This window comes from Kogia breviceps, chromosome 10 (genome assembly GCF_026419965.1).
Source record: "Kogia breviceps isolate mKogBre1 chromosome 10, mKogBre1 haplotype 1, whole genome shotgun sequence".
NCBI lineage: Eukaryota > Metazoa > Chordata > Mammalia > Artiodactyla > Physeteridae > Kogia > Kogia breviceps.
Window position 1 is genome coordinate 43349810 of NC_081319.1, and position 144179 is coordinate 43493988.

At 48.6% G+C, this 144179-nt stretch overlaps 1 protein-coding gene across 1 annotated transcript; it reads right to left on the minus strand.

Annotated features, from left to right (window-relative positions):
• Positions 1 to 4791: 4791 nt before the first annotated feature.
• SCN5A (sodium voltage-gated channel alpha subunit 5) lies at positions 4792 to 116134 on the minus strand. Its single transcript, XM_059075922.2, has 28 exons — positions 115972 to 116134; positions 100070 to 100395; positions 97467 to 97585; positions 90765 to 90854; positions 89296 to 89424; positions 82205 to 82296; positions 78684 to 78914; positions 77243 to 77306; positions 75832 to 75973; positions 75133 to 75330; positions 73947 to 74126; positions 72946 to 73317; positions 67829 to 67961; positions 66653 to 66888; positions 56517 to 56690; positions 54873 to 55229; positions 49944 to 50384; positions 48374 to 48535; positions 45603 to 45723; positions 44536 to 44690; positions 22114 to 22287; positions 18577 to 18699; positions 16457 to 16738; positions 14278 to 14331; positions 13547 to 13688; positions 12783 to 12883; positions 11307 to 11577; positions 4792 to 8257 (listed from the first exon to the last, which is right to left on the minus strand). The coding sequence occupies exons 2-28, from the start codon at positions 100340 to 100342 to the stop codon at positions 7017 to 7019; spliced, it is 6057 nt and encodes a 2018-aa protein (XP_058931905.1). The 5' UTR covers positions 100343 to 100395; positions 115972 to 116134; the 3' UTR covers positions 4792 to 7016.
• Between the last annotated feature and the right edge of the window lie 28045 nt (positions 116135 to 144179).

Sequence of the window (144179 nt, forward strand, 5' to 3'; positions counted from 1 at the left end):
GATCCTGGGCTGCATGCCTTACTTCTGACACAGGAGCCGGCATCCGTCCCTCACATAACCTGGACCCCAGCCTCACCCCAGAGTGGCCGGGTGACAGCTGTGGCGGTGTGGTGACCGCAAGGCCCACTCTTGCCCTCCAGATGCACCTGACACCTCCCAGGCCAATATTTTATATTGGGGGTATAGTTGATTTACATTGTTGTGTTAGTTTATTGTCAGTTTCAGGTGTACAGCAAAGTGATTCAGTTATACATATACATATATCCATTCTTTTCTAGATTCTTTTCCCATATAGGTTATTACAGTGTATTGAGTAGAGTTCCTGGTGCTATAACATAGTCCTGTTGATTATCTATTTTATATATACTAGTGTGTATATGTCAACCCCAGCCTCCTAATTTATTACCCCCACTACCTTTCCCCTTTGGCAAACATAAGTTTGTTTTTTTTATGTCTGAGTCTGTTTCTGTTTTGTAAATAAGTTCATTTGTATCAATTTTCAGATTCCACATATAAGTGATATCATATAATATTTGTCTTTCTCTGTCTGACTTACTTCACTTAGTATGATCATCTCTAGGTCCATCCATGTTGCTGCAAAAGGCCTTATTTCATTCTTTTTTATGGCCAAGTAATATTCCATTGTATATATACACCACATCTTCTTTATCCATTCCTCTGTCAATGGACATTTAGGTTGCTTCCATGTGTTAACTATTGTAAAGTGCTGCTGTGAACACTGGGGTGCATCTATCTTTTTGAAATGTGGTTTTCTCTGGATATATGCCCATGAGTGGGATTGCTGGATCATATGGTAATTCTATTTTTAATTTTTTAAGGAACCTTCATACTGTTCTCCATAGTGGCTGTATCAATTTACATTCCCACCAACAGTGTAGGAGGGTTCCCTTTTCTCTACACCCTCTCCAGCATTTATTCTTTTTAGACTTTTTCATGATGGCCATGCTGACCGGTGTGAGGTGATACCTCATTGTAGTTTTGATTTGCATTTCTCTAATAATTACCAATGTTGAGCACCTTTTCATGTGCAATTTGGCTATCTGAATGTCTTCTTTGGAGAAATGTCTATTTAGATTTTCTGCCCGTTTTTTGATTGGCTTTTTGTTTTTTTGATATTGAGCTGAATAAACTGTATATTTTGGAGATTAATCCCTTGTTGGTTGCATCATTAGCAAATATTTTCTCTCATTCTCTGGGTTGTCTTTTTGTTTTATTTATGGTTTCCTTTGCTGTGCAAAAGCTTTTGAGTTTAATTGGGTCCCATTCATTTATTTTTGGTTTTATTTTCATTACTCTTGGAGGTGGATCCAAAAAGATACTGCTGCAAGTTATGTCAATGAGTGTTCTGCCTACGTTTCCTTCTAAGAGTTTTATGGTATCTGGTTTTACATTTAGGTACTTAATCCATTTTGAGTTTATTTTTGTGTATGGTGTTAGAGAATATTCTAATTTTATTCTTTTACATGTAGCTGTCCAGTTTTCCCAGCACTTATTGAAGAGACTGTTTTTTCTCCATTGTATATTCCTGCCTCCTTTGTCATAGATTAATTAACCACAGGTGTGTGGGCTTATTTCTGGGCTTTCTATCCTGTACCATTGATCTATATTTCTATTATTGTGCCAGTAGCATACTGTTTTGATTACTGTAGCTTTGTAGTACAGTTTGAAATCAGGGAGCCTGATCCCTCCAGCTGTTTTTCTTTTTCAAGATTTCTTTGGCAATCTTTTGTGTTTCCATACAAGTTTTAAGATATTTTGTTCTAGATCTGCAAAAAATGCCATTGGTAATTTGCTAGGAATTGCATTGAATCTGTAGATTGCCTTGGGTAGTGTGGTCATTTTGACAATATTTAGTCTTCCAATCCATGGACATGGTATATCTTTCCATCTGTTTGTGTCATCTTTGATTTCTTTCATCAGTGTCTTACAGTTTTTGGAGTATGGGTCTTCTCCTCCTTAGGTAGATTTATTCCTAGGTATTTTATTCTTTTTGATGTGATGGTAAATGGGATTGTTTCCTTAATTTCTCTTTCTGATCTTTCATTTGAAGTGTATAGAAATGCAACAGATTTCTGTGTATTAATTTTGTATCCTGCAACTTTACTGAATTCATTGATGAGCTCTAGTAGTGTTCTGGTAGCATCTTTAGGATTTTCTATGTACAGTATCATGTCATCTGCAAACAGTAAGTTTTACTTCTCCTTTTGCAATTTGAATTCCTTTTATTTCTTTTTCTTCTCTGATTGCCATGTCTAGGACTTCCAAAACTACGTTGAATAAAAGTGGCAAGAGTGGACATACTTGTCTTGTTCCTTATCTTGGAGGAAATGCTTTCAGCTTTTCACTATTGAGTATGATGTTAGCTGTGGGTTTGTCATATATGGCATTTATTATGTTGAGGTAAGTTCCCTCTAGGCCTACTTTCTGGAGAGTTTTTATCATAAATCGGAGTTTAAATTTGTCAAAAGCATTTTCTGTATCTATTGAGATGATCATATGGTTTTTGTTCTTCAATTTGTTGATGTAGTGTATCACACTGATTGATTTGTGGATACTGAAAAATCCTCACATTCCTGGGATAAATCCCACTTGATCATAGTGTATGATCCTTTTAATGTATTGTTGGATTGGTTTGCTAGTGTTTTGTTAAGGATTATTGCCAGCAGCTGTGGGCTCAGGAAGACTTTAAGCAGCCTGTCTGCTGATGGGTGGGGCTTAGTGATTTGGTCTCAGCACTGGAGCCTGCAGGCTGTTGGGTGGGGCCAGGTCTTGGTGACAAAATGGCAGCCTCTGGGAGAGCTCACACCAATGAATACTCCCAATACCTCCTCCACCAGTGTCCTTGTCCCCAGAGTGAGCCACAGCTACTCCCGCCTCCCCAGGAGACCCTCCAAGTCCGTCAGGTACGTCTGGCCCAGGCTTCTGTGAAGTCACTGCTCTTTTCCTTGGGTCCCAGTGTGCATGAGACCTTGTGTACATTCTCCAAAAGTGGAGTGTCTGTTTCCCCTGGTTCTGTGGAGTTCCTGCAATCAAGCCCTGTTGGCCTTCTAAGCCAAATGCTCTGGGGGCCTGAAATGGGGCTTAGAACTCTCGCTCCTGTGGGAGAACCACTGCGGTATAATTATTTTCCAGTTTGTGGGCCACCCACCCTGCAGGTATGGGATTTCATTGTATTGTGAACGAGCCTCTTCTACCATCTCATTGTGGCTTCTTCTTTGTCTTTGGATGTTATCAAAAGAGTATCTTTTTGATAGGTTCCAGTCTTTTTTGTTAATGGTTGTTCAGCAGCTAATTGTGATTTTGGTGCTTTTGGGCGAGGTGGTGAGCTGAAGTCCTTCTACTCCATTGTCTTGTCTTATACCCCTCTCCTCATGTTGCTTTCACTCTTTTTGCTGGAATTTCTAATACAAAATATATTTTCTTTCACCACCCAGTGTACATACAGGCACTTACCCAAGTTTTCTATGTATATCTGAAACAATAGCTTCACAGAAACACACTTATCCTGAGCACATAGCATCCACTGCTATTTTAAATTCTGATATCATTTTTAAAAAAGCTGGTCGTGGCCCACTATGCTGGGACATGCCCTGCCCTTTGAAATGAATGCCCTGGTCTGGTTGGGGAGACAATTAAACAAGTGTCACAGGAGGTTAAAGTGGACTGTCTCTGCCCCTGTTTTGACCAAGGGACCAATACCAAGGGTTTCAGAATGCCAAACCATGTGTCTCTTGTATGCAGATGGCTTACAAGGGAAATGGAGCCAGACATGGGAACCTCATAGTCACATCAAGGATAGGAAAAGGGGTCCAAGGGAACCTGTTGTGAGTGGGTTTCTTGCAGAGAACTGTCATGAGTTGTTTCCAGGACCCTGTGGCCTTCTTCTGGGGGATGGCCTGTGTGTGGCCACCTTCTAACCCAGGCCTGCTGAGGGGGGCTTCCTGGGCCTTCTTGGAGAGCTTTGACATGGAGGACTGGGCCTCACTGGGCCTGAGAAAGCTCAAGTGGACCAGCTCTGGGACCTGGAGGGAGGGTTGCTCTGGTGGTGGCCTTGGAGCACACTGCTGCCAGGGCCTGGCTGCAGGCCAGTGTGTGTGGGGCAAGTGTGCTTAGTGCTTCCTGAGGACCAGAGGCAGCAGGCAGAGAGGGCCTGTGTGAGCCTCCACAGCAGGGCTACCAGGAGGGTCCAGGGGCTTGGCAGGAAGAGGCTGGGAGTAGACCTACAGGTGCCCACAGGCAAAGGAGGGGTCACAGGGCACCCAGGAGAGTGTACTCCTAGGGCTGAGAAGACTATAGGGAGAAGGCCTAGTAGGGAGTCTCCAGAAAGCCAGAAGATGCCCTTATGAGAGTCCCCTCTAGACGTCCAGCCACCCCATCTCCGACTGTCATAGGACTAGACACTCTCAGGATGAGGCTAAGATGGTATTTACAACAGAGTGGCTGAAGGCTGCTGTTTCACCCAAGACTGAGTGGAAAAGCCCCAGCATTGGCCTGGTTTTTACCCGGGGCCAGGGAAGATTGTCTCCACTGAATAAAACTGAAAGGGACAGGAAGAGGCAAAAATAAAGGCTGGATTTGATGACACTGGGGGTCACCTTTGTTTACATACCGGCTTTGCGGGTATCTGCAAAAAACCACCAAAGTATGTGTGTGTGTATATATATATAAAACTGAATCACTTTGCTGTATACCAGAAACTAACACAATATTGTAAATTTGTAAATCAACTATGCTTCAATTAAAAAAAAAAAGAACAGAGTCCAGGCCAGGTCATGTAAGCCATTTATTGGTTTGTTTTAAAAATATGTATCTTATTTACGCACGAAGTTTGGTGAGAAGTGCTTGGGTAGTTCAGACAACGGCTGGCACTTGGTGCAGCCAGCGGCGTCTGTCAGCGGCCGGCCCCAGGCACCTGCCTCAGGCTCCCAGGCTGTCCCCACACACAAAACCCCAGTTGCCTTCCGGTCAGCTGGGCCTGCAGGCCGGCCAGCCTCCCAGACTCATCCCAGTCCATGCAGCAGGCTCTGGGTGCCAGGTGCCAGGGAGGGCACACACCTCTCCAAGCCTTAAGAGCACAGCACAGAGAGCTACAAAAATAAGATTTCCACTCAGAGAAGTGTCGCTGGGACAGTTAAAAACCACATCCCACACTGGACTCAAAGGGAACATGGGAGAAGAGAAATCACTGGGGTGGAAGGGGGTGGAGGCTGGGGCTGCCACCAAGGGAACTCAGGTGACAAGAAGAAACATAATACTTGTCTCGCCGGCAGTGTCCCCTTAGCTCCCCATGGTCAGCTCCCTGACGGCTCGGCGAGGTAGGTTAGGACAGCCAGCTTCTGGCTTCCCGGGCTGCCCTGAGAGGTGGCCGCCGCCGGGTGGAGGGCGGCTTTGCTGGAGAGCGGATTTGGGCAGCCGAGCCCCTGCCTGCACAGGCTCCACCAGCCACCACTGTCACTCTCAGGGTGACAGTTCTCTACATTAAAAGATTTGCATATGCTAAGTAGGATTGTCAGCAGCTGAAGAGGCCCTGGGGGTGGTAATTGGACTAGAAAAAGTATTTTTCCCTGAAAAGGCTGCTCACAAGACCTATGGGTAGCCTGGCCGCTGCCCCAGGAGGTCCTGCATGCAGGTGCCGGGTGCCGCCAGAACCCTGGGCTGAGTGGGAAGGGCTGGTCCAGGGTCACACTACTCCCTTTCCCAGGGGGCCTGGGGTCCATTCTCCTCCCAGGGCACAGGGACTGGGCCTGAGTCTCCTGAGGCCCCTTCTCTGCACAGGGCCCAAACAGCCCTCCCCACTCCCATGCCACTGCATCTGGAGAGGAGCTGGAGGCCACACGGGCATCCCCTCACCCCTGGGCAGAAGCAGAAAGGTCTGGAGAGAGAGCCTGGGTGATGACAACAGACTCCCTTCTCCACATGGGCCGGGGCCCCTGCTCTGGGGGCTGTTGAGTTTCTCAGCCCTAACCCCACGGGCTCAGCCTTCTCCTCCTCGCCTGTGGGGCAGGGCCGGCCAGGCTGGGCAGCAAGGACAAGCTGGGTGGCAGGAAGTGAGTGGGGCTCCCCACCTCAGGCCCTTCGTTTAACATTAATACTCTAACAGAGGCCATGCTCTTCAGGGAAGAAAGGCAACGTCAGTGCCGAGGACCAGCCCTGGGACCCGGGCCACTCTCTTCTGGAAGTTTGTTGTATCTGTACAACTGACCCCAGGGTGGCCTGCATAAAAATACAAGGGGAAAATGGAACCTTGGGGACCATGGAAGGCCAGGATGAGCCCCGGCTGACAAGAATCCCACCCATGGGGGCCGGGAGGAAAGGCCTGTCTCCCTTAGGCTAGGGCAGAAGAGGCTGCCTGGTGCTCACCTCGGGGAACCCAGGCCACACGTGGCCTGTGTCTGGCCTCTCTGTGTATGAGAGTGTGCACACGCATGAAGGGGAAGGGGTTCAGCCCTCTTGGCACCTTATCCCAAGCCCTGGGCAGTGAAGGCCTGGGGGACCCACAATGGATTTCACTTTTGCTTTGACAACAGAGTCCCAGCAGCTCCATAGACACTCTTGTTCAGAGTTAAGAAGAGGCAGCGGGAATTGCTGCCGATCCATCCATGAAAAAAAGTTAGTTCTTTGCTCAAGTAAAAAAATATCAAATATAATAAATTTATGAAAGCCCGTTCACAACACATACAGTCTCAGTTTTGTATTTTGTCTCAGTAGCTGGGATGGAGTTGCTTGTCAGAGCCCGGGGTGTTGCCCGACCAGACCCTTCCGCCAGGACCTGTACACTTGGGGCCTCTAGGGACAGGCCACCCCGAACGGCTGGCTTAGCCAAATGCTTCCAGCCCGTCAGCATGGTGTACAGGACTCTGCCTTGTCGTTCCATGGGGCCAAGGCTCATCTCTCACTCCCGAAGCCCAAAGCAAGGACAGATGGCCCAACGGCTGCTGGTCTGGGGCTGCATTCGGGTTTGCCATGATGTTGTGTGCTGGCCCACCGGGGCACGCTCACACGACAGATTCACGGTCCCTGTCTGGGGACGGGGGGATGTCTGCGACATCCTCACTGGGGCTGTAGTCAGATGCCCGCGCCTGGGGGTTATCGCTGGTGGCCCTGGTGACACTGTCGTAGGAGGGTGGAAAGGACGTCGAGGAGATGGAGGAGCTGGAGGGCGGGACAAGGCGCTGGGAGAAGTTCTCGTTCATCATGTAGGCGATGAGGCCCTCCTGCTCGGGGGCATCCTCTTCAGAGAGGCCGCTGCCGGCCACCTGCTGGCGGAAGAGGAAGGAGGCGTGCTTCATGGAGCGCTGCAGCAGGTGCCTGCGGAAGGCCCGCTGGATGATCGAGGCCGACACCTCCTCGTGCTTTCGCCGGAGTGTGGTGGTGATGGGCTCGTACGAGATCTTGGACGGGTTGGCCGCCATGAACTTCTCTTCCATTTGGATCTTCAGGGCATCCATCTCCCCAGACTCGCCCAGGACCCTCTTGGTGAAGGCAAAGAGGATGTCCATGCAGTGGATACGGTCCCCGCTCACCATGGGCAGGTCCATATTGATGAGGCTTATCTGGTTGGGCTTGGCGATTCGGAGTGGCTCAGACAGGGCGTCAGCAAAGTCGGACAGGGCCGAATACTCAATGAACTGGGTGGCCTCTGGGTCAAACTTCTCCCAGATCTCATAGAACATGTCGAAGTCGTCCTCGCTCAGGGGCTCCGTGCTCTCCTCCGTGGCCACACTGAAGTTCTCCAGGATGATGGCGATGTACATGTTGACCACGATGAGGAAGGAGATGATGATGTAGGTGGTGAAGAAGAGGATGCCCACGGCGGGGCTCCCACAGTTCCCCCGGGAGCCGTTGCTGTTGGGCAGGTTGGGGTCGCAGTAGGGAGGCCCCGTGTTGAGGATGGGGCTGAGGAGCCCGTCCCAGCCTGCTGACGTGGTGATCTGGAAGAGGCACAGCATGCTGTTGGCGAAGGTCTGGAAGTTGAACATGTCATCAATGCCAGCCTCCCACTTGACGTAGGCGAAGTTGGCCATGCCAAAGATGGAGTAGATGAACATGACCAGGAAGAGCAGCAGCCCAATGTTGAAGAGGGCGGGCAGGGACATCATGAGTGCAAAGAGCAGTGTGCGGATGCCCTTGGCCCCACGGATCAGCCTGAGGATGCGGCCGATCCGGGCCAGGCGGATGACTCGGAAGAGCGTTGGAGAGAAGAAGTACTTCTGGATGATGTCTGAGAGCACGGTGCCTGTGGGAAACAATGCAGACTGTGGCCACTGGTGGCATTGCTGTCCTCCCTCCAGCCCAGCATCGCTGGGAGGGGTCTCTGTACAGCAAGGAGCCAGGGAGCGGAGGCCTGGGTCACCTGGGGCTTGCAAGGATCCTGCCTCCACCCACCTCTTTGAGTCTCCATTGCTGCATCTATGGTCCAGAAAAGGAGGACCTACAGTACCTGCATCTTTCGCAAAGTGCCTTCTTAGCCCTCCATTCCTTAGTCTCCTGAGAACACCTACAGAGCCGTACCAGGCCCATCTTCCAGATCTTGGGTTCTGAGGCCTCAGGGGACTTTCTCAGCATCTTGGTGGCCCACCTTGGACCAGAACTCGGGAACTTTTAGCTCCTTGCTACTCAAAGTGTGGTCCAAGGACCAGAAGCCTGATCTTCCGGGCACTTATCAGAAATGCAGAATCTCAGCTCCGCCCTAGACCCACTGTGTTTTAACAAGCCCAGGTGGTCTGTGTGCATGCTGAAATACAAGAGGCACTGGCCAGGCAGTCGGCCCACTCCCCACGCCTCGCCTGTCGCATCTCAGCCTCTCTGAGGTGCTTCCTATGACCCTCCTAACTCTGCTAGCTGCCAGGCTTGCCCACTCGTCTCTACTGACTACTCTGGATTTGGAGTTTCAAGGAGCAGGAATGTAAGTTATAGGAGAAAGAGTGGAATACACTTGCCTCATATTGGCCCAAGTGACCTTTCCAGACTCCTCATATGATAATAATGTCACCGGCTGACATGTGTTCAGTGTTCACTGTCAATAGGGCACTAGGCTGAGCAATTAATACCCATCCATTTAGCCCTTCCAACAGAAGAAAGGGCTTACCCTAGGAGGTAAGCTGATACCATCATCCTCATTTTCCGGAAGAGGAAACTTATCCAAGTTACCACCTAGTCAGTGAGAAGCTGCAATTTGACTCAGACACTCTGGCTCCAAGTCGACCTGTTAACTGTGCCTCTCTGGTACACAAGCTCTGGGATCAGTAGGTGTTTCTGAGTACACACTGCACCTCCTGGAATCTCTGAGACTATGCTTCAAGGGCTCTGTTCCTGCTCCTGACACCCACATTCTCTAAAGCTTCTCTCCAGTCCCACCAGGCACAATCTCACCCTCACCCCTGCCTGGGACCTCTTGGAGCATTTCCTGACCTAACTTCCAGCTTCTAACCATCTGCACATCACTGCAGCCATAGCAGCCCCTGCTTTTGCTTCTGAGTCACTGAAGGCAGGGTCTGAACATGGCAGAAAGATGAAAGCCAGTCACCCCAAGGCAGAAGTCTGTGGAGGCAGGGTCAAGACTGGGCCCTGAGCACAAGTGACAAAAGAAAAAAAATACTGATAAAATGGACTTAAAAATAAAAGTTTTGTGCTTCAAGAGATAACAACCAAGAAAGTGAAAAGACACCCTACAGAATGGGAGAAAATATTTGCAAATCATATATCTGATAAGAGACTGGCCTCCAGAATATATAAAGAATTCTTACAATTCAATAAAAACATAAATAAGTCAATTTAAAAATTGAGCAAAGGATTTGAAGACACTCCTCCAAGACATTTCTCTTATTATATACCAAGATATACCAAGGAAACTGACCAATAAATACATAAAAAGATGTTCATCATCATTAGTCATCAAGGAAATGCAAACCAAAACCGCAATAAGATATCACTTCATACCCACTAGCGTGGCTATAATTTAAAAATATAGAAAATAACGTGTTGGTAAGGATGTGGAATAATTAGAACCCTCATACATTGAGGATGGGAATGTAAAATGGTGCAGCCACTTTGGAAAACAGTTTGGCAGTCCTTCAAAATTTTAGATTACTGGTTGCCAAGGGGCTGAGGAGAGGGAAAATGGGGACTGATCACTAAATGGGTACAGAGTCTCTTTTGGGGATGAGGTAAATATTCTAAAATTAGAGTGTGATGGTGGTTGCACAGCTATGTGAATATACTAAAAAGTACTAAAGTATACACTTGAAAGGGTAGATTTTATGTTATATAAATTATATCTCAATAAAACTGTTGTTAAAAAAAGAACTTGGGCTCTGAAGTTAAACAGATATGGGCATGTGCTATGGTCTGAATGTTTCTGTCTCCCCCTAAATTCATATGTTGAAATCCCAACTCTCAAAGATGAGGGTATTAGAAGGTGGAACCTTGGGAGGTGCTTAAGTCATGAGGGTGGAGCCCACATAAATGGGATTAGTGCCCTTATAAAAGAGGCTCATGGAGCTTCCTAGCTCCTTCCACTTTGTGAGGACATGGCAAGAAGGTGCAGGTTATGAACCAGGAAAAGGACCCTCACCAGAAAACATGATTATGCTGGTGCCTTAATCTTGGACTTCCAGCATCCAGAACTGTGAGAAGTAAATTTCTGTTGTTTATAAGTTACCCAGTCTGGTATTTTGTTATAGCAGCCTGAGTAGACTGTGTATGAATCCTGTCTCTGCTTCTCCCTTGTATGATTTCCCTGCCTCAGTGCTGACTTTATAAGGTAAACTTCACGAGGCAGGTGATATCTGGAAGGAGCCTGGCACATGCCTGGGTGGCTAGACTCCAGAATTTTCCATCTCCAGGGATAACTTCTACTTTAGAGGGCCACCTGCCTCCCGACTCTGGAACCTCTTCCTCCTTCAGCCTAAGGGGCAGGCTTCCCTTGGGAAGGCAGGAAAGCCCCCACAGGTCCTATTCCCTTTCCCAGACTCATCCTTGAAGCTCTCCAATGAGAGAGCTGTGTTCCAGGGTTCCAGGGAGGATGGGGCCAGGAGGGGGTGCTGGGTCCTCTACCAGGTTGGCCCCTTGGCCTGATTGGACCCTCCCAGATGTGTGTGTGAGTGTGAGTGTGTGTGTATGTGTGTGTGTGTGTGCGTATGAGATGCGGGGAGAGGCAAGGTATGTAGAGAGAAAAGAATGCAGGAGCCTGGTGTATTTGTTATTAAGTACAGATCCAGGGCTGGAGGAGCGGGAAAGGCCTGGCCTGGGAAGGGCTTTTCTGCCCAGCCGACTTGCATACCCACCCACGATGGAGAGGATGACAACCACGAAGTCAAAGATGTTCCAGCTGTTGGTGAAGTAATAGTAGCGCAGGGCAGCCATCTTGATGATACATTCGCCTGTGAAGATGGCTACAAAGAGCACGTTGATCTTGGCCAAGATGTTGACCTTCTCAGGGCTCTGGTCATCTGTCTCCACCATCATGGTCACCATGTTCAAGCAGATGAGAAACATGATGGTGACATCGAAGGCCTGCTTGGTCACAATGTCGAATATGAAGCCCTGGTACTTGTTCTGAAAGGAGGGGCAAAGGATGGGCTCAGCAGGGGCCTCAGACAGGCTACGACGCCCCCATTGCTGCCTCTCATCTCAGAACACCTACCCTCCTACTTCATCCTCTGGGTGGGGGGGCAACGCCCCCAGACAGTCACGGGAAGAGGAAGAAGTCAGGATGCTGGCCAGCCTGGCTCTCCTGCTGAAAGCTCCCTTGGCTTCCAGGCCCAGGCCTAGGCTCTCTCTTCCCTGAGACCATCTCTGATGGCCCTTCAGAAAGGGAGCTCTCTTACCCTGAGTTTCCTCAGCACATCGTTCATCATGCTTCCCTTTTTGTTCCCACTGTCTGAAGGCTCAAGGTCAGATTTAAAGTTCAGTCCTAGTAATTGTCTCAGTCCTCAGGTTAACAAATTTTCTCCACTCTTTTTATGGAATTTATTTTATTTATTCTACTTGGGACTTCCCTGGTGGTCCAGTGGATTCTACTGACAGTACTTATATGTGTCTTTAATTGTAAGATTATTTTGGGGATGAGAGACGATTATAAAAAAGTGAAAACACATGCACACACACACACACACACACACACACACACACACACACACACACAAAACTAACCTAGAACCAAGCATGGAGAACAGGATAGTATCAGATGAAATGGATGAATTAGTTGCAAATACTGGGGCTGCCACTTACAAGCTAGTGATTTAGGTACCATTCACCTAATTAACCTCAGTACTGCCCCCATCCTGCTCCAATACACACACACACACACACACACACACACACACACACACACACACACACTTTTTTGGGCCAAGGGAGTCAGCCTAGCAGAGAACCCAGCACCCCTCTGGGCCCCACCTACCAGGGAACTCTACTGCTCAGGGAGTTGCAAGGATGAGCACGGGGGTGAGGGCAGGCTGCCCTGCCCTCCCTGGGGAAAGCCTGCAGCCCTGCAGGGGAGGAGGGGGCTCACTGAGAGGTTCCTGTGGGAGGGGAGTGTCCCCTGGGCCATAACTGTCTCATGCTTTCCCCTCTATCTCCATGAGACTGAGGGCCCTGTGCGTGGTTACAGGTCCCTCCTTTAATGGACAGGCTGAGGGCCCTAGGCTGGACCAAAAGACTGTGAAGAGGCCCTGATAGCTGGTCCTGTGGCATGGGGCCTTCCCAGGGTCCCCTTGGCTGATCCTCGCCACTCCCACCACATCGAGAGCCTGACTCACCAGGGGCCGTGGGATGGGCTTCTGGGGCTTCTTGGAGCCCAGCTTTTTCATGGCGTTGTAGTACTTCTTCTGCTCCTCTGTCATGAAGATGTCCTGGCCCCCTAAGTGCAGAGAGACAGGCACCAGCTTCATTTTGGAGTTCTCAGAGGCCCCAGCATGGAGGGCACAGGGATCTTGCCTCCTTGATGAGGGCGCCAGGGTTGCGCTCCTCCGCACTTCTTCTCCCGAGGGAGAAAAGTGTGCCTCTATCCTGCACCAGAGATTCCCCCCACCCCCAGACCTGCTTCTCCTGGGTCCCTGTCCCCATTCTCCTTGAGCTGTGTCTGACTTTGTGACTTGCAAATCCAGTCCCTACTCCCGTCCTCTCCCCTGCCCAGCTCAGCCACCTTGGAAGTTCTCTCTGCCCACTTGGTTTGCCTGCCACCCAATCGTGGCCCCTCTGATGGAGCTCCTGGAAGCCCCTGGCCTCTGTGCAGCACCGCCCCCGCCATGGTCCCTGATCACGGACCAGGTAGACACAACCCTCACCCCAGGTTCTCTTAGGAGCCTCATATCTCAGACTACGGCAGGCGTGGGGCCCCTTGTTACAGGCTTACAGCCCTAAGCGGGTCACATCATGGACACACCCCTCTCCCACCCTATCCCAACAGGAGCAAGAAGAGGGCCATCCCCAACAGGAAGGAAAAATGGGGCCAGGAGCCGGAAAGGCTCCCAAGTCCCTGGCATCCAGCTTTGCCCTGTAGCCTGGGGAACCTGCGCTCTACGTATCTTTTTCTTCTGTTGGTTGAAGTTGTCAATGATGACACCGATGAAAAGGTTCAGGGTGAAGAAAGACCCGAAGATGATGAAAATAACAAAGTAGATGTACATGTAGAGGTTGTATTCCCACTGGGGCTGCTCTTCATACTAGAGGGGAGAAACCAGACGGGAGGTCAGACAGGCGGGAATGGGGGTGGGCTGGCTGGGTGTGTCAGAGGAAGGTCACCACACAGGGTGTATGTCTGAGTGTGTGTGATGGGTGGGTGGGGATGGAATTGAGAAGAGTGGGTGGTGGCAGGTGAGGAGGGCAGGCATGCTGGGCTCAGGGCTGGCACAGCGTCCCTGCATGGCTCCTTCCCCTGGGCCACTGGGAGGTTTGAGTATATGGGGGCATCTCTCAGCCTGCAACTGTCAGTGTGATGGGGCTGGAGCAAAAGGACAAAGGAGAAACTTGATTGATGTCTCTGTTGGTTCCACCCCATCCTCCTGGGGTAAGACTTCGATTCAACTAAATTACAGTGAATTTAATTTGAAAGATATTTGTAAATTTGGGGACTCCTTGGGAGACCACACAACCTTGCCCCAGGGCCAGACCTAGGCATTCCAGAGAGGCTCAACTCTGGGTTGACACAACAGACCTGGCTCTTATGGGATGTAGACCCTGATTCCCTGGTGGCCAAGTGGCTGGGAACCTTGGGTGCCTGACTCAGGCAGAGAGGCCAGTGTGACAACCTACCCCCCTGGAGTCCACAGCTGCATACATGATGTCCATCCAGCCTTTAAATGTCGCCTGGAAGGAGAAAACAAGAGTAAGGAAATCATTTAATTCTGCATCTATGGAGCTATGTAGGGCTCCTGTCTGGACAGATGAGGCCAGGAAATAACCTCCTACAAGAAGCAAGCAGTCCATCCCACCCTTCCAGCAGTATCCAAATGGCTGGGTGGTCAGGGAAAGGCCTTCTTGTTCAGGGCTGAGGAGGAGGGGAAGCCAGCCAAGCAGACACCCCAAGAAGGTCATACAGTGGGGGAATAAACTTCTTGATGTTGGCCAGGAGACTGCCCTTCAGATCCACGTTCATTTCAGATTCTAAAATGACACAGAAGCGCACAGCAGGTATCAGGGAGAGAGAGGTGGCTCTTGGGCTCTCAGTTCTTACTTAAGGTGGACTCCAGTGCTGACCAGGTCCCCTTTATCATGAGCCTTATGGCTTCTGCTTCATAGCTTTTCAAAGGAAGTCCATGAAGAATCCCAACCTTCCCTCATACTTAAGGGGGTCCTTTTGCTAGGGGTGTGTTGGCAAATGGCTAACAAATGGCTTTCCAGAAGAAAAAGAAAAGCCCTGATTGTTGTGTCTGCCAACTTCTCTGTGCAAATACTCCCATCATTGCCATCCTTAAGTTGCCAACATGTCATTACTGACCACAGAGTCAGGAAGAGATGCACAGGAACACAGCGTTGTAATATTTCCACTGTATGGATATAATAGGTGTGAATAACCTCAAGAGCATAGATGATAATAAGTGGTAATGGTGAGTTCTGATTTTGTTTCAATATCATTGAGTTAATTACAAGTTTATAAAATCTAATTTTTAATAATGGCTTGCAAAATATTGGAAAATGTAGCAATTGGCTCTTGTGAGTCCATACATGCCACCGCTGGCATGGCACACAAGGCAGGAAAGAGGATGCCCAATAGGACGAGGTCCTGGCACTGGCTACACGGACTGCCCAAGTCTGGGATGCTATGGTGATTCAGAAAGAGCCTGAGGGACATGCTTGGTGGTGAGACCAATCGCCTAGCGGATCTCACTTGCGGCAAAATCCGATCGTGTCCTGAGCCTACTTTCAGGGTATAAGCTGGTCTGCACAGACTTTCCATGTCTGGGAGTTTTTATGAGTCAGGCAGGGCAGAGGGAAACCAAGGCGGCTGCAGAGAAGGCAACTGCTTCAGCTCCCTGTGCCACGGGGCCCTCACCTGTACAGAGAGGCCTGGAGATGCTGTGGGACCTGCTGGGGACCACCCAAGGTTACGAGATGCCTGTGACCAAATTCTTCCCAGTCACTGTGTGGTTCTGTCTGCAACAGAAAGGGGGCTTTCCTTCCAAGTTCTGACATTCGGAAGGGACAGTCAGAGGGATGGAAGGCGCTCTGAGTTTGGCTCTAATCATGTTCCCCACGATGTATTTCAGGGGAGTTGTTGGAGAAAGCTATCCCTGTGATTTAAGAGGTGGGTGCAGGTGTGAGGGGATGTGCCAAGCTTCCCTCTGTTCTGGGGACTAGAGACAGGTGTCTGGGATTTTGGTTGGGACAGCAAGAGGAACAAGCTGCAGCTTTACATGTTATGGTTCAGATTGATTTTTGTTGTCAAGGTTATTTGTATGCTGTGGATTATAAGCACTGAAGCCACTGTCCTCACAAATCAATGGAAACTTTGGAAAGACTGGGGAAGGCCATGCATGTTTAAACATCACCCATCTTGTACATTAGAGATGAAAGGAAATATATTCTTTTAACAACGCAGGAGGTATCACTACCTTTTATAACAGAGGGGTGGCCAGAGTCACAATTTTGCTAATAGTTCAGTCCCTGGGTGTCTATGGTCGTTCACTTGCAATCTGTGCCATCATACTGCCAAACTGACTGCTGTCTGGGGAGCTGGTTCTGTCATAGTGCTGAAGCCCCATGCCATACTTGGAGAATGTAGCATCTTCCTTAGAATGGAAAATCTGGGGCCTTCTCAAGCAGCCAAGAATTCCCTGGAGAATCCTAAGCCTCCTTTGGGCAACATGATCCTATTGTGAGGATCCAGAGTGGCCCCGCTGTCCCTCTCCTGCCCACAGCACAGGGGAAGGTGCCTGTTGCTGGTCAGCCAGTAGGAGGAAGGAAGGCCCTACCCCCGCCCCACAGGACTTACCACCTGCAGAAGGGCCAGGTACCCAGCCCCCACGTTGTCAAAGTTGACTTTCACCTTGGTCCAGTACAATTCACCAGTCACATTGAAAGACACACAGTCACTCTTGTTGTTCACGATAGTGTAGTTCAAGGGCAGGTCTCCCTCAGTCTGGTTGATGCATCTCCCAAACTTCCCCGCAAAGAGGTTCACGCCCATGATACTGAAGATGAGCCAGAAGATGAGGCAGACGAGGAGAACGTTCATGATGGAAGGGATGGCACCCACCAGGGCATTGACCACAACCTCAAGTGGGCAGAGAAGAGGCTCAGTTCCTGGGGTTGCTCAGAACACACACCCTTTTCAAGACTCCCAACCTACGGAACCTCCTGAGTATAGGTCCCTAGGGGGGTGGGGAACAGTTCCTGTCCCCAATGAAGGGGAACCCATGGCTGGAAGCTCTGGCGGGCAGTGAGGGGAGTGTGAGAGAACACACACACCTTTTGTTTTGCACCCTAAAGTCTGACACAGCTCAGAACATCTGCCTTTACCTTCTTGGCTCTGCCTGGAATCCATGACCTTCAAACTTAATTTTCAGCAGGGTCCTGCTGGATGAGTATGCCACAGGTCTGATGAGAAAGGGCCTCTGGAGATATACCCTCTGAGCTAAGCTTCTGGTTTCCTTTGGGGTTGCTGCTACCGGGATGGATGGGTGTTCTCCTGTAAAGTGTGCCCAGGGGACCTCCGGGTGGTGCATCTGGAGGGTGCTTTGACAGCCCTCTCATGCTGCGGTGGGAGCAGGGCTGGCAGGGCGGGTGGTGTGTGTGCTCCCTGTGTCTCTGCCCTCCACAGGGAGAGGCTCTCTGACCCCATGGGGCCATGGCCGCATGCTCTTCATTTAAACTCACAGCACCCAGGAGAAGTATCCTTGGCAAAAATAACTGGGGACTCCACTCCAGTGAGGGACCTAGTTCTCAGCTGTCTGTGAGCCAGGAACATGTTTGCCACACAGACTAGGAGCGGAGCTGGTGTGGGGCTGGGCGGTGGATATGGTAATGCTGACACACGCAAAGGAGGGGGTTGGTGTGTGGCCCCCCAGCAGGCATGATGAACCTGGGAACAGGGTGGGAAACCAACTCTCCCATTTGCCCTTCTCTGGCTCTGTGGCCAGCAGCCACAGCAGAGGCATTCCTGGCCTCTGTGTCTCCCCCATGTGCCCTTGTCCCAGAACAAAATATCCTTGCTCCCAAAGAGACATTTAACTTAGGTCAGATTATTCACTTGTGAATGGCTTCCCACCAGAAATAAGCAGTTTGTTTCTCCATGGATGGTGGGTGTGAGCAAAGTTCAAAACCATCAACCAAATTGGGGCTGTGTAATGGTGCCTGCTGGGTCAGTGAGAGACACACAGACGGGTCTGCTAAAGTCACAACAGAACTGTGCATTTTGTAAAAACAAGAAACAAACCCTCCCCCCCCACACACAAAAAGATGGGTTTGTTTTCTTGCTATATAAAATGGATAATGTTTTTTCTTAGTGGGCTTTTCAATTTGCCTTATATGTGCACATTCTTTGGTAAAATTTGGTGACTTGAAAAAAAAGCAGAGGGCTCTGCACTTAGAAAATAGTTCCAAAGAGTTTACTAAGCAAATACAAACTGCTCTCTGATGGTGAGAATACAGCTGGCTCCTTCCTTGCTTCCTTCATCCTCCCTAGCACTGCCCTACTGCCTATCACAGACAGAGGGAAGGCAGCCTGTGATGGCCAGGAGGCAGGGGACAGGGACGGACACATGGAGCCGGGGCACACACAGACACGAGGCCCCGCTGGAGAGCAGAAGCCGAAGGGGCCCTGGGCCAGTGGGGCTGGCTGCAGCTGAGACACCTGTGCCCCAGGCCTCACTTCCTCTCCATTATCCAGGGCTCTCTGGCCATCGTGGAGCCCACAGGGCTGGGGGTGGCAGGCCTGGGGGGGGAGGTTCTCACAGCTCTCTATCTCCGAGTGCCACCAAGCCCAGCCATGCTTCCTGGTGATCCTGCACATGCTCCCATCAGGTCAGGGTCGCCTGGACAGCAAGTGGGCCTGGGGGTCCCCTCCATGCAGCCACCTCCCACTGCCCCTGTGGGAAGAGCCACCCCTCTTACCCTCATGCCCTCAAATCGTGACAGGGCTCGCAGGGGTCGGAGCGCACGCAAGGTCCGCAGTGACTTGATGGGGCCCATCTCAGCAAAGCCCAGTGCGTTGGCCACCAGGCTGATCAGCGAGACCTGGGGGAGGCAGGGTGGGAGTGGAGCCACAGGGACCGCTCGAGACAGTGGCAGGGCTCCTGGCCCACCGAAAACAGGCTGGGTGTGAGACAGCCAGCAGGCCTTCCTGTGTCCAGTCTTTCTGATTCCCGGCTGGATCGTCTTCACAGGCTGTCCAGCGTTGGGCCAGCCTTCCTGTGGCCCAAGAGGCTGGGGGCAAGCCCAAGCATGTCCCAGCTTTCAGACTCAGACCTTCACCGAGGGCCTGCTGTGTACACTTCACACACACACACACACACACACACACACACACACACACACACACACACACACAACTGTCCTCACCGGGGCATTTCCACCCAGTGGATTTTATCCTTCTAAAGTTCCAGGGGCATCCAATCCCTTCTTATGTCACTGCTGGCCGGTGATCACAGGTTGGAAGTGGCCTCCTGCCTGACCTTGCCAGCAATCACCATTACCACCACCCTAGCTCTGAGGGCAGCCTGATGGTGGCGAGGGGCCACAGGCGGGGCCCTGACTCCCAGCCCCTCCTCCCAGGCTTGGAAGCAGCAGGTTGAGAAAAGGCTGGGCAGAGGGGCTTGGAAGAGGAAGACTCCCAGGATGGACTTCTGTGCTGCCCCCACTCGGGAGAGGATGAGGGGCATCTCTCAGGGACTTGCTGCTGAGGGCGGCCAGGTCCAGCCAGTCTCCCCGCCTAGTTCCCAGCAGGTCAGCCTTGTCTGTTGCTTCCAAGGCTTGTCCAGCCTGCTCCACCCAATCTCAGTTGATGGCAACTCCATCCTTCTAGCTGCTCAGGCCACAAGCCTTGGCATTATCCCTGCCTTCTCTCTGTCTCTCACACCCTACAGCCAACCCATCAGGATTTCCTGTTGGCTCTGCCTTCAAAATATGTCAGAAGTCCAAATATTTCTCACCGCTTCCACTGCCACCATCCTGGCCATCATCTCTCCCCTGGATCACTTCCACAACCTCCCAACCTTCTCCCTGCCTCCACTCCCCTCCCCCACCACCCTGACAGGGTGATTCTTTCATAACATGAGTCAGATGATGTCGCTCTTTTGTCCAAAGCCCTTCAACGCCTCCCCATTTCATTCTAAATAAAGGTCCATGGTTTTCAAAAGCTGCATCCGTTCTACCCCATGCAGTCTGGCCTCATCTCTTGCACTTCCCTTACCCACTCCTCTGCTCCAGCCACTCTGGCCTCCCCGCGGTTCCTCAAGTATCCCAGGCACCCTCCTACCATAGAACCTTTGTACTGCTGTTCCAACCTCTGTTTGGAATGTTCTGCAGACATCTGTCTGGCTAACCCCAACTTCCTTCAAATGTCACCACAGTGAGCGCACTCTGGCCAGCCTGTTTAAAGTTCTAATCTCTATCTTCCTTTCTCCCTGAGTCCTGGCCCTCCTAACCCCCTTCCCTCTCTACTTCCTTTTCTCCATGTGTACACATCACCAGTATAATATAAAGCTGGCTCATGTATTATGTTTCTGGTTCACAGTCACCTTCCTGCGTGCAGGCAGGGGTTTTGTCTGTTTTGTTCCCCAAGATCCTCAGCATCTACAGTAGCACCCACATACAGTAGATGTTCAGTAATATCGAAAAAAATGCATGAATTGAACATGGAAACATCCTTTTCCAGACCTTGAGGCCTGAAGTCCACCATTTCCATGAAGTGTGGGGATAGGGGGGCATGGCCAGTGTCTGGAAAGCTGGATTCCAGCACCCACTTCCTTCTCCTTGATCTTGAGCCAGGCCCTTCTCTGCTGTGAGCCTCAGTTTCCTTCTCCATAGGCTAATTCTCCAATCTTGAGAATTCCAGGCCCTTAGGCCTGGTCTCAGCGGAGTTCCCCAAGGTGGCAGGTGGTGGGAGGTGGGTCGGCTTCCCGAATTCTTTGCAAACTCTATCTGGCCTGCCCTGGGGGAGTCCCAAAAAGCTGCAGGAACAGCTGGGTGAGGGGGCCTCAGGGCAGAGCTGCCAGGATCCCAGGCATTCCCCCGGCCCTTTGGCAAGGAGGCTTCAGGGGTCCTCTCCCTCATCTCAGGGAGGCTCTGAGGGCTCCAGGCTATAAAAGCATCCTGAGCTCCCCCCGTCTCTGCCACCCCAGCACCTCTCACCCCAGCATTAGCATCGGTCACTTGGGGTGATGAAAGAGGCCTGGGCTAGAGGCCCAGCAACGTGGATCTGTGTCTCCACACATACTCTAGCCCACGGAGCCATTCAAGTTTGTCCTCCCACACAGGCCTGGACCCTGGCCAGTCCCACTGGCAGCTGAGCCCTTCCCTTTAGCTTCTGGGCCCGAAGTGGGGAAGAAACACAGGTCTAAGCTCTTCTATAACTATAGGAAGGACAGCCCCTGCTAGTGGGCAGAGCTACGAGTGTCTTCTGGAAAGCTCTTCCCAGCCTGCAGATCCTGACCCACATCCTGTTGTGCGAGACCCACTACAACCAGATGATGAGTCCTCGCCTGAGCCCTTCGCCATGTTCCCTCTGACTTTAGGGAGCACAGATCCAAGGCTGCCCCCCATTCTGAATCTCAATTCTCACCCCGCCGTGGCTACTCTCCCACCTGACTGTGCTCAGGGGCCCCACAAGACCCTGCACTCACCCTGCTTGGTACCCAGCAGTGTCCCGGGGCCTGGGGAACTGTGGGGCAGGGGCCTCCCATTCCATCTGCCAACTGGGTGCCCAGGGGATATGCCAACCTCCTGCCTCAGGTCCCCTGGGCACAGATGAGGTCAGGCAAGCCCTGCCAGCTGCCTGATCACCCAGGGCAGCCACATGGAACCCCTCAGCCAGTGTTCATGCTTTCCTCCTTCTCACAGGTGACTCCAACCCCTCTCATCCTCCCCAAGTGGTACCTTCTACCTGAGCCAGGAGGATCTCCTGCCTGCCCAGCACACTTTGCCCATTCCCATGCCCTCTGGCCTTTGGCTCATTGCATCTCCTATATAACACCGCCTCTGTGTGTGGACATGTAGGCTCTTAACTGGTCATCTGTGTAGTGGGCCTGACAGACACTTCACAAGGTGCCATGGTGAGGGCTGCAATATGGGCTCATCGCTCCCCCTTCTGGATGTCCTGAGAGGGTGGGACCCCACTCCTGCCCTGACTCACATCGCTGCCGGAACTGCACTTCACTATCCCCTGTGGTGAGTATAGTTTCTCCCAGAAGCCTAGGTTTCCCTGTGTCCCCAGTTGGGGGTTTTGATGGAAGAGCCCAGGTATCCCCTCTGTGACCCCAGACTCGGGCTTCCTGCCCCTTTGCCCACCCCGTGGCACAGCCAAAATGCTTCACTTCGTCCTGTTGACTCCCGCTGCCCTGTCCTTCTGCCCTTCTGTCCCTCAGCCTCAGCTCCTTCTCACACTGGCAACAGGCGCCCCCCTCCTCTCTTCCCTTCAGGGGCCACACTTACATCCACAATGAGGAAATCGAGCCAGCACCAGGCATTGGTGAAGTACTTCTTGAAGCCATAGGCCACCCACTTGAGCAGCATCTCCAGCACGAAAATGTAGGTGAACATCTTGTCAGCATACTCCAGCAGGACCTTGATGGTCTTCCGCTCCTCCAGGTAGATGTCCTCGAAGGCCTGCAGACGAGGGTAGACAAGGTAGACATGATATCCTGACCCAGCTAGTCCCACCCCGCACAAGCCTTCATCTCTGACAGTATCTGCTGCCCAGGAGGGCGGGGCAGAGGGAAGCCATGTCGTGGAGGGGATTCCTGAGTGTGCCCTCTGAGCCGCGTGTGCACCATTGCTGGGTTAGGAAAAGATGTTATGTGGTGTGTGGACAACAAGGCAGAATGTGTAGTGAGAATGCTTCTTCCTTCACTTTAAAGAGCAAGTCTCAGTTCAGTACTAGTGCATTGTTAAGACCTCTCTAAAACAGCTCAAGGCCTGCTGCTAGAATCAGCATACACTTTCCCCACCCCCTCTACTCCACTGTGTTTTTACTCAATTTACTTTGGCAATTACCTACTTTTCATAGGAAACAATATTGGTTTCCAAGGACAATGATCATTCAAAGTTGCCCTTTAAAATAAATTTATTTAAACAAACAAAAAACCAGTGAATGTTCATCTAAGGCAAAATTTTAAAGAAATGATAGTAAGGGCGGTTTGTAGATATGAAGATTAGGAAACACAGGACTAGATGAAGTCAAACCTCCTGCAATCCTAAGCATCTGGGAGTCAAAATTCCTAAAATGCTAGAAGTTGTCGGTCTTTCCCCACCTCCTCACTGCTGCCTCAACCCGAATCCTCGAGCCAACAGAGAGACTCAGATGACCCCGACTGCCCTCTTCTAACTCCAGGCTTCTGATCTGTACTTGCACCTCCTGAGTTACCTTCCCCTATCCAGAATGTGCTCTGAGGCTCCCAGTCTAGGCAACTGAATGCGTCACTGAGGGCCCCAGGGAGCTGCCTCCACCTGTTGCTCTGGGTCTCACTGTCTGACTGCAGGGCCTCTGTGAGCTACAGTGATCCCGGGGTCCAGTGCTGTCAGCAGTCAGATTAGCAGACCACATAGCTAATCTAGTCCATGTAGATATGACAACAGGATAATTCAGGCCCCAAAATGGACTTTGGGAGTTGTTCAAGACAGAATGTAGGCCTGTTATTTTCTGATTATACAAATGTATGCCTCCTATAAAAAATGAAATAATACAGAATTTATAAAAAAAAGAGAATAAACAACAACAACAAAAACAAACAACCCAATCAAAAAATGGGCAGAAGACCTAAATAGACATTTCTCTAAAGAATACATACAGATGGCCAATAGGCACATGAAAAGATGCTCAACACTGTTAATTATTAGAGAAATGCAAATCCAAACTACAATGAGGTACCACCTCACACTGGTCAGAAAGGCCATCATTAAAAAGTCCACAAATAACAAATGCTGGAGAAGGTGTAGAGAAAAGGGAATGCTCATACACTGTTGGTGGGAATGTAAGTTGGCGAAGCCACTGTGGAAAATAATACAGAGGTTCCTCAGAAACTAAAAATAGAATTACCATATGATTCAACAAACCCACTCCTGGGCATACATCCAGACAAAACTATAATTCAAAGAGACACATGCACCCCCAATGTTCATAGCAGCCCTATTCACAATAGCTAAGACATGGAAACAACCTAAATGTCTATCAACAGAGGAATGGATAAAGAAGATGTGGTACATATGTACAATGGAATACTACTCAGCCATAAAAAAGAATGAAATCATGCCATTTGCAGCAACATAGATTCAACTAGAGACTATCATACCAAGTGAAGTAAGTCAGAAAGAGAAAGATAAATATATGATATCACTTTTATGTGGAAACTGAAATATGACACAAATGAACCTATCTATGAAACAGAAACAGAATCACAGACATAGAGAACAGACTGGTGGTTGCCAAGGTTGGGGGATGGGTTGGGAGAGGGTGGGAGTAGGAGGTTGGGGTTAGCAGATGTAGGCTTTTATATACAGAATGGATAAACAACAAGGTCTTACTGTACAGCATAGAGAACTATATTCAATATCCTATGGTAAACCATGATGGAAAAGAATATTAAAAAAAGAATGTATATATAACTGAATCATTTTGCTGCACAGCAGAAATTAACACAACATTGTAAATCACTATACTTCAATTAAAAACAATTGATTAAAAAAAAGAGAATAAAAGGCATCTTTAATTTTATGACACTAAACACTAACCTCTGCTAACATTTAGGTGAACATTCTTTCAACCCTCACTATTTGTGTGTATATATTTGAGTGCACGATTTTATAAATAGGCTAAAATATTTTGCTTTGAAATTTCTTTTTCCATGAAACAATCTTCTGTGAACATTTACCTACTAAGTAATATGAATACATACAAGATCTATCATTCTTTTTAAAGGCTGCATAATATTTCATTATTTGCATATACTACTGTTAATTTAGCCATTGTTTCTAATTTATCCCTAGTAGAAACAACATTGCAATGAGCACAGTGTCTGATTATCTTGAAGATAAATTTCTAGAATTGAGGTGCCAGGTCAAAGTTATACTTTTGGTATAGATTAGGAACAGGACCTCCAAAAGGGGACACCAGTTTGAGACTCCTTACACAGTGCATGAAGGTGGCTCTTTCCCCCCCACCCACACTGGTGCAGTTTCTCCTTTTTCACATTTCCCAGCCTAATGAATGAAATTTGTATTTGTTATATTTTAATTTATCTTATTACTAGTGATACTGACATCATTTCCTTGGATATTTGCAGTGTTCATTTTATAAATTGCCTGTTCATGTCCTTTACCTATTTTTTCACTTGATGTTCTGGTTTATTTGGGGACATTAACTCTTTGTTTTATATACTTTATCCCAGTTCTGTGCCTTTAAATCTTGTTTACTTTTGTTTACCATACTGAAGTTCTATACTTTGCTTTCACTTATTATTATATCATTTAATATATTTATATCATTTGTTATGATTTTTATTTAGTGAAACCTTTGGCATCATGTTAAGAAAGTCCTTGCCTGAGACTTCCTGAACAAGATGGTGGAGTAGAAGGACTTGAGCTCACCACCTCTCATGAAAACACCAAAATTACAACTAACTTCTGAACAACCACCAACAAAGAAAGATGGGAAACTACCAAAAAAGATACTCTACATCCAAAGACAAAGAAGAAGCCACAACGAGATGGTTAGAGGGGCACTTTTGTGATACAATCAAATCCCATACATGCCAGGTGGATGACATACAAACTGGAAAATAATTATATCAGAGGTTCTCCCACAGGAGTAAGAGTTCTGAATCCCACATCAGGGTCCCCCAGCCTGTGGGTCTAGAATTGGGAGGAGGAGCCCTCAGAGCATTTGGCTTTGAAGGCCAGTGGGGCTTGAGTACAGGAGCTCCACAGGACTGGAGGCAACACAGACTCCACTCTTGGAGGGTGCACACAAGGTTTCATGTGCACTGGGACCCAGGGCAAAGCAGTGACACCATAGGAACCTGGGCCAGACATACCTGTGGGTCTTGGAGGGTATCCTGAGGAGGCAAGTGTTGCCTGTGGTTCACAGGACACTGGTGGCAGAGGCCCCAGGGAATGTTCATCAGCATGAGCTCTCCCAAAAGTCAACATTTTGGCACTGAGACCTGGCCCAACACAGCATCCTGCAGGCTCCAGTTCTGGGATGCCTCAGGCCAAACAACCAATGGGGTGGGAACAGAGCCCCACCCATCAGCAGACAGGCTGGCTAAAGATGTCCTGAGCTAACAGCTGCTTGACACACCCCTGCCCACCAGAGGGACAAGACTCAGCTCCACCCACCAGTGGGCAGGCACCAGTCCTTGCCACCAGGAAGCCTGCACAAGCCCCTGGACCAACTGTACCCACCAGGGGGCAAACAATGCAAGTGAGAGAAGCTACAATCCTGCAGGCTGAGCAATGGAGACCACAAACATAGAAAGTCAGACAAAATGAGATGGCAGAGAAATATCTTCCAGATGAAGGAAGAAGGTAAAACCCCAGAAGAACAAATAAGTGAAGTGGATATAGGAAATATACCTGAAAAAGAACTCAGAGTAATGAAAGTAAAGATGATCCAAGATCTTGGAAAAAGAATGGAGGCACAGACTGAGAAGATACAAGAAATGTTCAACAAGGAGCTAGAAGATTTAAAGAACAAAGAGATGAACAATACAATAATGGAAATGAAAAATACACTAGAAGGAATCAATTAAAGAATAAATGAGGCAGAAGAACAAATAAGTGAGCTGGAAGACAGAATGGTGGAAATCACTGCTGTGGAACAGAATAAAGAAAAAAGAATGAAAAGAAATGAAGACAGTTTAAGAGACCTCTGGGACAACATTAAACATATCAACATTACAAGGATCTCAGAAGGAGAAGAGAGAGAGAAAGGGCCTGAGAAAATATTTGAAGAGATAACAGCTGAAAACTTCCCTAACATGGGGAAGGAAACAGTCACTCACATCCAGGAAGCACAGAGAGTCCCATACAGGATAAACCCAAGGAGGAACACTCCAAGACACATATTAATCAAACAGACAAAAATTAAAGACAAAGAAAAAATATAAGAGCAACAAGGGAAAAGCAACAAATAACATACAAGGGAATCCCCATAAGATTATCAGCTGATATTTCAGCAGAAACTCTACAAGCCAGAAGGGAGTGGCATGATATGTTTAAAGTGATGAAAGGGAAAAACCTACAATCAAGAATACTCTACCTAGCAAGGCTCTCATTCAGATTCAATGGAAAAATCAAAAGCTTCACAGACCAGCAAAAGCTAAGAGAATTCAGCACCACCAAGCCACCTTTACAACAAATGCTAAAGGAACTTCTCTAGGTGGAAAAGAAAAAGTCACAACTAGAAACAAGAAAATTAAAATGGGAAAGCTCACTGGTAAAAGCAAATATGCAGTAAAGGTAAGAAATCATCCACATACAAATATGACATCAAAACCAGCAATTGTGAGAAGAGGAGAGTACAAATGCAGGATATTGGAAATGCATTTGAAATTAAGAGACCAGCAACTTAAAACAACCTTGTATATATACAGACTGCTATATCAAAACCTCATGGTAATGACAAACAAAAAATCTACAATGGATACACACATGGAAAAGAAAAAGGAATCCAAACACAACACTAAAGATAGTCATCAAATCACAAGAGGAGAGAACAAAACAGGAAGGTAAGAAAAAAGACCTAAAAAAACCAAAAATAATGAATAAAATGGCAATAAGAACATACATATTAATAATTACCTTAAATGTAAAAAGATTAAACACTCCAACTAAAAGACACAGACTGCCTGAATGGATACAAAAACAAGACCCGTATATATGCTGTCTACAAGAGACCCATTTCAGATCTAGGGACACATACAGACTGAAAGTGAGGGGATGGAAAAAGGTATTCCATGCAAAGGGAAATCAAAAGAAAGCTGGAGTAGCAATACTCATATCAGACAAAATAGACTTTAAAATAAAGACTGCTAAAAGAGACAAAGAAGGACACATAAAAATGATCAAGGGATCAATCCAAGAAGAAGATATAACAATTGTAAGTATATATGCACCCAAAATATATACTTACAAAAAATAGGAGCACCCCAACATATAAGGCAAATACGAACAGCCATAAAAGGAAAAATCAACAGTAACACAACAATAGTGGGGGACTTTAACACCCTACTTTCATCAATGGACGGATCATCCAGACAGAAGATCAATAAGGAAACACAGGCCTTAAATGACACATTAGACCATATAGACTTAACTGATATTTATACAGCATTCCATCCAGAAGCAGCAGAATACACATTCTTCTCAAGTTTACATGGAATATTCTCCAGGATTGACCATATGCTGGGCCACAAAGTGAGCCTCAGTAAAATTAAGAAAATTGGAATCATATCAAGCATATTTTCCAAACAAAATGTTATGAGATTAGAAATCAACTACAAGAAAAAAAACTGTAAAAAACACAAACATGTGGAGGCTAAACAATATGTTAATAAACAACCAATGGATCACTGGAGAAATCAAGGAGGACATCAAAAAATAGATGACAAAGGAAATGAGACAAGTGAAAATGAAAGCACGATGATCCAAAACCTATGGGACAGGGGAGGTGAGAAGATGGCGGAAGAGTAAGACGCGGGGATCACCTTCCTCCTCACAGATACATCAGAAATACATCTACACGTGGAACTTCTCCTATAGAACACCCACCGAACGCGGGCAGAAGACCTCAGACCTCCCAAAAGGCAAGAAACTCCCCACGTACCTGGGTAGGGCAAAAGAAAAAAGAATAAACAGAGACAAAGAATAGGAACAGGACCTGCACCAAGTGGGAGGGAGCCGTGAAGGAGGAAAGGTTCCCACACACTAGAAGCCCCTTCGCAGGCAGAGACTGCGGGTGGTGGAGGGGGGAAGCTTCGGAGCCGCGGAGGAGAGCGCAGCAACAGGGTGCGGAGGGCAAAGCGGAGAGATTCCACAGAGGATCGGTGCCGACAAGCACTCACCAGCCCAAGAGGCTTGTCTGCTCACCCGCCGGGGCGGGCGGGGCGGGGAGCTGAGCCTCGGGCTTCAGTCGGATCCCAGGGAAAGGTCTGGAGTTGGCAGAGTGAAAACAGCCTGAAGGGGCTAGTGCACCACGGCTAGCCGGGAGGGAGTCCGGTTGAAGTCTGGAGCTGCCGAAGAGGCCAGAGACCTTTTCTTCCCTCTTTGCTTCCTGGTGCGCGAGGAGAGGGGTTTAAGCGCGCCGCTTAAAGGAGCTCCAGAAATGGGCGCGAGCCGCGGCTGTCGACGCAGACAGCAGAGATGGGTGTGGGACGCTAGGGTTGCTGCTGCCGCCACCAAGAGGCCTGTGTGCGAGCACAGGTCACTCTCCACACCGCCCCTCCCGGGAGCCTGTGCAGCCCGCCACCGCCAGGGCCCCGAGATCCAGGGATTTTCCCGGGAAAACGCGCGGTGCGCCTCGGGCCGGTGCAGCATCACGCCGGCCTCTGCCTTCGCAGGCTCGCCCCACATCCGTGCCCTTCCCTCCCCCTGGCCTGTGCCAGAGCGCCCGGATCAGCTGCTCCTTTAACCCCGTCCTGTCTGAGCGAAGGGCAGACGCCCTCGGACAACTACGCGCAGAGGCGGGGCCAAGTCCAGAGCTGAACCACAGGAGTTGTGCGAACAGAGGGGGAGGTCTCTCCCAGCTGCCTCAGAAGCAGTGGATTAAAGATCCACAGTCAATTTGAAGTGCCCTGCATCTGTGGAAAACCTGAATAGACAGCGAAATATCCCAAGTTGAGGAGGTGGACTTTGGGAGCAAGATATACTATTATTTTCCCCTTTTTTCTTTTTGTGAGTGTGTGCTGCTATGTGAGATTTTGTCTGTATAGCTTTGTTTTCACCATTTGTCCTAGGGTTAGACCGACCCGTTTTTTTTTGGTTTTTTTTTTTGGTTTTTTTTTTTCTTTAATAGAAATTTTTCTCCTTAATAATTATTTTTTATTTTAATAACTATATTTTATCCTACTTTATTTTGTCTTCTCCCTTTCTTTCTTCCTTTCTTCCTTCCTTTCTTTCCTCCTTCCCTCCTTCCTTCCTTCCTTCCTCTCTTCCTTCCTCCCTTCCTTCCTTTCTTCCTTCCTTCCTTTCTTCCTTCCTCCCTTCCTTTCTTCCTCCCTCCCTTCCCTTCCTTTCTTTCTTCCTTCCTTCCTTTCTTTCCTTTCTATTTTTTTCTCCCTTTTATTTTGAGCCGTGTGGATTAAAGGCTCTTGGCACTCCAGCCAGGTGTCAAGGCTGTGTCTCTGAGGTGGGAGAACCAACCTCAGGACACTGGTCCACAAGAGACCTCCCAGCTCCACGTAATATCAAATGGCAAAAATCTCCCAGAGACCTCCATCTCAACACCAAGACCCAGCTTCACTCAAGGACCAGCAATGAACAGTGCTGGACACCCTATGCCCAACAAAGAGCAAGACAGGTCTACAGCCCCATCCATTAGCAGAGAGGCTGCCTAAAATCATAATGAGGCTACCAACATCCCCAAACACACCACCAGACGTGGACCTGCCCACCAGAAAGACAAGATCCAGCGTCATCCACCAGAACAGAGGCACTAGTCCCCCCAACCAGGAAACCTACTCAAGCCACTGAACCAACCTCAGCCACTGGGGACAGCCACCAAAAACAACAGGAACTATGAACCTGCAGCCTGCAAAAAGGAGACCCCAAACACAGTAAGATAAGCAAAATGAGAAGACAGAAAAACACACAGCAGATCAAGGAGCAAGATAAAAACACACCAAACCTAACAAATGAAGAGGTAATAGGCAGTCTACCTGAAAAAGAATTCAGAATAATGATAGTAAAGATGATTCAAAATCTTGGAAATAGAATAGACAAATTGCAAGAAACAGTTAACAAGGACCTACAAGAAATAAAGAGGAAGCAAGCAACGATGAGCAACACAATAAATGAAATGAAAAATATTCTAGATGGGATCAGTAGAAGAATAACTGAGGCAGAAGGATGGATAAGTGACCTGGAAGATAAAATAGTGGAAATAACTACTGCAGAGCAGAATAAAGAAAAAAGAATGAAAAGAACTGAGGACAGTCTCAGAGACCTCTGGGACAACATTAAATGCACCAACATTCAAATTATAGGGGTCCCAGAAGAAGAAGAGAAAAAGAAAGGGACTGAGAAAATATTTGAAGAGATTATAGTTGAAAACTTCCCTAATATAGGAAAGGAAATAGTCAATCAAGTCCAGGAAGCACAGAGAGTCCCATACAGGATAAACCCAAGGATAAACACACCAAGACACATAATAATCAAACTGTCAAAAATTAAATACAAAGAAAACATATTAAAAGCAGCAAGGGAAAAACAACAAATAACACACAAGGGAATCCCCATAAGGTTAACATCTGATCTTTCAGCAGAAACTCTACAGGCCAGAAGGGAGTGGCAGGACATACATAAAGTGATGGAGAAAAACCTACAACCAAGATTACTCTACCCAGCAAGGATCTCATTCAGATTTGATGGAGAAATTAAAACCTTTACAGACAAGCAAAAGCTGAGAGAGTTCAGCACCACCAAACCAGCTTTACAACAAATGCTAAAGGAACTTCTCTAGGCAAGAAACACAAGAGAAGGAAAAGACCTACAAGAAAAACCCGAAACAATTAACTAAATGGTAATAGGAACATACATATCGATAATTACCTTAAATGTAAATCGATTAAATGCTCCCACCAAAAGACACAGACTGGCTGAATGGATACAAAAACAAGACCCATATATATGCTGTCTACAAGAGACCCACTTCAGACCTAGGGACACTTACAGACTGAAAGTGAGGGGATGGAAAAAGATATTCCATGCAAATGGAAATCAAGAGAAAGCTGGAGTAGCAATTCTCATATCAGACAAAATAGACTTTAAAATAAAAACTATTACAAGAGACAAAGAAGGACACTACATAATGATCAAGGGATTGATCCATGAAGAAGATATAACAATTGTAAATATTTATGCACCCAACATAGGAGCACCTCAATACATAAGGCAAATACTAACAGCCATAAAAGGGGAAATTGACAGTAACACAATCATAGTAGGGGACTTTAACACCCCACTTTCACCAATGGACAGATCATCCAAAATGAAAATAAATAAGGAAACACAAGCTTTAAATGATACATTACACAAGATGGACTTACTTGATATTTAAAGGACATTCCATCCAAAAACAACAGAATACACATTTTTCTCAAGTGCTCATGGAACATTCTCCAGGCATAAGGCAAATACTAACAGCCATAAAAGGGGAAATTGACAGTAACACAATCATAGTAGGGGACTTTAACACCCCACTTTCACCAATGGACAGATCATCCAAAATGAAAATAAATAAGGAAACACAAGCTTTAAATGATACATTACACAAGATGGACTTACTTGATATTTAAAGGACATTCCATCCAAAAACAACAGAATACACATTTTTCTCAAGTGCTCATGGAACATTCTCCAGGATAGTTCATATATTGGGTCACAAATCTAGCCTTGTCAAATTTAAGAAAATTGAAATTGTATCAAGTATCTTTTCCGACCACAACACTATGAGACTAGATATCAATTACAGGAAAAGATCTGTAAAAAATACAAACACATGGAGGCTAAACAATACACTATTTAATAACAAAGTGATCACTGAAGAAATCAAAGAGGAAATCAAAAAATAATTAGAAACAAATGACAATGGAGACACAACGACCCAAAAGCTATGGGATACAGCAAAAGCAGTTCTAAGAGGGAAGTTTATAGCAATACAATCATACCTTAAGAAACAGGAAACATCTCGAATAAACAACCTAACTTTGCACCTAAAGCAATTAGAGAAATACGAACAAAAAAACCCCAAATTTAGCAGAAGGAAAGAAATCATAAAGATCAGATCAGAAATAAATGAAAATGAAATGAAGGAAACAATAGCAAAGATCAATAAAACTAAAAGCTGGTTCTTTGAGAAGATAAATAAAATTGATAAACCATTAGCCAGACTCATCAAGAAAAAAAGGGAGAAGACTCAAATCAATAGAATTAGAAATGAAAAAGGAGACATAACAACTGACACTGCAGAAATACAAAAGATTATTAGAGATTACTACAAGCAACTCTATGCCAATAAAATGGACAACCTGGAAGAAACGGACAAATTCTTAGAAATTCACAAGCTGCCGAGACTGAACCAGGAAGAAATAGAAAATATGAATAGACCAATCACAAGCACTGAAATTGAAACTGTGATTAAAAATCTTACAACAAACAAAAGCCCAGGACCAGATGGCTTCACAGGCGAATTCTATCAAACATTTAGAGAAGACCTAACACCTATCCTTCTCAAACTCTTCCAAAAGATAGCAGAAGGAGGAACACTCCCAAACTCATTCTATGAGGCCACCATAACCCTGATACCAAAACCAGACAAAGACGTCACAAAGAAAGAAAACTACAGGCCAATATCACTGATGAACACAGATGGAAAAATCCTCAACAAAATACTAGCAAACAGAATCCAACAGCTCATTAAAAGGATCATACACCATGATCAAGTGGGGTTTATTCCAGGAATGCAAGGATTCTTCAATATATGCAAATCAATCAACATGATACACCATATCAACAAACTGAAGGAGAAAAACCATATGATCATCTCAATAGATGAAGAGAAAGCTTTTGACAAAATTCAACACCCATTTATGATAAAAACCCTGCAGAAAGTAGGCATACAGGGAACTTTCCTCAACATAATAAAGGCCATATATGACAAATCCACAGCCAGCATTGTTCTCAATGGTGAAAAACTGAAACCATTTCCACTAAGATCAGGAACAAGACAAGGTTGCCCACTCTCACCACTCTTATTCAACATAGTTTTGGAAATTCTAGCCACAGCAATCAGAAAAGAAAAAGAAATAAAAGGAATCCAAATAGGAAAAGAAGAAGTAAAGCTGTCACTGTTTGCAGATGACATGATACTATACATAGAGAATACTAAGGATGCTACCACAAAACTACTAGAGCTAATCAATGAATTTGGTAAAGTAGCAGGATACAAAATTAATGCACAGAAATCTCTGGCATTCTTATACACTAATGATGAAAAATCTGAGAGTGAAATTAAGAAAACACTCCCATTTACCATTCCAACAAAAAGAATAAAATATGTAGGAATAAACCTACCTAAGGAGAAAAAAGACTTGTATGCAGAAAACGATAAGACACTGATGAAAGAAATTAAAGATGATACAAATAGGTGGAGAAATATACCATGTTCTTGGATTGGAAGAATCAACATTGTGAAAATGACTCTACTACCCAAAGCAATCTACAGATTCAATGCAATCCCTATCAAACACCACTGGCATTTTTTACAGAACTAGAACAAAAAATTTCACAATTTGTATGGAAACACAAAAGACCCCGAATAGCCAAAGCAATCTTGAGAACAAAAAATGGAGCTGGAGGAATCAGGCTCCCTGACTTCAGACTCTACTACAAGGCTACAGTAATCAAGACAGTATGGTACTGGCACAAAAACAGAAATATAGATCAATGGAACAGGATAGAAAGTCCAGAGATAAACCAACACACATATGGTCACCTTATTTTGATAAAGGTGGGAAGGATATACAGTGGAGAAAAGACAGCCTCTTCAATAAGTGGTGCTGGGAAAACTGGACAGCTACCTGTAAAAGTATGAAATTAGAACACTCCCTAACACCACACACAAAAATAAACTCAAAATGGGTTAAAGACCTAAATGTAAGGCCAGACACTATCAAACTCTTAGAGAAAAACATAGGCAGAACACTCTATGATATAAATCACAGCAAGATCCTTTTTGACCCATCTCCTAGAGAAATGGAAATAAAAACAAAAATAAACAAATGGGATCTAATGAAACTTAAAAGCTTTTGCACAGCAAAGGATACCATAAACAAGACCAAAAGACAACCCTCAGAATGGGAGAAAATATTTGCAAATGAAGCAACTGACAAAGGATTAATATCCAAAATTTATAAGCAACTCAGGCAGCTCAATAACAAAAAAACAACCCAATCCAAAAATGGGCAGAAGAACTAAATACACATTTCTCCAAAGAAGATATACAGATTGCCAACAAACACATGAAAGAATGCTCAACATCATTAATCATTAGAGAAATGCAAATCAAAACTACAATGAGATATCATCTCACACCGGTCTGATTGGCCATCATCAAAAACTGTAGAAACAATAAATGCTGGAGAGGGTGTTGAGAAAAGGGAACACTCTTGCACTGCTGGTGGGGATGTAAATTGATACAGCCACTATGGAGAACAGTATGGAGGTTCCTTAAAAAACTACAAATAGGACTACCCTAAGACCCCGCAATCCCACTACTAGGCATATACCCTAAGAAAACCATAATTCAAAAACAGTCATGTATCAAAATGTTTATTGCAGCTCTAATTATGATAGCCAGGACATGGAAGCAACCTAAGTGTCCATCAACAGATGAATGGATAAGGAAGATGTGGCACATATATACAATGGAATATTACTCAGCCATAAAAAGAAATGAAACTGAGTTATTTGTAATGAGGTGGATAGACCTGGAGTCTGTCATAAAGAGTGAAGTAAGTCAGAAGGAGAAAAGCAAATACCGTATGCTAACACATATATATGGAATCTAAGAAAAAAAAATGTCATGAAGGGATTAGTGGTAGGATGGGAATAAAACACAGACCTACTAGAGCATGGACTTGAGGATATGGGGAGGGGGAAAGGTAAGCTGTGACAAAGTGAGAGAGTGTCAGGGACATATACACACTACCAAATGTAAATTAGATAGCTAGTGGGAAGCTGCCGCATAGCACAGGGAGATCACCTCTGTGCTTTGTGACCACCTAGAGGGGTGGGATAGGGAGGGTGGGAGAGAGGGTGATGCAAGAGGGGAGAGATATGGGAACATATGTATATGTATAACTGATTCACTTTGTTGTAAAGGAGAAACTAACACACTATTGTAAAACAGTTACACTCAAATAAAGATGTTAAAAAAATAAAAAAAGTTTTTAAAAACCCCAAAACTTATGGGATATGGCAAAAGCAGTTCTAAGAGGGAAGTTTATAGCAATACAATCTTACCTCAGGAAACAAGAAAAATCACAAATAAACAACCTAATCTTACACCTAAAGCAACTAGAGAAGAACAAACAAAACTCAAAGTTAGTAGAAGGAAAGAAATCATAAAGATCAGAGCAGAAATAAAATAGAAACAAAGAAAAGAGTAGAAAAGATCAATGAAACTAAAAGCTGGTTCTTTGAAAAGATAAACAAAATTGATAAAACTTTAGCCAGGTTTCATCAAGGGAAAAAAAGGGAGAGGACTCAAATCAATAAAATTGAGAATGAAAAAAAACAAGAAGTTACAATGGACACCACAGAAATACAAAGGATCATAAGAGACTACTACAAGCAACTATATGGCAATAAAATGGACAACCTGGAAAAAGTGGACAAATTCTTAGAAAGGTACAATCTTCCAAGACTGAACTAGGAAGAAATAGAAAATGTGTACAGACCAATCACAGTAATGAAATTGAAACTGTGATTAAAAATCTTCCAACAAACTAAAGTCCAGCACCAGATAGCTTCACAGGTGAATTCTATCAAACATTTAGAGAAGAATTAACACCCATCCTACTGAGACTATTTCAAACAATTGCAGAGGATAAAACACTCCCAAACTCATTCTATGAGGCCACCATTACCCTGATACCAAAAACATATGAAGATACCACAAAAAAAGAAAATTACAGGCCAATATCACCGATGAACATAAATACAAAAACCCTCAACAAAATACTAGCAAAGCAAATCCAATAATATCTTAAAAGGATCATACCCCATGATCAAGTGGAATTTATCCCACGGATGCAAGGATTTTTCAATATCCACAAATCAGTCAGTGTGATACACCACATCAACAAATTGAAGGATAAAAACCATGTGATCATCTCAACAGATGTAGAAAACGCTTTTGACAAAATTCAACACCCATTTATGATTAAAAACTCTCCAGAACATGGGCATGGAAGGAACCTACTCAACATAATAAAGTACATATATGAAAAGCCCACAGCTAACATCATACTCAGTGGTGAAAAGCTGAAAACATTCTCGCTAAGATCAGGAACAAGGCAAGGATGTCCACTCTTGTCACTTTTATTCATCATAGTTTTGGAAGTCCTAGATACAGCAATCCGAGAAGAAAAAGAAATAAAAGGAAATCAAGGTGGAAAAGGAGAAGTAAAACTGTTACTGTTTACAGATGACATGACACACTCACTATACCTAGAAAATCCTAAAAATGCTACCAGAAAACTACTAGAGCTCATCAGTGAATTTGGTAAAGTTGCAGGATATAAAATTAATATGCAGAAATCTGTTGCATTTCTATACACTAACAATGAAAGATCAGAAAAAGAAATTAAGGAAATAATCCCATTTACTATCATCTCAAAAAGAATAAAATACCTAAGAATAGGAAATAATCCCATTTACTATCATCTCAAAAAGAATAAAATACCTAAGAATAAACCTACCTAAGCAGGCAAAAGACCTATACTCCAAAAACTATAAGACACTGATGACAGAAATCGAAGATGACACAAACAGATGGAAAGATATACCATGTCCTTGGGTTGGAAGAATCAATATTGTCAAAATGACTATACCACCCAAGGCAATCTACAGATTTAATGCAATCCTTATGAAATTACCAATGTTATTTATTGCAGAACTAGAAAACATTTTTTAAAAATTGTATAGAAACACAAAAGACACTGAATAGCCAAAGCAATCTTGAGAAAGAAAAACGGAGCCGTAGGAATCAGGTTCCCTGACTTCAGATGATACTACAAAGCTACAGTAATGAAAACAGTATGGTACTGGCACAAAAAAATATAGATCAATGGAACAGGATAGAAAGCCCAGAAATAAGCCCAGGTACCTGCAGTCAATTAATCTATGACAAAGGAGGCAATACTATACAATGGAGAAAAGACAGTCTCTTCAATAAGTGGTGATGGGAAAACTGGACAGCTACATGTAAAAGAATGAAATTATAACATTCTCTCACAATCACCATACACAAAAATAAACTCAAAGTGGATTAAAGACCTAAATGTTAGACCAGATACTATAAACTCTTAGAAGAAAACATAGGCAGAACACTCTTTGACATAAATTGCAACAATATCTTTCTGGATCCACCTTCTAGAGTAATGAAAATAAAAACAAACACAAGCAAATGGGACCTAATTATAATCAAAAGCTTTTGCACAGCAAAAGAAACCATAAACAAAACAAAAAATGCAACCCACAAAATGGAAGAAAATATTTGCAAACAAAGTGACCAATAATGGATTAATCTCTAAAATACACAAACAGCTCAGTATCAAAAAAAATAAACTCTCCAATCAAAAATGGGCAGAAGATCTAAATAGACACCTTTCCAAAGAAGACATACAGATGGCAAAATGCACATGAAAGGATGCTCAACATTACTAATTATTAGGAAATGCAAATCAAAACTACAATGAGGTATCACCTCACACCAGTCAGAGTGGCCATCATCAAAAAGACTACGAACAGTAAGTGCTGGAGAGAGTGTGGAGAAAAGGGAACCCTCCTACATTGTTGGTGGGAATGTAAATTGGTACAACCACTATGAAGAACAGTATGGAAGTTCCTTAAAAAGTAAAAATAGAACTACCATATGATCCAGCAATCCCACTCCTGGGCATATTTCTGGAGAAAACCATAATTCAAAAAGATGCATGCACCCCAGTGTTCATTACAGCACTATTTACAACAGCCAACACATGGAAGCAACCTAAATGTCCATCTACAGATGAATGGATAAAGAAGATGTGATACATATGTACAATGGAATATTAATTACTCAGCCATAAAAAAGAATGAAATAATGCCATTGCAGCAACATGGATGGACCTGGAGATTATCATAGTGAGTGAAATCAGACAGAGAAAGACAAATATCATATGATATCACTTATATGTGGAATCTAAAAGAAATGATATAAATGAACATATTTACAAAATAGAAACAGTCTCACAAACATGAAAAAACAAACTTATGGTTGCCAAAGGGGAAAGGTTGCAGGGGGGGAGGGATAAATTAGGATTTGGGGATTGATATATACACACTACTATATATAAAATAGATAATCAACAAGGGTCTATTGTATAGCACAGGGAACTCTACTCAATATTCTGTAATAACCTATATGGGAAAAGAATCTGAAAAAGAATGGATATATGTATATTTATAACTGAATAACTTTGCTGTACATCTGAAATGAACACAACATTGTAAATCAACTATACTCCAATATAGCATAAAAATTTAATTTAAAAAAGACTATAGGGAGTTCCCTGGTGGTCCAGTGGGTAAGACTCTGTGCTTCCAGTGCAGGGGGCCTGGGTTGGATCCCTGGTCCAGGAACTAGATCCTGAATGCATACCACAACTAAGAGTCTGCATGTTGCAACTAAGAGTCCATGTGCCACAACTGAGAAGTCCGCATGCCGCAACTAAAGATCCCACATGCCACAACAAAGATCTTGCGTGCCACACCTAAGACCTGGTGCAGCCAAAAATAAATGAATGAATAAATAAATTAATATTTTTAATGTATAAAAAAATTTTAAAAGACTACAAAAAATTTTTAAATGAGCTACATATGAAAAAAAAAGAAAAGAAAAAAGCAAAAAGAAAGCCCTTGCCTATTCCAAGGCTAGAAAAAAAATGACCTTCCTTTTCCTTTTCCTTTTTTCCTTCCTTCCTTCCTTCCTTCCTTTCTCGTTTCATTGTTTTATATTACAATTTTAAAAATCTAATATATTTTGGTTGGAGCAAATATATATTTTAATATTTTTTTCAGAGTGACTAGTCAAGTGTCCTAACACTTTATTAAAGAACCCGCTTTAAATCCATAGAGTAGAAGTCAACACTATCATCTACCACATTTCTATATTTGCTTAAATGTATTTCCAACCTCGGTGTGGTTCTACTGCTCTCTTAGTCTATTCCTGAATTAGTGTCATATGAATTTTCCTGGCCATTTTTCATAATCTATAAGATAAACTTAAGCAATGTTTGTAAAATTCCCTTTAAAATGTTAGAAATTTATTACTGCTGTGAGTTTAATAACTCATTAGTTTTAGGAACTAATACAGTCTTTCTGCCCAAGACCAGAGTATATTTATAGTATGTTTATCTGTTTGTCTTCTTTTACACTCCTTAGGCAAGTTTAATAGTTTTCTTCATGTACCTCTTATACATTCCATGTTATATTCATTCCCAATTATTTTATGGCTACAATGCCTGGCATGTAAGGACTATTGGAGAAATGTTACTTGTGACTAAGTGGTTTCTGTTAGGTATAAAACAACAGCAACAATTATTTGTATATTTGTTTTATAACTGGCCATATAATTTTTTTGTGTGTGTGTGTGGTACACGGGCCTCTCACTGTTGTGGCCTCTCCTGTGGCAGAGCACAGGCTCTGGATGCACAGGCTCAGCAGCCATGGCTCACGGGCCCAGCCGCTCCGCGGCATGTGGGATCTTCCCAGACCGGGGCACAAATCCATGTCCCCTGCATCAGCAGGCAGATTCTCAACCACTGCGCCACCCAGGAAGCCCCCATATAATGTTTTTAATAGGTTTTAAAATTTTTCTAAGCAATCACTATCTACAAGGAATGATATATTTCTATTATTTTAAACTCATTTTTTACTTGACTATATTAACTTAAATTCTGTTTTTCTGATATTTATACTGTATGTTTAATTTTCTTGATTAATTGCACTGGCTAGTACATCAAGATTATTATTAAATAATGAAAAACAGCTAAACGGTAGTTAAATCATCCTTTTCTTATTCCTGACTTTAATAAAAATGTTTCTAGTGCTTTACTACTAATGATGATGGAAGAAGTTAATTTGAAAGTAAGTTTTTCATTAAGTAAAGGAAATATATTTTATTTCTATTCTTACCAAAGTTTTAAAAACTAGGCATTCATTGAGACAATTATATGGTTTTTCATCTTTGTCTGACTAATATAAATAGATTTCCTAGTAGGGCATCGTTCTGACTTTTTAGGATATACCTAACTATGACTCATTTAGTCTTTCAAATATTTTACTGGATCCTATTTGCATATATTTTAAGAATTTTGCATCACTATTCACTAGTATGGAGTATGAAAACTGGTCTGTGGTTTTACTTCTGGTATACTTAAGGTTTTAAAAATCAGCACTATTTAGCTTTCATAAAAAGAATTTGTACATTTTCCATCTTTGTTCATACCCTAGAAGATTTTAAATGGAATTGAAATTATTTCCTTCCTTGAAAATATGAAAGAATCCACTCTTGGAGATGTAAGAGATTAGACCTAGTGGTTTATTTGATTGTTTTAATTTTTGAAGGAATCAGCTTTGGAAATTTTATCAGATTTACTATTTATTTTCTAATTTATTAATTTGTGTTTTTATTTTATTAATTACTTCCTTTGCTTTATTAAAATATTTTTTACATTTATTTATTTTTGGCTGTGTTGGGTCTTCATTGCTGCATGAGGGGTTTTCTCTAGTTGCAGTGAGTGGGGGGCTACTCTTGTGGTGCGCAGGCCTCTCACTGTGGTGGCTTTTCTTGTTGCTGAGCACAGGCTCTAGGCATGTGGGCTTCAGTAGTTGTGGCACATGGGCTTAGTAGTTGTGGCTCGGGGGTTCTAGAGCACAGGCTCCGTAGTTGTGGCGCACAGGCTTCTTTGCTCCATGGCATGTGGGATCTTCCTGGACCAGGGCCCGAACCCATGTCCCTTGCATTGGCAGGCAGTTTCTTAACCACTGCACCACCAGGGAAGTCCCGCCTTTGCTTTCTTTAAGATTATTTTGTTGTTGTATTTCTAATTTCTTGAGTTAATGAATTTATTCTTTCTACTTAATAATGAAAATGGTTAAGTCTATTAATTTTATTCATTACAGCTTTGGCTGCATCCCACATGCAGTATACTGATATTATTATTTTCTAGTTTCTTTCCCCTTCTCCCAAGTCAAAGATTTTTCTATACCTCTATTTTTCCTTTCTTATTTTTCTAGATTTCAGGTGGATAAAACTGGTTAAACTGTATTCTTTGGTTTATGACACACTGTCATCTTTGGTCCCTGAATAGTCTTTATTTATTTTCTTACTTATTAATATAATGAACACCCATGAACCCACTATGAAACTATTTTCTGTTTGATCCAAAGTTTAAGAATAACTTTTACATTTTTAAGAGTTTGTTTTTAATCTATTTTTGCTACACTTAGTCTTCTTATCTGTAAAACAGTGCCTATCTCACAGGGTTATTATGAGAATTAAATGTATTAATGTTTGTAAAATGTTACAACAGGGCCTGGCACATAGTCAGTAGTATTTAAGTGTTAGCTATTATTTTTATTATTATGTTAGATCAAATTTATTAACTATACATATTTTTTACATATCTCATTGTCTTGTTCTTTCTACTTGATTTGTCAAGCGCTAATAGAAGTGTGGTAAAATCTCACTGTACTACTGCACTGTTGCCACTTTTTTTCTGATTTTGCTTTGTATAAGTGCTATGAAATCCCAAGCAAATATATTCATAATAGTTGTATTTTTACTATAGGTTGGACCCTCTTTGTTTTATCTCAATTTTTACCTTGAATTTAACCTTGTTTAACATTAACAAACAAAAACACTCTGATTTTTGTTGTCATTGTTTGCATTTGTCTGCTATATCTTATTATTTCCTTTTACTATTTCTGAGTCACAGTGTTGCAGATTTGTCATTTGAGAACACATAGCTGAAGATTTTTTTTCTTCAGTCCATTTAGAGTCCTTTTCTTTTAAAAGATGAATTTTATCCAGTTACATTTATTATTAAAATACATGCTTGATCTTGCCTTTGCCATATTGTTTCCTGATTTAATGTTTCCTTGTTCCTTTTTTCCCCCATCTTTTGCTGTAAAATCTCTGTGTTCTTAAAAAATTTTTCTCTTCAGCAATTCCAAAGTGCTACATAGTCTGCTTTCTGTTAAACAAGTTTATAACTTTAAATAACACACTCCGACTTCTTTTTCTCTGTATATCATTGATGTGTTTTTTTTTGTTTTTTTTTTTTTTTTTACAGTGCTTGGCTCTCTACCCTGATGAGATTCACCATTCGCTTGCCAAAACTCCTCCTCACTTATGCTAGGCTGAGCTTTTCCTCCACAGCCCAGACTAAATGGCTCTGGCTGCCCTTGTTTGTGGCTGTTTAAAAACAAAACTCGTTAACATATTGTCAAATCCTCCTTCTCTGAAGCCTACAGAGATTTGGCTCTAGCTGCTGATGGTAAAACAGCATGTAGCCTGCAAGCCATGGCTCCAGGCCCACTCTGGAACAGGGGCAGGGCAGTACAGGGTGGGATGGGAGGCCCAGAGGTTTAGGAGTGATAGCTGCAATGTCTCCCCATGGCCTGCCCCGACAGGAGGCAGCATGTGCTGAAGGCAAACAGCCTGGGATCAGAGTGGCCCTCTCCCTCTCTATAGTCCAAAGCATTCCTTGTTAGTTGCTCACCCATGGGGTTCTAAACACCTCAACAATATCAGGTGCTTGCTCCCTCTGGGCTAGGAAAGTTTCTGTTTGTTCTGATCACCCCTCTCTCTGCCCACCAGCACCTTTCACAACCGTCTCCAGGGCTGTTCCATCTCCTAGAAGGGCTCTGAGAGATGAGTAAGGTGCTTGGGAACCAGATAGGCCATCCCTGGAGGGCCTCACTGCTCCTCCCGGCCTCAACAAACCTCATTATTTTCCATAGTCCAGTTCCATCTGCTTCCTCCAGGGAGTCTTCCTGATTGCTCCAGTTCTCCCTGACCTCCCATCACCCTGAGTCATCTACTCCATTCTTACTCAACTCTCTCTCAAGCTGATCTATGACTATCTCAAACCTGCTGAATCTGATTTCTCCAACTAAACTGGGAGCCCCTGAGGCCAGAGCCATAGTCTCTTCCTCCTATTGCTCCTCCATGGCTCACAGGACCAGTAGATACAAGGAGAGCTTAGTAAAGATCTATTGAACAAATGGAAAGTCAAGACAAAGGACTCGGAATCTGACTCTCTTGGCTCAAATGCCACATCTGCTGCTTGTGAGTGGTGGGGCTTTGGGTGAGTTACTTAATGTTTCTACAAAGGGTTGCTATGGGGATTAAATGTGATAATGTGTGAACTACATAGCTTGGCCTCTAGCCCTAGAAGACATGGAATGAGTGGAGCTACCAGTGTAATATCAGCCTGCATTGTTAATTGCATTGAACCAGTCTGACGGAGTGTCTGATGCTGTGTGCAGGTGGGTGTGTCAGCAGGGCTTGGGTGTAGGTGACTGGTGACCTGCGACCTATGCCAGCTGTGCACTGTGATCTGGGCAAATCACTTCCCTTGGTGGAACAAGGAGGCCTGGAGAGATGACCTCTGTGAGCCCTTTCTGCTGACCTCCATACGTGCTGTGGGTGTTGACAGTTTATGAGCTGGTCCTGATCTGGGGCCCTGGGGAAATGCATTTTCAACAGAGGCTCCGCCCCAGTTTCTGACCTGGTTTTCCAGCTGGAGATCTCCTTTCTCTACCTCCCCTCCTCCTCCATACCTCCCTGCCCAATCCCCAGGAGGGTACCAGTGCTCCACTGCTGAGCAGGATCATGAAGATGATGAACGTCTCGAACCAGCTGTGCTCCACGATGTGGTAGCAGGTCTTGCGCAGCCTCCACCAGACCTTCCCTGGGGCCTGCGTGGTGTCCACGGTGCAGCAGGGACAGCGCTGGACACAGCCTTTGGGGGAGGAAGAGGAGTCAGACCCAGTCCAGGGCCTGCAAATGCCCATATCTGATGGCAGAAAGTTGAATGGTTGAAAGAATGACTGAAAGAGGTTACAGTATGGGTAATGAACTGGGCAGCATGGTGGGTGGGGCCATGGCAGGGGGTGGGTGGCAGGGAGGGGTGACTGTGAGTGCTGCCCTCAGGAGCACACACTCAGCAGGTACCCTGTGGATAGGCTGGATGGACTAGGTAATCAGTAAGTAGATGAAGGCCTTGGAAGTTCTGGGCAGGGGCAAGGCTGGGGTTGGGGTGAGCTCCAGCTTGTCCTGTGCTCATCTGGGAAACTCTCCCCCTGGGGGAATGTACCAGAACCCCCTGGGGTGCTGTGTCCCTGGCCTTTCTCCATGTTTGCAGTTTCTGAGCCTTGGGAAGGGCAGACTCCTCACTGATAGCCCCAAATGATGTGCCACATGGAGAGCAAACCCTCATTTTATCCCCAGCGGCCCTCCGAATATACCATGGATTCATAAAAGCTCTAGATGCCAATCACCAGCACAGCCACATGCCACACCCACCTTGAATATTTACAGAGGGCCTACTATATGCCAGGTGCCGTGCCAGGGCCTGAGGGAACAGGGGGAATTAGATCCAGTCCTTGCCGCTGCGGGGACACCTGGTCATGCTACCGTCCCACAAATGCAGCAGACCCACAGCTGCCCAGCCCAGCACGTCACGGGCACACTTGCCATGACTCATGTCATAGGCAGGTGGAGGGGCCCCCAGGGTCTCGAAGAATGGGGGAAAAATGGCAGGCATCCAGGTTAGAGTGGGGTGCGACATGGCCCTCTACCCCCAGGAGCTGCAGGTCCTCCTGCCCCAGTGGGCAGGGCTGAGGCTGGGCCACAGGTCCACCCAGGGCAGTACCTTTAGTGAAGCAGTCCTCTGGATCCTTGACGTCCTCTCCGAGGTCAGGGATCTGCTCCAGGAGGTCAGCAGTGTTGGTCATGTCTGCTGTGCTCCCCTCAGAATAACTGTTCTCATGCGTCTGTGGGCAGGACCGTGGGGTAGGGTGGGTGAGGGCATGAGTGTGAGCCGCGTAGCAGCCTCCAGCCTCAGGCCCAGAGTCTGGGGGAGCCTGAGGCTCCCAGAGTGGAGGTGCCCAGACTATCCTCCATTGCACACCTGGGGAATCTGAGCCTGGGTGGATGGGAACCTGCCATGAAGGTCACCTAGCCTGGATCTTAGGGCTCCTGAGTTTGTGATTCTGGTCTACTGGTGTCTAGGGCAGGGTACAGGGTGTCAGTGAAGGGTTCTGGGAAAACCCTGGGAATGGGGAAGGCATCCAGGTGGAAGTAAAACAGACATGGGGTGCAACAGGGACACACACTGGGACATGGACACATAGTGGCAGCTCGGCACACACAGAGGAAACAGGCATGCCACACCCAGAACAGAGTCAGAGCCAGGATCATGGGCACGCACAGGTACCAGGTCAGACATGCGAAGAACAGGCCAGCAACCCAGCCCATATTTCTCACTCAATTCATGTGGGTGCTGGTGTGATGCACAGAGCCTGGAACAAGAGTGAGAAGGTGCTGGAAGCTTTCCTGCCCAGCTGTGCAGGGTTCTGCTGCCCTGATCCTGCATTCCTTGATTATAGGGAGGGGTGTGCAGGTGCCCTTATGAGTGTCTGTATGTGTCACATGTGGGGTGCCAGCGTATAGGGGTGTTGTAGCTCTGCCCACTTCCCCTCTTTGGGCCAGTGCACCCATCTCCAGCTGCCATGAATACTGTTTAGCCAGCCCCTTCTCCAGAAAAGTGTCTTTAGCCAGGGACCTGCAGTCCCTGCAAATGGCTTGGTGGTTACATCGAAGCCAGGGGTGGTTGACGCCTAGTGACCGACTGATATGGAGGACACCAAGCTGAGGCTGGAATCCAGCCAGCATGCCATCTGGAGCTGCTTCTTTTGCCTCATCCTGCTTCTCTCACTTCCTTATGGGTCTCTCCTGAGGGCACTCCCTCAACGAAACATTAGCACAGGAAGCCAGGCTCCAGTTCTGCTTCTAGGAGCCCACCTTAATGATAAGTATGGTGTGGAAGGGGCTTCTGTAAAGGAAGGGCAGCCTTCATTTGCTTCAGATCACATCTACATCCCCCAGCGCAATTAGCCAGCCTCATGCCACTCAAGCTCCACTCCACTTAGGGGCGAGGTGGTTTGAGTTCTTGGGCAGCCTCTGCTCTCAAAGTTGCCTTATTTTCCCTTCCTTCCACTACTCACTCCACCACTGTCTCAAAGTCATCTTTAACCTTGAGGTCTGCGATAAGGAAGGGTTGGATCCTGGTGAGAATGCAGAGAGTGCACCTGGGTGCAGGGCGGTCTCCCGTGGCTTTGAGGGTCATGTCCTTCTCCCAGCTTTGTTGAGTGGCACTGAGCTGGGAGAGGCAGTCAGAGGTCTTCATGCAGCTTTTCTTTTCAGACACTGGAGCTGTCATGCGGGAGGACAAGTTCTCAGAATCCTGCTGCAGGTGAGATGAGGGGTCCTTCTCCCAGGGAAGCCCCAGCCCACCTCGCTCTCCCTCGTTCCCACTGTGACTGGATTTGAAGAGGTGATGAAGTTACAAAACTCGTTCAAAGGTCAACGTTCTAGTATAGGAGCCCCTTCTGTTCGTGACCTTCTGTTCCTCCTATGTCTTCCTGTTACCACAAGCCTTGGTGTGTCAGACCCTCCAGGGGGAGAAGTGTGACCTGTACAGTCAGGACGATGATTCCACCAGGCCCTCGTGCTTACAAACTGGCCATGATCACAAAGCCTCCAACTGGCCCATCTCATGTAAGAAACAAGGCAAAGGAGAAATATCCTGTTGGAGCAAGTCACAGCTGCCGGACTGAGGGCCAAGATCAGGCAGCAGTTCAAGGGCCCCTGAGTGCTGTCTCTGAACATATGACCTCCATCTTCCTTGGTGCTTGGCAGAGCCGGGGTGGGGTGTGGTCAGCTGTGCCACAGTCCAGGTAGCTCAGGGGTTGCAAACTCAGATGCTTACAGGGCCAGGTAGGTGATGGAATGAGGGCAGGCAGGTGGGAACTGGCAAACCAGAGCGCTCCAGCCGGTGTCAAGGAGGCGGTGGTTACCACTCATCTCCAGCAGGGCGGCTCTTCTTATTTTTTTTTTTTCAAGAGAAGCCAGAAATGCAGATTTTTTTAGATAAAAGCTTCTGGGTTTTAAATGTTGGGAGCAAATTCAAATTAAAACCCTTTTGTGTCCCAAAACCCTCCAGCAGGCCTTGTGTTTGCTGCCTCTGCTTTCGTCCAGGTGAGAAGCAGCTGGTGGCTCGTGTACCAAGAACTTGTTCTCAGAGTTCCCCACAGTCCCCTGGGATGGGCTGATTCACAGGACAAACATGTGCCGACAGGACCAAAGCACAGGAACCGAGTGAGGAGGGGGTGAACAAGCAGAAGTTTGGGGTTAGTCCTGCATCGTGGTCCTGAGGGGCTGCTTCCAGAATTTCCCCATGGCTCTGGGCCCCAAGCCGTGTCTCCCCTATCAGGACAGGGCTGCCCATGCTCCCCTCTGCAGACGGGTCTCCCACACTGGCTGTGACGGCGGCTGTGGTTCCCAGCCGCAAATGCAGGCCTGTGCCCAGGGCCTCTCATGCAGCAGTGCCCCACCGGCTTCAGGGACAAAGGTGTGCATTACCTCACTGCACCCTGGGGCTGGGGCCTCTGTTCTCCGCTGCTGCCGCAAGTCTGCCTGAGCTGCACTGGCCTCGGTCCCAGAGGAGGTGATCTCTGATACCTGACTCCAGGGCCTGGGCTCCAGGAGGGCCTCTGGGCTGCCAGACACAGGCTGGGATTCCTGCTGAAGAGACCCCCCAGCCCGTGAGCTACCAGGTCGGAGTATTTCTAGGACCCTGGCTCTGCTTCAGGCCCTGCCCATGCAGCCGGGCACTGCCTCCTGCCCTCTTCATGAGGTCTCATCTCACTGAAGACCCCTCCCTCGGGTGCCCTGAGGCTGAATGAGGCTTCTGATAGGTTCGGGCAAAGGGCCTAAGGCTAGACAAATCTCCCTCTCCTCCCACTCCTTGAAGGGTACAGCTGTGCTATGATGCCTAGCTCCCAGATGCTGGCAACTCTACTTAGGAAGGACATGCTGACTTTTCCCAGGAGTTCCCATGGCACCCCAGCTTGCTTGCTTGCTTGCTTGTGTGCCCGCACGACACACAGACACACACACACACACACACAGACACACACACACAGGCCCCAGGGAGCCAGGGCCAAAAGGCTCAAGAGAAGGAAAGGAGGAGGATAAAGGAGGGGCAGGCGGAATTCCACTCTTGTGCTGGGAGCGTCCTGGAGCTAATTGGAAGCTGTGGTCCTGGCAACGCCAACGCTTCCCCCTCCCCCAACCAACACTGTGGCTGTCCGGCAGCCCGAGTGAAAGGGCAGAAGCTGGCCTCTGGGACCACAGGGAGGCAGGAGGATGTGGAATCAAGCCTGGAGCCTCAGATCAAATTCCATGCAAGGGAACAGCTGCTCTTCTCAGCCAGACCCACCCAGTGCAGGCCCTGAGGAAGCAGCCTGGATGGGCCCAACGAAACAGAGAGAACCAGTCCTCGCTGTTTGACCTGAGACCTAGGGAGAAGCCATCTGAGCCTAGCTCAGGCCATGAGAACACTGAGGGAGCTGGGGTGGCGGTGAGGGGTATCATCCCGTTTGTCCAGACTCTATTCCTAAGTGTTAAAAATAACAGGTTGGGAGATAAGATAGTGCTGTCTCTGACACCTGCCATCTTAGGGATGCTTATTTTTAAATCTCAGAATTAGCCCTGGGCCTGGGAGGAGGGGAAGGGGCAGTGGGGAGGTCTGGAGGCCACATTCCTCCCTCACCAAGACATTCTACCTTGTTAGTCCTGGAGGTGACAAGGTCAGGGCAGGGTCTGGGGGCCAGGTGTCCTAGCTCTGTCCTAGACGCATGAGGAACTCCTAGCAAGTCTCTCTCTTCTCTCTCTCACTGTGCCTCAGTTTCCCTTTCTGTACAATTAGCTTCCCTCCCAAGATGCCCTCCTGGGCTGGGCTGGGCTGGGCTGGGGAGAGAGGGTTGAGAGCTGGTTACAGAACGCCTCCATGAGGCTGGTTTTTGGAGGATGGCCTGTCTTCTCCCTCCAGGCCACCCCTGCTGGGGCAGATGCTCTGAGTGAGGCTGGGTCCCTTGGACAGTAGGTGCTGCACACACGGTCTGGGACTGGGATGGGGGATGGGGCTCACCTGCTTGCTGGACTCTTCCTCTGTGCTCAGGCTGTTCTCCTCATCCTCCTCTTGGTCATCCGTGTCTGACTCGGCCATGGCGATGGGCACACACATGGGCTCCGGATCCCCGGGTGTGCCCGGGCCTGGCTGTTGGCCTTCCTCAAACCGTGTCTCCTTGTGGGCTGGCAGCGCCTTCTCTGTCTCTGGGGGTGGTGGAGGGCTGGAGGTGGTGACGCAGCCGGGCAGCTGGCCCTGGGTGGCGAGGGCCACAGGCTTCTGAGCCCGCCGCTGCAGAAGCCCACAGCAGAAGTCCCAGGTGGTCCGCTTGATGAAGCGCAGGCCCCGCTGGATACGGGCCAGGGCTAGCTGGAGGTTGTTCATCTCCCCGTCCTCGTCAGGGGCTGTGAGGTTGTCTGCACTGAAGGAGCTGAGCAGCAAAGCCAGGAACAGGTTCAGGACCTGTGGAAATAATGCCGCGCCCTGGGTGCTCAGCCTCGGGGCTATGAGGAGCGCTGCCAGAGGCAAACAGCTTGAGGCTTAAACCCTGGGCCCTAGGCTCTCATCCTAACCCCCCATACTCCTGAATATAGAGAGTTTGGCTATAAAAGGAAAGACAAATTCTCATCCTGAGGTAGGCGATAGGCCCCAGGCTAAGCGGCTGCAGCTGGTCTCCTGCTGATGCTTCAGATGGGATACCAGTGGGAGCATTGGGACCTGATTGGGTGCATTCTCATGGATCTCCTGGCCTGACACATGCTCAGAGAAGGTCCTCAGTCTACGGGAAGGACAAAAGGAGGGAGAAGATGCCAGCTGGAATCCATCTTGGCTGAGAAATGTGTGCCCACACCAGGACCAGATCTGAAGAGGATTGGCCAGAAAAAAAATCTGGAAAACTGGCCCTATTTAAGCAACCTAAGCCCCTCCCTCTGAGCTTGCCTGTGTGCTCTTCCACACATACTTTGTTTTTTCCGCACTTACTTTGTTTCTTCCACAAATATTTTGTTTTTTCCACATGTACTTTGCTTCTAATAAATGCTTTTATCTTTTCACTATCTTGGTCTCTTTGCTGAATTCTTTCTTCAAAGAACAGAGGTCCTTCTTCCAGCTTTTCACTGCCAGAATCAATCCTCCTCCCAGGGACTCAGATACAGTCTGAACTGAGGGCATTCAAACCTAGGTTTCTTGGGTGTTGGCCCAGGTTCAATGGGAGAACCATGGGTTCATCTGACGTCAAAGTCTGCAGATGGGGCCTTGCTGTCTTGGGAGTAATGGGGGGCAGTGAGGTCAGGGTGAGCACAGGGCTGCTCCCTGGGAAGTGGGATCCAATCTGGGATCAGCAGGGTCCACCCATCCGTTCATTCATTCATTCATCCATCACCCATCTGCTCTTGGGGCTTTCTGGGAAGAGGCCTCTGCATCTGTTGGTGAAGGAGGCGCAGTGATATGCCTCTGAGTTCCCCACTGAAGCTGGGTCACCACTCAACGATCTGGGGCTCCAGCTGCAGAGCACTCTCCACCTGTGTCCCCAGATCCGACCATGCTTTCCAGGTGAAGGACATGGGAGACTGAGCAGAGAAGAGGGCGATGGCAGCCCTTGGGCACCTGGGACTAACTGTAGGGTCAAGCTACTGAGACGGAGTTGTGTCCAGGCAGTGAGGGGTGCTTGGATGGGTGCTGCGTGCAGGATTAGACACTTGGACAGAGTGGAGGGACCTGGGGCCGGTGCCAGGGGAGAGGCTGAGGCTTCAGAGGTGCCGGAACACACAGTCTCTACTTAAGTTATTTATTAGGGGTTATGGACTTAATGTCCCTAAGGGGGGGTTGAAAAATCTCTCTGTCTTTGGATGGTTCTGGACTACTGCTTGTTGTTAAACCACCCTGCAAGTGTGGAGTTTTAGCTTTTGTTAAAAAAGAGAACTTCTACTGAGTGACAAGGGACTGGGCTTGGGTCCATTTCCATCTCAGGGAGGGTAACTGAAGATGGTGGTGGGCTCATTCCACACAGGGGTCAGACTGGCTCATGAGCATCACCAGGCCAACAGGACAGAGACACAGTCTCCCCACCTTGGGCTTGGGTATCCCCTCCACAGCCACTCCCAGAAGGGAGTCCAGTTGAATGGGGGCCCCTATAGCAGGGTGGTGTGTGAAGGTGGACACCCAATCTGAGTCCCTGCTCTGGCTTCTTACAAGCCCCTGAGACGTGCTTGTCAGCGAGCTGGGAGTGAGAATTCTGGCAAAAGCAGTGGGCAAGGTTGGAGTGCCAGGCCTCAGAAACCTGCCTTTGGTTTAAACAGTAACATTCATGTGGACAGTATGGAAAGGTTAAGGAGTAGGCTCTCCTGTTCTATCTCCACAGAGAGATGATCACTTTTGACACCTGGCAGTCTCTTTTATGTCGTCACTGGAGGGGTGACACATGTGATGTGATGCAGAGCTGCTGTCTACACTGACCTCTGGCCAGGCCCCCGGCCTCTGTCCACACTGGCCCAGGCCTGGCCTGCCTCAGTTCCTGGTAGCCCACCCTGGGTTCCCCACCGCAGCCCTCTCTCATGCCTGGCTTCACATCCCCTGACCTCCAGGCATCCGGGGCCAGGCTGGGGGCAGGGCAGGGGGTGCCTGGGCAGCCTTGTCTACCCACAGAAGACGCTAGGACCTCCCCTGCCGCCAGCTTCAGAAGTTCGGCTGCTTCCAGTGCTTTCCCTGTCAATCACATTGCTGCTCCCCAGCCCCTGCCTGATGATCACTTCCCATTTCAATGACAATCTTGCTTCCACCCACACCCCGAAGCAGCCCAATTCTTGAGGCAGCCAGGGAGGGGGCCGTGTGGGCTTGTGTTAGCTTCCCTCCTCCAGCAGCCTCTAATCGTCTCATCCCCAGGCAGATCTGCTGGGAAGTCGCAGGCTGTGTGTGCGTGAGGGCAGCTCAGCCTGGCCCTGGGCTGAAAGCTCTGTGTACTCACATCCTCTTTGGAACACACAGAATCTGGCAGCCCCAGAGCTGTGCCAGGGGCTGAGCAAGGGGCACCCTGAGGGGTGGCAGGTTTGAGGGGATGGGAGGGGTGTTGCAGGGCCCGCCAAAGAGCTGGGTTCCACTGGCACTGTGCACTCTGCTTCCTCTCTGGAGGAAGCTCTACCTATGGAGGCTGAGGAAGACCGACCCCAACTTGGCCTGGTTAAGTCACATGGGAGGAGAAAGCAGGCAGGTCTGGAGAAGGGCTCTGGAATCTGCAGCCCACAGTACTCACATCACCTAAAAGCCCTGTATGAGCTGCTGTGAGCCTGTGCTGCCCACACCATGGGCAGTGGGAACCAGACACTGCAGGTGTGACGCTGGAGCATGTGTGGTCCCCCTGTGCACCCAGGAAGGTGGCTGCATGTCCACAGTGGACACTGACCTCTCCCTGAACAACTGACCCCTCTCAAACTTGCCTCTTCCAAAGGCTCCTTCTCTGGCATTTAGAGTTTGATCTCCCTCAACTCCAGAATTGCCCACATTGTAAAGACACAAGGCAAGATGCACTTTCCCTGGGACAGACAGGTGGCCATGGGAGCAAAGACCTGGGCTCCTCATTACAGGACAGCAGGGACTCTCACCACAGCTATTCAGGATGATATACAGGTTCTCTCGGGCCCCCCCTCACCTGGACCACCACCATCTGCCTGTGCCTGTGCTTTGCTTACCTTGCTTCTTCCCTCTCTAGCATCACCTGTCAATCAGGTCAGCACGAAACCCCCTCTACCAGGAAGCCTTCCTTGATTTCCCCAGCTGAAGGGGCTCAGCACACATGGGCTCCCTCTTCATGGCTCTGACCATTCTGACCAGCTTGAGAGTTATCTCAGGCCTGTTTGAACTCTCCACCTCCTCACTCTCTCAAGGTGGTGAGCAATGTCAGAGCCACATTCATCTCTGTATGCCCAACAGCACCTGGCACAATATTCTGCATGCAATGGGAGCTCAGTTAATGTTTGTTAAGCTGAATTGAACCATGTGATAAATCACTGACAGTGAATAACTAATAAAACAATGAGTAGATGAGAAAATAATTAATTAATGGATATAAAATGAATACATAATGAATAAATAGGTAAATAGATGGGTAAATGAAAGAATGAGCAAATGAAGAGTGATGTGCATGAATGGATAGCTAAATGAGTGAGTGAGTGGATAGCTGGATGGATAAATGAGTAGATGGATGGGACTGATGAATGAGAGAATAGATGAGTGGGTTGATAGATGGATGTAGAGGTGGATGAATGACTAGAGGGATAGATGAGTGAGTGGAAAGATGAGTGATGGATGAATGAATGGATGGATGGGTGAGTGAATGAATGGATGGGTAGATAGGTGGGCAAATGGATGGATGAATAGGTGTGTGTGCATGTGTGTGAATGGGGGTTGATGGATGGATGGTTGATGGATAGATGAATGGATAGGTAAGTGAATGAGTACATGGAGGTTGATGGATGAATGGCTGTGTGAGTGAGTGCATAAATGGGTAGGGAGATTGGTAACTGAGTAGGCAGATCGATGGAAAGGTGGACAGGTGGATAGGTGAGTTGGTGGGTGGGTTAGTGATGAGTGGATGGATGGATGGATAGGTAGATGTATGAATGAGTAGAGAGATGAAAGAGTGAATGGGTAAGTAATAGATGGATTGATGATACATGGATGGATGGGTAAGTGGGTGCACAGATGGGTGAATGCATGAATGGGTGAGTAAATAGATGGAATGATGGGTAAATGAGTAAATGGATGGATGGGTAAATTGATGGATGGATGAGAGATTGATGGGTGGATGGATTGTTTGATAGATGGCTGAGTGAGGGAGTGGACAGATGGAAGGAAGGGTAAGTGAATGGACAAATGGATGACTGGGTGTGTGGGTAACTGGGTAGATGAATGGATGGGTAGGTGAGTGAGTGTGTGTGAGGCCACTGGCCAACTTACCACGAGGTTGCCAATGACCATAACAAGCAAGAAGACCAGCAGGCACAGTGACTGTCCAGACACCTCCATGCAGTCCCACATGGTCTCGATCCACTCGCCACAGAGGATGCGGAAGATGATGAGGAAGGCATGGAAGAAGTCCATCATGTGCCAGCGGGGCAGCAGACCTGAGTCACTGATACGATGCCTCAGCTCTGAGTAGTTCTTGCCAAAGAGCTGCATGCCCACCACAGCGAAGATGAACACGATGATGGCCAGCACCAGCGTCAGGTTGCCCAGTGCCCCCACTGAGTTCCCAATGATCTTGATGAGTGTGTTCAGGGTGGGCCAGGACTTCGCCAGCTTGAAGACCCGAAGCTGGGGAGGGAGGGGTCCCTGTGAGGGGCTCTGGTTCCCACTTCCCATAGACACCCTCACCCCCAACAGCTCCTACCTGAGAACCCAGGGCACCCTTAAAGGTCACCAAAACCTGTTTCTCCTCATTTGTCCAAGAGCATACACTATTGCTTCTCTCCACAGCCTGAGGGCAGCTTCATCGGGCCCTGCTCTGGGAGTCAGGTCAACAGCTCCAGACTCCTCCCCCCAACCCACCCCTTCTCTCTGTCCCCACACCAGCCTCCTACCCACCTAAGTCTCACTTCCAGGAATCACCCAGTAGATTCCCCATCATGGAATGTCCCTCTTCCAGAACCTTCTTCATCAGGTATCCTTCTGGGTGAGATCAAACCATCCCTGACTTGCCCAGTCACCTCCATCTTTCCCTCCTCTCAGTCATCACAGAGAAAGGGAGCTGGTGTTTAGCATTTATTGAACACCCACTGTACCAGGCCTTATGTTTAGGATGGATCAGCTCATTCAGAACTCCAAATAACTACATGAGGGTGGCACTATTATTACCTCATTTGACAGATGAAGAAGCCAACACTTAGAGGTGGAGTATCTTGTCTAGGTCCCTTGGCTTTTGGCAGTGGAGTCGGAGTTAAAATCCACAGCCTAGGCTTTCTATTTTTCCCCCATCAGCCTGCCTTCCTAGCCCCAAGTGAAGCCACTTCCTCCAGGAAGCCTTCCCTGACCTACCTCTAGCCCCATGCCTGGACCTCTTAGACATTTTGAACTCAAAGCATGGTCCACAGACCCATAGCTTTGACACCATCTGAGACCTACTGAATCTACATCTGCACTTTAGCAAGATCCCCAGGCAATTTGTGTGCACATTAAAGTTTCAAAAATGCAGATTCCAAAACCAGCAGGTATAGCCTCAGTAGACTTGTTTCCACCTGTTGCTTGCCATGTGGCTTTGGGAAATTGTTTCATCTCTCTGAGTGTGGAATGGGAATATGGTAATACTAGCTCCTCTCCTGGGATCCTATGAAGACTAAAGGGGGTATGGTGAATCATAAAGGGCTTTGCAAATCGTCAGGATGGATGGGCACCCCAATTGCCCCTCTGGAGGGAGGGCTGTCTCCCTCTGTCTTGCCCACCTCTGTGTCCCCCACATCACCAGCACAAGGGTACCTAGCAAACAGCTGTTGGGTAAGCCATGAAAGATCACAGTAGGGGTGATTGAGTGGTGACCTCGGAGGGGGTGTGGCTCAGTACCCCAGGCCCCCACCCACTGGCCCCCTGCCAGGCCCAGCCATGTACCAGGCGGAAGGAGCGAAGCACTGACAAGTTGCCCATGCGGGACAGGCCCAGCTCCATGAGGCTGAGGATGACGATGATGCTGTCGAAGATGTTCCAGCCCTGCTGGAAGTAGTAGTAGGGGTCCAGGGCGATGATCTTGAAGGTCATCTCTGCTGTGAAGATCCCTGTGAAGACCTGGGAAGCAGCGGGAATCAGGGGTTCCCAACGTTTAGGCTGGAAAAAGCCTCTGGCAGTAGGGGCTCCCTGCCTCCTGACTCTTGCTCCTGTAGGGTCCCCCTTCTGGGCTGTCAGCTCTGACTGTGCCCAGAATCCCAGTGGGTGCCTGCTCGGCCATGGCCTGGTCCCTTGGGGACACCTCCAGCCCGATGCCTCCAGCCAACTCTGCTGTTTCGCAGGCATGACCCACCAGCCTGGGCCTCAGAAACAGCCAGGCCCACTGCAGGCTCTGCAGGGACTCACAGCTCTGGGAGGCACCTGGGATCAGGGGAAGCTGGGGTGGGCCTTGACACCACAGCTCCAGACCCCTTCCAGCCTGTGTGGCCACAGGAAGTTTCACACACGCCAAATACACACATTCCCACAAACCGGCGTTCATGGCTCATGACTTTTGCCCGTGCTGTTCCCACTTCCTCCCTGTCCACATGCTGACTCTTCTCCCTGTGATAACAACCAGCCACCATCTCTTGAGGCTTGACTAAGTACCAAGAGCTGGGCTAGAATGCTTTGCATACATTGTTTCTTTTAATCTGTCCAACAACCCTATGAGAAAAGTATCATTAACCCCATTTTACAGGTACAGAAACTGAGGCACTGAGAGGTTAAGTAACATGCCTGAGGTCAAATAGCTCATAAATTTGAGAACCAGGAGATGAACTCAGTGCAGTCCTTCAAGATTTAGAGCAACCACTCTCCCTTCTAGAAACGTTCCTGAGGTGGACAGGGGCCGGGCTTCACCTGGTTCACTGACTCATGAGTCCTGAGCAGCCCAGTTTCAGCCGGCAGAGACTCAAGGTTAAGGAGTCCATCGTGTGATGGGCCAGGCAGCTCCGACCGTGGCCTACGGCTCTGAGCTGTGTCAGCTGCTATGACAGGAGGGCGCATGGCTCTGGGAGGAGGGGATAACCCCGGAGGGTGTGGCTAGCAGGAAGTTGGTGCCTGTATATCAGGCCTTCCTGGAGCCAGGTGGGTAGGGGGTGGGGTTATCCTGAGGGTGGTGAGGAGGCTCTGTGGTCTTCTGCAGGGGAGGCCTGAGGTCAGAGGGCCTCAGTAGCTGTGGAGGTCAGAAGCAGGGGTATGGCTGAGACGTCTCACTGAGGTCAGCACTCAGGAGTGGGGGTTACCTTGTCCTTGGCACCTGTCCTGAGGAGACTCTGTGCTGAAAGGAGAGAAGGAGAGGCATCTGCACCTGTTGGTGGCCCCAGCACCAGCCCTTTCCCTTCTGTGGAAATGAGGCCCTGTGGCCGTGGGCTGGGGGGCAGGGGATTGCTGTTGGCCCAGGGAGGGCACTAGGATGGCAGGTGGGTGGGCACCTCTGCACTACCATACAGGGCACCACCCATCAGCCCAACCCATGTGACTTCAGGGGTCCCTTTAGTGCTTGTGCCCAGAGAGAACTGTCCCTCCACCAGCTGGGATCTTAGGGAAGGGAGAGCCCCCAAAATCCTCCAGCCTCTGCTCAAATTCCTAGGCCGCCCTCACATGTGAACAGGCATCCTTGGGTTCCGCCGCTTTCCCTGTACCCATAACTTTACCATCTCTCTGACCCCATCTCCCACTACTCTTCCAGACACGCTTGCCTCCTTGCTGTCACCTCCTCAGGGCCTCTGTACCTGCTGCTCCCTTTCCCTTGATCCTCCCCTCCCCGATCCACAGGACTCACTCCCTCAGGTCTCTGCTTAAAAGCCACCTAATCAACTCAACAAAACTTCTTGACACTTAAAATCCGGGCCCCGCCCATGATTGTGCTTATCCTCTTCCTTGCTTTATTTTTTGTTCCCTAATATGCCACCCTGGCATACTGTACGGTAGCTGTGTGTTTGTATGTTGAGTCTCCTCTGGCTAGACTGTAAACTCCACAGTAGGAGGGACCTTTCCTATCTTACTGTACCTGGAACAGTGCCCAGCCTATAGGCGGGCCATCAATATTGGCTGAATAAGCATGCAAGTGGTTGGGCCTTAGACCTCCTGCAGCGCCCGGCTCCATGTCCCTGTCTTCCTGAGGCCCTCCCTACTCAGCAACGGCCCTCACCCAGCTGCATTCCTTGCATTGGGCTTTGCTGAGAGACCCTAAGGGTGCGGCCTGGATTTGCCCTTCCTTGCCCCCAGCCCTCTGGTCTCCCTGGCCACTGCCTGAGGATGCCAGGGTGAGTGTGTGCTTAAGACCCACAAGTGCTAATACTCATGTCTCCGTAAAGGAGCTCAGGAAAGATCCCCCACCTCACTTTGCCCAGGTTTGCAGCTGTTTTGGCAGCAAAATAGCAGATACAAGGTGGTGTTGGAAGTCAGCAAGAAAAAGACAGAGAGGGAGGCTCCTGGGGATTGCCTCTGGGGAGGTGATGAGCGAAAAACCAACAGCATCACCTGGAAGGTCTTCAGAAATGCAGAGTCTTGAAGGCCCCAGACCTGCTGAATCAGAGTCTGCATTGTGACCAGACTCACAGGTGATTTGAAGTTTGAGAAGTGCTATTTTGAGCAATGGTTCTTAAACGTGGTGCGCTTTGAACCCCCTAAGGAGTTTTAAAAATATTGATGCCTGGGTCCCACTTCCACAGATTTGAGTTAAGTTGGACTGGAGTACCCAAGTAGCAAGAGTTTTATCAACTTCCCAGGTGATTCTAATGTGCAGCTAAGCTTGAGAACTACTGCTTTGGAAGTACATGAATTTTGGTGTGACTCCTTCCAAAGGATCACCACTGGCGTTGTAAGGACATGAGATCAAAGGTGGATGGTTTAAGATGTGCAGAGAACAGCAGCCAGACCCGAGTTCCAAAGCAGGGTCTGCCACAGTGGGATCTTGGGCCAGTTTCCCCATCTCTCGGAGCCTTGAGTGTTCCCATATGTAAAATGGGGATAATAATACCACCATAGGTGGTTTCTAAGAGTTAGAGCTAATGGATGTCAAGTGGATACTGCCTAAGAGAGGGCGGCTGTTGTTCTCATTGGCCTCATTTATTATAACTGCTGAAAACTCCAGGCCCAGGCAGGGGCTTCAGATACAAATGGCTCTGCATGATTTATAGGCTCACTGGGATCTAGCAGGCAGGCTGTGAGTGTGGGCACCCACCTCCCCTGACTCCTGGCAGGTGGTACATGGAGCCATCAGTGCTAATGGTGGCTTCCCAGGAAGTAGGAGGACTTTTGAGAAACCCCAAACTCTCCTGACCTTGGCTAATGTCTTTAATGGGATCAACCTGTACACACTGTAAGCTTGCTTTTGAAATGTAACATCTTGTGAACATCCTTCCATGCCATTTAAACATCATCTACAGCATCATTTTCTTTTTCCTTTAAAAAAAATAGTCGTGGGATATTCCACGGTACAGATGTGCTATAAGTAGTTTAACCATTTCTTTGTGATGGGCATTCTTTTGTCCCTGTTAAAAACATTGCCAGGGGGGAGGGGGAAGGGTAAGATGTGATGAAGTGAGAGAGTGGCAGGGACATATATACACTACCAAATGTAAATTAGATAGCTAGTGGGAAGCTGCCGCATAGCACAGGGAGATCAGCTCTGTGCTTTGTGACCACCTAGAGGGGTGGGATAGGGAGGATGGGATTGAGGGTGATGCAAGAGGGGAGAGATATGGGAACATATGTATAACTGATTCACTTTGTTGTAAAGGAAAAACTAACACATTACTGTAAAACAGTTATACTCCAATAAAGACGTTAAAAAAATAAAAAATAAAATAAAAGATAGAAAAATAAATAAATAAATAAATAAAATTTAAAAAAATAAAAACATTGCCAGGACTTCCCTGGTGGTCCAGTGGTTAAGAATCCTCCTTCCAATGCAGGGGACGCAGGTTCGATCCCTGATTGGCGTACTAAGATCCCACATGCCTCGGGGCAACTAAGCCTGCGCACCACAACTACTGAGCCTGCGTGCTGCAATGAAGAGCCCTCACTCCAAAATGAAAGATCCTGCATGCCGCAACTAAGACCCCACGTGCCGCAACTAAGACCTGATGCAGCCAAATAAATAAAATAAATAAATTTTTAAAAACCATTGCCGGGCTTCCCTGGTGGCGCAGTGGTTGAGAGTCCGCCTGCCGATGCAGGAGACGCGGGTTCGTGCCCGGGTCCGGGAGGATCCCACGTGCCGCGGAGCGGCTGGGCTCGTGAGCCATGGCCGCTGAGCCTGCGCGTCCGGAGCCTGTGCTCCGCAACGGGAGAGACCACAACAGTGAGAGGCCCGCGTACCACAAAAAAAAAAAAAAACCATTGCCATAATAAATATCCTTTCACATACATATTTTAAAACAACTTGCCCAATTATTTTCTTAGTATAAATTTCTGGAAATGGAATTGCTTAGCCAACAAGCATTTTTAGAGATTCTGACACATAACTGCTAAAAGATCCTCAGAGATCGGTTTTAACCAATTCCATGAACCACATGGGATAACTGTTTCCCTCATAAAAATGCTAATTCCTATCCCACTAACCTTTCCAATCCAATAGGACAAAAGCCATCTTTTGCTGTTGCTTTGTTGGACATTTCTTTGATTTTTGTATTTCTCCTTTTGTGAAATTGCCTGTTCATATCCTTTACTTGTTTTCCTATTAGGGAGTTTGCCTTTTTCTGGTGTTTTTTATAAAAGTACTTTATATATTAAGGGTATTATCCCTTTATTTATTGTGTGCATTGCAATTTTCTTGGTTTGTCATTTATCTTTGTCATTGTACTTTCTAAAAATTATAAAATATTTTAAGCATATAAACAAGTATAGAATAATATGATGCATCCTTTGTACCCACTACCTACCAAATATTAACAGTTTGTCATATTTGCTGCAAATCTTGTTTCATTTTTCCCTCAAAATAATAGCAAAGGCTTAAATAGCATTTACTATATGCCAGGTACTATACTAGTGCTTTACATATATTGAATCACTTAATCCTCACATTAACTCTATGAGATTATTATTGTTATCCCCATTTTACAGATAGGGAAACTGAGATACAGAGAAGTTAAGTCACTGGCCCACATGATGGAACCTGACATGAACCTAAGCAGTTGGCTTCTTCTGCATAGTCTTGATCACCACCTGCCATCGCAGGTAAAACCCATAGAACTACATTCACTCCGAGGTAATCACCATACTGAATTTGATGTTTATCATTCCCATGCATGTTTTTACAGTTTTGATGCATAGTATTTTTGCATTGTTTTAAGGTTTCTATAAATGGGCCATGTCATATGTGTTCTTTTTCGCAAGTTCCTTTTATTCTTAACATCATGTTTGTGAGATTTATCCATATTGAAAGATGTATACATATTCCTTCTAATTGTGCACAGCATTTCACAGTATTTCATGCTGTGCCCTAATTGTGCACAGTATGAAAACACCACAATTTATTTATCCATTTTTAAGTGAAGGGATAGACATTTAGATTGATTCCAATTTTCCCTGTGACTAACAATGCAACAAAGAGCTTTCTTGTACATGTCTCCTTGTACAGACATGTGGGACTTTCTCAAGAATATGTATATCTGAAATTAAGTTATAGGGTATGCATATCCGTGACTTATCAGATACTGTACAACTGTTCCCTGAAATGGTTGTAGCAAATTGACACTCTTACAAAGTGTGAGTTCCCACTGTTTCATATCATTGCCAACACACAGAAGTTTATTTTTGATTCTCTAATGGGTGAGAAATAGTATCTCAATGTTGATTTAATCTGCATTCCTCTGTGTTTCTTTTCATTTGTTTATAACTAACTGAATTTCCTCTTCTGTCATTTCTTCTGTCCACTGTTGTGGTTGTGTTTTTGCCAGTGGATTGTCCCTCTTCTCTTTATTGATGTGTAAGCATTCAATGTATATTCTGGATTCCATGTCTTTCCAGTTAAATACTTTTCATAACATCAATTTCCAGTTTGGGGTAGTGATTTCACGTTGTTTACCATATCCTTTATTGTACACATATTACAAATTTTTTAACATAGGTAAATTTAGCAATCTTTTCTTTCATGGTATAAACTCTTTGTAAGTTGGAGAAGGCCTTCCCAACCTTCAAATTTTAAATATTATTCCACATTTTTATTCTAAAAGCTTTAAAATTTTATTTTATTGTTTTTAGGTGTTGAATCCATTTCCCTGCAACTAATTAATGAATATGGTATGGGGTAGGGATCTAATTTATTTTCTTCCACAGAGATAACCATTCTGGGGACTTCCCGGATGGTCAAGTGTTTAAGACTCCATGCTTCCAGTGCTTCCACTGCAGGGGGCGCGGGTTCAATCTCTGGTCCAGGAACTAGGATTCCGCATGCCATGCAGTGCAGCCAAAAAAAAAAAAAAAGGAGATAACTATTCTTCCCAATCTTACTTATTGAATAGTCTGTCATTTTCCTATTGATTTATAATGCCATCTCTGTTATTTATCAAGTCTCCAAATATGCATTTCTTATCTCTGAGTTCTTGATTCTGTAGTACTGGTCCATTTTTCTATATTGCACCAATACTATAATGTTTCAATTACTGTAGTTTTATAATATATCTTATACATGGTAGGGTAAGCTCCCCAGCTGATTCATTAATTTGTTTGATAGACTTTGTTTTTCCATATTAATTTTACGATTGCCTTTTCAAATCCCATGGGTAAAAATGTGTTGGGATTTTGATCAGAATTACATTAAACATTCAGGTTAATTTGGTAAGAACTGATATGTCTACAGTATTCAGGTTAATTTGGTAAGAACTGATATGTCTACAGTATTCAGAATTTCATCCATGAAAATGGCATATCTCTTCACTAATTTATTCTTTTATATTTTTCACTGGTTTTATAATTTTTTTCATATAAAATTTACAATCTTCTGCTATATTTATTCCTAGATTCCTCACAGTTTTTATTGCTATTGTAAGTGTTAACTTTTAGAAATTACTCTCCAAATGATCACTGATGGTGGTTAGGAGCAGAATTAATTTTAGTATGTAGAGTCTGTACCTACCAACATTGCTGAACTCTCTTACTGGTTCTAATTGTCTTCCTGTAGATTTTCTTGGATTATTTCTATAGATAAAAACATAATCTGGGAAATAACATTAGATCTGTTTTCCTTCCTTCTTTCTTTTTTTTCTTCTCTTACCATACTAACAAGGACTCCAGTATAATCTGGACTCGAAGCAGGGAGACGGGAACAAAGCTAGAGCTGCAGCACCGCAGTGTAAGGCACTAGGTAAGAGGATGAATTCTATATACAGATGGCTTGGATTTGAATCTTGGGTCTTTCGCTTCCTGGCTGTGTGACCTTGGTTAAATTATTTTACCACTCTGTTCCTCTGTTACCTTATTAGTAAAATAGGGGTAATAATAATACCGTCCCCCTTACTGGTTATTATAACAATTAGGTGTTCAACAAGTATTAGCCATGATTACCAGGATCACTTTGTGTGTTAATTTTTCAGACATAGGTTCCAGGAACACCCAGGTATAAATTTGAACTCCAAATCTGTATAAGGCCAAATTCATAATCATAAGCTTCTGGAGGTTACTTTCCCCACCCCCTCACCCCCCTCCATCCCTGGCTGAGACTGACAACCTTCCTTCTTTATTGCTTCCCAGGGTCAGTGTGTAGATTTATTTTAGTTCACCATTTTACTGAACACAGGGTCATATTCTTATGGGGCTACTCAGTTCCAAACACTACCTGCACTGTCCCCAGTACAAGTCCTGTCCCTGCATGTTCACAGAAATCCAAGCCCCCAAGATTACTCAAATCAGCACCCCTCCCACCCCCTAGGGCAACTACAGAACTGTTTCACATGTTTACTGCTATAATTTTTAAGTCCCTCTTTGTTTTTGGCACTTGGGGGTTTTTGTTACTTTCTCATGAACTTTACTATGCATATCAAAGAATGTTTGCTGTATTTTTAATTGTTTCATAGTTGGAAACACCTCAGGTTTCCTTGTCCACAGTATTGCTAGGAACAGACGTTTCATTTGTCTTTTACCTTTGTTTATATGATGGGCTAAACATTAGTGAAATCTATCAATCTTCTCCTTTATGGAATTTGTCTTTAGTGACATGCTTAGAAAAGATTTTTTTTCTTTTTTTTTTTTGCGGTATGTGGGCCTCTCACTGTTGTGGCCTCTCCCATTGTGGAGCACAGGCTCCAGACGCGCAGGCTCAGCGGCCATGGCTCATGGGCCCAGCCGCTCCGCGGCATGTGGGATCTTCCCGGACCGGGGCATGAACCCGTGTCCCTTGCATCGGCAGGCGGACTCTCAACCACTGCGCCACCAGGGTAGCCCAGGATTTTTTTCACACCAAGATTATTTACCCATGCTTATTTTTGTGATTTTGTTTCTTTACATTTAATATTTAAACCATCTAGAATATATTAACTGCAAGACAATCAAAACCTTACATACTAGCAGTAAAGCTATCCAAACAGAACCAAATAGAGCTGTAATCCAATGACATGACCTATTACTAATAACTGAACCACAAATTTAACACAACTGCAATTCAATCACAATTTAATGCTCCAGGGAAGCCACCAGTGCTCTTCATCACCTTGACTGCTGCTCAGTCCAACCCAACGGTCACATTCCATTAAAACTGTATTCAACTGAAATCCTACGTAACCACCCTCTGAAGACCACCCAACACAAGGCAGGCACAATTGTGCCACGAGACTCCTACAGAGTGATATCTAGCTTTTCCTTCTGTTTGTATACAGAAGAAGAAAAGAAAAGCAGAATCACAGCAAAATGGACTCACATTTGTGAAAAAATTTGAATAGACACTGTAGAGAACTATCTAGAGTTCTGGATATGGAAAATAATAAGGGAAGAAAATCCTCACTCTCCACAGTGTAGGAGACATGCCTACCTGTGGGGGCCACCTGTGCAGCTGGGACCAAGACAGGGCTGGGTCTGCAAGAGGAGAGGGCTTGGACTGAATGATCCCCCTCCCCCCACTCAACCTCAGTGATGATCCCAGAAGCTCCTTTCAGAGGCCAGTGGGCTCTCTGCAGCCTTGCTCTAGGATCTTCTGCAGAAGGGCCGACACTTTGTTTACCTGGACAGAGCCAGTAGGACCCTGTCCCCCAGAGTCAGGAGACAACAGCTACATGCCCAGCTATGCCATCACTATGTCACCTCTCTGGCCTCAGTTTTCCATCTTCAGAGTGAAGAGCTAGGACTTGATTTGGTGTCAAGAAGAAAAAAATCAGAATTAGAACCCAGACATTCTGACTTCCAGGGACAGTCTCCTTAGTAACAAAGATAATAACAAAGATAATAACCACAGCTATCATTTATTTGAGTGCTTATTGTTTATCAAACTCTGAGTCAAGCACATTATACACATTATCTTATTCAATCCTCATTAGCTTCCTATGAGTTGATATTGTCATACTAATTTTACATTTATTAAATTCAACAAATACTTACTGTACCAATTACTGAAACTAAGTAATTTGCTTGAGGTCACATAGTAAGAGCTGAGTCAGAATTCAAATCTGGCTCTGCCTGATTTACTCACTCTATCCATCCATCCATCCATCCATCCATCCATCCATCCATCTCTCCTTCCCTTCCTCCTTCTCTCCATCCAGCCATCCTTTCCCTAAGAGAACTGCCTCTTTTTGCATACACTCTCCTCCTCCATTACTAACTGCCACACCTCATGTCCCCACACATTTCAGGCTCACACTCAACTCACTTTTGTTTTCTAGCTTTTGGGCATCTTTATCCCCAACCTCTCACTCCCAATTACATCTCTCACAAAAGCTGATCCTGAGGCTCCTTCCACAAGCTCTTCCACAATGACTCCTATCTTCAGAAGATCCTTTCGTGTTCTGAGTCCCTCCTCCGTTACCCACGAAGGCTATGCCAGCTGGCCAAGAGCCCTTCACAACACAATACCCATTTGAGAGTCAGCTGCCAGCAGCCCTTACCAGGTTTCCGACCTGCAGCATCTCCTCAAATTCAGTTGTCATGTTGTAATGCTCCAGTGCCATGAAGAGTGTGTTAATCACGATGCACATGGTGATGGTGAGGTCGGCGAATGGGTCCATGACCATGAACTTCACTCTCTGCTTGATGGACATCCACAGTGGACAACACTCCCAGATCAGGTAGCGCTGGGCGAAGCGATTCCAGCACAGCGGATACTTGCGGTGAGACTCCAACTCTGGGTGGGAGGGGGCGGGGCAGAGAGCCAGTGAGCTGGTTTGTTTTTGTTGACCAACTCTTATATAACTCGTGGTATTCCAGAAAAGATGTATGACCTACCCAGGAGATGTCAGGGCTGCTACATGACAGGGGGACAGAAAGAGGGGCAGGGAAGACTAAGGGAAAGAGTGGCCTGTGTCCTGCCTCCTTACTCTGGGAATATGGGAGAAGAGGGCCACAGGGACAGAAAACCAGGATGGATATGGGGAAAACTGGGACAAGATAGATAGGACAGATGTGGGCTCTCTTGAGACAACACTCCCACATACATCTGGGGACACTCAGGGGAGGTGTAGGCTGAGACAACATCTGAGACAGGCAAGTTCAGATATAAGAACACCCAGGACCCAACAGGTAGGAATAGATGTGGATATTTGGGACATGTCAGGACAGATGCAGGGGGGGATGCCTGGGACAGAAATCATATTGGACAGGAGAGGACAAATCAGGAGGGTGCCAAGTTCAGGATGGATTGGATGTGAGGTTGCCTAAAGTGGGACAGGCTTGGACAGATGTGGGAGGTTTGGAATAACCTGGGGTAGATATGGGGACGGCTGGGATAAGCTAGAACAGGCATGCTTGGGATGGGATGGTCCCAGCAGACATGGGGATGCTTGGGAGAGGACAGGATGAGACCAATGAGCACCTAGGACAGGCCAGGACAGCCGTGGGGATGCTTGGAAGAAACACAGACATGGCTCCTGAGGATGCCCAGGACAAAACAAGCTGGAACAGATGAAAAGACACCCAAGACAGGCCACAGAGACTGAAAAGTCTGGGACAGCTGTGCGGATGTCCAAGGCAGGCAAAGCAGCTGGGGTGAACTTGGCTCAGGCCCGGTTAACGGTGAGGGTGCTCAGACTAGAAGCGGGCAGTGTTTGGATGACACCAGGGCTGACCTTCCAGTACGCTGGTGAGGACGCTGACTGCACTGAGGGCTCGCTGCCGCTCTCCTGGCTCCTCGAAGCCATCCACACACGGACCCTGGGGGGTCAGCATCTGAGGCCTGCCTGGCTCCTCCGACAGTGTGGTCTGGGTGTAACCGGGAGATATGCGTCAGCCTGGGGACGGGGGTCTGCCTGGATCTGGGGCAGCTGCCCCAGAGTCAGGCTGGGGAGGTCACAGGGGGCCAGCATGGGGGTCTTGATGGGACACTGGGCGCCGGGCTTCTTTGCTCCCAACTCCCTCCCAGCTAACAACTCCCCTCTCGCCAATCATTATCTCCTTCATTCTCTTTTTTTCTTCACCATCTCTCATTAGTGGTGATTCCTGAGTGTGGACAGGAAATTACATGTACCAGGTTCTTTTAACCAGATGCTAACATATACGTTAGTACATGCAAAAACAATCTGGGAGTCTTAACTGACCCCAACCTCCCCAGAGTCAAAAAAAGCTGAAAAAAAATCCACCATGCTCTAAGGTGACATTAATGGAAGCATAAAGCACAATGCTCAGACATAGCTGGTGGGAGCTTTTGTGGAGGCAATTTGTCTATATCTACCAAGAAAATTTTAAATTGGCTCTGCAGTTCCTTGTCTACTAATCAAACTTCATAAATAATTACACACATGCACCAAAAATATGTATGCAACAATGTTCACTGCAGCATTGTTTCTAATACCATAAAAGCAAAACAACTGATCAATAGGAAGAATATTAAAATCAATTATGGATACAGTCCAACTCTGGACTCTGACACAGACAATAAGGAGAACAAGGCTATTACACATATGTTCCCATGGGAGCACTTCCAAGACAAACAGTTTGATGAGAAAACAAGAAAAAGATCTGGAAGATAACACTAAATTGTTAAAGTGGCTATATCCGGGGAATGGGATTGTGTGGGAAGGGCAAGGACTTTTACTTCTGCACTGTTGGATTTGTTTTCAACGTGCTTCTGTCATTTTTGTAAGTAAAAGAACCAGGCCTACAAATGGAGATGGGGTGTGTCCTAATGAAGGGGGTGGCAGCAGACATTCCCTAGGCTTACTCAGAGGCCCCCACAGAACCAAGAGGGGCCCGCAAAGACTTCATGTCAGCATGACTGTGCATGACCACAGTCTGTGAGCCCAAGCTGGGCCTGATGAAGGCACTGCGCTGTTCAGCATGCAAGAGTGAGGTTTTATAATCTGTCAGAGGGAAGATGGGCCTAGACAATGCAGGGTGGCAGAGACAGAGCCCGGGGTGGGTACCAAAATGATCTGGGCTCAAGTTCAGGTCAGCTTTTGCGATTGGTAGGACTGCCCTGAAGTGTTGCCTAGGGAGGGAGTGAGCTCCCAGTCATTGAAGTATTCAAGCAGAGGCACCTGAGAAAGCTGAGGTAGCTGGTGGAACAGTAGTACCTTAGGTCCAATGCAACTACAAATCTGGCCAGCTTAACTCACAAGCATGTCTTAAATTCTCCCAACTTCTCTCCTTTACCATCTGTGATATTTGGGTTATCATTCAGCAAATATTTACCCTTTCCTCTCCCACTGTGACTGAAGCAAAATTCCCTGTCTTATTGGTGACACACTTGCTTTGGCCAAGGGAATGTTAGTGGACATGATGTGAACAGAAGCTTTGAATGTGCTTGTGCCATTTGCCTTGCTCTTGTGCTCCAGTAAGAGCTCCAGGAAAAGAGCTTCCCCAAGTAGCTGCCACACTTTCAGCCCAGGACAAAGACAAGGGGAGCAGCCCTGAGCCTAACCTATAGTATGGAGCCAGGCCATGTGCAGTCTGAGGCAGAGCTGCCCAGACAAGGTCAACCTAGACCAGCCAAACCATGGTCAACTTTCAGAGAAGTGAGCGTGAGAATAAAGGCTTGTTGTTAACCATTGACTTTGGGGGTAGTTTGTTACACAGCAGTATTGTGGAAATAGCTGACTGATACACTGTCCTAGTGCAAGCTGTCATCATCTCTCTCCCAAAACTACAACAGCCTCCTAACTGGCCTCTTCTCTCCCCTCTATTTTCTACTCAGCTGAAAGGGATTCCCTCAAAAAGTAAATCAGATCATGATAATCCTCTGATCAACAACTCCCTCCCATCTTACTCAGAGTAAATCCAAACTTTTCTATAGCTTACAAGGCCCTGCACAGCCTAAATCCTAACTCCTCAAATTCATTTTATATCCCTTTCTGTTTCCACCACACCCGGCCCTGCCTGGCCTTCTCATCCCTTAAACATGTTGAGCTTATTCCTCTTCAGCACCTTTACACTTTCTGTCCCTTCTGCCTAAAACACTATTTTTCCACATCTTCGTGGCTTGCTCCCTAAAATCACCTGTTGGTCAATTTTAACATCACCTCCACATAAAGGACTTCCCTGCATATTCTAATAGCCCCCCATTCCCAGCCCTCCCCCTAGCAACTTTCTATCACATGACTCTTACTGGTCCCTAGAAATATTGATCAGTTTACTCTCTGTCTTCCTGCCTACGATGCTAACTCCATGAGGTCAGAGCTCTTGTCTGTTCTGTTCACTGTTATATCCTTGGAGCCTTAAACACTGGCACTCTATGCAGAGGGCTGGCACTGGATAGATATGGGTTAAGTGGAAAAATGCTTGATACTCAGGGGCTTGGGTTAAGTTCTAGCTCTGTCCCTAAGATGACGGGGGTGGGGAGGGGGGTGGGGAGGAGGGAGAAGAATCTGTTCAAGGTGCCTCCCCAACTCCCTCTGCCTTTGGCCCCAAAGGCACGCATACAGACAGCAGGCAAAGTAAACCTTCACCCTCTGCCCCAAATTAAAGTGAGCTGTCTGTTGGGCCTGCCCCCTCCTTTGTTGATGAAGAAACCACTATGTGCCCGACACCGTGCTTTGTTTTCAGACTAGAACTGGGCAGAGGTGTCACCAGGGACCCAGTTGAAGCAGGGAAGGCATCCCCAGGGGCCTATAGCCTGCTAATCTCTTTAACTTTTCAACATCTCCGTCTTGGTCCACTAATTCCTTTAACTTTGCAGATAACCCCCTTGGCCTGCTAATCCCTTTAAGCTTATAAATGGGTCCCACAGAAGTGAGAATGGGTGAAGTCAGAGTTCCCGGTAATGAAGTGTTTGAACTTGGATTCCTCCCGACATGTGCAGTACAATGAGATGATTTTCTCCCTAATGAGGTTAGGGAATTCTATTAGCGCTCCAGCTGCTGACCTGATTCCACAAGGCTGAGGCTCCAGGGCTGGACCTGCAGCAACTGGGAATCTGTGTTCTTGGAAAGCCAGACCCCCCACCCTCCATGTAATGGCCAGGTGGGCCCCCAGACCCACCCAGAAGCTATGGTCTGCCCCCAGTGCATTCCCAGGAACTTCTCCTTGACTCCCTGCTCCAGAGGAGCACGAGGGCCCCAAGTCTTCACTCCTTCCTTCCTGCTCAATAATAACAATCATAGATAATAATAATAATTATTGAACATGAGGCAAGTACTGGTCTAAGCACCAGACAGGTATTAACACTTTTAGTCCTCACCACCACCTTCTGATGTGGATATTATTTTTATTTCCACTTAACAGATGAGGAAATTGAGGCAGAGAGAGATTAATTGCCTGTGCAAAGTTCCACAGCTAGAGCAAGTGTCTGAGCTGGAGCAAAACAGGCCATCTGACTGTGAGCCCCCTCATCAGCCTGCCTCTACCTTCCTGATCAGATTTCCCTGTCTTGTCCTGTTTCCTCAGAAGGTCTGCCCTCCTCCACCTCCTGCAGGCCTCGGGGTCTGAGACCCACATTTGCCCTTTTCCTGAGTGGGCTGCTCTGAGCCCTATGTTGGGGGCAGGGGGCAGCAAGGGCACTAGGTGATTGGTTGGGCAGACATCAGCCTGTCATGGGATAGGCTGACTGAGTGATCAAAGCTCTGACTGGCCTCTCATGATCTGGCCTTCCCTTCTCGTCATCTTTCTGACAATTGCTCCAACTCCCCTCCCCTTTACTCCCTGGTTTCCAGCCACACTGCCCTCGTGGCATTTCCTCCAATACACTAGGCATGCTTCTGCCTCGGGGCCTTTGCACTTGCTGTTCCTTAGGCCTGGAACATGTTTCCCGCAGATGATGCAATGACAGTATGTTACTGCAACATTATCACCACATCAACGTACTCGTGCGTGTCCTGATTGCTTTACGCATATTAGCCCATTCATCCTGGCTTCGATCCTGAGGTGGGTATTTTATTTTATTTTACTATTTTATTTTATTTTTTGGCTGCACTGCGTGGCATGTGGGATCTTAGTTCCTTTAGCAGGGATCAAACCTGCGCCCCCTGCAGTGGCAGTGTGGAGTCTTAACCACTGGACCACCAGGGAAGTCCCTGAGGTGGGTATTTGAAATCCATTTTACAGACAAGGGACCTGAGGCACAGAGAAATAAGATAACTTGCTCACAGCCATCTAGCTGGTAAGCAAACCCCATCTGCCTCCAGAATCTGGCTGCTATCCCCTCTGCTACACCACCTCTCACCTGGTTCCCCCCTCCCTGCCTCCTTCAGGTCATTGTTTAAATGCCTTGTAATAAGGGGGTTTCCCTTTCCCTCTTCCCCACTTTTGTCCTCCCACAGTACTTAGAGCTTGGGCTAATACTACTTGACATTTATCCGTTTGCAAAGTACCAAAATATTTTGAACTTGATGAATAACTGTTGCCCAGGAGCTCAGAAGTGTTCCCTTGCCACTCTGGCCCTTCTCCAGATTGTCCATGATCCGCAACCCTCCAGGGTTCACACCTGGCACACACAAGACCTCTAGGGCACTGGTCCTGTGTCATCACAGTGTCTCAGTGCCCATGCTTTACTAGCTGCTAAATATTTAACCATCATCCCTGTTTATCATCATTACATACCATATATGCATACATACACATTTTTCTTCTTTCTTTAACTTTTGTCTGTCTGGAAGCTCTAGGAAGCAGAGATATTTTGGTAGGCTTATTCACCCCCAGAGCTCAGTACACAATAGGCGCTCAGTAAATACTTGGTAAGTATTTTTAGACCTGGCTCTGGTGACCACCCTGGGAGATGGGACCTGTCTGGCGCTGCATGGCGGGGCAGACTCACCGTTTCCAGGGGGCGCTCCAGCATCTTAGGGCGGACAAGGCGGCTCCCTGGGGAAGTGGCCTCAGAGTCGCCTGCCCCCAGCAAGGAGACCACCCCGTTGCAGTCCACAGTGCTGTTCCTTTTGCCATTGAGGACGTGGCTTGGAGTTGAGGTTCCAGGACTGGGCTGTCCCTGGGCACTAGGCCGGCGCAGGGGCCAAGGCACCAGCAGTGATGTGCGGTGGCTCTCACTGTCCCCGGCTGTGCTGTTTTCATCATCTGCAAAATCTGTCTCAGAACCCATGTCCCGTCGGCGGAAGGTGAAAATGCTTCCATGGCTGGAGCGTGGCTTCAGGGAGGTCCTGCTGAGGCCGTGGGTGATGCTGAGATGATTCTGAGGGCACACAGAGAGGGGACATGACCAAGACGGCTCTTCCCATGCTCCCAGCCTATCACTTGTGGCTTTGGCCCCAGCTCAACTTGGAGCATTGAGGGCTTTTGTCAGCCACATAGGAACTGGATGGGCTGAGCCGGGGGTGCTCAGAGGAGGGGTGCAGCGTTAGAGGCAATCCTGCATCTTCTGGGATCTCTGCTCACCTGAAGCCTGTGCCTCTGGGGCTTTGAGATTGAAGCTTATCTGGGGGAGAAGGGGGCAGGAAGGCCCCTGAAGACAGGCCTGGCCCGAGCAGGGCCTGGGGCAATCAGTCATGTCCCTCACTCATTTGGGCACGTCCTTGAGCTCCTACCAATCCACACCATGGGGCGTCCCTCAGTCCCAGCCCCAGTGCTGGGGACTTAGCTGAGGTTGGGGATATCCTAACACCCAAACCTACCCTATCCCTCTGCTCAGGGCTCCTCCACTCTAAGAGTGGCCATGGGAAACAGGAGGGGCTGGGAGGGGGCTCAAGGAATATTCTCCTTGGGGAGCAACCATGGGGGCTGTGACAGCAGCAGGGGACTAGCATGATGGCCTTTTGATGCCGGATCCACCCTGAAAAGGCCAGAGCCACGGCTGGGGATTACCACTGCTTGGGGACCATCCTCCGAGTCGGACTTGGTGAACCTGTCATCCCCACACTCCTCCGACCCTGAAGACATTCGTTTTCTCCTCTTGCTCTTTCTCTCATGGGAGATTACTGCGGCCAAAGGGGACATCTCAAAGGAGCTGCGGGACACGGTGTCCACACCCCTGATGGTGAGGGCCTGAAAAATGGTGGAAGAAGGGATGCCTTGGTCGTTGAGACATGATGCAACCTCAGGCCAAGGTAGGCCAGGCAACTCTCAGCACCTCCGTTTTCCCCAACAGTTAAGTGGACTTGTGCACACACACCCCAAACGAGTACATCATGGGGAGGTGAGCTCAGACAGACCCAGGATATTTTGAGAAAGATCCAGATCCAGGGATGAAGAGAGTAGTGGCTTAAGTGGTCAGTTCTTGGAAGAGTGGAGTGTTGGGGCAGGTGGGAGAGGGGGTGTTGATGAGCAAAGGTTGTGACAGAACTAGAGGGCAGGGGATCTTCAAGAAGGTTTGGCTGGTCAGAATGGGTGCTGCAGGATGTGGCATGGAGCAGTGAGAAGGAAGTGGATGTCCTTGGCCTAGTTTCTAAAAAGTTTGCTCTGCAGTTAGCCTCCGGCACCCACCATGTGTGGAACTGTGGGGACATGGCAGCATCGCCATTGCTCATTTGCTGAGCCTGTTCAGGTCTCTGACCTTGGATCTTCCTCATTACCCCATCAGAAGGTATCCCTTGACTAGGATAAACTATGTCTATGGACACATGGTTCTCTTCTACCCAGCATGCACTAGGCTCACGGCGACCATCTTTAGCCAAGAGCTACCACCTTTACCCATGTGGCACCACCATCACGCAGAAGACACCATGGTCATAGGGAAGAGCGTTCCTCAGCAGGCACCATACTCACAGGACCCACCTTTACTCAGCAGGCACCACTTTTACCTAGCAGGCACCTCCCCATGAACAGGCTCTTGTCTTTACCCAGCAGGTAACAAATTTTTACCCAGCAGATACCACATTCACAGGAAATACCTACATCCACCAGACACTTGCTTTACCCAGCAGGCACCAGCTTTACCCAGCATGCATCACTTACAGCCACCAGCTTTTACCCAGCAGGTGCCACACTTATAGGCATCCACAGTGAGGTGAAGGCTTGTTCTGGAGGCTCCTTGGCCACACTGTTCACCCACCTCATGCTCTTTCTTGAGCATCTCCATGGCTTCCTGGAATCGCTTTTCCTTCTCCTCTGTCTCAGCGATGGTGGCTTGGTTTTGCTCCTCGTAGGCCATGGCAACCACAGCCAGGATCAAGTTCACCAGGTAGAAGGAGCCCAGGAAGATGACAAGCATGAAGAAGATCATGTAGATCTTCCCTGCAGACCTCAGGGTCTGGGGAAGCAAGGGGGCGGAGGTCATCTTCACTGGGGCCCTTCGGGGTTAAGGTCATAAACCCCAAGTTGCCCAGCCTGGCTGTGCCAGGGGTTCAAATGGCCACAGCCTGGAGAGGGGGTAGAGCATGTCCCACCTATAGAGGGAAGTGTCCTAACCTACAGAAGAGAGTGACCTGCACACAGGGGTCAGTACCCCACCCATGGAAGGAGGCAGAACGTTTCAGTTGACACAGGAAGTGTCACGTAGGGTGGACCAGTATTCCACTAACAGAGCATAGAGTATCCTATGTAGAGGGCTGGGTATTTGGTCACCAACCATAGGAAAGTTTCTTTGCTTGCTGAGCCCCCATCCCTCAAACGTCCCCTGCGCCTCCTCTCTTCTGACCAGTGGGGAAGTTGCTGGGGCGCTTGTGACTAGTCATTTGTGCAGCCTGGGCCCTGGTGCTAGACACTGAGCCCATTCCTAGCAGCTCTCTGCTGAGCACATGAACCCATGTACCTGCTGGTAGAGGCGCTCCCAGTAGTCCTGCGTCATCAGTCGGAAGAGCGCAAGGAAGGCCCAGGCAAAGGAGTCGAAGCTGGTGTAGCCGTGGTCAGGGTTCTCGCCTGCCTTCAGGCACCTGTAGCCCTCGGGACATGTCCTATGGCCAGACACACTGACTTTGTCCCATGCTGTGAGGGGTCCTCTGCCCCTGAGATGCTAGCTCCACAAACCTACTGCCACACTGTGGGGTCCTGCCGCCGTGACTTTTCGTGCTGTGCCTCCCGCCCGAGACACCGTCTTCCTCTTTTCTCTGCCCATCTGTATGCTGCTAGGCCTAAATCCGGCTCCCTCTCTGCCCACGTGACACACCATCCCAGCTGCTGTCTGCATTGCCTCTCCCCTCCCAGAGGAAATGCCAAGGGCCTGGCTCAGGTTTCTTCCCTGCCTGCCTACCCCAGGGGAGTTGGGCACGTGCAGACACAGGGGAAGCATGAGGCTGAGGTGAACAGAATGGAGCCCAAGGCAAATGTCAGGCAGCCACGGGGCTGTGGGATGATTCTAGGGCGGACGGGCTGGGGCCCGGCCATGTCTGGAGGGGACAGCCTCTCTCCCAAAGAGGGAGCGCTGGTCTGGAGTCACGAGTGGAGTGAGTGTGTGAGAGAGAGGATGGGGGCAAGGGGAACTTGGCAAGCAGGAGGATGCAGCCAAGGGTCCTCTGTGCCTTGCTAATGTCCGAAATTAAGAAATTAAGACTTTTTCTTTAGAGACAGGAAGGGCTCTGGAACTCCATATTCAGAGATGCGGGACTACAGCCCTGAAGAGCACCTCCCTTAGGTGAGCCTGTGTGACCCTCCCCATAGCAACCTATGGCACAGTCACACTGACCCGGGTGCCGGTGTGCACAGGGCCCTGGAAGCTGCGCGTGGCTACTGGGCATCTCTGGGTACCACACCCCGGGCTGCAGGTCCAGGCCCTGCTTGCTCTGGAGGAGAGTCTAGGCTGCCAGGGGAGGCCATACTCACTCTTGACCTGATGGACCGATGAGGAGGGAGGAAGTGAAGACAGGAGGGGGTGGGTGCCGCCCTGGGGGGCTTTGGGAAGGGAATGGAGCCAGGGTTGGGCTAGTGTGGGGCCCTGCAGGGTTTCCTGGGCTGCCCCCAAGTCCAGTCCCATCTTCAAGGCTCTGTTTGCCTTCCCTGAAGAGCTGAACCCCCATCCCTTTCTTCACCCCTTCCCAGCTGTCTCCCTGTGGAGGTGGGGGGCAGCTGCCATGGGCCTGGCAGGGAAGGGAGGCAGGGAATGGTCTTGCTGTCCCTGGGGTCAAGGGCATAAACTGAAAGCACAGTCAGTTGATAAAGCACTGGGAGGAGACTCCCCCAGCTGGGTGAGGTGGCCCTGGCGGGGGGGGGGGGGTGCTGCTACGTACCCGGCGTCAGAGCTATTCCCACACATTAACACATCAGAGGTGCCATTCTTGAGCAAGTAGTTTTCTGGAAGAGAAGCATCCAATGGTGAGAGGCACGTGTGACACAGACTCCTGCGGGATCCAAACTGCACCCTGGGCTTTGGGGAGGTAGACACTGCTGGGGGTCTTCCGTCTGCTCCTCTGCCCTCTGCCTGCCCTCTGCCCTCTGCTTGACCAGGGGCAACTGGCTGATTCCCTGGGCTTCCTCTGGCTCCTCCACCGACGTTCAGCTGCCAGTGTCCCCAGGTGGACTCAGGAAATCCCCACAGGGAGCTTCCGGACCCTGCCCCAATCACTCAGGGGGCCAACCTGGGTCAAGAGAGGCCCTGAACAGGAGGCAGGGGTTTGTTCAGACATGGCTGGGGCTGCACCAGATGAGACATAGGACATCAGTCCTGTCGCCTCCACTCTGTGACCATCCATCAGTCCCCGTCACTCCCCACTACCTGCCTTAGTCTTAGGTGTCAGTTCTCCAAGTGTGGTCCCCAGACCAGCAGCATCAAGCATCAACTGGGAACTGGTTAGAAAGGTAACTTCCCAGAGCTACTGACTCAGAAACTCATGGGGTGGGGCCCAGCAGTCTGTGTTTTCCAGAGCCTTCCAGGTGACTTTGGTGCACACAAACGTTTTAGAAGAGCTGCTACGTGGCCACACTGAATCACAAGCAAATTTACTCATTGAGTTTCCATCTATTTCTTTTTTCCAAAGTGGACTGCTGGTGTACGTTAGAGGCCTTAACTTCAGAACGGCCCTCGGGGTCCTTGTGGCCTGGAATCTGGCCTCGTACCACATCTACCTTTGGTCTAGACTGATGGCTCTAGTCAAGAGAGGTGCTGGTCATCAGCCTGGAGGGTGGAAGTGTAAGCCATGGGGCAGTGAAACAACTCGAGGGGCTCACATGGCTTTGTACAATCACTGAGCTTGTCCTGGGGTGCATGGGTATGAACTTAACATCCTGACAAGGATCATTGAAGTCAAGCGACAACGCCCATGCCAAGCAAATGGGGCCTCTACTCTGAAGCCTCACAAACTACCCCAGCTCCGTCCCCCCACCCTTGCCCAAGCAAAACCCCTCTCCCTGCTGGCAGGTTGGTCTCCTCACCATTCCTGAGCCTTCAAATATTGTAGCTGCCGTTCTCCTATCTACCTCTCCATCCTTCCCATTCTTCAAGTGTTATCTCCCCATCTAGCCTGAGAACCTAGGAGGACAGGTGCCGGGTCTGCTCCTCTCCTGTCCTCTCTCCCAGAGCCCCAAAGGGCAGGGGCTGGGATCCCTGACACGCAGCCAGGTCTCTGGGGGAGCAGGCAGGGCTTGGACATCCTCAGAAGGAGGCCTGTGTGGGAGATGCTCGGCCCTGGTGGCCCCACGAAGCCCTGCCTGGGCCACAGAGCCAGTCAGCACCTGGGTCGTTGAGGTAGAGGTCCAGCGATTCCCAGACCAGGCCGTCGGCTTCCACGGAGCCATTGGTGCCGCTGAGCACCGTGAAGTTGCGAACGCACTTGTGCCTCAGGTTGCCCATGAAGAGCTGCAGGCCGATGAGGGCAAAGACGCTGAGGCAGAAAACCGTGAGGACCATCACATCGGCCAGCTTCTTCACAGACTGGATCAGGGCCCCCACGATGGTCTTCAGGCCTGGGGGAGGCGAGGAGGAGCTCGGAGTCACCCACGGCACCCGTGCTCCCTGCTCCAGTGGACAGGGGCCGGGCCTGAGGGGTGCCGGGGTGGTGGGGGGATCATGAGGTGGGGGCAGGGGAAGGAGGCCTCTCCTGGGCTTTTCAGACCAAAACCTCCCTTTCCTCTGCTGCTGAGAGTCTGTCCTGATCCCCTCTGGGGCAGGAGTCCAGTCTGGCTGTGTATTTTCAGAGGGGCCTAGTTCTCTTTGCTCTCCATAGCCAAAAAAATGAAATAAGTATGGAAAATGCTGTTTCCTTCTGGGAGAAAACACCCAAAGCCCATCGCCCTCTGGTTGGTCCCAAGTTATGCCAGGCCTGCCCCTTTAAATGTAGTTCCTGGAAAGGAGACAGAGGGCCAGGCCCCCTCCAGGGCAATGGACAGCCTTGGCCTTGATCCTGAGATGGGGAGAGACACAGCCATTCTTGGTAGGGGAATGTGGTGTGTGCACTGGGGAGGTTGGCTCTAAGGCCATGGTGGGTGACATCCCAAGGGGCCTGCTCTGGCTCAGGCCCCACTTTTGGGAAAGGCACAGGGGTACCTGTTTTGTATTTTCCTCCTCTGCCCTGTCCCCCTGGGATCCATCCCCGTCCATCCCACCCCCAACCCCAAAGCTAAGAGGCCGTGATCTGTTAGTTGCACAGCCCAGCTCCCTGCAGAAGCCAGCGCCGCACAGAAAAGCATGTGTAGACGCCTCTGGTCTGACACTTGGCTGCGGTCCTACAGCAAGTTCACAAGTTCGAGCAGAGCATTGGGAGCGAGGGGGCTTCTCTGCCAGCAGCAGGGACTCACCTCCCATCCCTCCTCCCCACCCCCACCCCCACCCCCCCTCCCCACCCCTCCCCACCATCAAAGCGGCCAGATCTCAGATTAAGCTCCATCCATCCATCGTCCAGCCAGTTAATGTGTTAAGAGCACCTGTGCGGCTGTGCTCACAGCTGCTGTGCCCATGACTCAGAGACAAGGAGGCAGAGATGGGCAAACACGGGAGAGGGGAGAGGAAGTCCTCCCCACAGTGCCGCCAACGCTGCTGCCTGCCCAGGGCTCGGAGGCACTCAGCGTTCTCTGTGAAATCATCCTGGCAGATGTTGGCAACTGCTTGGGCACTGGGTGGACCTTGCAGGTGTCTGGGCCCAGAGTGGTGGAGGTGGTGATAGTGGTGGTGGGGTTCATGAGCCCTCTGTAGTCCAGAACTACTCTTCATCTCTAGCAGAGCTTCTAGGACCCTCGGTGGGCATCTGGATCTCCTTACCACGCTTGGATACCCACCCATAGTGTGGGGCATGGTGGGGGCAAAGTGAGGGGCCACGGGCAGCAGCTCACATAACCAAATTAAACTCTGCCTCCAAAGTATCTGTGGCCTGAATCACTCAGTTCAAGGCTCTGAAAAGCACCTCCTGGTCTGTGGAGATAGCGTCCTCAGGGAAAATCAGTTGGTGACCCATTCCTTTAACCATTTCTCACATTGATGAGAGTCCACTTCTGGCAAGAATGATTCCAACCAAGTAAAGGGATTCTTTCTGAGAAGACCCAGGAAGAGATGGGTCCTGGGGGATCAAGTGGGAAATTCTCCCTCCACTGAAGTTCTAACAGGCTGGGCGAAGAGCCCTTGGAAACTAACCATTCTGATTCATTCCCATTTTAAAGGAAAGGAGACTGAGGTCTGGAGAGGGCCACGGCTATTAAGCCTCAGCTCAGGGGACACCTCCTCAAGGGAGACTTTGGTAATGCTGACCACAACATTTTCCTAATGACCACTTTCAGGAGCTGCTGTGTGCTGCCTCACTGGGTTGCTGGCAGCTTTGAAGAGATCCAGTGGGACTCGGTTGGGGTTGGCTGGCTCCCTCCTTTAACCCCGGACTGAGAAATATTTTCCTTTGTCAGCCTTATTTTTTTAAAATAAAACAAACTGGAACATGATTTTTCTTAATTGTCGTGGTCAGTGTGCTTATCTATCCTTGCCAGGTGTGTGCCGTGAAGTCCCCAGGGCCCTAGAGGACAGACCCTGGCCGATGACGCCTGTCACAACGTTGGGGGGGCTCCATGGGGATGGGAACAGAGTGCCCCACTCGCTACGGGCTCTTAGCAGAGGTCTGGGCCATGTGCAGGGAGTGTGCGGGCAAGTGGCTGCGGTGCTCACCCCGTGGTGGGTTCAGAGCCAGGAGGAGTATTGAGGCTCAGTGTGAAATCAGCATAAGTGGGGGCTCCTCTTATTAGATAATTAGCCCCACTGGGGGAGTCTGAACTCCTTCAGGGAGCTCACAGCAGGGCCCCTGCCTCCCTGGGGGCAGCAATGGCAAATGCAGGCCAAGGGCCCAGGATCCCCGAGCTTTCCAAGTCAGGAATGGATATAACCATCTGGCTCACCAGCTCTGACATCCCTCCAGATCGGTGACATGCAACCTGTTTCCAGCTGCCTTCTTAAAAGAAATGCCTTCTCCAGCTCTGAGTGGGGATGCACTCAGAAAAGTTTCTGGAAGGGGCTTCTGGGCTCTGAAATCATTATAAGTCTTTGAGAGCTTTCCTAGATGGATGGAGTAGACTGGCTTTCTAGAGAGGTCATCTGGGCCTCAGAAGGTTTCCCGGGGACAATTGCCAACATGCGTCAAGGAGAATTTCTTCCCGAGGCTACCATGCACGGTTTGCTAAACCTCTACCGCACATGCAGCAAGGGCTGTTAGACGCCAAGGCCCGGTGACACCTGTCCACAGAGTACTCTCCGTTTCACAGAATGGAGCTGCAGTGTCGGCTGTGTGTGTATCACCAAAGGGGGCTCAAGGCAGGGACCGGGCACTCAGCCATGAAAGGCTATGCCTGAGCTGTCCTTTTTGACTCTGGGTGTGGTTTCCCTCACAAACAGTACTTTTAGTTTCCTTATCGGAGGATGATACTTCAGGCTGAAGCAACTCACATACAAGCTTTTAGCTATTCCAATAGTTGAGTTCAGTTTGGGAAATAAATCACTACCTTGGGAAGAATTTGAGTTCAATCCAGGACCTGCCATGGAGTACTCTGTGCCCCCGGGGGTCTATGGTGGTGGGCTTTGCTGGGGTGGGCAGTCCGAAGCCCATTCTGAGGCATGGAGGGGACAGCCGTGTCCACTGAAGACAGCCCCCATACCCGAGCTCTGGGAGAAGTATTCTGGGGACAGGCACATTTGAAGGGGCCTTCCCGAGGGTCGCCTTGGCTCCCAGGTAGCTGGAAAGGCCCAAGCGTGTCCCTCCAGCCTTGGCGTTTAACCTGATTTTCACCTGAAATGACTGATATAGTTTTCAGGGCCCGGAAGACTCGGAAGGTACGTAAAGCTGAGACATTGCCCAGGTCCACAAATTCAGTGGTGTATCTGTAACAAGGGAAATTCACACACAAGACAGTAACAACACGCCAGTAGGACACACAGTCAGAGGAGGGGGGTGGGGGAGACGGAGAGAGAGTCACTTGTAGCTGAGATCTGGGAGGCAAACCTGGGCATCTTACCTGGGATAACTGAAATAGTTTTTAGAGCTCTCAGGACTCTGAAAGTTCGAAGAGCCGACAAATTGCCTAGTTTTATATTTTCTGATACATACCTGTAGAATCAAATCACAGTTATTGGGAATTACAAACCAGCACCTCAGCCTGCCCTCCCCGACCAGCCCTCTTCCTTCTCCCCCTCCCACGGGGAGGGCTGTGCATGACCCGGGGCCTCCCCTAGGTTTTCTTCCTGATCTCATCCCTCCTGCCACGGGGAACCTCAGCGAGGGTGCCTTAAGGATGTCCACAGAGCAAGCTCCCAGGTGGCTCTCTCGGTGATGGTCCTGTGAATAACCAGTGCCACGAGGCAACGACTCTGCCACGTTCTCCATGCCACTTGGGGACTATGACACGAAGCCACGTGGTGGGGTCTGAGACTGGGGACACAGCAAAGAGGGAAACTCCATTTTCCAGGAGGCTCAGGCCAGGTGATATAGGAAGCAAGCGGGTTTCTGGTCCTGGTTTTGCTCTACGTCTTCTGCAGTGTCACCAGCTCATGCCTGGCAGCTCTGATCCATGGGACCCTGAAGTCTAGCTGAGACTGCTGCGGAGGCATGGCTGGGTGTCCAAGGGCATCCCACTCCCTACTTCCAACCACAAATCTCTGCGCAAGGCGCAGCTCAGGAGTCCCTGAAGTCAGGAGCTGGAGGTGACTTGAGTACTCAAAGGGAGAAGAGTTCCCAAAATGATGCTTTGGAAGATGAGATGGGAGGTTGCCCAAATATTTAGCTCTTAATTACTCACAGGCAACAGCCAACACAAGAAAAGAAAAAAGCAGGTTGAGGGGTCCTAGGGATGTGCCAGCCCCTCTCCCATGAGTCCACCCCAGTCTTGGTGTCTCCCCACGATGGCCCTGGGTCTCCACAGGAGTAGTGACCTCGGGAGGCAAGCAGCCCTCCTCAGTGTGCGTCCTGCTTGGGCCTGAGGGGTGCTCAGCGGGGTTGAATGGCCATGGGGCTCCCACCTGCAACTTGGACAATCATCCATCCATAGCTTCCACAATCACAGGAGGAAGGAGTTGGTCTCTGGCTGGCAGGGACCTGCCCAAGCAGAGCGTGAAGACACGCGTAGATGGGTCACATGACCAGGATGTCTGAGAGATGGATGGATAGTGTGTGACCAGGGCTGTTGGGACAGTGGCAAGTGACTTGTGATATTTAACCAAAGGTTTCACATCCAGGGTGTCTGAGATTTAACCAAAGGTGTCTGATGTTTGACAAAGAACAGCAGACTCAGGATGTCTGATGTTTAACCAACTGTGTCCGACCCGGTGTCTGAGTGACGTCAGTCCAGGGACACTGGGTGAGTGTCGAGGGTGGGCTGACAGTGCTGACAGACTCACTCTGCCTATCATTGTGGACCTCCAGGCCCTTCCACTCGGCTCAGGGTTTCTAAATCGGCCTTCAAGCTCTGGGGTCTGCAGGGAGGGACTTGGCAGGCTGTGCCAAGGGATTCAGTGTCCTCGGGTCAGCCGGGTCCAGCTCTAATCCTGGGCTGACACCAGCTTCCTCTCCATCCACTCATGGGGCTACTCCATGTTTATGGGGCCCCGTGGACGAGGCCTGCTCCCTCCTTACTCTCCACATCGCTTCAGATCTGGGAAGTCAGCAGACTCATTCTCAGCAGAGCTTCCCTTCTGTCTACACCAGATCCTTTCCATGGTGTGGTTTCCATTCCTTCTGCTGGAGTCACTGCAGCTTGCAAATCTTTCTTGGGCACAACCGTCAGATGCAGCCCTGTGTTCCGGGGGGCGTAGAAGTCACCTATCTTGTTCTGGCCCATATACATCTATTGACTTAGTTGAAGCTCCCTCTCAACTTTTGATGGCTATTCTACTTTCTGTGAGGGCTCTGACCCTCAGGCCTCTGTCCCACACTCTCCTCTCAGGCTTGGACTCTCTGTCTAGACATGGTGTGCCCATGGGACTGCCAGGTTGAACCTGGACCATTGCCGCTGTCGCAGTTACATGGAAGCCACAGTTCCAGCCTGTGGATGGCTCTGGATCCATTTTCTGCCGCAACTCCAATGGGTGTGGCCTGGGACAAAGTTTTCTTGTTCAGGACACTGGCTTCAAGGCTGTCTCTTCTGGTTACAGGGATTGGGCAGAGAACTGTGCCAAATGGAGAGGGAACCAACCGTCCCTGCTTCAGCCTCTTGTCCCTTCCAGACACTGCCTGTCCCCTCGTGTCTCCAGTGAAGCCCTGCCCAACTCCTGCTTGGATTTAGCCTGTCTTCGCCTGTCCCAGTGTAGACCCTGCCTTCCCCACCCCCTCAGGGGCCCCAGAACTGACAGTGCTTGCCCTCTGCTCAATACCTGCTGGGCACAGGAAAGCTGAGACCCCAAAGTATGTGCTTCCGGCAGCCTTCAAGGCCAGCTGTGTGGCTGAGAACAGGGTGGGGCCAGTAGTTGAGCATGGGTGAAGTCAGGTCACACGTGGGAGAGCAATACTAAGGAGGAAGAAGACTTGACGGTGGGGCACAGAGCAGGGTGAGGACAAGGTGTGTCTGTGATCATGTCTGTGACACGGGGGCTGCTGTCTCTTTTACTTGACTCAGAACCTAGTGCCTGGCTACTTCCCATTTTGGGGGCCTAGATGCCCACCAAAGCCTCTCTTGAGGCCCCGGAGAATGGCAAGGCAGGAGAGACCCTGTACTTAGCAAAGGGCCAGCTTCAGCAGTGGCCCAGGTCAGGGTGGAGCTCTGCTCCTGCCAAGCTGGCAAAACCCTCCTCCAAGCCATTCTACTCTTTCTGCTGTGGCCAAGCAGCTGGGCAGGGGCAGACAGCTGCGGGGGTGGATCGTCGGCCCTGACACAGAAAAAGCAGCCAGTGGTGGGTGAGAATTCCACCCCATCATACCAGCCCCAGTGCAGGAGGGAGCCTTTTGGAGGCTGAGAAACCATGAGGAAGGCGGACCCTGGCCTTCTTCCTGTCTGCCCCTATCTTGCTGTGCAGCCCTCCCATTCCAGGCAGACGGCCCCTCCTGGGCTGCTAGGCAGAGGTATAGACAGCACAGCACGTTAGCTACTGCGGTGATTGCCACCCTCTCCTCTCTGCCCTCCCCCCCTTCCCCTCCATGTTTGGTTTCCATAACAACCCCAGAAGGTGGGAGGCTGCACTAACTAGCAGGTAATGCCCAGCTCAAAGGGGGCGACAGGAAGAGCTCTGGCTGCGGGATTGCAAGTGGAGCCTGGCAGGCTTCCTGGCACCCCCCCAACCCTCCACAATTCTAAAGTGGGTGAGGTTGGGGATCAGGTGGAAGCCTAGCCAGAAATATCAGAATAGGGGTGCTTCTCAAGGTTACGAGTTAGGAGACTTGATTTGAGCCCCAGCGTTGCTGCTGATTCATTCTACAATTTTAGGCAAGTGGTAGGCTCTCTTTGAGCCTCAGTTTCTCCATCTGTAAAATGGAGGGTGGGATGGGGAGTTTCATTGAATAGAACTTTGTTGCCACTTAAGACTCCTCTGATTATTCTAAGAGCCCCTCATTATTGAATCATTTTGGCTATAGCAGAACACTTTTCACAGCATTACCACGGCAGTCATTCATTGTTTCCATAAGGCAGGAGCACTGTCAATCAAAGTGCCAGGCCAATCCAGCCCAGAGCACAAACCTGACATGCCAATGGGCCCAGGCAGCCCCAGGGGAAGTTAGTGGACCATTTCTGTGAGACGCTCGGAAACCTGGAAATAGTCTCGTGGTCTCTGAGGCCCCGTTCTGCTTTTTCTCCCCTGGTTCTGGTCCAGAGTGAAGGCAGGAGGGCTTGGTGAGGAAGGTACTGCTCTGTGATTCCCAGTGGAGGGAGAGGTTTTCTGCGGGATTCCACGGGGATTGACTGGCATGAGACAGGACAGGAGGACTGGCTAAGGGCTGGATGGGGAGGACTCAGAGCATCTCCCAGAGTCATGGGCTGATGACAAGCCAAAGCCTGGCTCCTGCCATCAGACAAGGGGCCTGGGTTCTGGGAGTGTTGCTGCCATGACCCAGTTCTGCTGAGGCTCCCGGATGGGAAGGTAGGAAAGGCTCAGGCAGATGCTCTATCCTCTTGAAGCCCCTTCCTGTGACTTCAGGCCCTCAGGGGCCCATGGATCACTGCCCCCCACCCCCCCACTCCACCCCCACTGTGGGGCACCTTGGAGCCTAGGCCCTCCTTAGCCATCCTACTCCATTCCCGTGAGTGCAAGCCCCTGGCTCTGACAGGGAATGCTCCCTCCCTCCTCACACATCAGACTTGCCTCCCAACTCTGTGTTCTCAGCTGATGATCCTGCTTCTTACCACTGAGAAAACAGAAGCACTCAGAAGAGAAATTCCTTCTCTCACTATCGGCTCTATCAATCCACTTCCACTGCCACTTGAAATTCTGCCTTCCCTGCTCTTACAGCCAACACTCCACCCAGACCCTGGATTCCTACCCCTCGGGCCAGCTCAAGGGCTTTGCTCCTGCAATTGCCCCCTTTCCTCCATCACCAACTTCCCCTCTCTCGTGGATTGTTCCCTTCAACTTGCAAAGAAGCCTCCCTTCTTTAAAGGTCCTCCCTTCACCCATCCTCCCCTCTGGCCACCACCCTACTTTGGGTCCTGTTTTAGAGCAAACCCCACAAAGCAGATGGGTACATTTGCCTCCCCCCCCGCCCCGCCCTCTTCCCACCCTCCCTCAAGCCTTCTCTAATCAGCCATGTGTCCCCCACTCCCCTGGAAGCCATCTTGTCAAGGTCAAAATCATCAACCATTTTTAGGTTATTGACTTCAATGGTCCATCTTGGTTCTCACCTTCCTCAGCCTCCTTGTGGTTTCTTTCAAGTCAAGTCACATTCCCCCCTTGGTTTTCAGGATACTGCTCTCTCCTGGTTTTCCTCAGCCCTCCCTGGAGGTTCCCTCCAGTTTCTTCACTCCATCCTCCTTTCTCGTGACTTCAGGATGTTAGAGTGTCCCAGGGTACAGTCCCCAGGCGGCTTCCCTTCCCTGGCGACACTCCCAGATGATCTCATCTGGTCTCCTGGCTTTAAATACCATCTGTATCCCGACAGCTTCTAAATTTATACCTCTGAGTGGACCTCTTTCCTGAACTCCAGGTTGGAAGATCCAGTTGCCGACTCAATATCTTACCCTGGATGCTTTCATACCTAATACATTCCAGACCGGATGTTTGATTCTTCTCCTCCCTCTGTCTTCTAGGCCAACGAATGGTCACACCAGCCACCCAGCTGCTCAAGCCAGTAGCCACCCTGAGGTCTCCTGTCAGCCCTACCTTCAAATATACTTAGAATCTGACCATGTCTCTCACCTTCTCCACTGGGACCCTGGTCCCAGACACAATCCGCTCTCTCCTGGCTATGAAAATAGCCTCTGAGCTGCTCCATCACTTCCACCCTTATCCCTCCACAGAGTCCTGCCCACAGAGCAGCCAGGGTGATCTTCCTAGAATGTAAATCAGACAGCGTCCCTCCCTGCTTTTAACCCCCATTGGCTCCCATCGCACTTGGCTTTTATCATTACCTGTAAGGCTGCATAATCTGTCCCCCACACCACACTACTCTTTCCCTTGTTCACTTAGCTCTGCCCAGGCCTAAATCTACACTGGATTCATGGCGAGTGGTAGCCTCTCTCTGAGCCTCAGTTTCCCCACCTGTAAAACGGCAGGCTGGAGTCAGCTCACAAGCAGTGTACCTAGAAACAGGGGTTCTGATGCATGTTCTGACCACCAGGCAGAGAGCACCTCATCAGCAGGGTCCAGCTTCCCTCTTTTCCTCTCTCCTCCACTGCATGGATGAGCTCAGAGCCTCTCACATCCAAGAGTAAATAAAGACTTTGTCATGAACAGGTGGGTTCAGTGAATCTGAGAATCCTAGAAAGTGGCAGTTGAACTGAACCTCTGATACCACCCAGCTCAACACCGACCTTTCACCAGTGGGGAAACTGAGGCTCTATAAGGGTAGGGAGTATAACCCTCATCAGCTCTGCTCTTGCCAAGGTATGGCGCCCAGCCCTGCACCCACTGGGCTCTCCACACACATCAGGCTTTCAGAAAGGGTTTGATGGCTGAGCCCCTGACCATGACTCCTGCATGGGAGGCCTGCCCTAATCACTCATCCCCACCAGAAACCAGCATCCGTTGCCTGAGACATCCAGAGTGGCATGCCTCAACCCAACCCCTAAGCAAGGGTCCCTTCCCTGGCAAGGAAGTGGGGCCTCAGCTGGCATGGCAGCAGGCCTGGGGTCACATTTGCTTACTGTGTCCCTGGCATCAGTTTTCTCATCTGTAAAATGGGAGTAAGGAACCCCCATCCAGGTGACCTCTCTGGCTGGTGTGAGGACCCACTGGATCATGTCAGTGATCAGGCGTCTCACAATGTGCCAGACATTGACTCTCTGAGTGGAGATTGCAGCCATGCTGGGGCACCTGGCATAAGCTCCTGGGGATGCCCAGCCACTTCTCCAGCTCCTTTGCTCTCTTCCCTGCAGTTTAAATCACCTTGGAATCCAGGTCACTGTTCATAGTGGTCCAGAGATTTCAGGTTGCAACATTAGTTTCCCTTGACAGAAACGGCAGAGGATGCTAAACCAGAATCTTAATGAAGTCCCTTGAGCTAAGGGCTGCCACGGAGCCACAGATGAGCCAGGGGGGCCTAAACAGCACGGCCAACTGAGCTACTCTGAACCCGTCTCTCCCCACTAGGGTGAGCCAAGGGCCTCCACGCCATCTTCCTCCTGCAGAGCTGATGTTGCCTCTGAAGGGAGGCAGAGAGGGCTGGGCAGCCTGGGGCCAGGGGTGGCACCCACGCCTGTCAGTGTGGCCACACCTCGCACAGCACAGGGGCGAGATACTTACGCCATGACGATCACACTGAAGTCCAGCCAGTTCCACGGGTCCCGAAGGAAGGTGAACGCATGCAGGCAGAAGCCTCGAGCCAGAATTTTGACCAGACACTCAAAGGTGTAGATGGCAGTGAAGGTGTACCTGGGGAGGAGAGACCGGTGGGCTTTCTCAGGGAGGGTGAAGCCCGCAGGCCAGTTTGGCAGGAGCCCTATGCAGCTTCCCTCTCAAGGGCTCTCAGACCAGTCTCCCTGCAAAGCCCCTATGGCAGAGCTGGAGCTGGGGGCCAGAGCTTCGTTCCAGACACCTGGTCAACTTATGCATCTTCCCGTTTACTCAGCGTTGTGCATGCCCACGTGAACCCTCCATCTTCTGTCTCTTGGTTATCTTGAGGTAAGAAGACTCTCCACGTATCTCCTCACCCAGCCCTGGGGGTCCAGGTACACAGGCATACGGTGGCCATTGTGAGACAGTTAGGACACTCAGAGTCCTGGCCCCTCACTCTTGTTTGTGGTTCCTCAGTGATGGGAGGATTCTCATCCTCAACCATCTACAGGTAGGTGGGTACAGCTGTCTACCTTGGGCTTGGAAAGGGGGTTGATGTTCTAACACTTGAGGCTGGGAGGTTGCTGTTCTCTGTGTCTGGGGCCAGCTGAGCAATCCCAAATGTTCGGATGCTGGGACTGCAGCCCACAGGGCCACAGCCATGCTTGTCTCCAGGTCTTAGCAGCTGGATGCAGACCCCAGCACCGACCGTGCTGCTGGGTCCTGTGTGAACAAGGAGCACCACCAGGCAAGCCACTTAGGTAAGAGTGGCTGTCCCCAACATTTCATTGGTCCCCTAAAAACAGGGCCTTGTTGGTTCCACTTAGAACCTATGGGTCAGGTACGTTCATTTGGGAAGAAAGAACCAGGCACAGTTTTCTAAAACTGTGCAAATGGTTATAGGAAACAGGACTTAGGGAAAAGAGGCAGAAGAGTGTGGTGTTGAGGTCGGAATAGGCCTGGGCCTTTTCCCCGCAGCCACACCCCCTAGCTGCAAGGTCTGGGGTGGTTACTTCTCCAGTTCTGTCTCTCATCTGTCAAATGGGCATAGTGTCTGTACCTGCCCTATTGAGTTGTCATGAGGGTCACATGACACTTATTGTTCCAGGATAGTGCCTGGCACGCACTAAGTGCTCAATCAATTATTAGTAGTATTGTCTCAGAGCCTTCTCCAATACCATCAGTCCTCTTTAGGGTGGGTCGGGGAGAAACCCTCACTTTGCCAACCTGGAGAGCTTCCTTTCCTGAGGACATAACTCAAAGCATGAATTTGGCAGGACTGAAAGCAGCGAAAGAGAGAAGAGCTAGGGCAAGGACCACCACCCCCCACCAGGTGGGTGAGTCCCTGGGCCTCTGCTGGGGTAATTTTGAGGCCAAGAGTCTGGAATGGAAAAGGCAGTGTGGGAGGGGCTGGCTGGAGAGGCCCTGAAGATACTCACTCGACGTATTTGGTCCAGGGTGGAGGGTCGTGCTGGGCCATGAACACGCAGTTGGTCAGGATGGTACACATGATGAGCATGCTGAAGAGCATGGCGCAGGGTCAAGGAAAGCCACGTGCAGGTGGCCAGACGGGCTGCCACCGCCAGGGGGTCCCGCCCCAGGTGTCGGCACCGCCAGGCCAGGGCTGCCAGATCAACGAGACAGGGGATCTCAGGAGACACACCGGGGCTCTGTCCAGTCCTTGTCAACCCCTCCCCACTGAGGCTGGACACCTGCCCTGTTCCACAGTCCCCAACAGGGACCAGACACCTGAATTCAAACAGCAGAGTCCCTTGTAGGGCCCATCCTGGAGAGAAGGGAGGAGGGGCCAGCCCCCAGACCTCAGAGGTTTTTACCTATGGCCTAGTGGGAGCCCTATCCTTGGCCACGTTAGAGGGAGATGGGTGTTTATAAACAGCTCCTCAGGGGCCACTGTTTCAGGGAGAGGAAAGCCACAGTGGCAGGGCCCCAAGTTCCCTCCTCCACTTCTATGGGAGCAGCCCACGCTGATCTTTGAACTAGGACTTCTGCCAAAACGTTCATGCCTTGTCCGGACACAGTGACCCGGGGCGAGGCAGGGGACCACATCTCTGGCTGCTTCCTCCTTTGCACTTGCTCTTCACTCGTGGCCTCTGCTCCACCTAGTACACTGCTTCCCTCCTTCAAGGAGTGCCTCCTCCAAGCAGCCTGCCCTGACTCCTTGCTTGCTGCAGCCCCATGGCACCAGGCATCCCTCTTTTAGCATGTCTGGCTCCCTGAATGGCAGTGCCCATCTGTCCCCACCAGAAGGGGAGCTCTTCAAATGCTGGGATAGCGTCTCAGGCATCCTCTGGGCCCTTGGTCTCACACTGAATGCTCCAGGCCTTGTCTGATCCCTGAGTCTTTTTTTAAAAGTATATTTATTTATTTTTGGCTGTGTTGGGTCTTTGTTGCTGCACGTGGGCTTTCTCTATTTCCAGCGAGCGGGGGCTACTCTTCGTTGTGGTGCACGGGCTTCTCATTGTGGTGGCTTTTCTTGTGCAGCACGGGCTCTAGGTGCACAGGCTTCAGTAGTTGTGGCACGTGAGCTCAGTAGTTGTGGCTCATGGGCTCTAGAGTGCAGGCTCAGTAGTTGTGGCGCACGGGCTTAGCTGCTCTGCTGCATGTGGGATCTTCCCAGACCAGGGCTCAAACCCGTGTCTCCTGCATTGGCAGGCAGATTCTTAACTGCTGCGCCACCATGATCCCTGACTCTTTGGCTCCAAGTCCCAGACACTGCTTCAGGCTGGACAAAGCTCTGACTGACCGCCATGGCCTCCCTTACCTCTACCGGACCTGCAGAGGAACAAGGGCCAGACCCTGGGCCTCTTGTGGGTAGAGGCACCCCCGAGAGGCCCAGCCCAGAACAGGGACACTCTGCTGCCCCACAAATCCTCTCCCCAGCCCGAGAGAGAAAGAAACTGGGCCTCCCTTCCCTACAGCTGCCCCCAGGCTCACCACCTTGTCCCGGCCTCAGCCCTGCGGGCAGCAGCTGCCAGCCAGGCGATTCCCACGAGAAACCCAGGAGCTGCAGTAATTGAGCTCCGGGGGCCTGCCTCTTCCCTCCCCATCACAGTTCCACCCTTTCCCATGGCTTGGCCCAGCCTCAGGCCCGATGGGGAGCCCAATGCAGTCAGACTGGAGATGGGGCTGAGCTGGGGTACTGACTTTGGTGGGGGGCTGGCCCAGCTGGAGAGAGAGGTGGGATAGAAACTATAAACGTTAATTTATACAGCAAAAGGGACTGTGCAGATGTGATTAAATTAAGGATCTGGAGATTATCCTGGATTATCTGGGTGGGCCCAATGTCATCACAGGGTCCTTATAAGAGAAAGAGGGCGGCGTCATCATGATGCTTATGAGAAAGACTCCACCAGCTGTTGTTGACTTTGGAAATGGAAGGGGCCAGAGCCGAGGATTTCCCGTAGCCCCCAGAAAACAGAAAAACCTAGAAAACAGACTCTCCCCTAGAGCCTCCAAAAATGATTGCAGCCCTGCCGATACCTTACTTTTAGCCCAGTGAGAACTTTTTTGGACTTCTGACCCCCAGAACTATAAGGTGGTAAGTCCGTGTTGTTTCAAGTGGTGAAGTTTGTGGTAGTTTGTTACAGCAGCCACAGAAAATGACTGTGGGTGCAAACCACTGGGTGAAGGGCTCTGTAATGTGTGAGCAGAGGGCCACCCAGGAAGAGGAACATAATTATTTGTCATTTTTAAGAACAAACCTCATTGAGCACATGTGCGTGGCTCTGTGTGGGAGACAGGGAGGCCTCTTAGCTATTGAACTGCTCCAAGATAGGATGTTATGAGAAACCAGACCCGCCTCTGGCTGGGCTGGGCAGGAAGCCTTCTTGGAGGAGGCATTTAGACAGGCACTGGAGGCTAGTTAGGGTTCCTCCAGCCGTCAGTCAGCCCAGCTGGTCCTGGTGAGGCTCAGAACTGGGGAGACCTCTGTCTGGGGAGCCAAGCCTCTCACAAGCCCTCTCTCAGTGCACACACCACTCACAGCTCTCATCAGAGTGGAGAAAAGGTCACTTGGCAGACAGTAGCAGTGCAGACAGGCCACCTTGGACCAGAAGACTTGGCGGGACACAGACAGAGGTGAATCAAGGTCTAGCATCAATACTTAGGGAAGAACCAGAGTAGACAGCCCTTCTGAGCCCTGCTAGCCAGGGCCTGGGTCACACAGTGGGAAAAGACAAGTGTTCCCTGAATGAATTTTGGCTTTTCCAGACACAGCAATGGAGGGTGAGGTGCACAGACTCTGGTCTCTGCCACTTGACTGCTCAAAACCCTGCCTGGCTCTCCTATCCTTGAGGACAGCCCTTCCATTATTCTCAGTCTTTCCTGTGTATGTGATCTTTTCCTACCTAGACTGAGCCTTTAGTTCATGTGACTCCGCCCAAGCATCCCTGGGTCCCCCATGGAGCCACGCACACAGCCAATACCAGAGAGATAAGTCAAGTATACTCCTGGCCAGGGCACACCTGTTTGCACTGCCTGGTGGTTTCAGGCCGATGACTGAGCTGGTTTCATGTGTGGGCAGAGGCAAAGGCCAGCTCTCCGGGGCTGAGCTCAGCTGAACATCTTCAATCCTGCCGTGTCATTGTCCCCAAACACCCACTCCCAGCCTCATAATTAAAATGTCAGCAAGGACTGCCAGCCTGGGTTGTGGGGAAAGCCTGAAACTGGGGCTGCCTGTCTTCAGATCCTAAGGAGTCAAAAAACTCCCAAAGAGAAGGGAATTAATGGTCGGGGTATTTTCATATATTTGTGCTATTAAATTAACACACACACACACACACACACACACACACACGTGGTTTGATTGCCCATTTGAATCTTCTAGGGGAATGTGGGAGGATTTTGTGAACAGATCCTATGCACCCAAGAAGGCAAAATGCTGCTTGCCATGAACGTGCAGCCTCTCTGAACGTGACTGCAGTGGAATTTGGTGTTCTGTTGGTTTCTTTTATTTAATCCTGGCAGGAACACATTCTGCAGGATTATAACAAAAATACTTCAGAAAAAAAAAATTCTACATGCCCATATTTACTTTTTAGGCAACTTCCCAGGGACGCGCTGCAAGCGTGGTGCCCAGAGCAAAGCTGAACTGAGTTATCGCACAATCACCAGCATGTCCCTGGGAATGCCTCGATTGCGGCAAGTGAGAGGGATTTCTTTCTGGAGAGCAGGGACTGCATTCCTGCCCCCTCGTAAGTTAGACTTTGCCCCTACTGCCCTGTCCAAAGGGCCTGGCACAGAACTTTGCACACTGGGGACTGAGACGTTTGAATGGCTATAGAAATGTAAGCCAACAATCAGTTTCGGTTTTGCAACATGAAGAAATTCTAGATATCTATGGCACAACAATGTGCCTATAGTTAATATGACTGTTCTGGACACTTAAAAATGATTAAGATGGTCAATTTTATGTTATATGTTATCTACCACAATAAAAAAAATGTAAATGGAGAGAAAGCTCATAATTCAAAACCTGAAATCTGTGGGCATTAGAAATGCATGGTGACTGCCAATGGGCATGGGGTTTCTTTTGGGGGTGATAAAAATGTTTTGGAATTAGAAAGTGGTGATGGTTGCACAACCTTATGAATATACTAAAGTCCACTGAATGGTACACTTTAAATGGTAAATTTATGGTATGCGAACTGTATCTTCATTAAGAAAAAGAGAAATGCATGAAGAGCTTGTAGATTTCTAGGCCTCACACTGGTGATTCTGGTCTGTAAGGCGCTAGGAATCTGCATTTTTAACAAACTTCCCAGGTGCCACTGGCAGACTGACATTTGGAAATGACTGCCTTAGAGCAGTGTGTGCAGAAATCACAGAGACCTTCCTAAAATGCAGGTTCTGGGCCCAAGTTTCAGCAATTCCTAGAAGATCCCTGTGATACTGCTGCTGCTGGTTGGTGTACCACACTTTGATGGCAAGACTCAAGGACACAGAGGGGCTGCTCCCAAACCCCACAATCCAGGCCCCTCTTCTCCCTCAGTTCCCCCCCAAGCCCGCTAAGGGGCGCTATTGGAGGCCAGCAGTGCGCTCCCATCCCCAGGCAGTGAAGCGTCAAGGCAGCTGCTCAGAGCCCAGCACAGGGCCTCCCAGCTGCTGAGCCACTTCCCTGCGGCAGTTGCCCTGTGAGACAAGGTCCACCTCAGTGACCTCAGGGCCGGTCCTGCCAGGCAGAACCAGCCCCTCACAGCCTCAGTGCCACCACTCGGTGGACCCTCTGGCCAGGCTGGGGACTGCATTGCCCCTACCGCCTCCCTGGCCTCAGCTGCCCCATGGCCCAGCTTTGCAGGAACCCTGGGGCTGCAGCTGCATCCCTAGGGGCTGCAGTGGCTGCCAAACAGAGCTGGGTTGGTTAGATACCTGGAGGGGAAGCCCCAGGTGGGAGCCAGAGCATGCTTTCAGGGACGCCACGCCCTTGGAGTGAGGCCAGAGACAGGCCCAGAGCAAGAAGAAGGCTGGCCTTTCCTCCCACTGCACTACTCTCACCAGGCTATGCCCACATGCTGGCAGAAATGACAACTCCTCGTGTGGTTGTCTAGTCACTCTGAGGGGACTGTAAGACTCCCAAGGGGGCAAGTACAGGGTCTTATTCAGCTTGACACCACCAGGGTGCCGGGCAAAGTGCCTGGCACCTACAGGGAGCTTGGGAACAGTTGCAGAATGGCTCAGAATTAAATCCAGGACCACCCTTGCCTGATAAAGTAGGATGCAGCTGTGAATGGTAGGCTGCCCCTGAATATAGTCTCTCCCCACAGTGTCTTCCCACCCTAGAGACCACCCTATTGAGGCCACAGCCATGGCCTGCATGGGCTGGGAGCAGGGGGTGGTCCCTGGGCATACATGTGTTTCAGGATCTCCATGAGAAAGGCAGGAGCCAGTTGGAGGGGGCTGGAGAGCGTCTGCATGCAGAAAACAAATGGGGCCCTGAGGTCCTCTGACTGGTCCCTGGGTTTGGGATCAGGCAATGGGGCACAGGTGGGCAGACGGTGGAGCCAGGAAGGAGCACCCCTCATCCATGCCTGGACAGGAAATGTCCCCCGAGCAGTCAGCATCTGTCTCTGTTACTCAGTTCCCCACCGAGCAGTGTTTTCCTGAAGCCTCCTGCCCTGACCAGAGGTTAATGGGTGAGACCTTCACCTTCGCCTCAGAAAAGGTCCATCCGGAGGGGGAACTGAGGGGGACCTTGGGGAGCTCTCCGGCCAACCCGCCAACCCAACAACTAATCACACCACTGAGCCCAGCATCATTGATTCAATTAACAGGCAAGTGGGCTGCAGCTAAAGCAAAGCTGCCCAGGCCCTCACGGTGAAACACAGATGCCTCTGATTCCACAGCCAGACACCTGTCCCCACGCCCTGAGAGGCTCCATGTGTTAGGGCCCCTTTTCTGAAGTCCAGAGAAGAGCCGTTTCCCTGTCCCATGCTCGGCCCGAATGGGGTCCTCCTAGGGCCCAAAGACCAGTACCCGTCCCTTACCACACTGCAGCCGTCCCATAGCTCTCCTCTGCAGCCTGAAGATTTTTTAGGTTGTGGTTTATATAACTTAATGCTAACCAGAGTTCTTTGAGATACTTGGAAACTGCAAACATTTTGTCAACACCTAATCAAAAAGCAAGCGATGCCTCCCTTGAAAGAGGCCCACGCATGTGAATAAACCAGAGGCCTCTTTACTGGGAAGTGTTTTTTCCTTGGCTGAGCCCCGGTGACCTGTTTGAGGTCCCAGACGATAGGCAGGGAGGTACAGGCCCAGGGGGTGCAGTGGGAGGGGACATGTTAGAGCCAAGACCAGAACCAGGGGACACTGATCGGCCTCATTTCTTCTGGGATCCTCAGTAGCTGAGCTTCTAGGACGTTCCTCTCCTGAAGGATCAGAGCTGAATCTCCCAAACTTTCTTGTGTCCACGATCCCCCGGGATCTTGTTAAAATGCAGATGCAGATACGGGGTGGGGTCCGAGAGACTGATGTCCAACCTCTCCCAGGTGATAACTGTGTGCTCATCTGAGGACCGACCGGGAATCAGCACCACCCTCAGCCCTAAACGCCCCATCCACCACCCGCCCCCCTCCCCCGCCCTGTTTGGGGCCCACACAGCGGGGACGGACTGCCAAGGATATGAATGAACGAGGATCTTCACAGCCGCTCTCCGGATGGGGTGGAAGGGGCTGAGGACATACAAGGCGTTGGTGGCACTGAACCGGAAGATGGTCTTGCCTTTGTTCAGGACGATGAAGGTCTGTGGACGGAGAGCTGCTTTAGGTCGGGCGGCAGCCCCTAGGCCCTTATGGAGAGAGGCTTTTGGGGGGCAGCTGTTGGCTCAGAGCCCTAGAACTCTGGAGAAAGGGTAGGGTGAGAGGAAGAGGAGAGGGCCTGAGGGAGAGGTGGGGGGTAGGGGCAGTCAGCACATTTGGCAGGTGAGTGGACCCTTGCTGGGTCACCCACGGCTGGGGTGGGATGAGATCAAGTTTAAGGGATTGTCAGGTTGGGTGGATTTAGTTTCGTTTGAAAATTACAGTCCCAGCCAGAAGAGGCCTTTCATGATCCCAGCCGAGCTGTTATCATATCGGAGGCCAGGACCCAGCTGATGCCCCCTCCTTCCCCTCTCCCTTCTGACCCCTCTGTGCTTCCCCACGAGGCCCAATGAGGAGTGAGGGTCTGATAAGGGAGCTGGGTCAGCAGGGAGGACTAATGGGTGAGAGTAGGAATGAGGAAAATGCAGAGCCCAGCCCAGGAGAGAAGCTTTCCCGGGGACCGTGTGTCCTGGAGTCCAGACAGATGACAGCCCCACCTGACCCCAGAGAACACGACCTAGTGTCTTCCTCAGGGGATCATGTGCAGCCCAGGGTAAACCCGCTCCCTGCGCTTCCAGAAAATTCTATCTACACAGCTCAATGGGGCATGGGAGTGGACAATGGGTGCTGGAGGCTGAGCCACGAGCACATCGAGTGGGCATTTGAGCCAGATGCTGCCCTTGAGGACAGCAGTCCATTCCCCCTGCCCCGGCTCAGCGGGCGCAGCTGAGGTGGCATAGCCTGGGGCTGTGCTTCTCCAAGGCCTGAGCTGTTGAGATAAGGTTCTATTTACTCGGGGCTGGGGAGACAAGTTGACCAGATAGATGAGGACTGAAAGTTCTGCTGTGGTGCCTGCATCACCCGACGGGGCTGCAGGCAGTGTGACCAGGGGTCAGCAAGGAGAGACAGGAGGTTAGAGACCAGAATCCTACCTGGGGCCACCACTCAAGTGTCCCCGATCACAGGAACAGGAGAGTGTCCCTGACTCCTCCCAGGCTCAACTGCCACCAGCCCCGCAAAGCCCAGCCCAGCCCTGGCCTATTCTCAGCTGGGTCCCCGTGCCATGACTCCCGCCTGTCCCAGCTAACTTCAACCCCATCGCCACTTTGATGCACAACTCAAACCTTGACTCGTCCCCAGCTGCGGCCTGACCAAGAAGGACCTAGGCCCACCCAACCTGACTAATCCCAATGTCTAGTCTAACTCTGACCCCAACCATGGCCCCAGGCCCCCACCTTAACCCAGCTTGAGTCACCCGAACTCAGGGGGCAATCGAGACCGGGTTCAAGGTCTGTTCTCCCACCTGTGTATATAGCCTGGGTGGGCTTTCCTTCCACCTACCCACTCACATGTGCCTGCACACATGGAGACAATCGGCACCTCTCCCACCCTCAGACTCCTGGTCTCCTGAATGCAGTCTCAAGGCACAGTGACACACAACTCAGATGCCCGGTGACACTGACACTCAACACTCATACCTGCCAGGTGCCCACATTCACTTCCTCAGCGCTTCCTCAGTCTTGCACCAACTGCAGTGATGTGGGCAGGAACCATCCTCCTTGGCACCCAGCCTTCTGGGGAAGGCCTCCCCCAAATTCAAACGCACCTTCTTCCGGCAGTGAGGCCCGAAGTGCGGGCAGCTGGGGTGGGCACCAGGCCCCTGCAAGAGCCCTGCGTGCCCATGGTCTGGCTGGGTGCAGGGCTGAGCACACAGTCCTGAGAGGTGAGGCCAGGGCAGGGGACCCAGACGGGGGGATTGACCTCCTGGGTAGAAATCCACGCCTGAGGAAGCCTGGGTTACCCTGCCCTAGTGGACAAAAGCCCCTTCCTCTCCCTACGCTCAGGAGGCACAATGGCAGAATCACCCTTCCCTACCCCTCTCAGATTTCCCACTGGCCGTCACGGTCCCATCACCAGCCCACAAGGCCCAGGATGCTGCTGCTGTGGCCCCCAGCCTGAGCTGTCATTACACAGCCAGTGCCTAGCAAATTCCATGGGGCGGGGGATGGGGGCTACATGCTGTCTCTGGTTAGGAGAGGGATCACATGCTGTGCTCTGGGGCCCAAATTGGACTCAGGGCCCGACTCCAATTCACACATACCACGGGACCAGGAGGAGTCCTCCAGGGCTGAGAATCTAACCACAGATGATTCCCAAAGTAGATACTCCACAGGGAGGCAAGATTTCAAGTGTGGCTGCCTGCTCTTTCTTTCATAGCACCAAACCATCTCAGGCTGCATAATTCTGGCCTTTTATTCTGGAACTCTAACATTAAGGTGATGGGAATATAGATCACTAATGACTCACTCTCCCAAGGCCCAGGGAAGCCAACCCCAAACAGAGCCCCATATGGAGGCAAGGCCCTCTCACTGTCTGCTGCGTTTATAGGGATGTTGCAGGGAGGTGGGGTGGGGGTGGGTAGCAGTCACCTTTTGGGTGCTATAGAAGGGGTCCAGGTCCTCCAAGGGCTCCCCAATGAGCTCTCGGGGTGGGTTGCCATAGAGATCTGGCAGCTTTTTGGAGGCCTGCAGGTCCAGCTGGGGCTGGGGAGCCTCCTCCTCGGGCAGCCTGTCTCGGCTCTCCTGCGAGGCGGCCGAACCTCGGGCCTGCTTCTCCGCCATGCGCTTCTCGATGGCCGCCAGAGACTCCCAGGTGAACCTGCGGAAGCTGCTGGTGCCCCGAGGTAACAGGAAGTCTGCCATCTTCTCATCCTGCTTCTGGGGCACAGGCTGTCCTCACGCTGCCTGCAGGGAAGCTGAAAGACACAGACATGGGGCTGATGCTGCACCCACGGCCAGGGGGCAGGGTGGCCAGACCTGGGCGGAGCGGCTGGGCTGGTGGAGGGAAGGACCAGCATCTTGGCAAAGATGCTCCCCACCTCTCCACAGGCACACTTGGCGGATGCTGGACTGGGCAAACCCAGAGCCCTCCAGGCTGCAGGGAATGCATGGGGACCTACAGGAGGGTCACTCCTCCCTTTCCCATCCCAATGAGCACGTTTGAATGCAAGTAGGCATGAGTGACCGGGTCACCGGGGACCCTTCATTCTACCCCACTTGATACAAAAGGGCACACTCACACCTGTTGGTTCCTTAACCAAGCCCACTTTGAGACACTTCTCACAACTGATGCCGACACACCCTGGGCTGAGGGGGACACTCCATGGGGCAGGGAGAGGGCCTGTCACCTTTTTATTTCAGATCTCTGGCCGGGCTGGTCCTGAACAAATGAAGGATGGAATGAATGACGAATATGTAGATGAGGGGCAAGGGCGTTAGAAGGTACCCACTGCTGCCCTTCCTCTCAGCTTGTCTCCTCTACAGGAAACCCTGGGACCCTAGGAGGGTGATCAGAGCCCTCCTGGGCCAACGTCCCAATCCTGGGCTTCTTTTCCAGGCAGATCCTCAGCCTGAGCGGTGGGACCAGAGGGTGGGGGACAATCTGTCTGGTCTTCCCACAGCACCACGCACCTGCGTGGGGGAGGGTGCCCAGACTTCACCTGGGGCACAGAGGTTCCAACATCTGGCCACTGAGGGGGTATCTGGATCTGCTCACTGAGGCCCAGGCCAGTCCTGCAGGTTTTTGGAAACAGCTGGGTAACAACTTGGCAGCTGCCATCCAGATGTTGGCACCACAGAGCTGTGTACACAGCTGCCACAGAGCCCCCTGAGAGGATCTCAAAGAAATCCCCAGAGTGAGGCATCCTTCCAGAGATGGGAAACGCTGACGGAGCACCCCAGACTCCTCATGCCTCCACTCACTCCCCTCCTCCTGAGTCTGAACAAACCAGGGCCCATCTCGAGTAATAGCAGAACCAGAAAATGGTGACCGCGCTTCCGCTAGGACGTCCAGCCGGCAGCCGCATGTGACGCCAAACAGGGAGAATGTGGCCCCCGGTGGCCTCAGATGATCCAGGACCTGGTGTGAACAGGCTCTGACTCTGACACAGAGGCCGGAGAATGTGTACCCGACTGCCCCACCAAAACAGGATGTGGTCGGCGTAGCTCCTGACTGGGACGCCACTGCCACCGGGAGGGGGAGGCCATGTCACTAATTACCACATCAAACCCGGGGAGGGCCGGGCACCTGTTGGAGATCTCTGCCAGGACAGAATCCCTTTCCGTCAAAGACCAGCTCTGCCTTGATCTGACTCTTGGGACACACGTCACCAATGACCCCAATGAGCGGCTGTCACCCCGACCCCTGCACACACCCCGCCAAGGGCCCAGGCTCCAATCACCGTGAAGTAGGCACCTGGCCAGGTAACAGGTAAACAGTGAGCAAACACAACACAGGCAGGTCTCAAAAGGGCACCTCTTGTCCGCAGGGAGATGCAGCACGGAATGTGTGAAGGGAAGCCAGAGGAGAGAGGTCCCGGGACAGACACTGTCAGAACCACCCCATCCTTCAGCCTCTTGTTCTTCTGGTTCACTCCAGTAAAGTTAAAGGAACATCTTTGTTGAAAACAGCAGGTGAAGGAGTAGGTCCCTATTTAATAAAAGCCTGTCCCTGTCTACCTCCATCTTTGCATGAACAGAGAGGCGTCTGTAATACTCGTCACCAAACGTGAATGGTGATGTTTCTTCCTTGGCTGGTGGAAGTTTAGGTAATTTTAAACTTTCTTCTTCATGCTTTTCTTTAGTTTTAAATTATTTATGATGATTTTATATTATTTTTTCAAAAACAATAAAGTCATTATTCTTTTTATTAAAAAACAAAAAACAAGGCAGCCTGGATGACAGCAGCTCCTTCTTTGCAGGGTAATCCTCTCCACTGTGAGCAATCACTAGTCCTGTAAATCAGGAAGCCTCCTCTTTTACTTGGAATTATTTCCTAAAAACAGTGTTCTCTGTCTCACTGTATCCATCTGTGTCCACATGCCTGCAAGCGTTCTGGAGACACGTGGACACCCATGGACCTAGGGTCCCTGGTACATAGCGGCGTGTGTGGGAGTGGTGGGGTGTGTGTGTGTATGTGTGTGTGTGTGTGTGTGTGTGTGCACAAGCTTGCACCTGCATATACATCTGTTCTGGTAAAGGTGCTTTTAAAATTTGTATTGAAGTCAACCGTTCATACAGATTGGTGCCCAAATCCTAAATGTACGTACACACAGGTGGATGAATTTCCACAAACTGAACTCACCCAGTCACTAGCACCCAGGTCACGAAATAGATAATTTCCAGTCCCTCTGACTGGGGTTCCCCTCTAGTCAGCAACTGGATAACCACTCTTCCGACTGCTAACAGTCAGGAGACTAGCTTTGTTTGTCTCTGCAGCTCAGAGGAACCTAACAGGCCTCTTGGAGTGATGGGGAAAAAATTCGGGGGGAATTGCATCTCATTCTCATTAACCTCTACCTGAAATTTAACATTTCCTTCCATTATGAATGTAGGCAGCAAGATGGAAGTGTTAGTGATACCTGTGACCAATAGAAATGCAGCTATTTCCCTGTTCCACTATAGGGGCTGCAGTATCTCAGATATCATTAATGCCATGGTTACTTCAAAATTACAACACTTATTAGATATTACTATTTAATATAGTAATAATGAAGCCCCAATGACAGGGCCCTGGGTCCTCGGAAAGGTCTTGCCCCAGCTGGCCTCCAGCAGGACACCAGAACCCCTGGGACTTGGCAGTTTGTGAAACCAGATTCCAGATGAAGTCCCCTGCTCCCCAGCAGCCAGGCAGCTTCAGGTTCCAAAGTAAACCTGCCAAGAGCGTCCTTTGTCTTTGGGTCCCCACAGGTGGCTCACTGTGGGTGGGTGGGATCCGTTTTCTCCCTTGTTCTCCTGCTGCCTGCACCTGGCTCTGGCCCTGCCGTTCCTTCAGCAGCTCAGGGCCCACGCCCTGTTGAGGCTGAGACTGGCTGAGCCCTGGCTGCAAGCTTTCCGGTGATGCCAGCGTAAGGAGAGATCGGGGTAGATCTGAGGACACTCCAGGCTCAGGCCCAGCCATACCCCTCAGGCCTGGGAGGGCAGGCCCCCAGCTTTGCAGGGAGGACCCACTTCTGGCTGGGGAAGTACAAGGAGCCTCTATCTCACACAGCTCCATCATGTAGGGGAGCCTGGATGAGATTTGATTCAAAGATCACACAAAGATCATACTCTTCTAGATGCCGGCACCCCATGAATCTCGCCCTCACGCAGGACAGCCTCTCCACCAGCAAGTCTCTCCACCTATAGCAGCTTCTCCACCTGCACCAGCTTCTCCACCTTCACCAGCTTCTCCATCTGTACCACCCCTACACCTGCTCCCCAGGCTGGGACAGCTTCTTCCAGATGATCCCTCTTCTTGGGCCAGTTTCCCCTGTCCTATCGGTGTCCCTTGAGCTCTAGGTACCCCCTACTCCATTTTATCTCAAGTTCATCCGCTTATGTTACTGGGTGCCTCTCTCCCTCAGTTCTGCTGGCACCTGAGAGTTCCTGGGAGCAAACTGTGAACCCTCCTTTTCAAACTGGCTCCTCCTGACACCATTTCCTCTGACACTGGCCACAATTCCCCAGCTCCACCAAACATCAGGCCTCCATCCCCAAGGCCACGGCCCTGGGATGGGCCTCCTGGCCCCAGCTGGGACCAGTCTGATCCCATTGCCACCAGCCTCCTCCCTCTTTCCCTCCACCCACCATGTGCAGCTCCCACCACTCCCTAGTTCAGACATTAAACACTGTCCATGCCCTGTGCAGAGCCAGGGCAGAGCCACCTCATGCTCCCCTCACTATGCCACCCCCTCCAGGACGCCCTCTCTGATTGCCCACCCACACTGACCTCCCTCCTCTGGGTCAGGAGGCTGAGCCCCACATCCAGCCAGCCCTGGATCTCTTCCTGGCCTCGGCTGCTCTCTGACACTTGTTAGCGTGGGTCTGGTCTCCCCAAACATCTTGGAAACCTCATCTTGGGGCAAGGCTGGGTCCTCTGAGTCACTGGCCTGTAGGTGTGGGAATTCACATCAGGGCGGAGATGCTGTGGGGGGAGAATATGGACTGTTCACACCAGAAACTGGAACGCCCTAGACTGTCTCATCTTTTTGTCTCCTCCTGATGCACAGGGCACACAGCTGGTGCTCAGTCAATGGTGGTTACAATGCCGTGACACGGGACACAACAGCCTGGCAGCCTGCAGTGCAGCCATGCAGTGCTGGGGTGGAGGAGGGATGCGCAGGACTTCCCTGGTTTTAGCACTAAAATTCCTGCATCCCAGATGCCCTTCAGTCCTGGACAAACCAGGCCAGTTGGCCGTCCCTGGGGTGAGGAGGGACCAGACTCCAGCTTAACCCCCCCTTGCAGCCCCTTCCTGCCCACTCCCCTGGCTCCTGAAGGCAGTTCCTGAGTCGCGTCTGGCATTCTGCTCGCCTTGGAATCGGAGCCACAACACGCAAAGAATATTCTTTGCCATGTAAATTTATTCAAAGAGCTCTGTGGAAGTGATTCCCTGTCTTCCTAGAAAATCTCTGCCAGCTTCCTCTGCTCTGGGCGCCTCCTTCCTGCCCTGCAGTCCAGGTGACCTCGTGCTGGAGCACCCACCACCTTGGGCACTAGTTCCACCTGTGCCCTTCCACTGCCCCGCAGTCCTGAGGGCTCAGGGAGAGGGTGTGGGTGGCCCTGAAGCAGGGGTTCACTCCCCACAGGTGTGAGGAGTATCAGGAGCCACTTCATTTCTCCCTTGAGGAGAACACATTGAAACTAATCAACACCTCAACCCGTAGACTCATTTTAATGACTCAGTGAACATTTAATCAGCACCCACTGTGTACATGGCCCTACAAATGACTTCTTAGAATGCTTTTCTTCCCTAGGTGAAGAAAATCAAAATCAACACGTGTGATGACAAGAAAGGGGGAAAAGTCATCAGCAAAAAGAGTATGGTAGCCTTTAAGGAAATTTCTACTCGGTCTTGTTGAGATTGGCAATGAGGAAATGCCCTGGGCCAGAGAACCCAGCCCTGTGACCGGGTCTGCTCACCCCTCTATCTCTGGAAGACTTCCTAGTCCTACACGGGATAGGGGCATGGTTAGGCCTATGGCTTGGAAGCAAGACTGCCTGTGTGAACCTGGGTCCTGGCCACTTGTATGTTCTTGGGCAAGTTAACTGATGGTTCTCTACCTCAGTTTTCCCATAGGTAAAATGGGGTTAATATTAGTACCTATTTCACAGGGCTGTTCTGAGGCATAAGTGTATTAATACTTGCACATGCTCGGCACACAGAAAGTGTTCAATGAGTGTCATTTGCTATAATAATTGTGGCTATTGTTGCCATTCTTTTTCTCCTAAGAAATCCAGCTCAGAAGACCCTTCTCTGAAAATCCTTGTCGCTGCACACACCAGCCATCCCTGCCTGGCTGGCCCTTCCCTTCTCTGTGTTCCTGGCACACTGCGTTCCTATACTGGCTTCATCACAGGGTAGAGTAATTTGCTTCCACATCTGCCTCTCCCTCTGGCTGTGTCCTGAGCTCCCAAAGCGCAGTCTGGCCTCAGAGAGGTGTCTATAAGGGCCTGGTGAATGAAGGAATGAACGCATGAATGAATGAGTGCCAGATTAACCTTCCTACTGCCCAGCCACTAACCCACACTGTGACCTTGGGACAACGTTATTACCACTCTCCCTCCCCCGCTTCTGGACCTCAGTTTCCTCAACCATGAGCTGGGGTGGGTCATCCCAGCAGCATCACTTGCTCATTATGTGCCTGGAACTGCGCTTATTCCATCCTTATAACAATCCTAGGAAGAGGGGGTGTTATTATACCCATTGTACAGATGGGAAATCTGATGCTTCAGTCTGTCTGAAGCCAGGCCTTAAGCCTAACCACTGCATGACATTGCCTCCCACCTCTGAGGACATGGAGAGCAGGGAGGAAGGGTCAGGGCTATCTGTGGCCTGCCCACCTGGGCTGAGTATGTCTGCGATCCTCGCTCCAAAGCTAAGAGCCAGCCCATCAGCCTCCTCTGAGGCTGGTCTTCCCTCTTCGCAGCCTGTGTGGCCAGATGGTCCCAGGGAGACCTGGCCAATTTCTTCCCTTGCCCAGAGTCAGCATTTTCTCTGACAGTGGTTTTCTCTCCAGCTCTCCACACCAGGTAGAGCTGCCCAGTCCCATAGGAAAGCCACTCTGCACCTGTGGCTAGCGAGCACCTGGCAGGTGGCTAGTGCCAATCCAGATGTGCTGTTGTTACATCCACACTGGTTTGGAAAGCTTAGCATGATAAAGAATGTCACCTATTTCATTACTAACTTTTAAATATCGATTAAAATTTAAACTGATCATATTTTGGATATATGTACTGGGTGAAATAAAATATATTAAAATTAATTTCACCTGTTTCTTTTTACTTTTTAAAATGCAGTTAGTAGAAAATTTTAAATTGCATATGTGACTTGCATTTGTAACTCAAATTATCTCTATTGGATGGCACTGTGGTAGAGTTCCAGCCACGGGGCCCTAAACCCTTACAGAACTACACCTGCTTAGGGGCTGGGCCTCAGGCTAGCCTGGGGGTGGGGGAGGGGAGGGAGCCGAAAACGGAGGGGAGGAGGGCTGGAAGGTGGGGATGGGTGGAAGGAGGGTTGGAGAGTGGGGATCCCACAGGTTGGGATGGTAGGGGGTGGGGGGAAGGGGAGGGGTCGACAGTGTGTTTCAGGCCATCCCTCCTGCCCAGGCAATTATATGCACAGTCCTGTCTCTCCCGGGGTAACCACTTGGACAAAGGCTCAGCGGGGGTGCCAGCTGGTGCTGTGGCCTGTGCATTCAGGTCCCTGCTCCCAGATCAAAGGCACATTGGCACGTCCCCGTGCGTGCAGGGCCTCAGCTAACCGGCTCCCTGCAGGCTCCTCTCCTTTGAGGCTGCACAGGCATTAACCCTGTCCAGTCTGGACCCCAGTCCTCGGGAAGGGGGAGAGGCATCATGAAGGGGCTTTCCTTCTCTAGTTGCCATCCCAGCCCCCAGCAATCTGAGGAAGTCCTGAAGAATCATCTTCATCCCTCCCAGAGGTGAACATACCCACCCCAGAAGCTGGGGATGCCCTCATTTACATGCATTTGCATCTCATTTATTCCAACAGTCAGGCTGAAGCCAAGGCTAATTCAGCTGACAGTAAAAACCTCACCCTCTTGCTCTGCTGAAGTGATTCCCCAGGCAGGGATGAAAAGGGGGTCCCTGAGACCAGGCCCCCTTCTGGACTGGGAGCTGATGGAAGAGCCGTATGGAGGGAGGGGCACTTTTGACCTGAGTCTTGAACTCAGCCCAAGCCTCCTTCCTGCCTTTTCATCCCCCTTCCCCATTTAAGGATGGGGACCTGGGGGCTGGGAAGTGCCAGTTCATCCCATCATCTCATCTGAGTGTTCAGTGGTGTTTTGGTGCCAGGCCAGGGGAAACACAAACTCCCCAAGTCATGTAGGGCCCCTTCCACCGGGCACACATCACCCCCTTCCCCCAAGCCCGAGTCTTCCTCTGAAGGCCCTGTACCACTCCATGACTAAGGGAGCTATAATGTGCTGAGCAGCTCTGAGCTGTCAGAGCTTCTGGGGCCCTGGGTCTTCTGGGGGGAGACCTGGATGATCTACTATTTGGAGACCACAGAGCCCAGAAGTTGAAGAGCTGGCTCAGTCAGCCTGGGGCACTTCTGCCCCAGACCCTGTAGAGCTACACCCACACAATACATACAATCGTGCCAGAAAGGTGTCCACTTGTGGCCCAGGAAACACCCTCCTGGAACAGAGGTGCCTCTGAGACAGCAATCAGCATCCCAAGTCTCTCTCCAGCCCAGTTCCTTCCAACTCACTTTCCCCATCTGGGCTGAAAAAAGATTCCGCAGTGGAACTGTTCAGACGCCACGGCAACCTAGGCATTTTGGGGGCACCTACTGTGTGCACTGAAGGAGACAGAAATGCACCCAGAGAAACCTAGGAGCCCTATGCTACAGGGTCATTTAGCCCCCAGAGGGATAAGCCAAACCACTAATCCACAAAGTCCACACGGCAGAAGTGTCCATGACACAGTATAGCCAAATGTGCAACCCTTGTGCCTTGATACTCTTTTAAATTGAGGTATAATGCATATACAAGAAAATGCACAGATTTTAGGTGTACAGCTGGATGAATTTTAATAAATGTATATGCCTGTGTAACTACTACGCCAATTAAGATGTTTCCCCACTGTCCCTTTCCAGTCAACTTTTCTGACTTCTATCACCATAGATTAGTTTTGCCTGTTCTGGAACTTCTTATACATGGAATCACACCGTATGGGCTCTTGTGTGTCAGCTGTTCTTATGTAACATAATGCTTTTGAGAATTTACTTTTTATTTGTCGGTGAGTGCCATTTAAGTTACTTGTGCAATACACTGGGAACACAAGTGAACCATCTGGGGACAAGTCCTTAATTCAATCATAAAACTCGAGGGCTGGAAGGGACCTGAAGTCCAGCAGTCTCCGGGTACAGTCGGCCCCAGGGGATCCTTAGGGAGTTTTTTTCTCTCCTTCCCTCAGACATTTCCTGAAATGGAAGCTCAGCAATTACACACCTAATAAACACCCAGGGCCAGCAAGTGAGTGGGGGCTTTCCCTACGTTTCCAGTTTTGTTATCAACTAGCTGTCGCTTTATTTCACTGGCAGTCCGTGCTGCTTGTGACCCAGCACGGTGGCAGGGTCAGCACCGCAAATGGCCGGCTGAGCTCCTGTGTCTTCTGCTCAAGTCTGGCCGTGGTGGGCAGGACTCTGTCGCTCAGCCTCCCTGTACCCACACACCAGTAGGGTGTCCCCTGGGTGGGGCCCTGGGCCCAGCAGGGAATGGACCCAGGGCTGGGATTCTTTCCAGGAAAAGACCCAGAGCTAGGCAGCAGAGGGAGGGCACCTGGGCTCTGAGGGGCTCTTTGGACCACTTCCGTGCTATCGGCCCAGGTCGATGAGGCTGGGACTTTGATGGCCAGGCAGGAGGTATTGATTGGGCTGGGCTGGTCCCTCCCATGGTCTGATCTCCCCCACCCCTCATCTTAGATCCTCCCGGGCACCTCCCAGGCCAGCCCGGATGGAGGGATGCTAAGGTAGCCTGAGAACTGAGTTGGTACTTCAAGCCAGATTACCCTCCCTGCTCTGCTGTCTCTCTGAGAACTGCCTCTTGAGCCAGGTCCTTCCTTCACACAGGCTTTCAAGGAATCAATACCTGCCAGAAAGGTGTTTACCACCCTCCTGATGCCACGAAGAGCCTTCTACTGTTCAAGATCCATTCCCAGAAAGCACGGAGAATACCTGGGCAAGGCCTGGGTGGGGCAGGGAGTCACTGGCTCTGGGCTTAGTGCCACTTGCATGCCTGTGTGACCTTGAGCCTATGGGGTGACCAGTACCAGCCCTTGGCCTCTCAGGGCTGTAAGGAGGGGAGTGAAAGCCCTTGCAGATGATGACAGCGGGATCTCCAAGGGGGTGAGGCATCTTCTCGGGCCCACACAGACTCCGTGAGAGCAGCTTCGTCCTTCCACTCAGCTAATACCTCTGTGGGGATGTGACTTTCCACTGTCTCCCTGGGAGATTTAATCAGAAGAAAAACTGAAGGGGAGAGAAAGAGAAAGAACTCCAGCCTCGGAGCATAAACATTCTTCCGAAAATAGGCCTGAAAACTTGATCTGATCCCTTTCACCTCTCCAAATGCTGTGCATCTTCCATGGCTGGGCTCCAATCCCACCTCCTCCAGGCAGCCTCCCCTGGTTGCTCTGGGCCACACTGACCTCCCACTGGAAAGGCTAAGCTTCCAATGCCAACCTCACATTTACTCCTGGGCAGACCTCTCTCTGGCCAGTGGGGTAAACCTGGGAGGCTCTGAGAGTCCTCTTCTGCCAGTAAACAGAGTGAGGAATGAACAAGAGATTGATAAACTGTCCCATCAGACTCTGGTTTCAACAATCACAATGAAATTTTCTGTTGGGCTTGGGGCATACTGGATACCCCTCCAGGAAACAGACTTGGAGATAGGTGGACTATGGGCATCCAAGCTCCCCAGCCCACGGCTGTGGTAACTCTGCAGGGATGGGATGAAGCAGGTCTGGCAAGGGAGGTGATATGAATTTCAGAGTCCATGAATCAGATGGCTCCAATGCTCTGCCAGATGCAGTGGCTGCCCCCAAAAAGCCCGGTCCTGGATTTCCTCCACTATTTGAGGGCCCCAGGTCCCAGGAATTCTCTTGGGGTCTCTATAAATAGCACCCATCCCATATTGATCATCTTAAAAATACACAGGATGTTCCAGGACCACAGAGAGGAGAAGTGTCTAAATATAGTGTCACCCTCAGGAACCGCTGGCAGCCTGAGGTGAGTCGTGTAAGCCGTGCATAAGCAAAGGGGCAGTCTGAAGAGGCTAACGACTGAGTGGGGGGAGGTGGAATAGAGGCAAGGGACCTCTCTATCTCCACACCAGTCCCTTTGCTCCAGCACAGCAGCCAACCCTGCTCAGGAGCTTGGCCCTGCCTCAGGGCCTTTGTACTGGCATTCCCCTCTTTACAAGACATTCTTGCCCCAGATCTCCTCAGGATTGCTTCTTTCTTGTTATTCAGGTCTCAGTTTAGTCCCCTCCTTCAAGATGCCTTCCATGAGCAGCCAGTCTAGCGTCACTCCCATCTCTCCATCACAACATCCTGTTTTATTTCCTTCATAGTACCGGTCACAATCTAAAATTATCTTCTGTATTTAACTGTTTCGTGGTACCCAGCCTGTCTTTCCCAACAGTATGTAAACTTCATGAGAGCAGTTATTGTATCTGAATTGTATAGCTTCTAGAATGTTCCATGACAGAGATTAGGTGCTGGATGTCCTGTCCAGGCTCTCTCCGACCACCTGAGGCTGAACTCAGCCTCAGACCTCTGCCGCAGGTCAGTCTGGGCTGGCAGAGGGCAGTGGGCATCAAATCCTGGGCTCACTTCGAAGCCTCACCACCCCTGTGACCCCCCTCCCTGCATCATCCAGCCTCTCTCCACAGGCTGCCCCCTGGCTTCACCTTCTCTTCTCTGTCTCCTTTGTGGATTTAGCCACAGGACTTTTAGCCCAGGCCCTCTACTCCTGGAAACCTGCTCTAGACGACCTCATCTTATCTTCAGACACTGGCTTTCTGGAACACTTTTCTCTCCTCAGAGCAAATCTCCCTCTCCTCCTACTCCCTGCCCCCAGCAGGAATCACAGCTCCTGCCATCAAAATCACCCTCTCAGAGCTTCATAGGAAGAGGCATTTCACCCCAGGCCTTCCTGACCGGCCCACTGGACAAACCAGAGCAACTGAGACCCCACGGGCACGCTTTCAACTCACAGACCTCTGGCCCTCCCTGTGAGGGAAAGCATCTTCCCCACAATCTCACACACATGGACGCACTGCACGGACGCACACGCCTGCAGTGTCCACCCCAGGCTCTTCCTGCTGCCCTCCCTCGACCCCACCCTGTCCCCAGCTCCCGTCTATCTCTCTCTTCCCTTTTAAACCATCAAACTCTTTGAAAAAGCTGTCTACACATGCTCTCTCCACATCCTCACCTCCTGCTCACTCCTCAACCCACTCCAAACTGGATTCCATTCTCATCAATTCATTCATTCATTCATTCATCAAAATCCATCTCTACCCAGGACCACGTTCTGTGGGTGCCAAGAGGAAAATTTCTGTTGTCAAGGTCACCAGCACCCTCACAGTCGCTCAGTCTAATGGGCACTCTTTTTTAAATTATGCATTCTTTTTCATCTTCCCGTGAACTTCTCAAAACGTATCTTCTTAACTCTCCCAGCACAAACAGGAGACTCCCGGGACACGCACCCTCCGTGCTTTCTGTGACACCTCCCACTGCTGGCTGTCCTCCTACCTCTCTGACTGCTCCTTGCCAGCCTCCCTTGCAGACTTCTCCAGCCTCAAGTGTTGGAGTGCCTCAGGGCTCCAGAGTGAACTCTCTTCTCTCCCACCCTCTTCTCCACATTAGGATCACCTGGGTGCTTTCAAGACTACTGATGCCTGGGCCTCACCTCAGAGTCAACTGAATTAGAATTTCTGGGGGTGGAGTCTGGGCATAGGTTGGTTTTGTTTAAAAACGCTTTCCCTGTGCGCCTGCAGCCTGTGATCTGCAACAAGAGGAGTCACCACAATGACAAGCCCACCTACCACAACAAAGAGTGGCCCCTGCTCTCCGCAACTAGAGAAAGCCCGCGCGCAGCAACAAGGACCCAGCACAGCCATAAATTAATTAATTAATTAATTAATTAATTAAAAAAAAAAAAAGCTTTCCAAGTGATGCTAATATCGCCAGGGTTGAGAACCACTGGTCTGCATTCTCACTGGAAAATCTAATTCACTGCCATGGCTCCAACAACCAGCCTCTGCAGACGATTCCAAGTTCCTACCTCCAGCCCAGATCTCCTTCCTAGACCCTGAACCCTTCCCTCCAACTGACTGCTAGATATCGGCATCTCCCTGGAAGCACTACACGTTCAGATCAGGACCCTGAAACATCCATCACCTTGTCCTCTGTTCTGCATCAAGCTTGCCAACCCAAACTCCACTTGCCCATCCCCCACCATTCCCCACCGTGTGATACAGCAGCAGTGAATCTCACTTAGTGAGCAACCGATGTTGGGGATGGGAGAGTGCCATATCCCTTAACACGGAAGGAAGTTGGAATATCACAGGTTGTATCACCTGTGGTCACCTGCCTGTCCCTCTCCTTCAACTGAAAAACTTTGGACAGCATCCATGGTCTGCCTTGGAGAGGTAGCACAATGCAAAGCACATATACTGACACCTGGGCTCAAACTGAAGTCCCGCTACTTAGTAGATGTGTGACAGTGAGCAAGTTACTTAACCTTTCTGGGCCTTCAGTTTCACCACCTGCAAATTGGTCATTATTATGGTGTCTGCCTTCAGGGTTGATTCAAGGATTTAGCAAGATGAGTCTTATAAAGTGCTTAGTGCTGTGACTGGCTGGCAGAAAGCACTCAGTGAATGTTAGCTATTTTTAGTACCATTACTGAGGATAAATTCCCAATTCCTGAGCGGAGCTCCAAGGGCCCCCGTGACTGTGACCTTGGCTTTAGCTTTTGCTCTTCTCTACCTCACACCAAGGGACCCAATAGGTCACTGAACAATTGTACTATTTCACATCTCTGTGCTGTTGTACGTGATAGTCCTGATGGCTAGACTGCACCTTCTCTACCTAGAAAACTCCTATTCATCCTTCAAAATCCAGCTGGAAAGTTATTTTTGTTAGATAGATACCCTTGACTCTCCTGGCCAAAGGCAATCACTCCTCTTTTGAGTGGGCTGTGGGCACACAGTTCTATCATTGTATACTTTTCCAATAAGCTTCCCAAGGGTCAGCAGGAACCAGCCTCCTATAAACAGAACAGAGACTGCCATTTACCACTGTCCCAGGCTGCCCCCAGGACTCCCTTCCCCTTGGATTCCCTGAGCACCAGCCTCTTGTTCTCCCCAACTCCCAGTTGTCTCTGGTACTTCCTACCACTCCTCCGAGCTCCATCTTCATGTTGAGTGAGTCAATCCTGGAAATTTTCCGGAGGGGCTTCAATTACCACTGAGTTGGGACCAAGCACCCCAAAGGCATAGCAGCTGCCTGTGCCACACTGGGCTGAATGCTAGTTCTTGGCACCTTAGGGCCACTTCCCTTTCTGCTCAGATTCTCTTTGATCAGTCCTAGGTCAATTTGGCTCTCAGAAATTAGATCTCAAGGCATCTTCACCCTGAGTGGGGCCCCCAGTCCACTGACTCTCTAGGTGACCTTGGATTAGTCCCTGACCCACTCTCAGCTTCAGTTTCCCCCCTGCCCCCACACAATGTGGTGGTGATGATAGGGTTACTGAGGCTCATTTCAGCATGGGGCTGAACATTCTAGTTTAAAATCTGTGTTCCACACTCTGGCTGTTCCCTGACCCTCCCCTCCCCTCGCTCCTGTGACTGCAGCAGGGCTTGAGCTATCAGGCCGTGCCAGCTTCATTCCACCTTCCAGCTCCATTACCACCCACTCACATGCACCTGCCCAATTCTAACTGGGAGAGGCTGAGGGCAGCAGCAGGGGCCTGTCCTCCTGATGACCTGGGCCTCTGCCGCTCAGGGTCCCTCTGGATCCTGAAGGGATAGTGGGAATCACGGAGAGAGCGGATGTGCTGTGGCAGGCACGGTGGGGTCACGTGGAGTGCCTGTCTCCACAGGGCAGTCTAGCCTCCCAGTGGAGGTGCCTGCGTTCTCGGCAGGATGGGAGGAGACAGCTGGGGAAATGGAATGGCAGCCCAGAACCCCAAGAGGAGACTGATCCTGTCACCCTCACTGGTCTCAAAGCACTAAGGAGAGAAGATCGACTTCTGCCACAACCTCGGCCATGGCTTCCTGATTCGGGGCTGTGCCCTGGCCTCCAACAGGTGTTTGCAAGGCGTGCCTAAGGCCAGGGCCTTGTGCCCAGCACCCCACCACCACCACCAGCACTCTCCACAACTCCATCCCCCACAAGGCTAGGCACCTCTACTTCCTTCCAGGGCACCACCAAAGACGATTAAAAAACAAGTAGAAAACGGCCTCCGGCCTCCCGGGTCAGAGCTAGGAGGGCAAAGAACTCTCCCCATCCCAGAGCACAGATATCTCCCCTGTAGAGAGCACACGGAGACCTCTCCACTTCAGGGCTCACAGAGACCACATGTGTCCCCGTTAGGGCGTCAAGAGGGCACAGAGATCTCTTTACGGTCAGAGCGCGCAGAGATAGGGCACACAACATAGATCTCTCCCCCGTCAGGGTGCACATAGATCTGTCCCCGGTCAGGACTGGCAGAGATCTCACCCCAGAGAGGACACCCCCAGCGGACTGCTCCGCGGGGCCCAGAGAAAGGGGGGTGGCATAGCCCCTTCCTCCATTCCCAGCCCTGCTCGGTCAGTTCCCCCACTCTCTACGCGTCTAGTCGCTGTTCTGACCTTGGGGTCTCTGGCCTCGGGAATCCGGGTGCCAATCCCAGACCCCTCCCCGAGCTTGCGCCAGGATCGGCCGGGAAGCCGGAGCCGCAGCTCCCCCCCGCCCCCGGCCCTCGACAGCGCACTGGGAAACCCGGAAGGAAAGGGAAGGGGAGGGGGCGTGCGCCGATTAGCAGACGCCCCCCGCTCCCGGGGATCCCCTCCAGCCAGGCTGCTCTGCGCCCCTTCTTCTCCCCTTCCCACCCTCGGGTGCAGAGATGGGGGAGGGAGCCTGCCTGCGGACCCGGGGCAGGGGAGAGGGCCCGCAGCAGTTGGAGGCTCCAACCCTCGGGGAGGAAAGTTGGGCGGCGGCAGGCAGAGGGGGTTCCGGCCGGGCCGGGGCTGCCGGGCGCAGGGGTGCTCGCTCACCTGCTGGTCCCCCGGCCGGAGACCCGGAATGGGCGGCTGCGGCTCGGCGCGGACTCGGCTCGGCGCGGGGCTCCGGGCACTGGGCGCAGGCTCAGCGACCCCGGGGGCGCGATCCCCGCATCCCACGGGCGCCGCCGCCGTCGTCTCGGCTCCGCGGCTGGGCTTGGGCTCCTGGGCTCCGCGGGCGGCGCGGGCTCGAGCTGGGGGCGGGGTCGGGGGCGGGCCCCGCCTGGGTTCGGCCTGGGGCTTGGGGCCCCGGGCTGGCTCCGCCCCAGAGCAACGGGCCCCGGGCTCCGCACGTGGCGCTCCGCTGGCTCAGAGGGTGAAGCCCTGGGCACCCACTGGGGCGCACACCCCCGCGCTGACCCGGGGGCGCCCCGCTACAGAAAGCGGCCCACGCGGACACGGACAGACGCGCGCAGACCTGGCACACGCGGGGGTACACACACAGCGACCTGGCGACGCTTCGCCACAGTTAGCCGCCTACGGCCGACGCGGACAGGCACACACCCCGGCACACGCGGAGTACGCACGCACACATCCTCACTGACTTGGGGACCTTACCCAAGCCACCCACCCCTGTGGACACAAACATACACTGACACTCGGAGACACCCGCTGTCACTGACACACACAGACTCCCACACGGGCACAAGCAGACACATCATTGACACACACCGACACTGAGGCAGTCATACTCTGACAAACTCAGGGACACCTGCATGACTCAGAGACACACATCTACTGACACACTGACACAGAGACACACACATAGAACCACAGTCTCCTAGAGACACACACACAGAGCACACAAGTCTGCACAATGGTAGACACTTGTACTGACATATAGGCACTGACAGAAACACACACCCAGACCAGAAACAACCAACAGACACAACCAACTAACACAGACACACCCACACTGAAACACATGCACTCACTTCACCCTGTTGAGCTACAGAAAACCTGCACCTTGACACACACGGAGGCTACATGCTGACAATGAGACAGACTGTCTCTCACACATGGATGCAGAGACCCATACACTGACAAGCACAGCCGCTCACACACGCAGGCTGACCCACAGGGAGATGTACCCACGAACACACATCCTTGTTTAAGAGAAACAGGCCACCAGGTTTTACCCACAGGCCAGTAACAACATTGGAAGGGACCGGCTATTGCCCAGAGTCAACACAGGAGTACACACATAAACACACACACACACACACACACACACACACACACACACACACACACACACACACACACAGCGTTTGTCTTCTTCCCCAGCAACCTTCTAATCTCTCCTGACATACTTTCAAGGCTCCTAAATCGTTTTCAGAGGGCACCCAGGTGCTGTGTTTGGGAGTTCAAAGGCTATGACCTGCCTCTCCACTTTTGGGATCTTGGAGAGGTCACCAGGGGGCCATCCTCCGTTTGGGACTTGGGTGTGGGGCTCCTGGGGTCACTGGGTGCTTTACGTATACACCGAGGAGCTACCGGTGCTGCAGGAGGGGGCGGGTCAGCCAGCCCAGAGTGCGGGAATCAGTAAGAAAGCCAGTCTACAGAAAAGGACCGGACACAGGACCCTTTCTGGCCCTCGGTCTGGTAGGGTAGCTGGCGAGGGACAGATGAACCACGTTCTGGCCACCTGCTTCTAGCCCCATGGTGGGCCTCAGGTTGGCCAGCATCTCCCACTAGCGGCCAGAGAGGGAAGTGCAGACAATGTCAATTTTTCAGCCCGGTGTGGCACCCTCTGAGCCCACCCCTCCTAGGTGGGAGGAGCGGGCAGCAGAACCCGGGTCCTCCCTGAGGTTTTCCACCAGGCTTCTGGGGCCCCAGAATGAAGATTCAAACTTGCAGACGAACATTGGGCCAAGCAGGAGACTGAGATAGAACGGAGACTGCTGGGGGTGGGCTTAGAGAGACCCCTTGCTTCATCTACATCTAGCAGAGGTGGGGTTCTCACATTCCTCCTTGGTGCTGGGCACTTGGATGTTGCCCGCAGGAGAGGCACGCACCCCGGATTTAAGCGAGGGGAGAGAAGCTCATGAGAAGGAGGAAATAGAGCTCTGATTCGGTTCTAATTCGGAGATTCAGCCAATGTATCTGGTGGCCCGAGAGTGGTGGCAGAGGGCAGGAGAGGTCAACGGGCCAGAGACAGGGCACGTCCTACAAGGAGCCCTTGCCAAGATCTTGGAGACTCCCTTCTCTTCACCAGACCCCACTTAATTGAAGCAGAAACATGCAGTCGGCAGTCAGAAAACAATCCAAGGTTTTTAAAACTCCTGTTGCTTTTATTCCACCCTTCCCCTTAGCTCAGGTTCAAAGTTGGGTTAAGCACTTTGTTGTTGTGCATCCACGCAGGATTCCCCTCTGGTATTACTTCCTTTTATTTCTGCTCCCTGCTACTACTGTCACCTACTCCCTCGCTGTCCTCTCTCTCCCCACACAGGCATCCATTCTTATAACTAGGTCTTTAAATATGTACACATCTTTGTAAAATATGCAGTATTGTTGTTTCTGCCTATGGATTTTCTTATGTGTTTTTACTGCCCCAGGCTTTTCTTTTTATGTTTTACTTCTATTGAACCTACATATAGAAATGTGCACAAACCCGAAGTGCTCAGCGCGAGAGGTGTCACTAGTTGAACCCATCCCTGTAACCAGCACACAGGTCAAGAAACTAAACAGTACCAGCACCCCAGACATCCCCTTCCTGCCCTCTTCCCGTTACCACCACTTTGTCCCCAGGGTTAACTACTATATTCACATCGAATTCCCTGGGTTAGTTTTGCCCACTTCTTATATTTATTTAAATAGCGTCATAGAGTACAGACTCTTGTATCTGATTCTTTTGATTCGCTTTGGGTTTGTGAGCTTCTTTCCTGCTGCTGCTTGTAGTCATATATATAGTTTGTTTGTTCTCATTGTATAGAATTCCACTGTGTGAATATCCCACACTTTATTTATCCACTCTTCTTCGGCTGCTGGGCGTTTGGTGGTTCTAGCTGGGGTTACTATGAAAAGCACTGCTATGAACATTGTAGGGTGTGAATTTTGGTGACCATCTGTGTGCATTTCTGCCAGGTGCCTGCCTGGGAGTGGCATTGCTGGGCCATGGGAGGGAGTATGCTTGCTTTTAAGAGACACGGCCAAACAGTTTTCCAAAGTGGTTCTACCAACACACACTCTACCAGCAGTGAATGTAAGAGAATTCTGGTTCATCTGCATCCTCTAGCACTTGGTATTTTTATCTTCTTCATTTTAGCCACTTGAGTGGGTGTGAAGCGGTTTCATATTGTGGCTTTAATTGGCATTTCCCTGATGAGTAATGAAATGGAGCACTTTTTCACGGTTTATTGGCCATTTGTGTGTATGTGCTTTCCATTTATATAACTGCGCATTGTTCTAACTTTCACACTTTTTCTTATGTTTCTCCCTCAACACTTTGCTTTTGAGCTCTATCCATGTTTTGGTGTGGGCAGCTAATTCTTTGCTTCTGATAGCTGCAGAGTGTTCTGCGTTATGCACCCACCGAATTTTATTTATCCATTCCCCTAGAGAGGGATGCTAGGTAGGATTGAAGATGGAAGAGTAGTAACTGGCTTGTGTTTCTGTTGGCTTCACTCTGCTGATGCCTGAGGCAGGGGTAGGTGAAGAAGCAAGCTGATTAGGGATTCAGAACCCATACGCACTCAGGACTAGGCATCTTAGAAGGTGGAGGTGCAAGTTGAGGCTAAAATCAGGAGGCGTGGTGGAAAGCTCACACAAAAGCCTGTAGACCCAGAGATGTCTCCTCCCTACCCCCTAAGACAGAGGCTGGTCATCCCCCATCCAGCCAACTAACTCTGGCTCTGGGAGGGGGCATCTGGCAGGAGTGAGGAGCTTTCCTGAGACTAAGGGGATCTAGTGAGATCCCTGGTTCCCTCTGCTAGGTGCCAGAACTCTGGCAAAGGATTGGGGAATTCCACATTGAGAAAATGACCAGCCCAAGAGAGAAGATCTCTGATCCTGGGCACCCACCCAATCTCCCCCACTGGAAGCCCTCCTGTCCAGGAGCTCTGCTCGCTCCACATTCATTCCCATCTTATTTCTCCTTGTCTGTCTCTCCTATGAAGGCTGGACTAGCTAAGTATTTGCCTGTCCAATTTTCCCTGTACCCGGTGCTGGCCATGTGACTCTATAATGGCCTCGAGCCATAAGCAAAGCTTGGCTGGGGAAGGGTAGTTTCTGGGAAAGCATTTCCCCTCCTGATAAAAGAGGACAGGAGCACTGGAATGAGCTGTCTTCCCTCTTCCCCTTCCTCCTGCCTTGAACAAGGGCACAGTGCTTGGAGCTGACGAAGCCATCACACAACCACGGAGGTAAGGCCAGGAGATTTGCAGCTGTTGGCCCCAATGACTGTGAACCACAGAGCCCACACCTTCATATTTTCTTTGAATCTTTGTGTAAACAAATGAGACTGAATTCTCTGTGACTTGCAGCCAGATTGTGTTGGGTGGGGAGGGATCTGGAAGCTCAGGTGCTCTCAGTACTATTCTCCAGCTCTCTTATTTTTGGCCCCACCCCCCTCCCCACTTCCAGAAGTACCCGGTGTCTGAGTCCCAGAAACGTCCCAGGGTTTCGAGGCGGAGGGGTCCTTTGCTCTCCTTGGCACCCCTCCCTCCGAGGGCTCTTTGAATTCAGCCTTCCCCTCTCTGCTAAGTCAGTTACCATTCAAACTTCCAGAAAGTTGTTGTCGCATCTGCTGTTACTTCCACTTCCGGACTTTCTGTCCTTGTAGCGTTTATGCCTTTTAAAATTATTTCACTATAATTTTAGTGAAATTTTAAGAGATGTCTTCAATCCACTATATTTTGAAGAAAGTCCTCCATTTCAGTGTCTACCCCAGAAAAGTTTAAGTAGTAATAAGATGGTACCGTTGTGGGTTATCAATATTCTCCTTGGAAGAGACTTTGCTCATGGTCAAGGGCAAGAACATGACTTGCTTCCAAAGGGTTGGTGACCTGATGTCCCCTTTATACCTAGATGGTGGGCAGGCTAACGCTTTTATTGAGGGACTATCGCCAGGTGGGATCTGCTGTGTCCTACATCTACCTTCTGCCCTAGTCAGACACCCACCCCCTTACCTCTGCCAGGTCTCCACCAGCCCAAATGATGCTGGCCTTCGAATGGTCCCCTTCCTCCAGACAGTCGACTGCCATCTGCTGGAGAGTTGAGAGAAAATAGACGTAAATCTCTGATCTCTAGGAATGTGCATTTTGCCCCCAAAATGTGTGAAGCACAACTGTACATGGCAGCCTGCTCCTGCCTCCACCTAGCCCATCTCCTCCTTGTAAAATGCTGTCCCTCACCCATCAGCTCTGGCCAGTGTAGTGAACTAGAGAGCAGGGCTTGGAGGGTCAGAAGTTCAGATCAGATCAATTACTACTGTCCACGTGACCTTGGATTACACATATAACCTTTCCAGACCTTACTTTACTCATATACAAAATGGAATAATCATATACCCACCTGATTGAGTTATTGAGAGAATCAAATGAAATAACACGTGAGAAACAGAATAAATATTTTACAGGCTGAACTTGGCATTCATACTAACTAAAGCCTATTCACTCTTTGCCTTCAGTTGGGTTCCCTGGAAACACTCTGAGATAGAGATTTGCGTGCAGGAGGTTTCTAGGGAGCGCACTGGGGAAAACGTCCGTAAGGATGTGAGGGAGGCAGGGTTAGGCAGAGGGAGACGTTGATCTCCAATATGCAGCTGCAACAAAGGCTTCAGCCAAAGGCCACAGGAACCTCTGGAGCTGGGTGACCCCGTGGAGTTGTCCCCAGTTTAGACCAGAGGAGAGGGAGCAAGCTTTTCTACCTGCACTTCAATCAGTCATTGGCGGTGGGCCGGCTAGGCAGCTCCTGCAAGGCAAGGGCAGTGCTCAGAAGGGGGTGCAGCTGTGAGCTGTCAGCAGCCACACTCCTGGCAGCTGGAGGGACAATAGTACCTCAGCCCTAAGAGGGGTTCTGGGCAGCTTGCCGCAGCATCTCCCTACCCTGTGTTGTATATGTGGGGCCGTGGGTTGGTCTCAGTGGATGCGATATGGCAGGTAGCAGAAAAGAGCCAAAGATTGATTTTGTGCACAGAAGAACCTTCCTGGGTTTGGTTTTGTGGAGTAAGAAGCACTAGACTGCTGTGGCCAGGGTGGGGTCTCCTGGGCTTCATTCCTTCCATTCAGCTGCCCTTTTCCCTGGCTTTACTGGTGCAAAGCATGTTCCATAGAAGCATCCCAAGTCCACATAGGGCAACCTGCTTCCTGTTCCATCACATTCCACGGAGGACACGTGGTCACCCTGAGTCCCATCACCTTCATAACGGTGATGTCATTGCCCTGTGTCATAGTTTGCATCAACGCAATGGTGGATTTGAGGAAGAGGTTCAATGTGAGAGATTCAGAGGCTGTAAACCAGAGCCCAGGCACCTGACTGCAGCCCACAGATGTGTTTTTCAGGGCGAGGGTGTTGGGGGTGGGGGCAGCTACAGTGTACCTAACAGTTTATAGTGTTACGAATGTCTTTAGGGAGGACACGCACTGTCCTGTTCTCTTTGGTTCCCACCATTTCTTGTTGTATTATGTTTATTAACATTACCTGCATGACCCTGCAAGCGTTTGAGTTTTTCTCTCCTGGATGAGGGCCCAGCAGCCCCATGAGGACTCCGGAGCACCCCATGTGGTCACGCGAATGAGGATCAGAAGTAGATGGGTGCTGATGGGAGGGCTGGGAATTCCAGGTTCTGGGTAGGCTGTGTGTTGGTGGGAGCCGGCAGTTCGGGGCAGGAATGGAATTGAGGCTGATGGAGGATGATGCTGGTTACAGGGGAGCTGGGGAGCCGTGCTCAGAGCTGGAGACCCCTGCCAGAGGGGCACTGTGCTTGGGCACGGAGTTACCACCACAGTTTTATTTTTCTACCTTTACAGAGCATTCTTTTTGATACACATAACATGGATGAATCTCAAATGTGTTATGCTGGGTGAAGGAAGCCAGCATCAAGAGGTTACATATATCGGAAAATTCCATTTATACCACGCTTCAGAGAAGGCAAAATTAAAGGAACAGGAAACAGATCAGTGGTTGCCAGGGGTTGGGGGTGGAGGGAGGTGTGGGATTGGAGGGGAAGCCTAAGGGAGGGAACGTTTTAAGGTCTGGATCGTGACCGTGGTGGTTACATGACTCTTCACTTGACAAAACTCACAGAACTGTACACTAAAAAGGATGAATTTGCCTGAATGTAAATTAAAATAAAAATGGAAAAATTAAAAATAAAAAAAGGAGGCACCTTTACCTTTTTGAACAGAAGTAGTACTTCCTTCAGCAATGTGTGAGCATGCGGGTGTGTGTATGGAAGAGAAAGAAGAGGTGTGTGTGGTTCTCGAAGAGACCATGGTCAGAGCCACTATTCTGAGCCCGAGAGAGCTGGAACGGGGTCTCTGGGCTTCAGGTATTTGATCTCCACTGCTCTGTACATGAGCTTGAACTGAAAGCTCTGGTTGCCCAGAAACAGGGGTTGTGGACTTTGAAACGAAAGACTGAATTTTTTTTTTTCTCTTTTGTCAGACATTTCCTCCCCAGGGCTGCCATGGTAGAGAACAGGGGAGCGAGCCAGCCAGTGAGTCCCTGTCCCACACCTAGGGAACCTCTGAGCCTCCCCAGCTCTGGCCCCTGTCCGGCATCCACAACTTTCTAAAAATAAAAACATCACAGATACAGAAAGAGGATGTGGGGTCAGCAGCCCCCATCGACTCAAGCCCCAGAGCTGTGCAAACCAACTACCACACCCCTCTGGGCCTCAGTTTTCCCATCTCTAAGAGGAAAGCCTGGGGATTACGAAATCCCCTAACATTCCACAAGAATGCAAGCCCACAAGCCCACAGGTCCACAGGCACCCAAGGAGGGACTCTGTTCAAATGCTGACATGAGTCCTGGGGTGCCACAAGCCGGCAGAGCACCCCAGCCCCAGCCCCACCCCCAGCCCTGCCACCTCTGCACTCCCGAGAGAAGAGGGTGAGCTGAGGGGCCCAGGCCTGATGAGAGACTTCGGAAAACTTCGTAGGGAAATGGGTTTTTTCACTGGCAGTCAATGCTTTGGGCCAGAAAATGCCCAGAACTGGCAGCAGCTGACAAAAGCTGCCTCTAGTCTGTGAGTGTATCAGCTTTTGAAGAGATAGAAGGCAGGGCTAGAGAGCAGTCTTCTCAAGTGAAGGCTGACAGGAGAACAGAAGAGCTGCCTCCCACTCTCACGGCTCGGCTTAGAGCATCCGGGCCACCGGGGCGGGGACATCAACCATGCCATCCCCTCACTGTCTCACCGTAGGAGACAGGCCCGGGACAAGGAGAGACCTGCCTTGGACCTGGAAGTGGCAGTGGCTGTTGCTGGGATCCCTGGGGGTGAGTCCGGGGCCCTGGTATCTTGAGCGGGCACCGTGGGAGAGTGGAGCTTCTCCGGACGCAGGAAGCCTTATAATTTCTGAGAGGTGCAGAGAACAGGAGCCCTGAGGCCCCCATACTGGAAAGGAGTGTTGGGAACCAGATCAGCTGCACTTCCCAGGGAGCTTGGCTTCAGCCTGGGCCAATACCCAGGCCTCAGGACCTTCAAAGGGGACAGTGAGACCACTGGCGTGCCTTTTGTTCTTTCAGAAGTCCCTACTGAGTAGCTCTCACCATCTCCAGAGTCCAGACCTCAGCTGTAAGTCTTTTATCTATAACTCTAGTGCCCCAGCTGGGATGCCTCTCCCAGGCAAACAAATATCCAATAGGAATGCCTTCTCCTAGGGTTGTATCCAGGCCTCTGGGAGTGGGCAGCACCTCCATCCACCTCTAGTTCACATGCATGGTCCATACCTGTTGGACCACACCAAGGAGCAAAATAGAGCTGTTGATGATTCTGACTCCATTCAGTCCCTGCTGTGATGGACACAGTGGGTCAGGCACTCAGCTGCCACTTAATATCTTCTAGTGTGCCTTTCTGTACCCAAGCCAGAAGGTTGGTGACTAGATTTCCCAGGCTCCTTTGTAGATAGGGTTCTGAATTTGAATTTAGGTTCCACCAGTTAGATGTGCTGGCATGACATTTGGATAGCAGAAACCACCTTCCTAGTGCTTTGGACATCACTACTGGCAAGCATGGTCAGGGAGATGTTGGGCTTTTCTAGATCAGTATCCCAGTGAACCTGGGACTATATTTATGGATATAAAGAGGCAATCTGCAGCCATTGCAGTGGCTCCCAACTGTGGTGGATTAAAATGGCTGTAAATTCTTTGTGAAACTCCATCATGATACTGAGTATGTGTTACTTCCTCCGCAGTATGGGTTGTCCCGTGACTTGCTTTAACCTATAGAATGTAGCAAAAGTGATGCTGTGTAACTTCTGAGGTTGCACCTTAAGAGGTCTGCAGCTTCTCCCTTCATTTTTTGGAGCACTCTCTTGGAAGCCAAACACCATGTACAAAGTCTGACCACCGTGTGATGAGGAAGTCCAAGGTTGCCAAGTGGTGAGAAATAGTCCATGGAAAGGAGCACTAAGATGCCAACATGTGAGTAAAGTCTTCTTGCATTTTCCAGTTCACCCCAACCACCAGCTGAATGTAGCAGAGTGAATCACCCCACCAATGGTGCATGGAACAAAAGAACCACCCAGCTGAGCCCTGCCCAGATTCCTGATCCACATACTTAAGAGCAAACTAGATTGTAATTGTTTTAAGCCCATAAGTTTTGGAGTAGGTTGTTACATATCAGTAGACAACCAAAACACTGATCCTTGAATCACAGCTTGTGATGAGCTCTGTTTTTTAAAATAAGATATATAAAAAATAATAAAATAAGATATAATTTATATCAAGTAAAATTTAAAGTGTAAAATTGGATAAGTTTTGACATATGGATACATCCATGAAAGTATTACCACAATCAGCATAGTGAATATATCCATTACCTTAAAAAATTTCTTTGTGCCCCTTTGCAATCCTTCCTTCTTGTCCTTTCCTACACCCACCCCCCTGTCACCACGCGACCACTGATCTGCTGCTTTCTGCCATGACAGATTAGTTTGCATCTTTGTAGAATTTTATAAAAATTCCCTACAGGGCCTTTCTCCAGATATTGAGTTAGTTGTTTGCCCTATAACCTCAATTCTCTGAGGGATTTAACAAAAGTGATTAATTTCCAACTTTTCTCTTGTAAGGAGGAAAGCAGTGCTTTCTTTAGCTTTCTTCATCTCCAAGCTGAAGTTAGAAGTCCCCATCACTTATTTAGATAGAGGGAATTTAATATAAAGAATTGTTAACGAGGTATTAAGCTGTTAACTAGGTAACGGAAAAGGTAGAAAGAGAACCCTTTCCATTGTGGATGGTGTGCCATTTCCTGAGGGTGCAACCAAAGCTGGTCTCCTGTGCTGAATTGTTATAATGGAGGACCAGAACTAGAAGGGATTGTGTTCTTGTTAGAACTTAGTTATGTGGCAACACCTAGCCATGAGGAGGGCTATGAGAAAAGAAATGTGGGCAACTTCCAATCATGCCTTTAGAAAGACAGAAAGTGCCCTCCCCTTTCCCAATCCCATTGGCTGGAATGTGGATATAACTGTAGGAGCCAGGGCAGCCCTCTTGGACCAGGAGATAAAAGCTTAATGATGAAGATGTCAGAGCAGCATGATAGAAGGCTGGTTCTGGAGCTGCTTTTCAATCCTAGACTTCTCATCTGGACTTCTATGTGACAGAGCAACGAACCTCTCACTGTTCATTCATTAAGCCTCTGTTATTTGGGGTCTCTCTGTTATAGCAGCCAAGGCTATATTCTGACTAACACAGACCTATACCTCATATACCAAAGCATAAAATTCCAGGTGAACTAAAGACTGAAACATAGAAACAGAGTAAACACGTAGAATTTTAAATCTTTAGAAGAATCATGGAATAACATCTTTATATTCTCTAATACATAAGGAATAATTTCTTAGACAAATTTAAAAAAGGGAAAAGATTGACAAATATGACTATATTTGTATTAAAATCCCCTTTTTATAAAAATCATCAAAAGTAAAGAAATAGTAACTAACATATATGGTAAGGGCTTACTCTTTGCAAGTGATGGTTCTAAATTTCTTTTCAGTAGTTATATATTTATAGTCAAAAAAAATGTTCTGAGGTCTGTGCTCTTACTATCTCCATGTTGCCAACAATGAAATTGAAGGCACAGAGAGGTTATATCATTCACCCAAGGTCACAGGCTTAGTAAGTATTAGAAGTGGGGCTTAAACCTTGGCAGTCATGTGCCAGAGGCCACACACATGCCCACCACATTTTACTGCCATCAACTGATTTCTAAATGGACCAGAAAGAGAGGGGATAGGCTGGAAGAAGACGTATTTAATCCATGTAGCAGATAAAGAATTTATATCTGAAATATGTAAAGAACTCTTAGAATTTATAAGAAAAAAACAAACAATGCGATAGACAGTGGACAAAAAATACAGGCAGACTATAGAAGAGGTAATCTAAATGGGCAAAAAAAATTTCTAAAGGAATCGTATTTACACACTCTTCCAGAAAGTAGAAAAAAAGGAGAATGCTACAGACTCATTTTATGAATCTAGCATTACCTCAATACCAAAATCAGACAAAGACAGCACAAAAAAAGAAAAAAAGGCTAATATCACTCATGATCTTAGACACAAAAATCCTCAACAAAATATGAATAAATTTAATTCAACAATGTATAAAAATCATTATTCACCACAACCAAGTGAGATTTACTCCAGATATTCAAGGATGGTTTGAAAATAATTTGAGTCTTTGAAAATCAATTAATATAATCACCCTATTAACAGACTAAATAAGAAAAATGATATGACCATATTTTCTGATACCAAAAAAAGCATTTGACAAAACCCAACACCTGTTCATGATAAAAACTCTCACTCATTTAGGAATAGAAGGAAACTTCCTCAACTTGATAAAGAGCATCTACAAAAAACCTACAGCTAACATCATATTTAATGGTGAAAAACTGAATGCTTTTCCTCTAAGAGTGGGAAACAAGGCAAGGATGGCCATTCTCATCAGTCTTATTCACCATAGTACTGGAAGTTCTAGCCAGTGCAATAAGGCAAGAAAAAGAAGTAAAAGCATACATATTAGAAAGAAAGAAAACCCCCTATTTGCAGGTAACATTATTACTAATAAGAAAATTCCAAGGAATCTACAAAAACAAACTCCTATAACTAACCAATGAGTTAATTAAGATCACAGGATACAAGATCAACACACAAAATACAATCACATTTCTATATATTAACAATGAGCACATGGAAATCAAAATTAAAACACAATTATCATTATAATTACTCCAAAGGAAATGAAATACTTATATGTAAATCTAGTAAAACACGTATAGGATCTATATACTGAAAATTACAAAATGTGGATTTAAAAATATTCAAGAAGACCTAAATAAATGGAGATACATTCCATATTAATGAATTGTAAGACTCAATATAGTAAAGATGTTCATTCCCCCCAAATTAACCTATAGATTAACTGCAATTCCTCAAAATCTCAGCAATAGTTTTTGTAGACATTGACAAGTTTATTCTAAATTCTACATGGAAAGGCCCAGGATTTACAATAGCTAAAATAATTTTGAAAAATAAATGGGAGGAACCACTCTCCTCAATGTTCAGGCTTACTACATAGCCATATTAATCAAGACAGTGTAGCACTGGTGAAGGGGTAAGCACAAAAATCCCTGGAATGGAATATAGAACTCAGAAAAAAAACCCAACAAAATGTCCAACTGATTTTTGACAAAGGTGCAAAAGCAATTCAATGGCCTTTTGAATAAATGGTGTTGGAGCAATTGGACATCTGCAGGCAAAAATATGAACCTAAGCGAAATATTCAAAATTAACTCAAAATAGATCACACACTTAAATGTAAATGTAAGACTAAAAAACTTTTAGAAAATATGTAAGTGAAAAATTTCAGGATTTCAGGACTTAGACTTGGCATCAAAAATATGATCCATAAAAGGAAAACTTGATAAATTGCATCTCATCAAAATTAAAAACTTGTGCTCTGCAAAAGACACTGTTAAGAGGATGAAAAGACAAGCTACAGTCAAGGACAAAATACTTGCAGCCCACATATCTGACAAAGGACTCCTATCTCGAATATATACAAAATTCTCTAATCTCAACAGTAACACTAACCCAGACAATCAAATTGAAAAATGGACAAAAGACATGAACAGATGTTTCACTGCAGACATGAAAAGATGTTCAATACCATCAACCATTAGATAATGGGTAAATGAGACAGTGTTTGTGGAATTGTGCTTTGTACTTTTCTCTCTGTATATACTTTTACTTTTATTTCATTTATTTTTGATACAGCAGGTTCTTATTAGTTATCTATTTTATACATATTAGTGTATATATGTCAATCCTAATTTCCCAATTATTCCCACCCCCACCACTTTCCCCCAATGGTGTTCATACATTTGTTCTCTACATCTGCGTCTCTATTTCTGTCCTGCAAACCGGTTCATCTGTACCATTTTTCTAGGTTCCACATATATGCGTTAATATATGATATTCATTTTTCTCTTTCTTACTTCACTTTGTATGACAGTCTCTAGATCCAACCACGTCTCTACAAATGACCCAATTTCGTTCCTTTTTATGGCTGAGTGATATTCCATTGTATATGTACCACATCTTCTTTATCCATTCGTCTGTCGATGGGCATTTAGGTTGCTTCCATGACCTGGCTATTGTAAATAGTGCTGCAGTGAACATTGGAGTACATGTGTCCTTTTGAATTATGGTTTTCTCTGGGATTGCTGGGTCATATGGTAATTCTATTTTTGTTTTTAAGGAACCTCTATACTGTTCTCCATAGTGGCTGTATCAATTTACATTCCCAACAACAGTGCAAGAGGGTTCCCTTTTCTCCACACCCTCTCCAGCATTTGTTGTTTGTAGATTTTCTGATGATGCCCATTCTGGTGTGAGGTGATACCACATTGTAGTTTTGATTTGCACTTCTCTAATAATTAGTGATGCTGAGCAGCTTTTCATGTGCTTCTTGGCCATCTGTATGTCTTCTTTGGAGAAATGTCTATTTACATCTTCTGCCCATTTTTGGATTGGGTTTTTTTTTTTTTTAATATTGAGCTGCTTGGGCTGTTCATATATTTTGGAGATTAATCGTTTGTCTGTTGATTCATTTGCAAATATTTTCTCCCATTCTGAGGGTTGTCTTTTCATCTTGTTTGTAGTTACCTTTGCTTTGTAAAGGCTTTTAAGTTTCATTAGGTCCCATTTGTTTATTTTTGTTTTTATTTCCATTACTCTAGGAGGTGGATCAAAAAAGATCTTGCTGTGATTTATGTCGAAGAGTGTTCTTCCTATGCTTTCCTCTAAGAGTTTTATAGTGTCCAGTCTTACATTTATGTCTCTAATCCATTTTGAGTTTATTTTTGTGTATGGTGTTAGGGAGTGTTCGAATTTCATTCTTTTACATGTAGCTGTCCAGTATTTCCAGCACCACTTATTGAAGAGACTGTCTTTTCTCCATTGTATATCCTTACCTCCTTTGTCATAGATTAGTTGACCATAGGTGCATGGGTTTATCTCTGGGCTTTCTATCCTGTTCCATTGATCTATATTTCTGGTTTTGTGCCAGTACCATATTGTCTTGATTACTGTAGCTTTGTAGTATAGTCTCAAGTCAGAGAGTCTGATTCCTCCAGCTCCATTTTTTCCCCTCAAGACTGCCTTGGCTATTCGGGATCTTTTGTGTCTCCATACAAATTTTAAGATTTTTTCTTCTAGTTCTGTAAAAAATGCCACTGGTAATTTGATAGGGATTGCACTGAATCTGTAGATTGCTTTGGGTAGTATAGTCGTTTTCACAATATTGATTCTTCCAATCCAAGAACATGGTATATTTCTCCATTTGTTTGTGTCAACTTTGATTTCTTTCATCAGTGTCTTATAGTGTTCTGAGTACAGGTCTTTTATCTCCTTAGGTAGGTTTATTCCTAGGTATTTTATTCTTTTTGTTGCAATGGTGAATGGGACTGTTTCCTTAATTTCTCTTTCTGATCTTTCGTTGTTAGTGTATACGAATGCCAGAGATTTCTGTGCATTAATTTTGTAACCTGCAACTTTACCAAATTCATTGGTTAGCTCTAGTAGTTTTCTGGTGGCATTTTTAGGATTCTCTATGTATACTATCATGTCATCTGCAAACAGTGACAGTTTTACTTCTTTTTCCAATCTGTATACCTTTTATTTCTTTTTCTTCTCTGACTGCTGTGGCTAGAACTTCCAAAACTATGTTGAATAATAGTGGCGAGAGTGGACATCCTTGTTTTTGTCCTGATCTTAGAGGAAATGTTTTCAGTTTTTCACCATTGAGAATGATGTTTGCTGTGGGTTTGTCGTATATGGACTTTATTATGTTGAGGTAGGTTCCCTCTATGCCTACTTTCTGGAGAGTTTTTATCATAAGTGGGTGTTGAATTTTGTCAAAAGCTTTTTCTGCGTCTATTGAGATGATCATATGGTTTTTATTCTTCAATTTGTTAATATGGTGTATCACATTGATTGATTTGCGTATATTGAAGAATCCTTGCATCCCCAGGATAAATCTCACTTGATCATGGTGTATGATCCTTTTTATATGTTGTTAGTTTCTCTTTGCTAGTATTTTGTTGAGGATTTTTGCATCATATTCATCAGTGATATTAGTCTGTAATTTTCTTTTTTTGTAGTATCTTTGTCTGGTTTTGGTATCAGGGTGATAGTGGCCTCATAGAATGAGTTTGGGAGTGTTCCTTCCTCCACAATTTTTTGGAAGAGTTTGAGAAGGATGGGTGTTAGCACGTCTCTAAATGTTTGATAGAATTCACCTATGAAGCCATTTGGTCCTGGACTTTTGTTTGTTGGAAGAGTTTTAATCACAGTTTCAATTTCATTACCTGTGATTGTGGTCTGTTCATATTTTCTGTTTCTTCCTGGATCAGTCTTGGAAGGTTATACCTTTCTAAGAATTTGTCCATTTCTTCCAGGTTGTCCATTTTATTGGCATAGAGTTGCTTGTAGTAGTCTCTTAGGATGCTTTGTATTTCTGCAGTGTCCATTGTAACTTCTCCTTTTTCATTTCTAACTTTATTGATTTGAGTCCTCTCCCTCTTTTTCTTGATGAGTCTGGCTAAAGGCTTATCAATTTTGTTTATATTCTCAAAGAACCAGCTTTTAGTTTTATTGACCTTTGCTATTGTTTTCCTTGTTTCTATTTATTTCTGCTCTGATCTTTATGACTTCTTTCCTTCTACTAATTTTGGGTTTTGTTTGTTCTTCTTTCTCTAGTTCTTTTAGGTGTAAGGTTAGATTGCGTATTTGAGATTTTTCTTGTTTCTTGGGATAGGCTTGTATTGCTATAAACTTCCCTCTTAGAACTCTTTTGCTGCATCCCATAGGTTTTGGATCATCGTGTTTTTGTTGTAATTTGTCTCTAGGTATTTTTTGATTTCTTCTTTGATTTCTTCAGTGATCTATTGGTTATTTAGTAATGTACTGTTTAGCCTCCATGTGTTTGTGTTTTTTACGTTTTTTTCCCTGTAATTGATTTCTAATCTCATAGAGTTGTGGTCGAAAAAGATGCTTGATATGATTTCAATTTTCTTAAATTTACTGAGGCTTGACTTGTGACCCAAGATGTGATCTATCCTGAAGAATGTTCTGTGTGCACTTGAGAAGAAAGTGTAATCTGGTGTTCTTGGATGGCATGTCCTATAAATATCAATTAAATCTATCTGGTCTATTGTGTAATTTAAAGCTTGTGTTTCCTTATTAACTTTCAGTCTGATGATCTGTCCATTGGTGTGAGACATTAAAGTCCCCTACTATTATTGTGTCACTGTCAATTTCCTTTTTTATAGCTGTTAGCAGTTTCCTTATGTATTGAGGTGCTCCTATGTTGGGCGCATATATATTTATAATTGTTATACCTTCTTCTTGGATTGATCCCTTGATGTTTATGTAGTGTCCTTCCTTGTCTCTTGTAACATTCTTTATTTTAAAGTCTATTTTATCTGATATGAGTATTGCTACTCCAGCTTTCTTTTGATTGCCATTTTCATGGAATATCTTTTTCCATCCCCTCACTTTCAGTCTGTACGTGTCCCTAGGTCTGAAGTGGGTCTCTTGTAGACAGCATATATATGGGTCCTGTTTTTGTATCCATTCAGCAAGCCTGTGTCTTTTGGTTGGAGCATTTAATCCGTTCACATTTAAGGCAAATATCAATATGTATGTTCCTATTACCATTTATCTTAATTGTTATGGGTTTGTTTTTTTGGTTTTTTTTTTAACATCTTTATTGGAGTATAATTGCTTTACAATGGCGTGTTAGTTTCTGCTTTATAACAAAGTGAATCAGTTATACATATACATATGTTCCCATATCTCTTCCCTAAGCCATAAAAAGAAACGAAATTGAGTTATTTGTAGTGCGGTGGATGGACCTAGAGTCTGTCATACAGAGTGAAGTAAGTCAGAAAGAGAAAAACAAATACCGTATGCTAACACATATATATGGAATGTAAGAAAAAACAAAAGGTCATGAAGAACCTAGGGGTAAGTTGGGAATAAAGACACAGACCTACTAGAGCATGGACTTGAGGATATGGGGAGGGGGAAGGGTAAGCTATGGGTTTGTTTTTGCAGGTCCTTTTCTTCTCTTGTGTTTCCCACTTAGAGAAGTTCCTTTAGCATTTGTTGTAGAACTGGTTTGGTGGTGCTGAATTCTCTTAGCTTTTGCTTGTCTGTAAAGCTTTTGATTTCTCCATCGAATCTGAATGAGATCCTTGCCTGGTAGAGTAATCTTGGTTGTAGGTACTTCCCTTTCATCACTTTAAATATTTCGTGCCACTCCCTTCTGGCCTGTAGAGTTTCTGCTGAGAAATCAGCTGTTAACCTTATGGGAGTTCCCTTGTATGTTATTTGTCATTTTTCCCTTGCTGCTTTCAGTAATTTTTCTCTGTCTTTAATTTTGGTCAGTTTGATTACTATGTGTCTTGGCATCTTTCTCTTTGGGTTTATCCTGCCTGGGACTCTCTGGGCTTCCTGGACTTGGGTGGCCATTTCCTTTCCCATGTTAGGGAAGTTTTCAATTATAATCTCTGCAAATATTTTCTTGGGTCTTTTCTGTCTCTCTTCTCCTCCTGAGAACCCTATAATGTGAAGGTTGTTGCATTTAATGTTGTCCCAGAGGTCTCTTAGGCTGTCTTCATTTCTTTTCATTCTTTTTTCTTTATTCTGTTCCACAGCAGTGAATTCCACCATTGTGTCTTCCAGGTCACTTATCTGTTCTTCTGCCTCAGTTATTCTGCTATTGATTCCTTGTAGCATAGTTTTCATTTAAGTTAATGTATTGTTCATCTCTGTTTGTTTGTTCTTTAATTCTTCCAGGTGTCTGTTCTTTATGTGAATGTGGTTTTCCTTCCACAGGCTGCAGAATTGTAGTTCTTCTTGCTTCTGCTCTCTTCCCTGTGGTGGATGAGGCTATCTACTTTTCTCTGTATTTTAAAGCTAGAATAAAAATCAGAAAGGAAGAAATTCTACCTTAACCAAACAAACCAACAAACAAGAGTTTAGAGAAACAAGTGTAGAGAGTGAGTCTAAATCACTGTTCAGTCAAGTTTTGCTGTGAAGGAGAGCAGTGAGATGGGACGGCAGTGAGATGTGGGGAGAAGGGGGAAGGGAGTATGTGTGTTTTAAGATGAGGGACACAGAACCTATTTGAAGGATGATGGGAATGATGACATTGATGATGAAGGAAGAGGGATAATTATAGGGTGGATGAGGATGTTATGTGATCCAGGGCATAGACTGACTTTCGATTTGAGCAGAAACTCTTTTTCCATTTTAGGATGAGGGAACACAGAGAATATGCTTATAGAGGCAGGTGGATTCATCTATTTGCTGGTGAGAAGATGTCTTATCATTTTATTCCCTCAATGAAGTGTAACAGGATGTTAAATTGTAAGTGTTGATTGAGACACCAAAATATAATAAATCTGACATGCTAAAGTGAGGTGCTAGACCAAGATACAAATTTTTGAAGAAGTAATTATTTGACTCTTAAACTCCACCTGCATTGAGGGATAAACGATTCAGGCTGTTTGGAGGAAGGTGGAAGAATTTTTCGAGGTCCAGGTGAGGAAGGGCCACCTGAGTCCTGCGTGAGAATCTTCTGGGGTTCTTTGGAACTAGAGGAATCCTAAAACCATAGATCACCTATATATATGCTGTGAGACATGCTTTAGATGTTATTTTTTTTTCTGGAAGTCCTGCAACTACCCTGAAAATTGAATGTATTGTTGAACAGACCTATGCCAACACTTCAGAAACAGCAGGTGACAAGATGGTAGAATAGAAGGATTTGAGCTTACCTTCTCTCATGAAAATACCAAAATCACAAATAACTGCTGAACAACCATCGACAAAAAAGACTCAGACTTATCAAAAAAGATATTCTACACCCAAAGACAAAGAAGAAGCCATAATGAGATGATAGGAGAGGTGCTTTCGATATATAATCAAATTCCATACCCACCATTTCCCACACATTGGTAAATAATTCTGTCACAGAGGTTCTCCCACAGGAGTGAGAGTTCTGAGCCCCACTTCAGGCTCCCCAGCCTGGGGGTCTGGCATCAGGAGGAGGAGCCCCTGGGGCATTTGGCTTTGAAGGCCAGTGGGGCTTAAGTGTAGGAGCTGCACATGACTGGGGGAAACAGAGACTCCACTCTTGGAGGGTGCACACGAGGTGTCACGTGCATTGGGACCCAGGGAAAAGCAGTGACTCCATAGGAGCCTAGGCCAGACCTACCTGTGGGTCTTGGAGGATCTCTTGGGGAGTCGGGGGGGGGGGGTGGCTCTCTGTGGGTGCAAGGACACTGTTGGTGGAAGCCCCAGTGAATACTCCTCACTGTGGGCTCTCCCAGAGGCTGCCATTTTGGAGGCAAGACTTAGTCCCCCCCAACAGTCTGCAGGATCCAGTGCTGGGACCCCTCAGGCCAAACAACCAACAAGGCGGGAACACAGGCCCACCCATCAGCAAACTGGCTGCCAAAAGTCATCCTGACACCACAGCTGCCTCTAAACAAACACATACCTTGACACAGCCCTGCCCAGCAGAGGGACAAGACCCAGCTCCTCCCTCCAGTGGACAGGCACCCACCCCTCCCACCAGGAAGCCTACACCAGCCCCTGGACCAACCCCACCTACCAGGAGGCAGACACCAGAAGCAAGAGAAGCTACAATCCTGCAGCTTGCAGAACAGAGACCACAAATATAGAAAGTTAGACAACATGAGATGGCATAGAAATATATTCCAGATGAAGGAACAAGATAAAACCCCAGAAGAACAACTAAATGAAATGGAGATAGGCAATCTGCCTGAAGAGGGAAGGATTTTTGAGGATTATTCTTTGATGGGAGGGGCTAGAGTGGGCTGAGACAGTGTACAGAGACCCATCCCCACCTCCACTGGAGATGTATTGTGGGTAGGGTGATTGCCTTTTATCTGAACCCTGTGAGGAGGATTTCAAGAGGCCGAATCTGGGACCCCCTACAACTGGGAGATGCACTGTCTGGTGTTTGACTCTTGCCTGGGACATTAAACAACTAAAGATGGGCTGCCCTAGCTGTTGGTAGGGATGCTGAAGGAGAGGTGACTCTATTGTGACAGAGAGGCCCTCCCAGAATTTGTCAGAGTATTTGTCAGACCGAAACTGTTCCCATGCATCAGATGTGGGTTATGAGAGAGTGAGTTTATGAATCTATCAGGGCCACTCAGCAGACAGAACCTGGAGGTGGACCACCTCAGGATTTCTCAGGGCTGTGGAAGGAAGTGAGTAGGCAGATGAGCTGGAGGAGAGCATATTATTCCAGACAAAGGAACTGCAGGTGAGAGACGTCCAGGAACCAGAGCTTTTAGCTGAATTCATAAAAGCTCCCAGGGAGTCATCTTTAAATGTTGGCCAGGCTCAGAAAGCAGGAGAATTTTCCAGTTCCCTTCTCTCTCCAACCCCCAAACCCTGTTGGAGTCAGAGACAGCAACCAGGAAGCAGAAGCAGGCAAGTGAGTGAGAAAGCAATCAACTCGCCTTCCCAGCAGCTGGCAGCCTGCTGCAGCCCGCCTCAGCTGAGGGAGGGGGAGGAGCAAAAATCTGAATGAAGTTGTAAACTGCGGCTATTACACAGGACTGACATGCTAAATATCACATCAACTGTGTTTTGGGACTTAAAGTAACCAACGGATTTCTTATTACATGAGTAGTCAGAAAAGTTCTGGGACAATCCAAGATTTCATTCAGAAGTGTTACAACTTCTGTCCAAAGAGGAAATGCAGATGGCTAACAGGCACACGAAAAGATGTTCAACATTGCTAATCATCAAGGAAATGCAAATCAAAACCACAATAAGATATCACCTCACGCCTATCAGAACAGCTGTCATCAAAAAGAACACAAATAAAAAACGTTGGCAAGGATGTGGAGAAAAGGGTACCCTCGTCCATTGTTGGTGGGAATGTAAATTGGTGCAGCCACTGTGGAAAACAATATGGAGGTTTCTCAGAAAACTAAAAACGGAACTACCATATGACCCAGCAATTTTACTCCTAGGTATATATCTGAAAAAAACAAAAACACAAGTTCAAAAACATACATGTAGGGCTTCCCTCGTGGCGCAGTGGTTGAGAGTCCGCCTGCCGATGCAGGAGACACGGGTTCGTGCCCGGGTCCGGGAAGATCCCACATGCCGCGGAGCAACTAAGCCCGTGAGCCATGGCTGCTGAGCCTGCGCGTCCGGAGCCTGTGCTCCGCAACGGGAGAGGCCACAACAGTGAGAGGCCCGCATACCGCAAAAAAAAAAAAAAAAAAAAAAAAAAAATACATGTACTCAATGTTCATAGCAACATTATTTACAAATGGAAGATATGGAAGCAACCTAAGTGTCCATCAACAGATGAATGGATAAAGAAGCTATGGTATATACATATATGCATATGTTGGCCAAAAAGTTTGTTCAGGTTTTTCTTTAAGATCTTACACAATGGAATACTACTCAGCCATAAGAAATTAATGAAATTTTGTCATTTGCAGCAACATGGATGGTCTTGGAGGATATTATGCTATGTGAAATAAATAAGACAGAGAAAGACAAATACTGTATAATATCACTTATATGTGGAGTCTAAGAATTACAACAAACTAGTGAATATAACATAAAGGAAGCAGACTCACAGATATAGAGAACAAACTAGTGGTTACCAGTCGGGAGAGGGAAGGGAGGAGGGGCAATATGAGGGTGGGGGATTAAGAGGTACAAACTACTATGTATAAAATAAACTACAAGGATATATTGTACAACACAGGGGATATAGCCAAAATTTTATAATAACTATAAATGGAGTATAACCTTTAAATTTTTTGAATCACTATAGTGTACACCTATAACATATAATATTGTGCCTCAACTATACTTCAATAAAAAATAAAATAATTTAAGGAATGGTGAATGATTAAAATGAAGTTGCATCATTGAATAGAGAAGTAAGAATTGGGAGCATAGACTGGGAATGAAGGAGGGGGAGAAGTCAGGGGTTAGGAGGGTTGGAAGTTTGAGAAGAGAGAAGGAGGCACAAAAATATCATTTTGGTGGGTAGGAAAATGAACTTTCTAGGGAAATACAATAGGATCATTGGACAGTATTTAAAGTCCATCTAAGGTTTGTGGTTATGAAACTGAAGTGAGACCAGCAACTCTCTGGAGCAGGATCCGAGAGGGTAGAAATTTGGGTTTAACTGGAGTAGTTAAGGTTTCGTTGGACAAGTAGGATGCAGGAGAAAGTGACAAAAGATTTGAAAGTGTTTGGAAGCATGTGATTATCAAGATAGACCATGACATCAGAGTGGGTAAGGAGAGAATGGGAGTGATGGAAAGGCAAAGGATGGAAGACCTACAGCATTTGAAGAATTATTTCGATGGAGGTAATAAGGTAAGCGTACTGGAGAGGGGATAGTTGGCAAAATTATACGACTGGTGTTGCTGATAGTGATGACAAGGTTTGGGATATGACCACCGAGTAGGCAGCGAATGTAGGATGGAGGATATGATCATTGGATCTGAGAAACCTGTGTATTGGGCAAACCATTCTGGAACTAAGGACAGGAATAGGGTTGTGGACAGTGAGCCAGTAGCCGTCATATTGATGAATGGTGGAGAATATCATCAGGCTGTTGCTGCTGATGAGACTTCAGAGATCAGTAGGTAGATTAGAAGCAGTGGTAATGGGGTGAACCAGGATGAGGCAAAAGGTGTCAGGGTGCAAAATTTAATTCTCAGGTTTATGCAAGTGCAAGATCAGCAGTTGAGAATGAGCACTTTCCCTAAATTTTGTGCCCAGGGCACCTTGTTTGCTTCACTCTAGTCCCCACCCTGGTGAAAAGCAGTAGAAGAGAAAGCACAGTCCCTGCAAGAGAGGAGGAGGTAAGCCTACTTCTCTGTACTGATCTGGAAAAATATCAGAATTATTGTGTGGGGGCTTCTTGAATGGCGCCTCTGCTTCAGGGCAATCCATGATGACTGTGGGCACTCAGGGAGGAGGTGTTGCTAGATCTAAACAGAAAACATCTTTTCTGGTCCAAGAGGGCTCAGGATTCTCAGACAATATATTCTGAGTATCTGCTCTGGTGACTTCCAACTGTGGCACCTTCAGGATCTACTGTAACATTTATGCAGAAGCTATGTTCTACCTGTGCTGCTCCCATCCATGACTAAAGATGGTGGGGGAACAAGAGCTGGGCCATTCTTGCCTAACAAAGAATCCTTCACTGGGCAGTCTTTTTTCTGGGACTGCCCACCAACTTGGCTGCAACTTTCTCAGAGGTGCACTGTAGTCTGAGGTTCTTCCTGTCTCATCTTCCTTTCTTCCCTCTCTCCTTTCACAGTGGCAGACATGCATCGCAGTCTGAGGCTCTCTCTGCCGACTCCTGCTCCTTCCCTTTTATTCTTTATAAATGTTTCTCCCAGTAAATCTCTTGCACATCTAGTTCTGACCTGACATCAGCTCTTGGAGGACCAGGATGGACACAGCAGTCCTCTCCACACTATAGCAGGGTGTTGTGGGAGAAGCTTGTCTTAGTCTATAGATTCTCTTTGGGAGAGATCCAGGGAGGGATTTTGAGAACTGGTTGCTGCAGGAAATGTTTCAACTGGCAGGATAAGGACATCTAGAAGTGCTCAGTATTGTCCTTGAAGAGATCCCTATCCAGAGAGATTTAGAACAATGTAAAACACGGTGCAGGCTCTGTCCAAAGAAGGGACAGTGGGTGACTTAGGTGGCATCACAGTCCACATATAATGATGCCACTGGAATGAAGCCACCAGTTTGACCCCTTATTTTTCAGTCATCAGGAGAGAGCTTTGGCTGCTCATTGATTTCTTTTATGGGGTGGACACCAAGGTGGGAGCCAGGGAGTTTCTCCCATAGTCCCCTGCAGCTCTGAGTGGCACAAGCCAAGCTCCTTGTTAACCGATAGTCACGTAGTATTGGGTTGGCCAAAAAGTTCGTTCGGTTTTAAGTAAAACTAAAAGATGCATTTTGCATTTTCACCAAGAATTTTATTGAATGATGTATTCACTAACCGAACAAACTTTTTGGCCAACCACTATAATGTTGTGTGCCAGAAAAAGGCACCATGACAACTTCTGGGTAAAGGCCCAGTTTGTAGAGTCTTGTTGCAAGTTGTAGAACGTCAAAGTAGCCCAATACAATAAATTGATGGAAAAGGGGGCCATAAGAGGTTGTGGACTTGTCAAGAATCTTGTCAGTTTACAAGATGTGGTGAGAAACTGAAACTCAAACTTGTTATTAAACTTTTATTCATCATAGAACAGTTTTGAAGGGGAGGCAAGGATCTACTTCCCAAGGCAGTTATCACCAAAATCAAATCTTCAGTAGTGCTTGAGAAGGTGGGGAGAGGAGCCTTAACCATCTCATCAGTCAGAAGCAGGTGGGTGATGGGTAGGGAGCTAGGAGGAGAGATGACAGTATCACTTCTGGGTGGGACCCTTTGCACACCCCGTGTAACCTAGGGGAAGTGATTCCTTTCCTGCAGACCCTTGTCCAGGAGCCATATACAGCAAGCCTGCAGATGGGATGATGGACGTGTGGACGGCATGAGAAAACAGTTTCCTAATACTGAGCAGGGGACTATCTTGGAGTTTGTCTTAATTTGTCTTCCCCCAAATCAGGAGCTGAGACAAGGATTTGGGGGCAGGTTTATTTCAGAGGTGATTCCAGGAGGCAAAAGTGAAGAAGCAGAGAGAGAATTAGCTAAGGAAGGGAGAAACTCCCCCCAAAGATGGTTAGTGCTGTGAGCAACTGGGCAGGGCAGGGGTAGGGTGAGCCTAGAGAGTTAAAAGTTAAGGGGGCACTTACTCTCGGGATTGTGAAAGACTGGCCCTACAACGAGGGCTCAGACTTTCTATGGATTCTCTGAGAAACTTCACTCAGAATTGTTCCTCCCTGGTATGGGAGGCTAGGATATTAATTTTTCTTCCAACTCTTGTCTTGCATTGTTTAAGGACTGTCCTCAAGGTTGTCAACATCTCCTCTTCACCCTGCACTTCTGGGCTGCGATGGCTGTGTGGCCATCCAAAGCCCAGTGGCTTTGGAGAAAGCCCTGAGACAAACAGTTGCATAGTTCTATTCAAAATCCGATGAGGCAAGGAATGTGATGTGGGGCACCAATAGTACCTGCTACAGAGTCAAAACAGTAGGATCCAAGCATGGCTTCCCATAGTGGATTTTGGAGGAGCTACTTTCTATCCTGACCACCAACGTGCTGGTTTCGTCCAGGGAGGACCCTGCGTGTGATCAGATGTTCCTTTGTATGTGAAGCACAGTGTTTCCCACCCAACACCCTTATACGTACGCAGTAGGGGAGGGATGCAGCATTGCCCTATGTAAGGACCACCCTGGGACACAGTGTGGCAGGATGGGCTCTCTTATTTCTCCCCCTTTATCTTTCTGCTTCTTTCAGTGGGCAGAGAAGGCATTTTTTATCTCCATTAAACCTCCTTGGTGAGTTCAGCATGGCAGGAATCTTTATTCCCATTGTATAGATAAAGAAGGTTTTCAGAGAAGTTGTGACATGTGAGAGAGAGAAGGTCTGGAATCAAAGTGGGACTTTCTGCCCTCATCCAGAGCTTGGTCCAGAGCACCAAATTGCTTAGCCGATGAATTGAGTATTTCTGTATGGATCAGTTGCAGACATCTTCAGCTTCCAAGTGGTTCTGGGCTCCCTGTTCTAACTGCAAGAAGCATCATTATTCGACAGGCACACACACACACACATACCTTTATATTACTTTGTAATATGATTAAATCTGTAAGCAAGAGTAGCCACATTTCTAATAATCAATTAACTCAGTTCTGCTCAGGGAAAAAAAAAAAAAGAGTCCTCTTCACACATACCCCTTTAGAATTTGTTATCTTTGTACAATGAACCATATTGACCAAGTTTTGTTGTGGTTGTTGGTTCTACTGTCAGAACTGATGTTTTAAAGGGTCAACAGTAGACACAAACTTTCTTTGTATAGATTTGATGCCCACGGGCAAATCTGGGCTTTCTTTGCCTGAACTCACTTGGATGATGATTCATCTGGGGCTTCTCAGGAGAACACACCTCAAACATATTTCCACTTCAGGCAATATATGAGTGATTTTCCAGAGTCAGAGTACATGACTGATATTTGGGTCCTAGGGACCATTTATTTGGAGGAAAAGGCCTTGGACCTGTCACCACAGGTGAAGATGGAAGCTGGCACCCCAGTCCATGCTGTGGGGCTTCTATCTGAGCAGACTTGGTGACTTTTAGTAAATGTGCATGAGAAACTCAAAAATCCATTTGGCATACCCCCTCCTTAATCTCTCTGCTTCCAACTTCAACTTCTCTGTAATTTGTCACTGTTGCCAGAGGGATCTTTACAAAACATGAATTTAACTCGAAGTTTGTAACATTCATCAGGTATTTTTGTCTGCCTAGCCTCCTTCTTCCATTTGGTAACAGTGCCTTAACTTTTGGGGGGGAAGGTGGGCATAAGGGGTGGGAAGAGATAATTGACTGCAGTCTTGCTGGAGCTGTCAATCAAAATGCACCTCCCTTTTCTTGCTGGAGCTGGGCCAATCAGATTTTCTCTCCTTGGAATCTGAATCGTATCTGGACACTGGCGGCTGGGCTGTGGGGTGTGGGGGGCGGGAAGTAGGAACTGATTGGTCCTGGCCCCATGAAGAGATTGTCTATTGGTGCCTAATATCCAGAAACCTGACCAGCCTTTGCTGTTGTACTTGCTGAGTGTTCAGTGTTTCGTTTCTTTCTGAACTTCCCCATAGGCTTCCAGGGCATTTCTTTTTTAAAAAATAAATTTATTTATTTATTATTCATTTTTGGCTGCGTTGGGTCTTTGTTGCTGCACGAGGGCTTCCTCTCGTTGCAGCGAGAGGGGGCTTCTCTTGTTGCGGAGCACGGGCTCTAGGCGCAGGGGCTTCAGTAGTTGTGGTATGCAGGCTCAGTATTTGTGGCTTGGCAGGCTCTAGAGCGCAGGCTCAGTAGTTGTGGCAAACAGGTTTAGTTGTCCCGCGGCATGTAGGATCTTCCCGGACCAGGGCTCAAACCCATGTCCCCTGCACTGGCAGGCGGATTCTTAACCACTTCGCCACCAGGGAAGTCCCAGTACATTTCTTTTATGTTGCTTGTAACCAAATAACTTTTACCAACATAGAAATTGATACATGGAAACTGGTGTTACTATTAATAGACCTTAAAGTGCGACACTGACCAAGATGAAATGGGGTGGGACACTGGAAATTTCTATTATGCTTTTTAGCTGTAGCTTGTTATATCTGGAGATTCAGACCACCTACCTCTCACAGCAGGAGTTGAAGGACCTTGATAGAAAAATCTACAGAATTTGGAAAGGTGTGGGCTACTTCTTGCAGGCTTAGTAAAGGCACACAAAAAGAGTTGTCAAAACTGGCTCATATGAAAGCAGAAAGGGAGGCCTATTCTAC

Excerpts from the sequence above, each read along its gene's own strand:
- SCN5A (XM_059075922.2), bottom strand. The coding sequence starts at position 100,342 with ATGGCAGACTTCCTGTTACCTCGGGGCACCAGCAGCTTCCGCAGGTTC. Across the intron at positions 89,425-90,764 it reads CCCTGGACCAAATACGTCGA|GTACACCTTCACTGCCATCT; the intron begins GTGAGTATCTTC and ends TCTCCTCCCCAG. Across the intron at positions 78,915-82,204 it reads AACTATATCAGTCATTTCAG|GCCTGAAGACCATCGTGGGG; the intron begins GTGAAAATCAGG and ends CGCCTCCCCCAG.